At 44.0% G+C, this 132,616-nt stretch overlaps 3 protein-coding genes and 2 long non-coding RNA genes across 8 annotated transcripts; 3 read left to right on the top strand and 2 right to left on the bottom strand.

Moving 5' to 3' along the window:
• The first annotated feature begins 11,440 nt into the window (after window positions 1-11,440).
• LOC133368544 (uncharacterized) lies at window positions 11,441-16,074 on the top strand. The gene is made up of 3 exons (XR_009758686.1): window positions 11,441-11,747; window positions 13,622-13,664; window positions 15,206-16,074. It is a non-coding gene; the product is annotated as an uncharacterized LOC133368544 (long non-coding RNA).
• A 36,582-nt stretch (window positions 16,075-52,656) lies between these two features.
• Window positions 52,657-74,808, top strand: NEURL3 (neuralized E3 ubiquitin protein ligase 3). Its single transcript, XM_061592603.1, has 4 exons — window positions 52,657-52,804; window positions 69,293-69,793; window positions 71,253-71,321; window positions 72,320-74,808. The coding sequence occupies exons 1-4, from the start codon at window positions 52,777-52,779 to the stop codon at window positions 72,568-72,570; spliced, it is 849 nt and encodes a 282-aa protein (XP_061448587.1). The 5' UTR covers window positions 52,657-52,776; the 3' UTR covers window positions 72,571-74,808.
• Window positions 74,809-78,724: 3,916 nt separating this feature from the next.
• Window positions 78,725-110,228, bottom strand: NCAPH (non-SMC condensin I complex subunit H). 4 transcript variants are annotated; one of them, XM_061593108.1, is made up of 18 exons: window positions 110,053-110,228; window positions 107,619-107,856; window positions 106,876-106,969; window positions 106,280-106,372; window positions 105,468-105,606; window positions 103,388-103,506; window positions 100,710-100,899; window positions 99,256-99,347; window positions 98,710-98,915; window positions 96,750-96,898; window positions 96,211-96,317; window positions 93,104-93,226; window positions 92,816-92,923; window positions 83,858-84,034; window positions 82,722-82,838; window positions 81,406-81,491; window positions 79,390-79,465; window positions 78,725-79,101 (listed from the first exon to the last, which is right to left on the bottom strand). In XM_061593108.1, the coding sequence occupies exons 2-18, from the start codon at window positions 107,849-107,851 to the stop codon at window positions 79,042-79,044; spliced, it is 2,169 nt and encodes a 722-aa protein (XP_061449092.1). In that variant the 5' UTR covers window positions 107,852-107,856; window positions 110,053-110,228; the 3' UTR covers window positions 78,725-79,041. The 4 variants fall into 4 exon arrangements, with proteins under 4 accessions (XP_061449092.1, XP_061449095.1, XP_061449094.1 ...); XM_061593111.1 differs by lacking the exon at window positions 110,053-110,228 and adding an exon at window positions 109,813-109,868; XM_061593110.1 differs by lacking the exon at window positions 110,053-110,228 and adding an exon at window positions 109,572-109,782.
• A 376-nt stretch (window positions 110,229-110,604) lies between these two features.
• On the top strand, window positions 110,605-119,776 carry LOC133368637 (uncharacterized). The gene is made up of 3 exons (XR_009758711.1): window positions 110,605-110,924; window positions 117,954-118,194; window positions 119,322-119,776. It is a non-coding gene; the product is annotated as an uncharacterized LOC133368637 (long non-coding RNA).
• ITPRIPL1 (ITPRIP like 1) lies at window positions 114,166-115,776 on the bottom strand. Its single transcript, XM_061592496.1, has one exon. The coding sequence runs from the start codon at window positions 115,774-115,776 to the stop codon at window positions 114,211-114,213; it is 1,566 nt and encodes a 521-aa protein (XP_061448480.1). The 3' UTR covers window positions 114,166-114,210.
• Window positions 119,777-132,616: the final 12,840 nt, after the last annotated feature.

Here is a 132,616-nt window from a genome sequence, read left to right as displayed (position 1 = left end):
CAATCAGAGTGAAAGGAGGTGAGTCAGCCACTGAGAAAACTCTTCTCAGTAGCTAACACACTCCCTTTTCATGCTGATTGGCTCCTAGGGACATCTGTTGTTGTAGGGGAAGGCGTGAGTGGGAAGGACTGAGGAATGTGGAGATGATGACGGAGAGCAAGCAAGTGAACGAGTGGGCATGGTGTGACTATCATGAAGGGACCCTGCACTTCTGAATTTGTCACTCCGCTACTAGTTTGGATTACAACTCCGACCAGCCCCAGCAATCCTTTACTGAAGATCCCCCAGCTGAGGGACTATAGGATGTGGAAGAATCCCTGCCAGGATAGATACGCCAGCAGAATGCCTCTCAGTGCCATCTCTCTCCCTCTCCCTGAGCACTGGCTAAGCTGGAGTGGTGAACCTGTGGCTCTCCAGATGTTGGCAATATTAAAAATGTAATACTAAAAACAGCTAAAACAATTTGCAGTCATAAGAATGATAAATTCAACAGCAATGTTATGCATCACATTTCAAACAGCTTCAAAAATATTATCTTGGTTATCCTTATGACAGCCCTATAAGGTAGGCAGCAAGAATTATGACACCCCCCCAGGACTGGTTATATAAAAATGACAATAAAACCACTGCGTACAAAATGAAACATGTCAGCTGAAAGTTCACATAAACACTAATAAATGGCAACTGATTGCAATGTAACCACAGAATCTCTGTTCTTGGTAAAGGGGTACATCTTTAATCATTGCGCACCTCAGATGGGAGACCATTCCACAGATGGGGTCCTACCATATCTCTACCCTATACCACCTCCCCATGTACTTCCACGCTCGACCACGAGAAGGGCATCCTCTGTTGATCCGGATGCAGGTCAGTACAGTCAAAAACATCACCTCGGCAGCAGTAGTGAAGTGGCAAATTCAGAAATGCAGCGTCCCTTCATGATAGTCACATCATGACCCCTAACAGCCATGCCCCCTCACTCGCGTTCTTGCTCTCTGTCGTCACCTCTGCACTCCCCAGTTCTTCCTGCACAAGCCTCCTCTCACAACAGCAGACCTCCCTAGGAGCCAATCAGCATGAAAGGGAAGTGTGTTAGCTACTGAGAAGAGTCTTCTCAGTGGCTGACTCATCTTCTTTCACTCTGATTGGCTCCAATCAGCAGGAAAGGACAAGGAAGCATGTTAGAAGACTCTTCTCAGTGGCTAACACACTTCCCTTTCATGCTGATTGGCTCAGAGAATGGGGAGACATAGGGTCCCGGATGAGACCCTGCTCCCAAAAAAGTAAGGGGGCTAAGACCCCCCGAGACCCCAGACAACTACACCCCTGCTTGGCAGACTTAAAATGTGCTGGCCTATCCAATGATGAATTTTTTAAATCAGTGGCAGAATCAACATACTGGAGAGATAGGGTGGACATCGACTTATGCTTCTGTGGGAGAGTACAGGGGTATCAATCAGATATATGTGCCAGCACAGCCTTCACCAACCTGATGCCCTCCAGATGTCTTGGACTCCAGCTCCAGCAGCCATGGTGGCTGGGACAGATGGGAGTTGTGGTCCCAAGGAACTGGAGGCCACCAGGTTGGCAAGGCTGTGCTGGCTGATTAGAGCGTCGGGCTGGCAAGGAAAGATTTAGCGGCTGGGCTGAGTTCATGGCCAAGGCAAGATGGAAAGATGGGACTTCTGGCCTCCCACTCTTAGCCACTGCATAAACTCAGCAGCTCAGCAAGAACTTTCATACCTCTTCCAATGCAAAATGTTTTTTCAGCTGAGTCGGTTCATAGATTTGGTGTACACAGAGTTAATTTTTATATAGGGAAACAAATTGTGAAGCCTTTCTTTCTAACAATGTGCTAGGTGTAATGACAGACAGACAGACAGATAGACAGATAGATAGATAGATTGTTGTTGTTATGTGCCTTCAAGTCGATTACGACTTATGGCGACCCTATGAATCAGCGACCTCCAAGAGCATCGGTCATGAACCACACTGTTCAGATCTTGTAAGTTCAGGTCTGTGGCTTCCTTTACGGAATCAATCCATCTCTTGTTTGGCCTTCCTCTTTTTCTACTCCCTTCTGTTTTTCCCAGCATTATTGTCTTTTCTAGTGAATCATGTCTTCTCATTATGTGTCCAAAGTATGATAACCTTAGTTTCAACATTTTAGCTTCAAGTGATAGTTCTCGTTTAATTTGTTCTAACACCCAATTATTTGTCTTTTTCGCAGTCCATGGTATGCGCAAAGCTCTCCTCCAGCACCACATTTCAAATGAGTTGATTTTTCTCTTATCTCCCTTTTTAACTGTCCAACTTTCACATCCATACATAGAGATCGGAAATACCATGGTCTGAATGATCCTGACTTTGGTGTTCAGTGATACATCTTTACATTTGAGGATCTTTTCTAGTTCTCTCACAGCTGCCCTACCCAGTCCTAGCCGTCTTCTGATTTCTTGACTATTGTCTCCATTTTGGTTAATGACTGTGCCGAGGTATTGATAATCTTTGACAAGTTCAATGTCCTCATTGTCAACTGTAAAGTTGCATAAATCTTCTGTTGTCATTACTTTAGTCTTTTTGACGTTCAGCTGTGGTCCTGCTTTTGTGCTTTCCTCTTTAACTTTCATCAGCATTTGTTTCAAATCATTACTGGTTTCTGCTAAGAGTATGGTATCGTCTGCATATCTTAAATTATTGATGTTTCTCCCTCCAATTTTCACACCACCTTCACTCCTGTCTCACACCCTTTCCGTTGGGGAACCAATCGGTTTCTCCATATTCTGTCCTTACAATAGCCTCTTGTCCAGAGTATAGGTTGCACATCAGGACAATCAGGTGCTGTGGCACCCCCATTTATTTTAAAGCATTCCATAGTTTTTCATGATCTAAGATAGATAGACAGATAGATAGATGATTTCACACTTTCTTCAGAGTCTCAAAAAAGCACAGGTTTTAATAACATGAAAATACTTATTGATAGCGAAAGGCAAGCAACAGATGTTTAATCACATTAAAAAAAAATTTTTTGCCAGGTGAGAGTCCTTCCTTCTACCTTCCATTACCATACACAAGATTAGAAACAAGCATGGGATCCCAGTATATGGGACGGTGGCTGGACTAAGATTTACTGGGTGGCCTTGGGCCAGTCACTGTCTCTCAGCCTAGCCTACCTCACGGGTTGCTTATGATGATAAAATAGAGAGGAGGAGAAACATGTATGCCACCTTGCCCTCCTTGGAGGAAAGGTGGGATATAAATGAATTCTTAAAAAAAAAAGTGTGAGAGAGACGGAAGAAGAGTGAGTTCAGTGACAGAGCATCTTCTTTCCACACAGGAGGTCCGAGGTTCAAGCCCTGGCATCTCCAAGCAGGGCTAGGAAAGACCCCTGTCTCAACTCCTGCAGACCCACTAAGTGTGCAGATAATTCTTAGTGAGCTGGATAAGATCATGGCTTGACTTTGACTTGTTCCACCTTTCCTCTTCTTCATAGCTCAGTCACTGCTGTTGTGCCAGGGTCCTCACTCAAATAGCCTGTCATTCTTTCCCCCAGCCAACATTGCTGATGGTGCAGAGAGAAAAGAATCAAGGGCCTGTCCTTCAAGCCTCATCACACACAACAGAGAACAAGACACAGCAAAACAGCAAGGAATAAACAATGCTTAAGTAAACCATGGTAGAGAGGTTAACAGCCCCTATGGAGAACCCATATGGTCATCTTCTGGTGCTTGCCAATGCACCACTGTAAACATAACATGTGACTGAAAGGCTTTTTTATATATATGCTGAAGTCGTGACTGCCCAGTCAAGAAGACCAAACTTGTAGCCTGAGAGGTGGAATTTATATTACAGTGCTACAGAAACTGGCATCTCAGTGGACAGTTCATCACCCCCAGACCTGATGTCAGCAGTCACCATTCTGGGAGCAGGGATGGGCAGATCTGCCCATTTGGTTTCTTTTGGATTTTTGTTTTTCCAATGAAAAAGTCCTCAAGAAATTCATTAGAATTTCATTACGAACTTCTTTTAACATACACATTTTTACAAGCAATTTCCCGTAACATAAAATGTAAATGTAGTGCCTTCAAGTCGATTCCGATTTATGGCGACCCTATGAATAGGGTTTTCATGAGGCTGAGAGGCCCAAGGTCACCCAGTGAGCTTCATGGCTATGTGGGGATTTGAACCCTGGTCTCCCAACACCTTAACCACTATGCCACACTGGCTCTCTCCCAGAATATAAAGCACATTTATATGTTAATTTCAAAAATATATGCGTTTTTAGGTGCACACATGTCCCCAATAGACACATTTTTATACACATTATTTGGTTGGGGAACTGCATCACAAAAGTCACAGCTCTCCAAGGATTTGGGTGTTTCTTAGTCATTTCCCCTGAGCTCCCTTTAAAGCTGAGATGTCCAGACCCATCTATGTGCAAAAGATGTGCTTTGCCAGTGAGCTACAGTCTCTTTTTATTGGGTGACTTTCTTCCTTCTTTCCGATAACATTTCTGAATCACACCTTTTGACAGGAAAAGTGCCCACAGCTGAGTCAGCGCGTTGCTTCTCGTGTAAAAAAATAGGAAGTCTACTTCTTAGAAACACTGGGATATCTTATGACCAGGGCCAGCCCTACCCTTCGGCACCACTTTCTGCATGGCATTCGACCACCACAGCGGGTGCCCTTTGGCTTCTCTGCCTCGGGAGCCTCCACCTTGAAGGTAAAGCAGAACTACACCTCCCAGAAGTCAATGCAGCATCATGGGGCGGGCTGAGGCTTTGAAAAACACATGAGCGTAAATTTCTCGGATTAAAAAAACACAAAAACCCCTAAAGAGGCGGGAGAGGAATCAAAGCCTGGAGCGTCATGTCTAGGAATAGAAACAGGAGTGCTGCCAAGTTATTACAGAAGATGAGTAATCCACTTAAGTCATTCCTCTAAACACCATTCCTTGTAAGAGAATTAAAATATCAGTTTACATCACCAAATGCAGCTCAGAGACTGGATGAAATCCGTGCAGGCATTATCCTTGGATGGCGAGCGTGATGAAAAGCTGGAGGGCAAATGGACAGACTGCCCAAGACTCGGATTCCAGAGGAGGAGGAGGGGGCAAATAAGGTTGGAGTCCTTTCCAAGCAATCATACCTGGTCATAAAAACACTGTCAAGAGATCGCAGTGAGAAATTAGAAGCAGAGATGACACAGCAAGCAGGAAGGAGGAAAAATACTACTGTGTATTTTTTTCAACACTGTCCCACAGAGCAGAGTTTCCCAAACTTCTGACGCCTGGGGCACCTTTAAAAATAATTATCTGAATTGAAACAAAAGCCATAATGCCTGAAAAAGTGTCCTTTTAAAGGTGAAACATTGGCGTTCTCCCAACATCTCCCTTAAAATTTTAAAGCAGCTGTATGGAGGGGGGTAATTGGGTCAGGAAGGCGGCACTGGGGGAGAGGATGTTGAAACCTCCCCCGAAACCTCCCCCGCCCGCTCTTTTCCTGATCTAAAACGACCTTCAGAGATTCCTATTGTCACTTGGGGGGGACACAGAGACTGGGACAATATGGGTACCTGTCTTTCCCCCAACAGGTGTAAAAGCTGGTTCAGAAGGGCAATATTTGTCAGGAAAGATGAAGAGAGTAAGGGAAGTGGTTGGTCCCCTTTCCCCAATGTCTGCCCCCCCCCCCGCTGTCTAAAGTAAAGGGAGATTCAAGCATGCTTCTCCCAGGTCATGTTAATTTTATTTATTTATTTATTTATTTATTCGTTAGATTTATGTCCCGCCCTTCCTCTCAGTAGGAGCCCAGGGAGGCAAACAGAAGCACCAAAAACACCCCAAAACATCATCAAAACAGACTTTAAAATATATTAAAACAAAACATCCTTAAAAACATATTAAAACAAAACACTTTTAAAACATATTTTTAATTTTATCCTTAGAAGCCACAGCCACAATCTATTTATTTATTTTAAAATATATTTTATTGATCTTTATACACCTTATACCCAACGTCTGACCTCATCCTACATTGCTGCAAATACCTGTTTATCCGTAACCTTGCATTTTGCACCCCATAATTCAGTACCCTCTCACTCATCGCATTACACATAACAGAAAGTAATCATGATCTCCACAGTCCCAAGGGACATGTACTGTTCTCCAACTATAAGCCCATAATGTGAACAGAATAAATTTTTGCCAACATTTTGTGAATGCGTCTTTCTTATTTAATCCTTTTCTCATCTTCAATTTCTGTGTTAACTTTTCTAGCAGTGCTACCTCCCATATTTTTCCCCATGCAATCTGTTTATTTATTTAACAGAATTTGTATCCTATCTGCTTAATCATAAACACCTCTAAGCAGTTTACACAATGTAATCAAAGTGATGCACTTTTAGGTCCCCTTTAGATGTCCATGGAAAAGTTAAGTATAAGTTGAAATACTCAATGGACTTTAAAATGCCTCACTTTAGCTTAAATCATACCTCTAGAAGCACAGCCTCTACCTGAATCTCGTGGCTTGCTGTGACTCCAAATCAGGATTGCCAAGACGCCTGAGACTTAAGACCCTGACACTATGAGGGCAGAGCCTGGGAGCTCAGGCAGGGTATTATTATTATTATTATTATTAACAACAACAACAACAACAATAATAATAATACCCTGCCTGAGCTCTCAATCAGGAGTCAAAGTCAGTGTACAACATCATTAAGATACAGTCAGGCCAAAACATTACACCAATAAAAATTCCCTCCATACCCCATTGAATACCACATTACATCTGCTGGGTCCCTGGGACATTTATCTTCCTGGAGGAACAAGTATGTCTTTAGCTATTGCCTAGAGGCCACCAGCGACGGGGACAAACAGACTTCCCCAGGGAGGACATTATATCATTGGTGGCCGCTACCAAGAAGGCCCTGCCTCATGGAACCACACATACCACACCCAGCCACCCCCTCTGGTGGGACCACAAGCAGGACCTCCCCCACTGACTTCAGGGCATGGGCCGGCAGGGACTGAGAGAGGCAAATGAGCACAGAGGTATTTACGGCTTGGTACATCAGTAGGGATGGGCAAATCTGTCTGTTTAGGTTTCTCTCAGTTTCTCATGTTTCAGATCTTAACTTCAGTTCTCCACATTTCCACATCAGTTTGTGATATATTTTTTTTAAAACCTCAATGAAAATTCATTGGCATTTCAGTGCGAATTTCTCCTAATATACACATTTTCCTAAGCAATTCTGCCTAATGTACACATTTCAGCAAGCCATTTTCCATAATATAATGCATGATTGTATGTTGTTTTCACTGATATGTGCATTTGACTTAACTGGAGAATTGCATCGCAAAGCTTGGAGAAGTAGGCAAGTCAAAGAATGGCTGTGTTTTCAGTCCATGCATTGTTTTGGAAAATGTGAATTACGCAGGTTCACCTTTCAATGCAAACTGAATCCAATTTCTCCCCCATTCCTATACGTCAGTGCCAACACCTTGAACTGAATCTAGTAGCTCACAGGCAGCCAGTGCAGTTCACTAAGGATTAGTGACATACAATCCCAGGAAACTTCCCCTTTTAATAGCCAAAATTGCCCCCCTCTTACAATGGAACTCCTGCTACCTGTGCCATTTAGCCCTAAAATTAACTGCTTGCCCTGGACACCCCAAAAGAACCCTGAAGAATTTGTCCAACCCTGAGACCTAGCAATTCTACTCCTGTCTGGAAGGAAGCCACCTTGGAACAGTGACTCATAAAGAGACTCAACAGAGAGACTCCTCTGAGGGTGGACAATTGTGCTGAATCTATGCAGCAGTGATGGAATGGTCCAACCAGAATAATTCAGAATTGCTTGATGGCAACAGGTAAGGCCAATGAGGAAGAGATGCGGTAGACAGCATCTTCGGTTAAGAAGTTAATTATTGGTTTAGTGCCACCATCACCACCAAATGGTCATGACTGTGCAGTATTTTTTCCACTGCTACCACAGTGGCAACTACAACCATACTCACCACCCTCCCTGCCAGGACCCCATACAGCATTTTAGAGGTGGGTGGGCGGCAGTGCCTCTTTTTAATTGGATCCAATATGTGATGGCTGCCCGCCATCTTAATTTATCCAAAATGCAACCCCCCAGCCCAGCAGCATTGATCTATAGGCCCACCCAGCCTATCGGTTTATAAAATTTATTATTATTATTATAAATTTATTTAAACCCCGCCTTTCAGCCAAAGGCCCTCAAGGCAGCTTACAAAGAAAAATAAACACAAGTATAAAAATACATCAATGAAAGCAATACAATTTACAAAACTTAAACTAAATAACATTATTAAGAAAAAAAACGTCCAGGAAAGAAACTCAGAACTGCAGACCTTGTCTTAAAAAGACATCCATCCGTTTTCCTGCATTGTTTTGCATCTCAGTGTCACAAATCCCTGAAGCCTGTTCCAACGGAGGGCGGTGGCGGCTCCATGGTCTTTCGGTGGTGCCAAATCTAGCAGCTTGAGTCCTGACGCCCACCAGGGGCATGTCGTGGGAGCCGGCGAGGATGAAGCTGCGGCTGGGGGAGGATGCAGAGCTGCCAGGGGAGGAACGCGGCACCATGGGCGCAGGCCACACCACCAAGGAAGAGGAGGTGGTGTTAGCGGGAGTGGCAGCTCCCAAGAGACAGAAGGGCGACTCTGGACACTTGGTGGGCTCCAGCAACCCGTCAAGTTCCATGCTCCACACTTTGTGCAGCTGCTTCCACCTCCAATCTGAGCGTGGCTGCCTACCGCTGCCGCCCGAGTCATAGATTTCATAAGTCTGTAGGCTGACTTTTATAGATTGTATGGATCTATAGGCCAGGGCATTGCATTGTGGGTAAATTAAGATAGCAGGTGGCCAATGCAGATGGGAGCCAATTAAAAAAGAACACCATCACACACCACTGAAACAGCCTTCTAGGCCCTTCTGAGCCACTGGGGCACTTGGCTATTCGCTGACTTGACCTACTGCTGGTGCCAGGCCTATATGGCACCTAATAATGCACTGTTCCGCAATTGTTGCTTGACTCTGGTCACCTATAAGCCACCTCCCGATACTGGCATCCATGCATGAGATATCTAAAGTGTTGCCATCTTGTTTTCTGGCCGGCTCCTAAGCAGACAGAGCTTGTTCTTTTTTGCCCCATCCTTTATTAACTTGGGGACAGGAAAGGTTCACCTGCTGAATTTCTGCAGGCTGCTGTTACAGGTACAGGCTTTGGCTAATTTTTAAAAAGTTGGCAACCCTAGATCACTCTTACCCAGTTCTGAAACTCCATTTCCTTGGAGGTTCAAAGACCCAGCCTGCACATCTTCTGTGGGTCCTTTGTGCTAAGAAAAAAAACAGACCAAAATTCTTCTACCGAATATCGGTTAGGCTTCGCCCTAAGCCTCAATCGTTCAGATATTTCCGTCTCTTGTAGTGAGATGGGGCAGGTTGCTATTTCAGCCACAAAACCATCTGTCAGACACACATGAAATTGGTCTCTATGTCCTTCCCCCCCATTCCTCCAGGTGTGCTGCCGGCCAACTGTTCAAATTCTGTTCCCCGTTCCCTGGTAATTAACATAGGCACCTGAGAGCCAATTGGCTGAATTTACCAGGGACAGCCCCAATTTTCTGTTCTCTCATTTGGCCAACCACCAGTTTCTCTTTTGTCTTTTGGTGAGATCTGTTCTTTCCTTTTTCTTTATTGTGAGGGTATGCACAAATGTTAGTCCCATCTCTTGAGTCTCTAGAAATAAAGTTATCAAGCAGGGACATGGAACCATCTCGACTCTCGTGCATGCATCTGGAACACTCAAATCTGGTTTACGTCTGCCCCCGCCACTTACCTGGCTGTACAGATGGGGGAGAAATTCAATTCGGTCCACATTTCAAGCCGAATCTATCAAACTCGTTCTTTCTGAAACAATATGACAAGCGAAACAGCCATCCTTTGAAATGGACAATTATCCGAATTTTGCAAGGCAGTCCTCCAACCAATGATTTTTAAAATGTATATATTAGGGGGAATTGTGCATAAAAATGACTATATTAGTGAAAATAATATACAGAAATGCATTATATTAGGAGAATGCTTGCAAAAATGTGTACATTAGTCAAAACTGTCTACAAAAATGTGTTTCTTAGGAGAAATTTGTACTGAAATGCCGAAGAATTTTCATGAGGGGGTGTGGGAGCTTTCCAGTGTTTTGCACCGCCTGCAGCATGTACGACTATCTGCCTGTTGGACAGAAGTCGTGGGTGTGCTCTCGGTGCAATGAGCTCCTGGCTCTCCGGGAATGACTTCATTTCCTTGAGGCCAAGGTAGCGGACCTGGAAAAGCGGAGAGAGGCAGAGAGGTTTGTGGAGGAGGCCTTCAGGGACGTTATAGCTGTGTCCCACTCCAACGATGATAGCTTTCCTGCTATCATGGAGAACGATGGTCTCGGGGAAGGAGAGCATCCAGCTGAGGAAGAGGGAAACGATCCCTTAGAAGAGACCTATTCCTTGAGGGATGAGCAGCTATCCTCTCGTGCCGAGGATATATCTCCATGGGGTGGAGGGATCCTTGTAGTGGGTTTCAAAGATAGACAAATCTTTTATTTTAATTTTTAAGAAGTTTTGCTCCAGGTGTACTTCATTTTAAAGGTCAGAACAATTACTTTGCTAGTTGTAATCACTGTTGCAAGTGTTTCAGGATATGGCTATATATATGTTCCCCCTTGGCTTGTAAAAATCATTGTGAAATTTGTTTGATTAATACAGGACTGTAAGTTTACCTCTTTGGCGCATATTGAGTTTTGAGCCATTAATATGTAAGTAATTTTGTCATGTTTTATGTTTTCAAGTTTTCTAGGATATGGCTATATATGTGTTCCCTTTTTTGCTTGTAAAAGTCTTTATCATATTTGTTTGATTGATTTAGTAATGAAAGTTTATCCTTTTGTTGTTCATTCAGTTCTAGCTAATATAATGCAGTTTATTGTTTGTAATATGTGTAAGTTTTCCATATATTTATTCTTTCACATATGTTGATTTTTGTACATGTGGATCTAGTGAATATGTTTTGGAAAAACAGTATATGTTTCCTTTGTATTGTTTAAAGAGTTTTATAATTGATATGTATTCTACATATGTCTGTCTATATATATATTTGGTTTGATTACGTTTTTTCTGTTCAATTTTAGCCCCTGATGAAAGCCTATGTTTGGCTGAAACGCGTTGGGCAGCTTAATAAGGATTTAACATAAATATATTTTTAGAAAATTTTTTCATCTTTGGCTGTGGGGTGGACTGAATGAACAGCATACGTTGGCAAACCACGCTGCTGTTCTCAGTACACTATCTCTCAAGACATTGCGATCTGACCAGTGGAAAAACAGGATGTGGTTAACTTTATGGCTGTAAACGATACTGACATCTGTAGTGGTTAAATAACTGCCTGCATATTGCCACGTAGATAATGCTGTTGTACTATGTATGTACGTGATGTTATACAATAGTTAAAGGTCATAGGCTGTTTATGGAGAGAAAATAATCCACGCCTCCAAGCGGAGGTAAAATAAAAGCGGAGACGAGAATTACGAGGGGGGCTCCGAAATTGAACTCTGGTCTCACCGTGTCTCACTGTGTCGTGATATCTACATCTGGTGACCTCGACGTGATTCAGAACAAACACCCTCGTACCCACTGGCAGGATCAGCCAACGGTGCACCTCAGCGTACAGCTCCCATTCGTGAGTATGGGGGGGGAATTGTCAGCTCAGCAGAAGGTTCATGCACAAGAGCTACAAAAAATTTTAAAACAGGATACCTCAGCTTTTATAAGTCGTTCTCACATTGAATCATTGTTAAAAACAATTCAATGTCAATGTCCATGGTATCCAGAGCAAGGATCACTACGTCAGTCAGATTGGATAAAGATAGGGAGAAAATTACATGAAGAACCAAGAGCACCTATTCACCATCTCTTATTATGGCAAAAGTGTGCTGAGGCCATTAGTCATTTAGGGATAAAAGAGACATCGCTGTTTGCCAATTCTGACCAGAAAACTCCTCTTTATCCCCAACTTTCTTTACCTACACCTGAAAAGGATATTGAGAAATTTGTAAATGCTCCTCCATATAGCCCTCCAGTTCAACAAGAACAGGTTACTGGGAAGGTTAAAGCAGCCATAGCTCAGGCTGCAGCCTCAGGATTATTATCTATGGAAGAAATGGGAGACTGGGAGGGTACAATTTCAGCTTTTCCCGTTACATATCAGCCAGATCCTAATAATGCTAATAATCGCATAGCAACTTGGACAGCTCTTCCGTTTTCTGTTATTAGAGAAATAAATAAGGCAGTAAGAGAATATGGGATTACGGCTAATTATGTACAAGGGATGTTGGAAGGAGTAGCTACTGGATATAACATGATCCCTCAAGATTGGAAGGATCTCTTTAGGATGATTTTGACTCCTTCGCAATATGTAGTTTGGGACCAAGAATTTAGACATGCTGCTATAGCAGCTGGGGATGCTAATATCATTCCCGAGCAAATTTATGGGTCAGGTAATTTTGCTACCATAGCACAACAAGGGGTATTGCCTGAAGCCGCATTTCATCGAACTGCTGAGTGTATACAGAAAGCATTTAAAAAGGTGCCTGCTGGGAAAGAACCCTTACGTTCTTTTACGAATGTACGGCAGCAAGCAACAGAGCCCTATTTTCAGTTTGTTGACCGTTTGAAAGAGGCTCTGACACGGCAGGTTGATAACCCTCAGGCACAAGGGGAATTATTGTTAAAATTAGCTTACGAGAATTCTAACACAGACTGTAAAAAGATTTTGAAAAACATTATTCATAGACCGCAATATGAATTGGGAGACATGATTCAAGCTTGTGCAGAGGTAGGTACACATGTTCATGCCATGACATTGTTAGCTGGGGCATTAAGACAGGGTAACAAACCTACAGGCAATTGTTTTAATTGTCAAAAGCCTGGTCATTTCAGAAGGGAATGTCGGGCTCCTGGCGGAGGAGCATTTAAAGGTGGGGGCACTGTTACAAACCGGCCAAAGAAAATCTGTCCGAAATGTAAAAAGGGTTATCATTGGGCTAATCAGTGTCGTTCAGCTCCCACTACCAATACCAATGTGTCTTCCCGTCCTATTGAGGGAAACTGAACTTGGGGCAGGCTTCCAGCCCCGAATCTCAAGGAAGTGTACCCACCCCTGCTACTCAAGGAAGCGCTGGAATTGATTTAATACATGCAGAGTCAAAAGATGTTCCTTTGCCTGGAGCAGTTCTTTTAATGCCTACCACACTCACTGGCCCTTTACCAGAAGGCACCGTAGGCCTTGTACTACCGCGATCCTCTGCTTCCAAGAATAATATAATGGTGGTACCTGGTGTTATTGATTCTGATTATCAGGGAATTATTTATATTCAGTATTGGAGTCACCTTCCCCTTCAGTTGAAGAAGGGAGATTCTTTTGCGCAACTATTGTTATTGCCATATCGTCTTTTCACATCGAACACTTCCTCCCAAAAACGTACTGGTGGATTCGGATCTACAAGGACGAAATCGCCGAGTGTGAGTATTTCAGGTAATCCTTTCCATCCACAGGTAGCTGCAGTACTGGCAGAAGTGACCAGGGAGAAACCGGTTCGTAAGTATTGTTTAAACAATGTTATTTTTGAAGGTATTATAGATTCTGGGGCAGATGTCACAGTAATTGCTGAACATAACTGGCCATCCTCTTGGCCAGTAGAAGTGGCCCCTTCTGTGTGGGGAGTGGGCGGAGCTCAGGATTCAAAACGGAGTAAGGATTGGATACAAGTTGTTGCTCTTGATGGTGATCGTATAGCCCACATTCGCCCTTGTATTTTGGACATTTCAGTAAATCTGTGGGGAAGGGATTTACTGGAGCAATTCCAGACCACCATTGTTATTAATGATTAGCCAACAAAAGGCAGCTCTTCCTTTACAATGGAAGACAGACATACCCATTTGGGTAGAACAATGGCCCTTACCCAAAGAAAAATTAGAAGCTCTGCACCAACTGGTAAAGGAGCAACTGGAAGCTGATCATATAGCAGAAAGTAATAGCCCTTATAACACCCCAGTGTTTGTGATTAAAAAGAAATCTGGAAAGTGGAGGCTCTTACATGATTTACGAGAAATAAATAAATTAATTGTGCCCATGGGTCCGCTACAATGTGGGACGCCCAATCCAAATTTAATTCCATATGACTATTCCTTAGCTATTATAGACCTGAAAGATTGCTTTTTCACAATACCGTTACAAGCGCAAGACGCACCGAAATTTGCGTTTACTGTTCCCGTATATAATAACTCTGGCCCTGCGCAACGATATCAATGGAAAGTGCTACCTCAGGGCATGTTAAATAGTCCAACCCTATGTCAACAGTTTGTAGACATGGCCCTGCGACCCTTTCGGGCTCAATACCCTACATTATTGCTATATTTCATATTCGCAGTCATCAACCTTTCCCAGGATTGTTAACAGAAGGTAATCAATATGCTGATCAGGCTCTTCGTGCCCTCCTTTGCACACCCATAGAAAGTCATGCCCTTCATCATCAAAATGCTAAAGCACTCCAGAAGCAATTCCATCTTACTGCCCAGGAAGCCTCTGCCATTATTCAACAATGTCCCCAATGCACACAGTTAACTCTATCCCCAGAACCAGGAGTGAACCCACGAGGTCTCATAGTTAACCAGTTGTGGCAAATGGATGTTACACATTTTCCTACTTTCTCCCCATGGAAGTATTTGCATGTTACAGTAGATACATATTCCGGATACATATGGGTAACTCCTCAGAAAGGGGAAAAAACTAAGAATGTTATTAATCATGTCATTCGTTCTATTGCCATCATGGGCCAACCTCAGACGATAAAAACTGATAATGGTCCTGCATATGTTTCACAGCAATTTGCACAGTTTTGCACTAAGTGGTCCATTACACATTTGTTTGGTATTCCTTATAATTCTACAGGTCAAGCTGTCGTCGAACGTACCAATCGTACCCTTAAAGAGCATTTGCTTAAACAAAAACAAAAAGGAGGAGTACCACTGGGATTGGCCACCAAAGAGGAGTGGCTGGCACAAGTGTTGTTTACCATTAATCATTTAAATTTGTCTCAATCTCCCAATACTCATTTTTCCTTTTCTACTCGAGCGCAGCGGCATTTTCAGCAGTCGGAGTCTCTACCTGCCCCGCGGGTGCAGTTTCGGCAACTACCAAATCCAGAGTGGAAAGGCCCAGTTCCGCTTATAACGTGGGGTCGAGGTTACGCGGCTGTGTCTACGCCTGACGGTCCTGTGTGGGTACCTGCTAGGTGTATCCGGCCCTGGAAAGACGATGTCCTGGCACGATAATCTTAAGAATCCCATCCCTAATTTTTCTCTGCAACTTCAGGATACTGGGATGTCTTCCAGGAAGCGTGGTCGGAATGTTCCGCAACCTCCCGTGACTTGGGGCCAAATAAAGAACTTAGCAACACAAGCAGAAAAAGCAATGGAACAAGCCGGGGTGGACAAGACAACTGAGAATACCATTCTTGCTTTAATTGCGTCTTTAAATACAAATTCTATTTTTGTACTTTGCATTTGTTGGATTTTAGGAAGCGCCGGGGCTGACAGGTTGGGGCAGGAGTTGGGGATGCGGTTTCAACACAATATCTGGGTTCAGTTAGCAAGAATGACAAATGTGAGTGACTTTTGCATGACTGAACATGTACAGGAAATGGGTATGTTGGGAACATGTTTAATACCCGTATGCAAAGCACCTGGGGATATTGGGAACATTACAGGACTTGGGTGGTTCATGAATACTTCAGAGATTAAATATCATACTGTTTCGAATTGGGGAACTCCAACCTTCCAGCTGCCTGTTAATGCTTTTCAATTATTTACATCACATGTTGCAAATTCCATTAATAATACGTGTGCTCGGATGGTTAATTGTAGTCGACATAAGGTGCAGAAGGGATGTCTAAAGGTTGGGAGACCCACATGGAATTGTACACAGCACATTAACATATCCAGTATGTACGGACACATTCCTTTACCAGGTGGATGGTTTTGGACATGTGGAGAAACCACTTTTAATTATGTTCCCGCTAATATTTCTGATACCATCTGTTGCCTGAGTCGACTGGTTCCCATTTTCCTTCATAAAAGGGAGTTGCTAGCCCAACGTAGGAAAAGAGAAGCTGTTGCCATGCCGGCTGATTGTAATGACAAGGTGGAATTGCTTAATAAAGCAGAAAGTGTATCACTAGCCATCTCCCTTGTTGGACTTCCTGCATTGGCAGTAAGTAACAGCAATCAATTACATAAATTAGCCTGTAATTATGTTAAGATGATAAATGCCACCTCTCGAGCCATTGCTTTGTTAAATGAAGAGCAGGGTATATTAAGACAAGCTATCTTGGATAATCGTGCAGCTATAGATTACCTGCTATTACAACATCAGTTGGGGTGCGAAACTATAAAGAATATGTGCTGTTTTAATTTAACTGACAACAGTTTTGAAATCAGAACACAGGTAAAAAACTTGAAGGATCTAGCTAATAACATTTTGCAGGACGCCCCTACAACTTGGTGGCAGTGGCTTTGGAGTTGGCTGCCCACTGGATGGCTAAGTCAGATTCTTAGATATGCTATTCTTTTACTCATTTTAAGTATAGGCTTATGCTGTTTTTTACAATACCTTTTCCAGACGTGTACACCTGTTGCTCCGCGACCATTACGTAGTAATTACTTTTTGCTAAAAAATAAAAAAGGGGGAGATGTGGGGTGGACTGAATGAACAGCATACGTTGGCAAACCACGCTGCTGTTCTCAGTACACTATCTCTCAAGACATTGCGATCTGACCAGTGGAAAAACAGGATGTGGTTAACTTTATGGCTGTAAACGATACTGACATCTGTAGTGGTTAAATAACTGCCTGCATATTGCCACGTAGATAATGCTGTTGTACTATGTATGTACGTGATGTTATACAATAGTTAAAGGTCATAGGCTGTTTATGGAGAGAAAATAATCCACGCCTCCAAGCGGAGGTAAAATAAAAGCGGAGACGAGAATTACGAGGGGGGCTCCGAAATTGAACTCTGGTCTCACCGTGTCTCACTGTGTCGTGATATCTACATTTGGCATTCTTGGTTTGCAACCTTTTCCCTATCCCTGGATATAAACTATATCGGAAGGACAGGGCAGGACGTATTGGTGGCGGAGTCGCTCTATACGTGAAAGAAGGCATTGAATCCAGCAAGCTCGAAACCCCAAAAGAGGCGGACTCCTCCACAGAATCGTTGTGGGTGGTGATAGCATGCCCCAGGAGGGACTTAATACTGGGAACGATCTATCGTCCCCCTGATCAAAATGCTCAGGGAGACCTTGAGATGAGATATGAAATTGAGGAAGCATCCAAACTAGGAAATGTGGTAGTAATGGGTGACTTCAACTACCCGGACATAGACTGGCTGCATATGTGTTCCAGTCATGACAAAGAAGCAAAGTTTCTAGATATTCTAAATGACTATTCCCTAGACCAGTTGGTCATGGAACCGACCAGAGGGACGGCAACCCTGGACTTAATCCTCAGTGGGGACCGGGACCTGGTGCGAGATGTAAGTGTTGTTGAACCGATTGGGAGCAGTGACCACAGTGCTATTAAATTAAACATACATGTAAATGGCCAATTGCCAAGAAAATCCAACATGGTCACATTTGACTTCAAAAGAGGAAACTTCACAAAAATGAGGGGATTGGTAAAAAGAAAGCTGAAAAACAAAGTCCAGAGGGTCACATCACTCGAAAATGCTTGGAAGTTGTTTAAAAACACTCTATTAGAAGCTCAACTGGAGTGCATACCGCAGATCAGAAAAGGTACCGCCAGGGCCAAGAAGATGCCAGCATGGTTAACGAGCAAAGTCAAGGAAGCTCTTAGAGGCAAAAAGTCTTCCTTCAGAAAATGGAAGTCTTGTCCGAATGAAGAAAATAAAAAGGAACACAAACTCTGGCAAAAGAAATGCAAGAAGACAATAAGGGATGCTAAAAAAGATTTTGAGGAGCACATTGCTAAGAACATAAAAACCAACAACAAAAAATTCTATAAATACATTCAAAGCAGGAGACCATCTAGGGAGGCGATTGGACCCTTGGATGATAAGGGAGTCAAAGGTGTACTAAAGAACGATAAGGAGATTGCAGAGAAGCTAAATGAATTCTTTGCATCTGTCTTCACAGTGGAAGATATAGGGCAGATCCCTGAACCTGAACTAACATTTGCAGGAAGGGATTCTGAGGAACTGAGACAAATAGTGGTAACGAGAGAGGAAGTTCTAGGCTTAATGGACAATATAAAAACTGACAAATCACCGGGCCCGGATGGCATCCACCCGAGAGTTCTCAAAGAACTCAAATGTGAAATTGCTGATCTGCTAACTAAAATATGTAACTTGTCCCTCGGGTCCTCCTCCGTGCCTGAGGACTGGAAAGTGGCAAATGTAACGCCAATCTTCAAAAAGGGATCCAGAGGGGATCCCAGAAATTACAGGCCAGTTAGCTTAACTTCTGTCCCTGGAAAACTGGTAGAAAGTATTATTAAAGCTAGATTAACTAAGCACATAGAAGAACAAGCCTTGCTGAAGCAGAGCCAGCATGGCTTCTGCAAGGGAAAGTCCTGTCTCAGTAACCTATTAGAATTCTTTGAGAGTGTCAACAAGCATATAGATAGAGGTGATCCAGTGGACATAGTGTACTTAGACTTTCAAAAAGCGCTTGACCAGGTACCTCACCAAAGGCTTCTGAGGAAGCTTAGCAGTCATGGAATAAGAGGAGAGGTCCTCTTGTGGATAAGGAATTGGTTGAGAAGCAGAAAGCAGAGAGTAGGAATAAACGGACAGTTCTCCCAATGGAGGGCTGTAGAAAGTGGAGTCCCTCAAGGATCGGTATTGGGACCTGTACTTTTCAACTTGTTCATTAATGACCTAGAATTAGGACTGAGCAGTGAAGTGGCCAAGTTTGCTGACGACACTAAATTGTTCAGGGTTGTTAAAACAAAAAGGGATTGCGAAGAGCTCCAAAAGGACCTCTCCAAACTGAGTGAATGGGCGGAAAAATGGCAAATGCAATTCAATATAAACAAGTGTAAAATTATGCATATTGGAGCAAAAAATCTGAATTTCACATATACGCTCATGGGGTCTGAACTGGCGGTGACCGACCAGGAGAGAGACCTCGGGGTTGTAGTGGACAGCACAATGAAAATGTCGACCCAGTGTGCGTCAGCTGTGAAAAAGGCAAATTCCATGCTAGCGATAATTAGAAAAGGTATTGAAAATAAAACAGCCGATATCATAATGCTGTTGTATAAATCTATGGTGCGGCCGCATTTGGAATACTGTGTACCGTTCTGGTCGCCTCATCTCAAAAAGGATATTATAGAGTTGGAAAAGGTTCAGAAGAGGGCAACCAGAATGATCAAGGGGATGGAGCGACTCCCTTACGAGGAAAGGTTGCAGCATTGGGGGCTTTTTAGTTTAGAGAAAAGGCGGGTCAGCGGAGACATGATAGAAGTGTATAAAATTATGCATGGCATTGAGAAAGTGGATAGAGAAAAGTTCTTCTCCCTCTCTCATAATACTAGAACTCGTGGACATTCAAAGAAGCTGAATGTTGGAAGATTCAGGACAGACAAAAGGAAGTACTTCTTTACTCAGCGCATAGTTGAACTATGGAATTTGCTCCCACAAGATGCAGTAATGGCCACCAGCTTTGATGGCTTTAAAAGAAGATTAGACAAATTCATGGAGGACAGGGCTATCAATGGCTACTAGCCATGATGGCTGTGCTCTGCCACCCTAGTCAGAGGCAGCATGCTTCTGAAAACCAGTTGCCGGAAGCCTCAGGAGGGGAGAGTGTTCTTGCACTCGGGTCCTGCTTGCGGGCTTCCCCCAGGCACCTGGTAGGCCACTGTGAGAACAGGATGCTGGACTAGATGGGCCACTGGCCTGATCCAGCAGGCTCTTCTTACGTTCTTATGAGGATTTTTTTTTTAATTACAAATTGCTGCAGATATGTGGAGAACTGAATATAAGACTTGAAAAATGAGAAACGGAGAGATCTGAAATTGACAGATTTTTCCATCCCTGGGAGGGCGTAAATGTTTCTTAATGTGTTTTGACCAGCAGCTGTTCTATGAGATCCAGATCCACTGTGAGAATGAAAATTTCTTCTTGAGCAGGGGGTTGGACTTGATGGCCTTGTAGGCCCCTTCCAACTCTACTATTCTATGATTCTATGATTTATTTATTCTTTATTCATGTATAGCATTTTAATGCTGCCTTTAAGGGCTCAGCCCCCGCAAGACAGCTTACATCGGGGTGCGACCTTATTCACCCACGGGCAACCTTCCAAGGACCACATGCTGGTGGTAGGCGGGGCCAATGGAAAAAGGAGGTGGAGCATCAGGTGTGACGTTTACCTTTGGACAGTAAAGGTCAGAGCTTTCTGTGTACAGCTTCACCCCACACACATCTCTCTGTTCTCCATCCACGCATGCAAAATACATTATCACAGCTCAAGGACACATTCTAGCTTGGGAAAAGCACTTGAAGAGGGTGCTGCAGAGTAGGGCCATTGAAGGCTGTAGCCAGGGAGAGAGGGCGTGGCCTAGAAAGAATCCCAAAGGCCAGAGGGAGGGACCTCTCCCCAGGCCACGCCCCTTCCTGGCCCTCCTTTGCACTCTCCTTGGGTATTTTTGCCAGGCTGGAACGTGTCCTTGAGATCTGATAAAGGATAGACAGGGGTGTGCAAGTGCTTCCCGCACTTTGCCTCTGGCCCTGCTTACCACTGGGATGTGGCCCCTAGAACGTGGTCCAGCAGGATTTGCGGCCCTCGGACTCCAAAAACGGTTCCCCACCCCTGCTCTAATGATGGCTGTTTTAATTATACGTATGTCCGTTCATATGTATGTATGGTGGATGTTATTTTAAAATTGAGTTACTGTAATATGGTATTGTAAATTTTAAGTTGAGCAGCTATAATATGGTATTGTAGTTTTAAGTTAGGCTCTGAGGTATGCAGGGAATTTATATTGAGTTAATGTTGTGGCTTGAACTATATTTTCATGATGTTGTAGACCAGCATTGGCTCCTGATTGAGAGCTGTAATTTGTGAAGGGTGCTGAGAGTTGTTAGGAGACCCCTATCAGTAGTAGTTGGTGCCCACTGGGACTGGAAAAAATATCAATATTACACACATACTGATATTATAAATCGTAAAACGACCAGCAGCATAAAGAGATACATACAACAATCTACCTGTATAAAATACATATGTATTAATATACCTATACAACAACATCTTATTGCAGTCAACCAACCATTGAAAAGTTCACAAATGGATAAATACATAATCATAAAATCAGAAGATGAGGATTTAAGAACTAACACTGGATGTCTACGAGATATTACTGCATTGAGAAATTTTGCTACCTGTTCAGTAATGAATTTATTGGGTCTCTCAAGGAACATGATCAGAAGGGTCTCTAATGATCAAATGGGAAATTGCCTCATAAGGGGGTAGATTATATGTTCTCTGAGCTCTTGATAAAATCTACAGTAAAAAAACACATGGAAAACTTTTTCAAGTTCCAGCTGATTACATGGGCAGCACCTGTCCTTAATCGCAATGTTGGCAAATCTGCCTTCTAACATCTTTGAGGGTATTAATATACCTATCAATTTTGCTGCAGAACTATAGTACTTCATGAGGCTTGACTCTTTTATATATATTGAACATACAATACACATGTTTTGCATATAATTATGCACATAATTTTTCATATAATCAGTTGGGCTTTTTAAAAATGTGCTCAGTGCAAGAGACAGTCTGACACAAGCAAAGCTTGATTGGGCCAGGACCACTAAAATACATGTACAGATTTGTTTTGAACAGATTGCTCCTCCATCTTTAGTCAGGAATGGACAAATATGTCAATTTTCATTTCTCTCCGATTCTCATTTTTCCACTTTTCAATTCCCTGCATTGTCACATCTGTGCATTTTTTAAAGTCCTCGTGAAAATTCATCAGCATTTTAGTGTGAATTTCTCAAAATATTCACATCAGAAGAGCCTGCTGGGTCAGGCCAAAGGGGGCCCATCTAGTCCAGCATCCTGTTCTCACAGTGGCCAACCAGATATCCTAATAGGAAGCCCCAAGCAGGACTGGAGAGCAACAGGACCTCCCCACCAGCAATTGGTATTTGGAGGCATTCTGCCTCCGATAGTGGAGAGAGAGCATAGCTGTTGTGGCTAGAAGCCACTGAAATCCTCTTTTAAAGCCATCCAAGCTGGTGGCCATCACTGCTTCCTGTGGGAGTGAGTTCCATAGGCTAACCATGTGCTGTGTGAAGAAGTATTTTCTTTAGTCTGCCCTGAATCTTCCAACATTCACCTTCCTTGAATGTCCACAAGTTCTAGTGTTATGAGAGAGGGAGAAAAACTTTTCTCTATCTACTTTCTCAATGCCATGCATAATTTTATACACTTCTATCATGCCGCCTCTGACTCTCCTTTTCTCTCAACTAAAAAGCCCCAAATGCTGCAACCTTTCCTCATAGTGGAGTCGCTCCATCCCCTTGATCATTCTGGTTGCCCTTTTCTGAACCTTCTCCAGCTCTGCAATATCCTTTTTGAGGTGAGGTGACTAGAACTGTACACAGCATTTCAATGCGGCCACATCATAGATTTGAATAACAGTATTACGATATCGGCAGTTTTGTTTTCAGTTCCTTTCCTAATGATCTCTAGCATGGAGTTTGCCTTTTTCATACCTTCTACACACTGGGCTAACATCTTCATTGAGATTTTTAAAAATTGGTGTTACATTGGCCACTTTCTAGTCCTCAGGTATGGAGGCAGATCTTAAGGACAAGTTACATATTTTTGTTAGATCAGCAGTTTTACATTTGAATTCTTTGAGAACTTTAGGTGGATGGCAGCCACACCCAGCAATTTGCCAGTTTTTATTTTGTCTATGAGATGTAGAACTTTGTCTCTTGTCACCACCATCTGCCTAAGTTCCTCAGACTTCCTCCGGGCCAGCCCCAGGCATGACTGGGCCCACGGCACCATAGCCCAACATTCCCCCCAATACAGGTGGCATAGGGCTAATAAGCCCACTCACATGCCCCACATACCTCTCGTATCGTGTGAATGACATGCATGCATAGTGTGCATGCCTGCCATCAAACAAGATGACGGCAGGGGTATCAGCCCCTTAGGGAAGCCCCCGTCACCATGCTGGGTGATGGCAGGCATGCACGCTCAGCATTCACACTGGCGAGAGAGGTAGGTGGAGAGTGCAGGCGGGCTTATTGAAGCCAGCACTGTCTGTATTGGGGGGGGTGCCTGGGAGCTCCCTCTCTGCAATCCACGGCAGCATCGAGTTGCAGGACCCGACACTGCCGTGGATCACAGAACAGGAGCACCACCCCCTTACGAAAAGGAAAGGCCCTTCAGGGGCCCCTCTGGGCTGCAGGGCCCCTGTGCCAGGGCCTAACCTGGCTGCCCTCTGGCATTGTCCCTGGGCTTCCTTCTTGCCAAAGTTAGGTCAGGCACAGGAATCTTTCCTATATTTTCTGCTGTAAAGACAGGTGCAAAGAATTCATTCAGCTTCTCTGCAATCTCTTTATCCTCTTTTAGCACACCCTTGACTCCTTTGTCATCCAAGGGTCCAACCGCATCCCTAGACGGTCTCCTGCTACTAATGCATTTAAAGAATTTTGTGTTGGTCTCCTCAAATTCTTTTTTAGCATCCCTTATTATCTGCTTGCATTTCTTTTGCCACATGTTTCTATGCAATTTTCCTAATATACACATTTATATATATATATATACACATCAGTTATGTTTGTTATTTTCACAAATGTACGCATTTTTACGCACACTTTACTGCAGAATGTACATTTTTGTACACATTATTTGGCTGGAAAACTGCACTGCAAAGTTAGTAGTGCAAATTTTGAAGGATAGCTGAGTTTTGGTTCATGTGTTGTTTTGGAAAGTGTGAATGTGAGTAGATTTGCCTTTAAATGTGTACGGAATCATATACTCACCTAGAAGAAACTTCACTCTGCGCCTTTACATCCACTAACTGAGCAGCCGCTACAGAGGCCTCCTTTCTCCCACCAATTTCCTTCTGGCCCCTTTCTCTGCCTTTTCCTAACCAGTTGTTCAGCACCTCTGCAATCCTCCTCACTATAGCTGGTAGAGGAAGGCCCAGGGCAAGGAAACCAGGTAGGAGACGCTGCACAGGTTTCATTTCCCATCTCACCGGCGGATTTAAAGGTCAACAGGCAGTAGTGTAGTAGGAAAATCAGAAGTGCAGGGTCCCTTCCAGAGCTTGGAAGATTACTTTTAAAAAGTAATAATTACAGTTACAGTTACATGGCCCCAAAAAAGTAGTAATTGCCGTTACAATTACAATTGCTCTGAAAGTAACCGATTACTTTACTTGTTCTCAAAAGTACTCACTACCGTTACATTTCAGTTACTTTAAAAAAAACACCTACAAGGTGCTGGCCTTGGCTGCTGCACATCTAAGTAGCCTAAAACAACATTAAAAATAAGTACACACACACACAGGGTAGTAGAATAAAGTTTTTTATCCATAAGATTAGCAGAATGGCATAACAGAATCTCACATCCCCCCACCCCCAGCAATGATGAAACCCCAACTCACATATTGCACAGAAGCCCAATTTGAAGCACATGATTTTTATTCACAAATCAGAGGAGCAGAAGACTTCCCCTGCTCCTCCCCCAGTAATGCGCAAAAGTAATGCTGGAAACATTACAATTACTCCTCAAAAGTAATGAAGTTACTACTCATTCTATTACCAACAAAATGTAATGAAGTTACCCACTTGTTACTCAAAAAAGTAATAAATTACAAGTAAGTCATTACTTGTAACTAGTTAATTCCAAGCTCTGGTCCCTTCATGATAGGCATGCAACACTCCCTGGCAGCCACACACCCTTTTCCACTTTCCTTTGTCTCCCTTACTCTCCTTGTCCTCTCAGAGTCCATACTCCACAATAACAGACATGGAGCTAATCAGCATGAAAGGGGAGGTTGTGAGTTAGCTACTAAAAAGAGTCTTCTCAGTGGCTAACTCACCTTCTTTCACTCTGATGGGCTCCTGCTGGGAGGAAGGGCGGGATACAAATCAAATAATAAATAAATAAATATAAATAAATAAATAATCAGCACAAAAGGACAAGGACTTTTCTTAGTGGCTAACACACTCCTCTTTCATACTGATTGGCTCATACATAGGGACCTGGCTGGGACCTTGCTCTCAAAAACGGAAAGAGTCTATGACATCCTCCCCATGACCCTGGAGGACTACACCCTTGTCAACAGAGAATCTACAGGTTACAACCTGGCAATCTTAACCAGGCCCACAGTAGGTCACTTGAGTCCTGCCTGGTTTGCCCTACAGGTACAGCAAATGCCTGGATTGTTTTGTCCACAGTCTCTCTAAGGTAGGGTCACCAACTGACCAGAAAATTTGGGGCTACGCTGCTCTAATTCTTCGACAGAAGTTGATCTACTGAAAAAAACAGCCAAAGCTTTTCCCAGCATGGAGATAAGCATTCTCACACACTAATATCTGTATATCAACTCAAGCTACTGCTGTTAAAAGCACAAGAAGAGCAGAGACCACTTGAAAAAAAAGTTGGCAATCTTTTGAAAAGGTGTCAGGTTCAAAGACTGCAATCAGCACAAATTAAAGCTGCCCAAACTATAACAAGATATCCTGGAGGGATGGCTCAACTTAACTGTTAAGATCTAAAAATTTCAGCAGAAACAAGCAGTCGTTTGGTTGCATTCTTTCTACTCCGGGTCAAAGGGATTAGGATATGACTCATTTATTTTTTTTACTTGTTCATTTCCAGAACTGCCTGGGCTTTCTGGAGTTATTTTAATTGTGGTTTTGAGGTTTCTGACCAAATGAGTGTGCGGTACTTTCCAATATCAGAATGACAGGCCCAGCTTTGCAAGTGACAGCAGGACCATCTCACAGTAATATTGGGGCTGTTGCCTCAGGGTGTGTGGCAAAGAAGAGTTTGCACAAGTGCACCTGACAATGTGAGGTTGCCACATTTTTAACCAGCCTGGCTCTTGTGCCTTTAAACAACAGTCTGGTGTGCAGAAATTAAGGAAGTAATGCTCACTCCACCTCCCCATCACTTTATCTCCAGGCCAGGAAAAACTTCTTTGCTGTATTTCTGCATGCCAGGCTGACATGAAAGGCACAGGAGCAGGGCTATCAACAGATTGGCAACCCGAGCAGAGTTATGTGCTAACAGATAACTCCGTGCAACTGAGTACAATGGCAACCCCAATGAGGTTACGGCAGATCAGGAAAGGATTGCCAACCTTTTCTCCTAGTTGGGAATTGGGTTAAATAGCCTCTAACATTCGTGGGCATTCTATCTTGGATGCTGGATTACTTTGCGCTTGACTCAGAGCAGGGCTTCATTCTATTACACGCACCGCAACACCATTTTAGTTTTAGGTTTTTTTTAGCTTTTAGTATTTTAGTATTTTAGTATTTCAGCTTTTAATATTTAATATGCATTTGTATGTGTATACATATGCTTTAATTTTTGATATCATTAATGTATGTTTAAATTGCTTGATATGTGGTTTTAATTGTATATCAGATGTTTTACTTGTTGTGAACCGCCCAGAGAGCTTCGGCTATGGGGCGGTATATAAATTGAATTAATAAATAAATAAATATTAATAACATCTCACACTTGAAAATCAGGATGTCCTTCCTTGGCTGTTTGTCACAGGCACACAAACACAGAGATCTTTCATTTCCCAAAGATTGCTGACTGAGTGGTGCCTTCATCAGCACCAGCACAACACCAACTCTTCCATACTGCTGAAGGGCTTTCTCTGATCGCTGCAGGCTGTTTGCCTTTGCTTTGTTGTTCTTGCAACAACTTGTCCAACACCAAAAAGAGGCTGTTTGTTCCTTTGGCTGTAGTATACTATACTGTCCTTTAGCATCCAAAAATATTGCCCACAGTAGGGTAATATATATTTTTAGGATGAAGGGAGGAAAGATCTGTCCATTTCAGTTCACTCGGTTTCTAATTTTCAAATCCTAAATGCATTTTTCCACATTTCAGCAGCAATGTGTAATTAAAAAAAAAAAAATTCTCATGAAAATTCTCCAGCATTTTAGTTTGAATTTCTTCTAACGAAAACCCATTTTTCTGCAGTTTTGACGAATGTACACATTTTTTCAAGCAGTTGCTCCTCATCTAATGCCTTTTTGCATGTTATTTTCACTCATATATTCATTTTCATGCACACTTTCCCCTAATTATATGCAATTTTGTAAATATTGTTTGGTTGGAGAACAGCATCACAACATTCAAATAAATGTGATTTTTGAAGGATGGTTCTCATGTTGTTTCAGAAAGTACAAATTTGGTAGATTTGGCTTGAAATGCAAACTGAATCGAATTTCTCACCCGATGCTATTTAACTAAAATGGGTAAAGGGTCATAGCTGGGGATGGAAAGATCTGTCTGTTTCGGTTCTCTCAGTTTCTCATTTTTCCAATGCTCAGTTCTCTACATTTCTACAGCAATCTGCAAAAAAAAAATTTAAAAATCATAATGAAAATTCTCCACCATTTTAGTGCAAATTTCTCCAAATAAACATATATTTGTAGGGAGTTTTGACAAAGGTACACATATTTGCAAGCCATTTTTCATCATTTCATGCCTTTTTACATGTTATCTTCACTGAAGTATTCAGTTTTATGCACACTTTCCCCTAATATGTGCATTTTTGTAAATGTCGTTTAGTTGGCGAACTGCATCCCAAAATTCTAATAAATTCAAATTTCAAAGGACGGCTGTGTTTCGGTTCTCATATTGTTTCAGAAATTGCAAATTTTACAAATTCTGCTTGAAACTCTCACCCATCCCTCATCAGAGCTCAGAGATACAGCATCTGCTTTGCACACAGAAGCTCCCAAGGTCAATCTCCAGCATCTTCCGGCAGGGCTTTGAACAAGGTCCTCTGTCTGAAACTCTGGACAGCTGCTGCCACCAGTCATTATGGAAAGCAGTGAGCTAGATGGATCTGTGGTTTGACTCAGTACAAGACAGCTTCCTTGAACCGCCTAATAATCATGAGCAGGCTTTTGGGTTCTCCAGAACTCTTCAGCAGGGTCGGTGTGAAGCAAAAGAGGAGAAAATGCCGCCTTGGAGTTTAAGCCATGATGTCTTCCAACTGAAACAATTTTAAGAACATCAGAAGGGCCTCCTGGATCAGGCCGATGGCCCAACTGGTCCAGCATCCTGTTCTCACAGCAGCCAACCGCCTGAAAACAGGACTTGAGCACAACAGCACTCTTCCTGCTTGCGATGCCCAGGGTGGCATTCAGACAGTATATTGCCTCTTGCCCCAAGGAGCACGAAGGAGAAACAGAGCCAATGTGGGAGTGGCCACCATTGAGCTCCCAATGGGGGCCCCTCTCTGCCACACCGGGGCCTTCTGAAGAGCCATCTTGCAGAAGAAAAGTAGATACAAGCAGTTGCCAAGTCTGTTTTATTGTAACGTGTTGACTACTGCTTATAGTTATGATCTTATGCCAATTGATCAGAAACAGGGCTTATTCTGTCACCTCTGCTGGAAGACCAGCGCCATCGGGCACCTCCTGCCCCTGAGCCATTTCTGGGCTACCTAGGCAGTATAAGAACAAATATTTAAGAATTGAGTTTGCTTTTTTCTTCTATCCTCTCTGCTCCTTTCTCCTTGTATGTCATGATTTTAGCTCGTACGCTTGTGGGCAGGGACTGCCTTGTATTAATTAGTTTGTGTAAGTTTCTCTGGGAGCCTTTTTGGCTGAAGCATGGGATACATATACAATAAGTAAATGGACATATGGCTAGTAACCATTGATAGGCTTGTCCTCCAAAAGATGGATTCCAGGAGTTGTAATGCAGACTTAATTTTTCAGGTTGTATCTGGCTCACCAGCATCAGCTGTCAATTTGGTTCTAAGCCCAATTCAGACTGCTGGCTCTGACCTATAAACTTGCGCAGCTCTGGCCCTCAGTACTAATGGATGGCCTTTCCCTGTGCAAAGATGCACAGACTCTGAAGTCAGTATCTGAGGCCCTTCCCTGTGTGTGCTTCCTCCAAGAGACATTCAGAGGATGGCAATGAGAGAACCGGCCTTTTCTGTGGTAGTCCCCCCCCCAAAAAAACCCAATTGTGGAATGTTTTCCCCAGGAAAGCTTGTCTGTTGCCAACTTTGACATCTTCCCAGCACCAGGTGAAGAAGTTTTAATTATCCTGAGCATTTGGACATTTGGTGTTCCTCCTGTGGGGCAGGGGCAGAAATATTTTGTGAACACCCCAGATGTGTGAATTTGCATGTGAATTTAATAAAGTCAATAACTACCTAAACTGTTGGGGCAAAGAAACAAAAATAGCAGCTTCCCTGTCCTCACCGCCCGCCCCCTGAGCAGAGCAATTCCTCTACAGCCCAAATTGGATCGCTTGGGTCCCCTGAGAGTCAGAGAGCAGAAGCAAAGAGAAACACAGCAGCCATCATAGTAGCGAAGCTGGAACTGTATTTTAGACATGGATGAATCTGTCACTTTCAGACCACATTCACACCATACATTTATTCCACTATTATTCCACTTTAAATAGTCCCAAAGAATCCTGGTAGCTATAGTTCCTTAGGGGTGCTGAGAGTTGTTAGGAGACCCCAATTCCCCTCACAGAACTACAATTCCCAGAGTTCCTTGGGACGATAGATTGATTGTTAAACCACTCTGAAAATCATAGCTCTGTGAGGTGAATAGAGGTCTCTTAACAACTTTCTGCACACTTCTCAAACTAACTTTCACAGGATTCTAAGGGGGAAGCCATGACTGTTTAAAGTGGAATAATAGTGCTCATGAAAAATCAACTCATTTGAAATGTGGCGTTGGAAGAGAGCTTTGTGCGCACCATGCACTGTGAAAAAGACAGATAATTGGGTGTTAGAACAAATTAAGCCAAACTATCACTAGAAGCTAAAATGATGAAACTGAGGTTATCATACTTTGGACACATCATGAGAAGACATGATTCACTAGAAAAGACAATAATGCTGGGGAAAACAGAAGGAAGTAGAAAAAGAGGAAGGCCAAACAAGAGATGGATTTATTCAATAAAGGAAGCCACAGACCTGAACTTGCAAGATTTGATCAGGGTGGTTTACGCTATTGGAGGGTGCTGATTCATAGGTTGCCATAAGTCAAAATCAACTTGAAGGCACATAACAACAACATGAAAATTCATCAGCATTTTAATGTGCCTTTCTCCTCATATGCAATTTTGCCTAATATACATAATTTTGCAAGCAATTTCCTAATATAATGCATTTTATCTGTTATTTTCACAAATATTTGGATTATGTGTGCATGGACTCCTAACATACACATTTTTGGGGTTGGAGAGCTGCATTGCAAAATTTGGAGAAGTGCGGGTTTTGAAGGACCGCTGTGTTTCAGTTCGCATATTGTTTTGGGAAGCTAAATTAGGTAGCATTGCCACTTTGGGATCCTCCCTGCCAAAGATATAAAGTTCCCTGTTCCTATAAGGCTTTGAAACGAGCCACACCAGCTGCAGCATGGGAAATGGCAAGGAATGCAGTGCCTGGAGCCATCATGTATGCGTGCATTCACATCCATGCATCTGCAAGAGCAACACGATGCATCTGTTGTCAGCAAATCTAAATTCTTGATTTAATTTCTTGAAATGTGGAGGCATGGAAAGGTGGAGGGAGAAGGGAAAGACAGCTCCTGGGCAATTGCATACTAAGAACATTTCAAGAAGGCAACCCCAAGTCTCCCCAAAAGGCAAAAAACAACAACAATCAGTGGTTTGCAAGGATCAAAAATGGCGACTGCCTCTTGAAAACTGGGACCATGAGAGATTATGCACAGATTACATTGTCAGGCAACCTTGAACCTAGGGTTGAGAGGAAGTCCCCCATTCTGCCTCTTGATAGTTCCTCTGGTTTGCCCCACCACTTCTTTCTGATTTCCAGTTTAACCAGGAGAATTTCTAAAATTAATTTGAACTGAAACGTGCATAGGTTGCCATAGCTTTCAGTTCCTTCCATTCATTTGTGCCTCTTCCTCTTCATACGTGAACAAAGGAGGGAGGCTCCAAAGGGAGTTACTCCTTTGGGTCTTTCCTTCGGGGTGTGAAGAAGGCGAGGGCACTCGCCTTGACAATTGTTTGTGGACGAGCTTGCTCCTAGATGAGAGACTGAAGGAGAGGATGTGAGTTAACCTGGCTTCCAAGTGGAATGCCAGGGAGCTGCATCTGCGGTGGGAGCATGGATGCAACTCAGAAATATACTGTGATTCGATTATTTTGCTATTTTAAAATTGTTTTGGCTGATTGATTGTATCTTTTATTGTAGTGTGCTTTGCATTTTGTATCCAGTTTACTGCCTTGGGGGCTGTTGAGCCATGACATAAGATAAAAAAAGTTTCTGCCACCTGCAGCAACAGTTGCCACTGTCATCACCCACCTTTTTTCCTTCTCTCTCCTCTTCCCTCCCTCCCTCCTTCCTCACTAGATATGTCAGAGTATTCCAACACAAACAGAATTAGGAGCAAAAATTGTCAGTTTGTGTACTCTTCCCATGTCTGGAGCAACAATCAATTCAGTGAATCCTACTGGTATTTGCTGTTGTTGTTTTCAGTTCACAAATGATATATGCCATTGATTATGTTCCCCACCCATTTGCATTGTGTTTCCTTTGCACTGAAATGAATGGGGATGGAATGACAATGTGATGTAACAGCAGACAGAGAGACAACTGCCATAGCTTTTGGTGGAAGACAAACAGCAGCAGAACAGAAACAGTGCTGCATGTGACGAATACAGGACTGAATGATGCTTTCTTACATCCCTATAACTCACCCTTGCTTGCTTTTTTGTCTTTTCTCCCTAGCAGCAGCAGCGGTGTATAGCTTTCCTCCACCCTCGGAGCAAGGCATTTGGGAAAACAGCAGAGAGAGGGCCTGCACTGTTGCCACTTTGCTGCAGTTGCCCCCTTGGCCTTTTCTCAGAGGAGGGCAGAGGAGAGGGAGGAGGTCCCTGTAACTGGCAACTCAAGCTGAAAGGAACTTACACGACAGCATACCTGCCTGGTGCTTAGACAGGGAGCAGGCTGGCCACATACATGTCACCAACAAAGAGGACAAGAGAAGACATTTATTTGCCCATTCTAATTTTTATAACTTTAAAGTTGACAATGAGGACATACCTCGGCACAGTCATTAACCAAAAAGGAGACAACAGTCAAGAAATCAGAAGAAGGCTAGGACTGGGGAGGGCAGCTATGAGAGAACTAGAAAAGGTCCTCAAATGCCAAGATGTATCACTGAACACTAAAGTCAGGATCATTCAGATCATGGTATTCCTGATCTCTATGTATGGATGTGAAAGTTGGACAGTGAAAAAGCGGATAAGAGAAAAATCAACTCATTTGAAATGTGGTGCTGGAGGAGAGCCAAGGACTGTGAAAAAGACAAATAATTGGATGTTTGAACAAATTAAACCAGAACTGTCACTAGAAGCTAAAAGGATGAAACTGAGGTTATCATACTTTGGACACATAATGAGAAGACATGATTCACTAGAAAAGACAATAATGCTGGGAAAAACAGAAGGGAGTAGTAAAAGAGGAAGGCCAAACAAGAAATGGATTGATTCCGTAAAGGAAGCCACAGCCCTGAACTTACAAGATCTGAGCAGGGTGGCTCATGACAGATGCTCTTGGAGGTCGCTGATTCATAGGGTCCCTTATGTAATCAGCTTGAAGGCAGATAGCAACAACAACGATTTTTAAGTATAGATACACTGTCAGAAATAAATTACTATTATTTAAATAAAAATACAATGCATCTCGCCAGAGTGGGGAAGAGGGTGGCCGGGTGACCTGGATGTGCTTGCTCAGTCTGCTGTCCAGGTGCTGCTAGCGGAGGATGGGCAACTTCAAGCCCTCCCTTTTCTCCCGTCAGAAGGAATCAGACTTGGCATTGACAACCCTTCAAATAAGAGGATGGTCCTCTTGTGAAATAGGGCACATGGCCACCCTAATGAGGAGAGGCCAGTGAGAGTCCCACACAAGCCGCTCAGTCTTCTAAACAACGCACATGATACAAGTGTAAAAGATAGGTAGCTCAGATCCATAGATTAATCAACCAAAGCATTCGTTGATTAACTCATGGGAGGCCAGTTTTCATTTGTGGGGTCTGAAACTCTATCTGTTTAGCTGATCTGATGAGAACTATGCTATTAGATCAAGAGAAAATTATTATAATTTCTATACTTAAGAATCCCCTTGATATTCTGAGCAAGTTTTTTAAACGGTTTTGAAAAATTCCCCTTCGTGACTCAAATATAGCCAGTAGAAACATCAAACAGGCTAATTTTTTAACTGTTCTATGAAAGGCTGCATAAACGGGTATGAAATGAGTGATCAAAGGTGCTAGATTTTGAGCTGTAGCCATAGAAGCAAAAATGGGGTGGAAGCATCAGCATTCATGTTAGGTCACTGCTCCATTTCACGTCCCTCCCATGCAGACAGGGAGGTCAATGTGTTCATTGGAGAATTTAGCATCTCACAAATCTCACTCTTTAATCTGGCAAGGCAAGTGTCAGATTTAAGGTTGCTAACTGACCAGGAAAAAAGTCCCACGTACTGCTCCTGTGCCTTCAACATCAATTTGACCTACAGGAATCACCAAGTGATCCTTTTCTTCCCCTCAAGCATGGAGATAAGAACAATCTCCCATTATTAATGGCTGCGGTTCAAGCTGGTGCTGAAGGTGCAGAAGCCTGTAAAGAAGTTGGCAACCTTACACTGATTTATAAACTGAGAAATGTGGGTAGAAATAGAGCTGCCAGAAAGTCCTTTCCTGCTTTTTAATTTGCTTCCTTAAATTGAAAGTAAACATGGACAAATCTCAGTATAGGTTGCCAAATGACCGGCAAAAAAATGGCCTGAGTGGTTTCAGTGCTATTAGCAACAGTTTGATCTGCAGAAATCAGCAGGTGAAGCTTTTCCCAGCATAGAGATAAGTGTTATTACCTGCTAAGTGTCTGCAGCTTAAACTACTGTTACAGGAACAGGAGCAGGGGCTGGCAAAAAAAAAGTTGGCAACCCTATCTCCATTGAAATCAAGAGTGGCTGCCTTTTTTAATGGCCCTGGTCCTCTTTTATGATTAATATCAGCCTGGCACCCAGAAATTTAGGAGATGTAACTTTCCCCGTTCACTTTATCTATGGGCAAACTAAAGTTTGCCGAATTATTCTGCTAAAGGCATCAGAGCAGGAGCAGTAAAAAAAAGTTGGCAACCCCAGATCAGCAGGTTTTAAACTAAGCAGGACAAATATGCACCAGTCCACCACCGCCACCAGTCTTGCTCTGGGCCTTTGAAGCCTGCAACTGAAATGGGACCATCCATATGACTCACCAGGAGTTTCACTTACTCCTTTTGATACCAAAAACATGCTTTCTTCACACATGGTAAGGTTTGACTCAAATCAGAGAGCCCAGTCAGAGTGAAAGAGAAATTTCATTTGCAATAACCGCAGATTTCAACCCTGCTCGAAATTAGAGGAAGACAAAATATTTACAGAAGGGTTGCTGCGGCTGTTGAGGTTGCCAACTTTTTTCTGGCACGGCTCCTGTGCTTTTAACAGCTACTCAGCTGGTAGAAATTAAGCAGATGAAGCATCCTCCCCCCCCTTACGTCGTGATGTAGCGCTCCATAGGAACACCTTCGACGGCTACATCACAGAGTGTACCTATCCTGGCTTGTTGAGTTGCACAATTTTTAAACATCCCCTGCTCCTATGTCTTTAGCAATGCTTGATCTGGAGACAATACCAATAGACAGCATTTCTCTAACTGCTGTGAAAAGCTTCCCCGGCCAATTTATTTAGATCAAGCGATTGTTAAGAGCTGAGCAATGGAGGTTACTGGCCAGCTGGAATGACAGCCTGATCCACTCTCCTGACACCAGTGCTTGACCACTGCAACATTGTTTCCTTCTGTCTGAAAAGTGCCTTAGTTTGCTACTTTTTTAAAATGAATAACGTATTTCCATTAAAAGCTTCTCTGGTTTATTTACATATTTTACTGAGTCATGATGGTTCACTTTTCTGTTAAATAAAATACTGAAAGGAACGTATTTATCATCATCACATTTTGCAAATGGGAGGACTGAGGCTGAGAGAAAGCAGTTTGCCTAACTTGATGCCCAGCAAATTCAAGGCCGAAGTAATATTCAAAGCTAGGACTCCCTGGTTGCAACAGCTGAGCTTCTCGGCTTTGGAAGTCTCTGCAGCTGCAGTAGGTGAACCAGTGGCAATGAGCCATGGTCAAATTTGGGGAAATTCTTCACCATCTATTTTCTGCTGACCAAGTTGCTATTAACGGCACCACAGCAGGCTAGACCATAATTTTTCTGGCTAGCTGGTAACCCTCAGCGCTGCCTCAAGCTGTTGCTTACTAGCTTGCATACCTCCGTGCCAAATGCAGTGGGCAGAGTGACCAACAGAATGTCACTCAGGGCTGGGGATGGGCAGAGAAATGTGATTCTGTTCGCATTTAGAGCTGAATCTATCAAATTCACACTTTCCGAAACACTATGAGAACTGAAACACAGCCATCCCTCACAATTCGCACTCGTCTGAATTTTGCGATGCAGTTCTTCAGACAATGTTTACAAAAATGCATATATTACAGGAAAATGTGCATAAAATGAATGTATTAGTGAATACAAAAATGCACTACATTAGGGGAAATTACCTGCAAGAATGTGTATATTAGTCAAAACTGCATACAAAAATGTGCCTAGTATGAGATATTTGCACTAAAATACTGAAGAATTTCCATGAGGATTTTTTAAAAAATGGCAAATTGCTGCAGAAATGTGAACCAAATTTAAGATTAGAAGAATGAGAAATTGAGAAATGGACACATCCTTCCATCTCTACTCTGAGTTCTTCCAACAAGCTGTTTATTGAGCATTCATCCTGATTTGCTTGTACAAAGCTTATGCAGAGATTAGACTATGGTCACTTGATGACCTGTTTATTAAACATCCGTTCTGATCTGTTTGCAGGGAGATTATATGTTGTTAGATATTCACTGAGCATAGATTGTGATTTGTTTGCACTGAGGTTTTATGATGTTGCATCAAGCAAATGTTGTCTCATATTTTCCAGTGCATTTTCCCATTAGTTCCTTATAGCAAGGTGTCCTGTCTTTGGGGGAAGTGAATATGTTGCAAATCAACTTTAATTGTACACTCTGAATTTGCTGGTATGTGACTGAATCCCACCTCAGAATAGCAACACTCTAGGAGCACCCTTTGTCCAGTCTTTATTGAGCATTTGTTCTGCTTTGCTTATGGGGCAATTATGCGATGATAAACATTCATCCTGATTTGCTTGCGGGATGTTTACACATCTTTCTGTTAATCATTTGCAGAGCTTGGCAAAGTTACTTTTTAAAACTACAACTCCCATCAGCCCTAGCCAGCATGGCCACTGGACTGGGCTGATGGGAGTTGTAGTTCAAAAAAGTAACTTTTCCAAGCTCTGATCATTCGTTCCTCCCATACTTTTCAGTGCATTTCCTGTCACATTCCTAACCGCAAAAGTCTGTTTTTTTTAATGAATTTGTTGCTCTAGGGAAACAAAATACTTTAATTGCACAAACCTAATTTCCCAGCATGCATTCAAATCCCTCCCACAAAATAGGATAGCCTGGGGGTACCCTCACACGGGCAAGTCGGGCACTTTCCCAGACTGAACTGTCCAGGAGGTGCCAGAACCGTACGGACTCCCTGCCTGCCTGCCTGTCTACCTTAGAGAGTTTGGCCATCTATCCACTCTGTGTTTGTCTTTGGGCGGGGGGGGGGGAGGAGCTATTTCTGCACAAGTATGGAGACAAACTCCTCCATCCTGACTGGGCAAGATGTCCCATGGCTGCCACACAAACCCTAACATCAGGGCAAAAAGTTGCATGTTTGGGCCATTTGGAAGAGGCCAAGCTGGAGTTACAATTAACCCCATGCAGGCTTCTTACGTGAGATTTAACAGCAAATCAGAAAAGTCCACCTCCCCTGGACCATCAACTAGGAATCGATATACCAGAGTCTTTCAGTGACCTTTTCTATAGTCATTGGCATCAAGTGGGAAAACAACTTGTGCACATACACAGGGATGTATTCAGCTATCGTATTCAGACCCATTTAAATTAATGAATCTAAATCAGTCATGTCCATTAACTTCAATGGGTCTACTCTGAGCAGGCTGAGTGTTGAATGCCACCCACAACTAGCACATCAGAGACAAGGGTTCACCTACTCCCTTACATGCTGTTCTTTTCTATGGAGGGAGGATTTATTTGTTTATTTATACATACAGAGAATATATACAGAGAAAACAAAAGACAACCCCCTTCAAAAAAAAAAGAGAAAGATTTCCAGCTGCAGCCTGCAATGGTCCAGGGATCAAAGGTCCAAGGTGATAGTGAACCAGAACAGCCTTCGCCAGCTTGGTGCCTTCCAGATGTGTTGGACTACAATTCCCTTAAGGCCCAGCCAGCATAGTCATGTGATGCTGGAGCCGATGGGACAGTGGCTGTGCTGGCTGAGGCTGAGGGTGTCAGGTTGGGGAAGCAGGAATGCGGAATTAGAGCAGTTGAATTCTGACTGTACGCCAACAGCAACTACTGGATCACTGGCCTGCTCTGATGACTGCTGACCCAAGTTCACACAGATGCAATGGGAAGACTTTTGCTCAAAATGTGTTTTGCTAACTCTGACTCATACTAAAAAGGAGTGTTATGAGCGATGAAAATTCACATTTGGAGCCCTGACAAACTTTGTCAGTGTTTTGGAAGCATTATTATTACTATAATCCTCCCCATTTTACAGTCTGGAGGCTGAGAGATTGTGGTTGGCCTAAGAACACCTAGTGAGTTCATGGCTGAAGGGAGATTTGAACCCGGGACTTCCCAGCCCACCCCCTTGGGGCAAAACGGCACATGAGGGCAGATACGGCGAATGCTGAGAATAGGGCGGCCATGTCAAGGACTGCTCTCCCATTTCTCCTTGTAATATGTAATACGTTGTCACACTGTGTACTTTCCTCCTCCCCCGTGACATCATTGGCTGATGCCTGAGGGCGGGATGGGTAAGTGCTGCCAGGGTTTACGGGGATCCTATGCTCTACCACTGAGTGAGGGCCTTTCTGTAAGTGGTGCACAGCCATCCCAGCCCACATCATCTCCCTCCTACAGTGCAGGGCTGCTTTCATGCTGGGCATTTACTGTGGAATAGCCACACAGTCACTTTTTATTGGGCATCTGCATGAAATCATGAACAAAACATCCTCCTCCTATGTTTTCTCTGTTGAGCTTCTGTGTTTCTGTAGAGCTCAGAAAACACTGTTCACACTAGATGCACATTTCCTCCAGGATTCAATGGCGTATTGCACAGCTGTTCAGTAGGTCTTGGAGTCAGTTATGGCCTATATAGTTTGCCTTTCCTGTATCCAACTATATCTCTTCAACCCTTCCCTTTCCAAATAGTAGTGCCTTTTTATCCATCTCTCTCTCTCTCTCTCTCTCTCTCTCTCTCTCACACACACACACACACACACACACACACACACACACCCAGCTGGGAGAATGGTGGGAATGTAGTGGGGGGGAGCATGTAACCCTCCCAACCAGGACTGGCACCAGAGGGCCCCTCCTTAGGGTGGGTGGGTAGTGCTCTCTGTCGTGATCGGCAGCAGCAGCAGCTCCTGACCCTGCCGCAGATTGCGAGAGGGAGCTCACAGACACCCCCCTACTGCTGCAGAGGCCCGTGACACCCGCCTGCATGCCCCACCTACCTCTCCCTTGACATAAATGCTGGGTGCACTGCGGTCGCAAGCCTGTCATCAACCAAGATGGCGGCTGAGGTTTCCCGAAGGGGCTTATTCCCCTTCCGCCATCTTGGTTGATGCCAGGGATACGCGCATAGCACGCATCTGTGCCACCAACCAAGATGGCAATGGAGGCATCAGCCCTTTGGGAAACTTTGGCTGCTATCTTGGTTGATGTGCGGCAGTAGGAGGGTTTCTGGGAGCTTCATCTCTGCAATCCGCACCAAGGTTGGGAGCCAATGCTGCAGCGAATCGCAAAAGGTTAGTAGGTGGGACGTGTGTGCGGGTGCAGGCTGGTGCCCAAGAGCCCTGGCATGCCTGGCTCTGGCCCTGCTTCCAACACACTATGGTCCAAATAACCCCCATCTTCCCACCCAACAAAACATTTTGGGCTGGGGAAAGAGAGACCTGCACACCTTGCTAAAGAATATTATTTGGATCGCAGAGATCTGGAAGCAGACTTGCCATTTCCACCTGCAGATTAAAGCAGAACAGCACAGATTGGGTGTTCCTAAAACATCCATGTTGGGATGCTCCCAAGGTCTTTATACACACTTGTGCACAGGCATTAGCACCAAAGGTGCTCACACACGTTTAAGCCACACACCAAGCATTTCCTACTAAATTAGCACCTTTTTATATTGGTCCCTGTGCAGCAGATTTCATGCTAATTAAACACATGCCCATAATCACTATAAGGCATCATCAGAATTCATCAGAATTCAGGTCGCGCCGGAGAGTCTCCTGGTGGATCGTGCCCAAGGTTCATTGATGGGGCAGGGGATGTGTTGGATTTTCAGGCAGTGAAACATCACAGGCCACCCTTTTCTCCTTTAAGCGGTTATGTTTCATTTTGCACTTAAATAACTAGAGCTGTTTCCCCAGAGGAAGTGGTCACACCAACTGTGTTTTAAACCTGAAAGTATTAATGACAACTGAAGAGCACGTTTTGGTCTCTCACTGTACCGGCCAAGACCACAAACAGGAAACTTACACTAATAATAAGCTCATAATAATATACATCGCTGTGAAGAAACGGAGCAAAGCCACCTTCTGTTGAGTTTTGGCTGTACTATTTTCAAGCCTAGTTTCTATAAAGATCACCAAGGGGAAATTCCGGAGGTCAGAATAAGAGGGATATTTAGCAACAATAGCACTGAGCTCTGAAATTTGGTGCCTTCGGTACACCTCTTCCTTCTTCCAATGCAGATGACATTTCCTCATAAATTTGCTCCTGGAAAGCTGGGTTGAATCTGTCAGACAGCTGCTTTGTTTCTGGACTCTGCCTCCCTCTGGCGGCAAAGAGCTAAAATTACCTGGCTGTGACAGGACAGAAAATAGCAGATTATGGCTGCGGTCAAAAAAAATAGCCCCTGAAGGTGAGGATCTTCTTATTTTTTACATACCGGTGATTGTTTGTGCGGTTCAGAAAAGGACAACCAAAATTATCAAGAGGATGGAGTGACTTTCTTATGAGGAACAGTTGCAGCATTTGGGGCTTTTTAGTTTAGAGAAAAGGTGAGCAAGAGGTGACATGATGGAAGTGTATAAAGTTAGGCATGGCATGGAGAGAGTGGATACAGAAAAGTTTTTCTCCCTCTCTCATAACACTAGAACCCGTGGACATCCAGTGGTGCTGAATGTTGGAAGATTCAGGACAGACAAAAGAAAGCCTTTCACCATGAAGTGCATAAACTATGGAATTCATCCCCACAAGAGGCAGTGATGGACACCAACTTGGATTAGACAAATATCGAGCAAAGAAGGCTATTAATGGCTATGCTCATCCTTCATGGGCCAAAGCAGTACGCTTCTGAATGCCAGTTGCTGGCAACCGCAGGAGGGGAGGGTGCTTTACCCTCAGGGCCTGTTTGCAGGCTTCTCATTGGAGCATCTGGTTGGCCACAGTGAGAACAGGATGCTGGATTAGATGGACCATTGGCCTGATCCGGCTGCAGGGCCCTTCTTATGGTGAAAGTCTGAAGGCAACTTTGCTGTTCTGGAAATAATGCACATATATGTTAATATCCTGGAGCCAGCTGCAGCAGCAACAAAAACAAGTTCTGTGTGTCAGTGCATATTGGCTAGCACCAGTGACATTGCTGAGGTAGCTTCCCACCCACCCACTCCCCGCTTCCAGTTTTCCAAAGATTTACAATTTAGTTATTTAAGCAGGGGAATAAAATGAAAGTTGGAAGATATTTATAATAGGGCTGCAAAGTTCAGTCAAGTATAAATTAATCAGCTAGTCTTTTTATTGCTGGATGCTGTCTTAATATATCCCCATGATTTATTTATTTATTTATTTATTTATGAGAGCCTTCCTCACAGTGTATGGAGCAGAGGGGTTTTTATTGGCATTCCAACAATGGGGAAAGCTTTACCTTGCCCTCTCCCCACACATCCAAATCTGCATAGGAAAGATTATGGCAGCTATTTGCATTGCAACAAATGTGCAGATCAAAGGGAAATCTAGCCAGGGTGGGAACCCCTGAATCATGGTCCGAATGTGGACTGCAGTGCCATTTCACCTGGACTTCAGCCCCTTCCCCAGGCCACACACTTCCCCCATGGCCTCTGGTCATCTCTGCAGCCATCCAGCTGGTGAGGTGTTCTGGAGCTAGGAGTCAGAAGCACCTTTGGGAAGATTCTCCTGACCCCTCAGCTTCCTTGACTATCTCCTCTTTGGCTACAATACCAAGAGATTCCGGGTAGTGTTACCAGGTCTCTGTTTTTTATTTGGAGACTCCATTTTATTTATCTATTTTATTTATTTATTGCATTTGTATACCGCCCCATAGCCAAAGCTCTCTGGGCAGTTAACAACACTTTGGGGGGATCCTCTCCGGGTCTCCAGCTGAGTCACCCCAATATACCCCAATCTCTGGTTTTCTGGGGTGACTCACCCAGCAGCCCCCGGCTGTACATCTGGTGACACCTCCTCTTGCATAAGTGCGTTAGTGCACATGACTTCCATCACCTAAGATGGTGGCAGGGGCGTGTTGACATCCCTGTCACCATCTTGGGTGATGGCAGGCAATCCACGCTGATGTGACAATGTGACATAACTGGATTTAGGGAGGCTCTGCCGGCTGCCAGATGTTCCCTGGGAGAGTGAAGCCCCGATCTGTAATCCCTGCCACTGTCCGGTCACGATGCTGGCAGGGAGCATGGAGTGGGAACTCCACCCTCCTAGCCCAGCATCTGGCACTGGGTCTGGCGAGTGGCAGGAGCAGACAAGAAGCTATGGCAGTGAGCAAGCTCAGGTCGAGCGGGCAGGAGGCCTGTAAACGCCCAATGCAGTGACTGGGGGGTGAGAGGATGTGGGAAAGTGCCTGGGGGGTGACCAGGGGGGTCGGGAAAGTGCCTGGGGGTGAGTGGGGGGTGGGACAGTGACTGGGAGGTGAGCAGGGAGAATTGGGAAAGTGCCTGGGGGTGAGCGGGGGTGGAAAAGTGCCTGGGGGGTGAGTGGGGGGTTGGGAAAGTGCCTGGGGGTGAGTGAGGGGTGGAAAAGTGCCTGGGGGTGAGCAGGGGGGGTTGGGAAAGTGCCTGGGGGGTGAGCGGGGGTTGGAAAAGTCCCTGGGGAGTGAGGGAATTGGGAAAGTGCCTGGGGGGTGAGCAGCACTGGGAGGGAGGCCTGTAAATGCTCAATGCGGGGTGCTGATGAAAGAAGGTGGTGAGTGGTTATGGGGGTTGGGCAGCACCTGGGGAGTGAGGGGAGGTGGAAAGTGCCTGGGGGGGTGAGCCAGGGAGGTTGGGAAAATGCCTGGGGGAGTAGCATTACTAAGGCCTGCCCTGTGACATCTCTAGGGCCTGCCCCTGAACTCTCAGGGTTTGGGATGCTTCTGACCTGGCAGCCCTAATGTAGGCAGGCAGCTACACTAGATCGGAAGCTGACAGAGAGAGTTCTAGACCCCATGCTCTCTGACTGGCGGCCTGCTGCTTCTCAGGCCTCTTCTTAGCTTTGAGTAAGAGATGGAAAGTAGGGGAGGAGATATATTCATTGATTCGTTACTTCAAATGTCTTAACACCTTCTTCCTTCAAGGAAGGCAGCCCAGGAAGGAAGAGTGCAGGACACGGAATAATGGTCTCAATTTACAGGAAACCAGATTTTGGCTAAACATCAGGAAAAACTTCCTAACTGTTAGAGAAGTACCACAATGGAACCAATAACCTAGAGAGGTGGTGGGCTCTCCAACACTGGAGGCATTCATGAGGCAGCTGGATAGCCACCTGTCGGGTATGCTAGATTCCTGCGTTGAGCAGGGGGTTGGACTTGATGGCCTTTTAGGTCCCTTCAACTCTATGATTCCATAATACTAAGTCAAAAACCTGAATGCAGGTAAAGAGGGGAAGGGGAGTGCCTGATTCCGCGTGGGAGGGAGAATGACCTGTTTTGGATCCCTGTTCTTCAGACTATTCCTTCTGACTCTCCCCCAGATCACAACATTCAGATCAGAAGATGCTGGAAAAGGCATCCTTTCAAGTATTGAGTTGGAAGGCATTTATGGCTTTGTACACTAGTACTAACAGCTTGAATTGGGCCTTGTAGCTCACAGACATCCAGTGCAGTGCAGTGCCTCTTGCCGCACCACACAATAAGTGGACAGGAACATTCTAGAACATAAAAGCATCATTGTGAGTAATATATGAATTTTTGTACACATTACATGGCTGGAGCACTGTATTGCAAAATTCGGAGATGTGCAAATTTCAAAGAATGGATGCATTTTAATTCTCGTATTGTTTCAAAAATGTGAATTAGGTAGACTCACCTGACTGAATAGAATTTCTATTTCTATTTCTATTATTTATATATCTCTTAATATCAAAATAGGCTTCTAAGCAGTTTACAAAATATGAAAACCAGTTACAAAAAAATTAAAATATAAAACTTCATAATTAAAATACATAATAAAATACAATATACGAGAAATAAAATAAAATTAAAATTATACAACACTTTACAATTGCTATAACGGGCCGAAAAATCATTAAGTGGTCCACTAAAACCCTCAGCAGTTTCCAGCTGGTCCATGGGGGGAGGGCTGTTTGGGAACCACTCTTGGCCTTAGAACTGAGATCATGCCATTTGCTTGCCTGGGCATCTGAGTGTGTGTCGAAACGAGTCTACTGTCCAAAGCAAACATTCACACTGGTTGTTCTGGTCTCTGTTTTCCCTCTGGCCCCACCCACCAGTGGCAAATGGCCCCCAGAAGGTTGCTCAGAAGGGAATGTGGCCCTCAGGATTAAAAAAACAGCATTCCCCATCCAGAGCTTGGAAAAGTTACTTTTTCGAACTACAACTCCCATCAGCCCCAGCCAGCATGGCCACTGGATTGGGCTGATGGAGTTGTAGTTCAAAAAAGTAACTTTTCCAAGCTCTGCCCTGTTCTAAATCAAGGTTCATCAGCATTTTGGTAGCCAGTACTAGCAGCATGAAGAAAGGGGCACAGTTGATGCTAGGGGGAGCTGTGGAGCTTCTTTCCTCGGAGCAAGCCACAGGGGAGGACTCAAAGGTGAACTTGGAGTCATCTTCCTGCATTACTGTCAAGAGCAAGTACAACTCATTTCAGGATGCTGGGGGGGGGTCATTTTCTAACTAAAATTACGCTGATCAAGGCTGCACATAAACAGTCCAAAAGAAACCACCTGCGCTCCTGGAAATGCAGTCACCAGTGCAGAGATGCCATCCAATGGATGGGGCACAGTCGATCCAAGTCAGACCAGTGTCCGAAGGGGGGGAAATCCAAAAGGCACTGCCTTGTGGGGGATCAAATATAATAGTAGTAACAAGTCACAACAACACCCACAACATGAGGTTTGTCCACTCCATGGGGCAAGCCAACCTGTCCTTCAAACTGGCCCTCACCTCACCCAGGAGGAGACGGCCATGGTGAGAGGGGAAGCTCACAAGATATGAGGTCCCAGCCAGGAGAGTCCTCATCAGAGGAATCCTCGTCAGGGAAGACCAGGAGGCTCCGGTCTTGGACCCAGCCTGGCTCAGGCTCCATCTAAGGGTGAGGGGCCAGGGTCCTCTCATGAGGTCCAGGACAGGCCATCTGTACCCTGGGCAAGTTTGGCCTCTGACATCGAGGCTCAACAGCCCCTGAGCCCAAGGGAGAGGTGTCACCTCCGACGCCAGACGGAGGCCCGACCCATCTGGAGGAGTACCCAGCTGCAGGCCCAGATTCCTCAGGAGCAAAGGTCTGGCTGCAGGTGATCAATCGGAGGCAGGTGAGGTTTGGGGCGTGGTTCAGCAGCTCCAGCATAAAAACCCCAGTGCTGGGCTAGAAGGGCTGCTGAAAGGATGTCTATACTTCAGCTCTGGACCTGGCCTGGCTACAGATTGCCCCTTACCTGCATTGCTTATAGACTGCTTGGCTTCTGACCCTGGGTTCCTCTGGCTATCATTCTTTCCTGACTCCCTTAATTTTGAGGTCAACTCTGGACTCTGACTTCCTTGGATACTACTCTTGTGCTGCCCTCACTTGTGCTTCTGGGGAGTCGCTTGCCTCCTTAGGCAGCCTGGTGAGAACAGGACACAAGAATAGCCACCCAGAGATGCTGTTTGTGAGCCTCATCTTGCCAGACAGCTTGAACTGGTGGTGGCTCTTAAAGATGGGCAAGTCTTTCAATGCCTGTTCCTCATTTTCCCAGTGTTAAGCTCAGTCCTCCACATTTGTTCTTTGGTTTGCATTGTTTTAAATCCTCGTGAGAATTTGTCAGCATTTTAGTGAGTATTTCTCCTAATGCTCACCTTTTACTGTGCAATTTCCCCTAATATAATGTAATGTTGTATGTTATTTTCCCTAATTTATGCAATATGCATTATTCTATGCATTATTTGCTTGGAGAACACTGTTACAAAATTTGGGAAGTGTGAATTACACAGGATGGCTGTATTTTTGGGTCACATGTTGTTTCAGGAAGTGCAGATTACACAGATTCTGTATCAGATTTTTCCCATCATCATTTTAGCGCAAATCAGGTCTTCCTCAGGCAGGTGCCCTCTAGATATTTTGGACTACAACTTCCATTAGCCTCTGCCAGCATGGGAGTTGCAATCCAAAACATCTGGAGGGCACTAGGATGGGGAAGGCTGTTGGAAATAAGTGCTGTAAACAAATAAATCACCACCAAATTGAACGGCACCCCCTTCTCACTAACTTACAGAGGATCCAACCCACCAGGGAAGTCCTGCTGCTTAAGCCCATTGAAACAAGGAGAGGCTGTGCAAAAGCTCCTCCTCAAGGTTCCATGGGAATGTTGCTGGATTCAGTTTTTATGGGAAATATAACATTGTGGCTGCCTGGATGAGAGCTGTTAAGGCTGAAATTCTAGACATTCTCGCCTGTGAGCAAGTCTCATCAAACTAGGTGGGGCTCCCATCTGAGGAGACAGGCACAGGATTGTGCTCAGCTGTTTTAGTTACAACCTGTGGAAGTTAGTGCGATCTGTGAGGCTGCTTGTCTCCTTCTGCCAAGAGCGAGTTCAGGTCATTCTGGGACTCACTTTCAGGGTTTCACTTTCTAACCAAAATAATGCTAAGTCATTGTTTTGAACAGTCCAGGAGAATCCACCTGCATTCCTGGAAATGCAGTCACCAGTAGGGGGATTCTGCCCGATAAATTGGTCATAAATAACATTAAGTAAAATCAATGTCTGAAGGAAATCATCCAAACGGTATTAACCCCAGGGGATAAAATATAATCGTAACCAGCATAATTGACAATATATTGTCCATCAATAATATCCCTCATATCTGGTGCTGCATTTGCAGAAATCATCCCTATTTCCCAGGGATGTTTCCCATCTCTAAATCCAACTGCAGCTGGGAGACAGAAAATCAACTTAAACTGCAATCCTAACCCCACTTACTTGAGAGTAAATAAATGTACTGCCTTCAAGTCGATTCTGACTTATGGCGACCCTATGAATAGGGTTTTCATGAGGCTGAGAGGCAGTGACTGGCCCAAGGTCACCCAGTGAATTTCATGGTGGAAAAATGGGCGGAAAAATGGGAAATGCAATTCAATATAAACAAGTGTAAAATTATGCATATTGGAACAAAAAATCTGAATTTCACATATACGCTCATGGGGTCTGAACTGGCGGTGACCGACCAGGAGAGAGACCTCGGGGTTGTAGTGGTCAGCACAATGAAAATGTCGACCCAGTGTGCGTCAGCTGTGAAAAAGGCAAATTCCATGCTAGTGATAATTAGGAAAGGTATTGAAAATAAAACAGCCGATATCATAATGCCGTTGTATAAATCTATGGTGCGGCCGCATTTGGAATACTGTGTACCGTTCTGGTCGCCTCATCTCAAAAAGAATATTATAGAGTTGGAAAAGGTTCAGAAGAGGGCCACCAGAATGATCAAGGGGATAGAGCGACTCCCTTACGAGGAAAGGTTGCAGCATTTGGGGCTTTTTAGTTTAGAGAAAAGGCGGGTCAGAGGAGACATGATAGAAGTGTATAAAATTATGCATGGCATTGAGAAAGTGGATAAAGAAAAGTTCTTCTCCCTCTCTCATAATACTAGAACTCGTGGACATTCAAAGAAGCTGAATGTTGGAAGATTCAGGACAGACAAAAGGAAGTACTTCTTTACTCAGCGCATAGTTAAACTATGGAATTTGCTCCCACAAGATGCAGTAATGGCCACCAGCTTGGATGGCTTTAAAAGAAGATTAGACAAATTCATGGAGGACAGGGCTATCAATGGCTACTAGCCGAGATGGCTGTGCTCCGCCACCCTAGTCAGAGGCAGCATGCTTCTGAAAACCAGTTGCCGGAAGCCTCAGGAGGGGAGAGTGTTCTTGCACTCGGGTTGCGGGCTTCCCCCAGGCACCTGGTTGGCCACTGTGAGAACAGGATGCTGGACTAGATGGGCCACTGGCCTGATCCAGCAGGCTCTTCTTATGTTCTTATGTTCTTTTGGCTGTGTGGGGATTCGAACCGTGGTCTCCCAGGTCATAGACTAACACCTTAACCACTATGCCACACTGGCTCTTGAGGTAAGCCCCATTGAATTCAGTAGGATGTAATTCTGGGTAGACATGGTTTGGATTGTGCTGTAAAAACGAGTGTGTATATCAGCTGTTCCCAGTGCCCATCAGATGCGTTGGACTAGAACTCCCATAACCTCAGCTAGCATATCCAATGGTCAGGGATTATGGGAACTGTCATCCAAAACTTCTGGAGGACACCAGCTTCGAGAAAGCTATTTAGTGTTCCAGCTGTGGTGGCCTATCCTTCTCTGCTTACCCTCACAAGGCTGCTCAAGAACCATCGTACCTTAGGCGTAAGAGAGAGACATTGCTTTAAAAATAAAAAATATCCTCTTGTAGATTGTGTTGGCTGATTTATTACACATTTTAATTCATCCTTAGTGCTTTATATTTCTTCTGTGGACATCCCAGTCTCCAAACAGTGGGAGGTTTCAGGGGCCTAGCACATACCCCTTCCAAGGGTTAGATGTCCTTGGAATGAAAGTCACTGGAGACTTGTGGCATTTCTGTGATACAAGGTTTATTTACACAGATATACAGGCTGAGCATAAGATGGTAGATTCACAGCATTAACACTCCAACAGATCCTACTCCCCATTAGATTTCTAGGGTGGGCACCAAAGTCACAGCTTTGTATTCTGGCTCTCTCTTTCAAACCAATTTCCGGACTGCCAGTCTTTTCATTCTCTTTTATTCCCAGACCCCTTGACAACATCAGCCAGGAGAGGGGGAAGAAAGGCATGTCTTCTTCCAGATGGATTGAGGTTCGCTTGAAAAGCAGAATATGCATATCTTAAATAAATGATATGCTAATAAAGTGATAAAGAGACAGTGTACTATTCCCATTAAGTGGCAAGTTCAAAATGAACCACCTGCATTCCAGGAAATGCCATCACCTGCACAGGATAGAGGCCATTCAAAGATAGATAGAATAGAAATGGACATCTCCTTATGCTGCATTTTGCAATTTAGGATGTGTATAGGACAACAGCGAAGGCCCAGTCATACCTGCTGCTGGCCCTGCTTGAGACACTGAACGATAGATTTAAAAGAAACAGAAACTGTTATAGTTTATTTATTTATTTATTTATTTATTTATTTAATTGAATTTTTATACCGCCCATAGCCTGGGCTCTCAGGGCGGTGTACAGCAGAGAAAGCATTTCATATACAATTTAAAACCTAATCATCATAATCAACAATGTAGATAAACATCAGTAAAAAGTTAAAAACATAATTAAACCCATAGAGAAATGCAAGTTAATAGATAATTACAAAAAGTGCGGCATACAAACTGTATTTTTTTTATTAAAATACCAATACTAAAAATACTAAAATGCCTGGGCAAAGAGGAAGGTTTTCACCTGGCGCCGAAAAGATAGTAATGTAGGCGCCAGGCGTACCTCGTCAAGAAGGGTGTTCCATAGTTCGGGGGCCACTACCGAGAAGGCCCTCTTTCTTGTAGTCGCCTTCCGGGCGTCTTTCTGAGTAGGCACCCGGAGGAGGGCCTTCGATGTTGAGCGCAGTGTACGGGTAGGTTCATATCGGGAGAGACGTTTCATCAGGTATTGTGGGCCCGTGCCATGTAAGGCTTTATAGGTTAAAACCAATACCTTGAATCGGGCCCGGAAGCATATAGGCAGCCAGTGCAGGCGGGCCAGAATCGGTGTTATATGTTCTGACCGCTTGGTCCCAGTTATCAATCTGGCCACTGCATTCTGCACGAGCTGCAGTTTCCGAACCGTCTTCAAGGGCAGCCCCACGTAGAGTGCATTGCAGTAGTCCAATTTTGAGGTTACCAGAGCATGAACGACTGAAGCAAGATGTTCCCTGTCCAGATATGGGCGTAGCTGGGCCACCAGTCTAAGTTGGTAAAAAGCACTCCGTGCCACCGAGGCCACCTGCGCCTCAAGTGACAAGGACGGGTCCAAAAGGACTCCCAAGGACTTATCCAAATTTTGTGATGCAGTTCTCCAAACAAAGTTTATAAAAATGCATATATTAGGGGAAAGTGTGCATTAAAATGAATGAAGCTATTGATGAAGCAAACACAAGAATGTGTGGGAGGAAGGGTGGGATATAAATTTAATAAATAATATTAGGAGAAATTGCTTGCAAAAATATGTTCATTAGTCACAGCTGAATACAAAAAATATGTTTAATTAAGAGAAATTTGCTCTACAGTGCTGAAGAGTTTTCAAGAGGATTTTTTAAAAAGTAGCCAAAAATCACAGAAATGTGGGGAACTGAATCTAAGATTGGAAAAATGAGGAACCACGAGAACAAGACCTGACAGGTCCTTCCATCCCTACTTTTCAGCTGTGGCTTCCCACTTGTGGAATGTTCTCCCCAGTGAGTTTGGTGTGGTGCCATCATTAACCAGATAAAAACTTCTCTTTTTTCCCTGGCATTTGACTGATTAGGGTAAATGTTGCTGTTTTTTGATGAAAAGTTTTCTGCCACTTTTTGTGCAGTTTGGCTGTGTCTCTTAGGGCAATGTTTTATTGTAATGTATCGTTTCTGATTTTAGGCTATTGATTGATCGATTGATTGATTGATTGATTGATTGATTGATTGCATTTGTATACTGCCCCATGGCCAAAGCTCTCTGGGCGGTTTACAACAATTAAAAACATTAAAAACAAATATACAAATTTAAAAACACATTTTTAAAAAGCAATTAAAAAAAAAATTTACATGCTAAAAACAAATATACAAATATACAAATTTAAAAACACTTGAAATTTTCCTTAAAAACACATGCTAAAATGCCTGGGAGAAGAGGGAAGTCTTGACCTGCCGCCAAAAAGATAACAGTGTTGGCGCCAGGCGCACCTCATCAAACAGATTATTCCATAATTTGGGGGCCATCACTGAGAAGGTACTCTCCCTTGTTCCCAGACTCCTAGCTTCCCTCCGAATAGGCACCCGGAGGAGGGCCTTAGATGTTGAGCGTAGTGTACGGCTGGGTTCGTGTCGGGAGAGGCGTTCCATCAGGTATTGTGGTCCCAAGCCATGTAGGGCTTCATAGGCTAAAACCAGCACTTTGAATCGAGCTCGGAAACATACAGGCAGCCAATGCAAGCAGGCCAGAATCGGTTTTATATGTTCAAACTGTCTGGTCCCTGTTACCAATCTGTCCGCTGCATTTTGCACAAGCTGCAGTTTCCAAACTGCATTACTGCGCATTGCAGTAATCTAATTTGAAGGTTACCAGAGCATGGACAACTGAAGCCAGGTTATCCATGTCCAGATAGGGGCATAGCTGGGCCACCATCTGAAGTTGGTAGAAAGCACTCCGTGCCACCGAGGCTGCCTGAGCCTCAAGTGACAGAGATGGTTCTAGGAGAACCCCGAAGCTACGAACCTGCTCCTTCAGGGGGAGTGCAACCCCATCCAGGACAGGTTGGACATCCACCATCCGGTCAGAAAAACCACCCACTAGCAGCATCTCAGTCTTGTCTGGATTGAGCCTCAGTTTATTAGCCGTCATCCAGTCCATTGTTGCAGCCATGCACTGGTTCAGCACATTGACAGCCTCACCTGAAGAAGATGAAAAGGAGAAATAGAGCTGTGTGTCATCAGCATACTGATGGCAACACACTCCAAAGCTCCGGATGACCGCACCCAATGGTTTCATGTCGATGTTGAACAGCATGGGGGACAGAACTGACCCCTGCGGAACCCCATACTGGAGAGTCCAGGGTGCCAAGCAATGTTCCCCAAGCACCATCACCTGGTGGTGTTTGAGGATACAAACACACTCCCTGTTCTACTGGTTCCAGTGCGTCTCCACCTCTCTCTTCTGAAAACGGGGACACATGACGCTAGTCAAACCCCGACCCTTTTTGCTGTAAAACCTGGTGGGAGTAGCTCCAGTGCTTTTTTTTTTAATCAACTTCAAAGAGATTTTGCAACTAATTGGCAGATCAATCTGTTCCCCCTCTAGGTGTGGCTAATGGAAAAGCTTTGCTGTAACAGCCTGACTATAATTATTTTGTAAGTCACTTCAGTAAGTCACTAGTAGGTCTAAAACTTCTGTGAAACAGTAACAGCAGCTGCAGCTCTCCAGAGGTTGTGGGACAGCAGCTCCTCCCATCCCAGACCATGAGCTGCGCTGGCTGAGGCTGACGGGTTTTAGAGTCCGACCACATCGAGAGGGCCAAATGTTCACCAGCCCTGACCTAAAGAAATTAATATGGATGCTAACTATTGCTAAGATTTGACAGTGAAAGGTGGCAAATGCCTTTATGTAGAACTAAATAAGTTGATGGTGCCAGTGACCGGAGGAACGGAAAAAAAAGGAAACAGGAGAAGTCTGGCTAACTTGGGCTGGAAGCCAGGACCAGCCGTGGATGCAGCTGGGGGTGTGGCTGTGGCTCATGTTACACACACACATGCACACAGTATACTGGAAATCCCCTAACACAAAAGAAACTGTGTCTTGTGACAATTTTCAAAAAGCAAACCGCACACTTCAGTGATGATTAATTTTTAACTCACGAGGGTGCTCCGGCTAGCAGTATAAAAACAACTCCCTTGGCATGGCAACGTAAACTCTGGCCTGCTCACCTAGCGTGCGAGACTGAAGTCTTCAGCCTGGTCTAAAGGGAGGGCACAGCAGGAGAGTCCCAGCAGCCCTCTGGCGTGTGATGGGTGCCTGTCTTTGCCCCTCTGATGGTAAGAAGGCTGGGGATTTCAAGGAATGGTCCTGAGTGAAAAGGTGAATGAGCAGCTGGTGGTGGTGGAAGATGTGCCAGATCTGGGGTTGGTCTCAGAGGGGCAGAGTTGAAGAACTACTTTTGTTTTGGAGAGGGTTGCCCCCCTCCCCAGCCTTTGCTGTTAATTCCGCTAAAGGGCTGTGGTTGAGCTGTAAATTTGTGTCAGGAAAGAGCTCTGAAAATTGCCTTCCTTTCCAGGGTGCAGCCTTAAGAAAAACATTCAAAAAAGAAGTGAACCCCTAAATGTATACAAAGTGCCCTTCCCTGAGCACTGAGGAACCACAGAGAGCCTCTGCACAATGAGGAATTAATGTGTGGAATTTACTGCCTGTCACAAGGTGTGGTGGCGGCCCTGGAATAGCTTGCTTTTTTGGGGGGGGGAGATTAGGAAAATTTACTGGAGGAGGAGAAAGAGGAGTACTCTTGACAATTGCTAGCCATGATAGCTCAGTGGAACCTCCAGAATCAGAAGCAGTCCACCTCTGAATTCCAGATGCTGGGGCAGGGGAAGGCATCAGTGGAGGGCTATTGCTTTCATGCTCTGCATATGAACTTCCCAGAGGCATTAGCGTCAGAACAGAATGCTCATCCAGAGTGGCTCCAAAGTCATTCATAGTGTGTGTCTGTGCATGGATGGATGAATGTGGGTATTATGTTGGTTCTGTATGAATGGAGTACGTGAGAGACTAAGCGCATGAATGTGTGAGAATGGACGTGTGTGTTTTTGCGTAGGTATGGATGAATGGGTGTGGGATAGGGATGGGGTTCGCTGCCTACTTCCGATCTGCTTGTATTCTGGTAGTCGGTCATTTGATCCTGATCAGTCCTTTTTTTTGTTCCTGCTTCCTTTGGCACTTGCCGAATCGATCCGCTGTGGGGTTATTTTGGTGATGTGATCCGCGCGGTGGGGGTTTTGGTAGCAAATAATAATAATAATAATTTTTAACGTAAATGCTTATATAAATGATCATGGTGTTCCACATGGGTTTTTTTCCTATTTACATATCAATGAGGCAGAATCGCCTTTGAGTCTGTCTCTTGCTTCAGGCAAACTGATGTGCTGCTTCATGATTCCCCTTCCTTTCTCTATTTGCTATTCTTGAATTAGCTTGTCAGCAGCACTGCAGCAGCATCGCCGCCGCCACCACAGTACCAACTTGTATTTTTATTCACACACACACAATTTGGCACAGACAGAGAGACAGCCCCTGATGAGCTGAGGACAGCGGCAATGAAAGCGGGTTGGGGCGGGTTGAGTGGCGTGGGTCAGTCTCTCATCATCATGTTTCCCACGCAAGAGGATGGAGATTCAGAATGCTCTGCGCTGTCTTGTTTGAAAAACACAAAATTACAGGATGATTTGAAAATTAACATTGATGACATATAAAGCCTAGGGCAGGGCAGCCAGCCAATATTTTTTGCATTATATGGCGATAATGTTTTTAATGTTTTTAGTTACTGTAAACCGCCCAGAGAGCTTCGGCTATGAGGCAGTATATAAATACAATAAATAAATAAATAGATAGATAATAACACATTTTTTCATAATATATAATGGACAAATGGCAATCATTATCACACCTACACTGTTACGAATGCAGCAACTTTGAGGAAATTAAAAAGATAATTATGTAAAATAGGAGGAAAATTTCAGAAAACAATCTGTGCCAATTGCAGCCACAGCCCACTGCAAGAAACCAGTGCCTGTCTCAAAAGATAGCGGACTGTTGAATTCAGTTGGAATCTGATATAAGTCCAATTTAGCAGATATCCTCCCCCATCCACTTACCCAGTTCACACCAGCATGTAGCCCTGAAGATTAGCCAGGAGGAAATGTGGCCCTTTGACTGACAATCCCCTGCCCCTGGTATAAAAGATCAAATAAATCCAGTCCATCCATTAACTAAGGGCGCAACCCAACGTGTATTTATGCAAGGGCTCAGCCGCGGTGGAGCAGGGACCCTACTGGCTCTGCCGGGGGTCCGCTGGGGAAGCCCAGCCTGGCAGAAGGCCCATAAAGGGACATTCCGGGGGCCTGTCAGAGGAGGGGCCTGGAGGGCAACATCCAACTTCTGTTTGGAGCGCTCCTGCAGGTCCCAATCTGGGCCAAGTTACGCTGAGAAAAAGGTTGGTCTAAGAAAGTAATTATAATGGAAGTCAATGGGGAGTGCTTACTCACCAGTAGGGGCATTTGGGAGAGCTGCTTTTTTCTTTTCTGTTCATGCGCACAGTGCACAGCACACAGCTGAGCCAACGCCGGCCTGGTGGCTCCCGAATAACAAATGGATGCTGCGGAGCTTCCCACAGGCTTCCCCTGAGTTGGATTGCTCTGGAAGTGTAGCCTTCCCCAACCGGGTGCCCTAAAAATGTTGTTGGACTATGAATCTTATCATCTCTGATCATTGGCCATGCTGGTTTGGGCTGATGTGAGCTGGAATCCAGCAACATCCAGAGGTTGGGGCAAGCTGGCTAAGTGGAGCCTCCAGTCGCAGGGGCAGTCTACCTTCGAAAAGCACCTACTGGGGACAAACAGGAGATGGGTGGCATCAATGGGCTTCTTGAATGCATCTGTCTGGCCGGTGCTGCACTAAAAACAGATCTAACCTAGTAAGAGTTGGGTCTCTTCTCATTATTCTTACCAAGAATGGTGGAGAAGGTTTGTGGGTGTGTTTGGAGGTTGTCATACCAAGCTCTTTTTTCTGTGATAAAAATTCCCATACATTGCTGTGATAAAAATTCAGCAGTGAACAATGCATGCCATTCATTGGTCATCCGCCAAAATCTCCTCTTTGAACCGTCTCCAAGACTGCATTTATTTTTTCAATGAAACCCTTGATAAGAACTTTTCATGAGTGGGTCTGGCGTAGTGTTGTGTTATGGCAAAGAGCAGTAGCTTTGAGCTGGGAAGCCTCTTGCTTGGATCGTCCCTTAAGCATCAGGTGGTCTCCTAGGAGCCCCAGCAGGAGTGGTCCCAACACGACCTGCCTGGTGCCGACGCTATAGTCTTGTCAGTCCCACATTAAATCTTTCCTCTGTTCCCAGGCATTTACAGCATGTGATTGACAGTTTCTTATTAATCGGCCATTTATTATTCATTTCTGGTTAATTGATTATTGTGCCAGTGTTGCTTTTGCTGGTTTTTGTGGGATGGTTTTAGGACAATATGGATAAAGTGTTGCTTTATGTCTTTGTTTTGTGTATATATTTTTTTGTAAGTTGCATCCGGTCATTTTGGGGGGGAAAGTATGTAAACATTCTATTATTATATTATTATTAACAACAACAATTAACATCATCCCCTGTTGTATTTATTTCTTCATGTATTATTACATTTATATCCCAGCTGCCCTCCAAGAAATTTCTAGGGAAGCTGGTCCCACCTCTACCCCCACCTACAAACTTCAGTCCAATTTTTTAAATATACAACTTTAGCTTTTTGTGCTTTAATTTTTATATGACCCTTTTCCACTGCTACCCATTCCCTTAAAATGCTTAAAATAAAAAACACTTAGTAGCTTGGTATATAGTAGGCTTAAGCATGACACTGATACCTCCGCTGGAGACAAGATGAACTATTATCTAAGATTAAAGGGATATTTATTTTTATATATTTATTTAGTTTTTATTTATTTATTTATTATTTGATTTATATCATGCCCTTTCTCCCAGTAGGAGCCCAGGGCGGCAAACAAAAGTACTAAAAAAATCTTTAAAACATAAAAACAGACTTTCAAATACCTTAATATAAAACATTTTTAAAACATTTTAAAAAGAGCTTTAAAAACATCTTTAAAAAAAGAAAAGAAAGGGTTTAAAAACATATTTAAAAGGTCTCAACTTGAAAGACTTGTTGAAAGAGGAAAGTCTTCAAAAGGCGCCAAAAAGATAATAGAGATGGTGCCTGTCTAATATTTAAGGGGAGGGAATTCCAAAGGGTTGGTGCCAATACACTAAAGGTCCATTTCCTATGTTGTGTGGAACAGACCTCCCAGTAAGATGGAATCTGCAGGAGGTTCTCACCTGCATAGCACAGTGATCGACTGGGTATGTAAGGAATAAAACGGTCTTTCAGGTATCCTGGTCCCAAGCTGTATAGGGCTTTGTACACCAAAACTAGAACCTTGAACTTAGCCCGGTAGCTAATAGGTAGCCAGGGCAATTCTTTCAGTAGTGGGGTGACATGTTGGTGATACCCTGCCCCAGTGAGCAGTCTCGCTGCCGCATTTTGCACCAGCTGCAGCTCCCGGACCAACCTCAAGGGCAGCCCACATAGAGCGCATTACAAGAATCTAGCCTAGAGGTTACCAGTACATGGTCAACAGTGGTCAGGTTATCCCAGTCCAGAAATGGCCGCAACTGTGTTACCAGCCAAAGCTGGTAAAAGGCACTCCTAGCCGCTGAGGTCACCTGGCCTCTAGCAACAAAGATGGATCCAGGAGCACCCCCAGACTAAGGACCTGCTCCTTCAGAGGGAGTATGACCCCATCCAAAGCAGGCAACTGACCAATTATCTGAACTCGGGAACCACCAACCCACAGCATCTCCATCTTTCTAGGATTCAGACTCAGTCTACTGGCCCTCATCCAGCTCACCACCGAGTCCAGGCACCAGTCCAGGGCTTGCATGGCGTCTTCTGATTCAGATGTTACAGAGAAATAGAGCTGGGTATCATCAGCATACTGCTGACACCTCACCCCAGATTTCCTGATGACCACTCCCAAGGACTTCATATAGATGTTAAACAACATGGGGGACAAGATGGTACCCCACAGCACAACTGCCAGGAGGCTGAAAGACAATCACCCAGTGCTATTCTTTGAAAATGACCCTGGAGATAGGATTGGAAGCACTGTAAAACAGTGCCCAAGTCGGCCCATAATGATAGCATGGTCAATGGTATCAAAAGCTGCTGAGAGATCAAGTAAGAATAACAGGGTCTCCTGATAAAGGTCACCCATCAGGGCGATCAAGGCTGATTCAGTCCCATCACCAGGCCTGAACCCAGATTGGAATGGGTCAAGATAATCTGTTTCATTCAAGTGTACTTGCAATTGCTGTGCCACAACCTTCTCAATCACTTTCCCTAAGAAGGAGGTATTTGCGACTGGTTGGTAGTTGTCGCAAACTAATGGGTCCAGGATGCGCTTTTTCAGAAGCGGTCGGATCACCTCCTCTTTCAGTGCAGCTGGAACCACTTCCGCCCACAACGATGCATTGACCACACCCTGGATCCACTCGGCAAGCTTTAATAAGCCAAGGAGAGCAAGGACTGAGAGGACATGTTGCTGGCTGCATTGTCGCAAGCACCTTGTCCACATCATCAGGCTTCATCAAGTGAAACCATTCCCAAGAAGTTGCAGCAGATGTTGCACTGGACACCTCACTGGGGACTACAGTAGATGTGGATGGGGCATCAAGACTGCTACGGAGGCGAGCAACTTTACCCTCAAAAGTGCCTTGCAAACAATTCACAGTGGGCCTCTGAAGGGTCTAAGACTCCCATTTCCTGGAATTGATGTCAATAGACCCCTGACAATACGGCAAAGCTCTACTGGATGGCTACTTGAGGATGCGGTGGAGGCAGAGAAGTGGGCCTTCTTCGCTGCCCTCACCGCCGCACAGTAGGCACGGTTATGATGTTTTACATGTGCCCGATCAGCCTCACAGCAAGTGTTTCGCCACTTGTATTCTAGCCATCAGCCAGCCTTTCATTGCCCTTTGTTCACTGGTATACGAAGGTGCAAACCAGGCTCCACAATGCCGGAGAGGGCGCTTGGGGGCAACCGTGTCAACAAGCGGCACCTGCCCTGTGGAATTTCCTCCCCTTAAATATTAGGCAGGCACCATCTCTGCTATCTTTTCGGCACCTTTTGAAGACTTTCCTCTTTCAACAAGCCTTTTAAGTAAAGACCTGTGCCGGTGTTGGAAGTGCTTTTTAAGATGTTTTTAAAAGATGTTTTTAAATATATTTTATTTTAAAGTCTGTTTTTTTATGATATTTTAGAGTGTTTTTAGTGTTTTTGTTTGCTGCCCTGGGCTCCTACTGGGAATGTAAGGGAATAATTGTGGTTTTATATGTGTTTGATGCCAGTTTCTGAGGACACAAGAGATGCTGTTGCTGACTCCAACCTCTAAGTGGCTTCTACCTCAGGCCAAATTCCCTTAACCTCCACTCCAGCCACGTTCACTCACACAGCCTAGTCCAGCTACCTGGTACAATCTGCCTTTGACCCCAAAGCTCCTCCGGTTGTATTTCTGCCTGCTTGGGTGGTTTAGCTTTACCTAGCCTCTTAGCCTAACCCAGCCAACGGCTCCCTTCTTCTGATCTTCACCAGCATAATGTTATTAACACCATGGGGGTGAAGAGCTTAATCTTCAGGCCTCACTCTCCACTTTCCCCTCAGCTTCCTCTGGCATTTGCCTTGCATCTCCCTCCTCAACGGACTTCCCCATCTCCATGTTATTTCTCCCAACTGACAGTTAACTGCCTTCTCTGCATTGATTCGAATCTCCAGCCAATCAGAGTATGTTGTTTCCCAGAGTGACCAATCGAAATGAATTTTCCTGATCCAGGCCCCTATAAATATTCAAAGCAATCCTATGCTGTACATATCTCTCTCCCCTCTCAGAAGCCGCCACCAAGGCACGCAATATAGTAAGAGCACAAGGCCTCCCTCGTTGGCAGTTACACTCAGACATCAGCAGAGGTCTTGGAAATCTTTCCCAAAGCACAAAAGGTCAACGTAGATGTAGCACTTCTCCACAGAGCTCAAGGTGGCAATCATTCACACTTCTTACCCTCTCCATTTTATCCTAAGAATTTGAACACTGGACGCTCAGGACCTAGTCTGACACTACGCCAGGGGTCCCCATACTGTGGTCCGCAAACGTCATTTAGGTCGTCTGCAGGCAGTAGCATAGTAGCAAATTCAGAAGTGCAATGCTAGTCGCAGACACACATCCTTCCCTCCCCCCCTTTTTGCTGCTGGGTTGATCCATGTTAATGCCTTCTCCCACAACAACAGATGTCCTAAGAGCAAATAAGCATAAAAAGAGAGAGGATCCATACTGAAAAGAGTCTTCGCAGTGACTCACAGACTTCCTTTTCATGCTAAGTGGTTTGTAGGATGCTAGCCACATAGGAACTCTGCTCCCAAGAAAGTAAAGGGTGTAAGACCCGCTGAGACCTCGCCTAACTACACCTCTGTCTATGGGATGTCCGCATTAAATATTCATATGGATTTTAATGGTATTTTTATTGCTTCTTGTATTTCTTACATTGTATTTTATAGTAGTAACAATTTGCATTCCATGGAATTCAAGCTGTAATACAATATTCACTAATAGGCAAAACAAACAAACAAACACCCCTTATGGTTTAGGAACATACCTCTAGCCAACAGATATTTCTATCAAATTTTAAAAAGCAGGGAAATTGAGCAGTTGTAGTGAATGCACCAGGGCAGCAGGAGATATTGTACTGCCCTGCAACTTTGTCAAAATGTAAACACAATTTGGGTTGGTCTTTCACAGTCCAATCCACTTCCTGTGTAGCTTGGAAGATTTTGGTAACATGTGCCCCTGAGCATATGGTGAGTGGTGGCAATACCTGCCATCTCCAAAGATGGAGAATTACATTTTTGTATGTTTGTTGGTGTTCTTCTTACTTTCCTTCTTTCCTGTGCTACTACTGTTTCTACAGAGAATCTAACCTAGAAAATTATATTTCTCTCATTATTCATCCTAGAAATCTGTGTCGAATTTATTTGTATTACTTTCAAAGCCTTTTTACTGGTCAATGTCATGATGGTGAAGATAGCCTTTTGTGTTTCAAACTGGAGGTTATGTTCCATTTCTATTTTGGGTGCATTAACAGTTGAATCTGAAACTGCAGTTTGATGTAAAATCAGATTGATTACAATATGTTGCTATTTAAGCACTGACTCTAGCTGTTGGAAAAACAAGCCTGCCCTGCCCAAGATGCAAGTTTTCAGCCTGCTATGCTTAAACCACTCCATTTAAGGAAAGGTGGACATGGTCAATTAAAAACATAGAGCACCCCTAGAACTTTGCTAGAATATATTTCACCTCCTACTGTTTTATCTTGTGCAAACTGAGACACTTTTCATGTCCATTGGAAACTGTTATGCAGAACAGTCAGTGCCATTATTCCACAATTGTTTCTGGAGTTTTTTAGTGTTGCAAACTGTTGCTGTAATTCACATGTTCACAGAAACAGAAGCAAAAGAAAAAGATTCACTATAGGAAACTTCACTAAAATTGCAAAGCAAACATATTTAAAGTGACTATCTGAACTCTGTCAACTGTCTTAATATTGTCACTTCCTCCCTGCTAAAACAAGATCAGCACAGCATATGTCTTTTTTCTGTTATTTTGGCTGATTGCAGGTGTTGAGGGGAGGAGGAGGGAGGGGAGGAAGGGCAGAGGGGAGGAGGGAGGTGGGAGCAGGCAGGAGGGGGAGAGGAGGAGGGCAGGTTTGATCATTTGCATGTTTATTGAGTTCAGTGGGATTTACTCCCGTGCAATCATGTTAGGATAGATAAAACTGACCATGGGGGGGGAGGAGGAGAAGAGGGAGAGAGGGCTGGAGTGGGCAGGGGAAGAGGAAGAAGGGAGGGAGAGGAGAGGGGAAGAAGGGGAAAAGCAGGTCTGATCATTTGAATGCTTATTGATGAAATGGGATTTACTCCTGTGCAATCATGGTTAGGATAGGTAAAATTGTCGACTTCCGGGAAGGGTGACTTCGCTTGTGCCTGCTTTTGAGACGGGCTGCCGCCTCAAAAGAAGCTTATTCAGATATAAATCAGTCAGAACATTTTTTTTTTGACTGATGAAATTTCTCCCGGGCAGGGAGAAACGTAGAGATCAACCTCAAAAGCCTGTTTTTGTTGGGAGGACTGGATTTCATTAATTTATGAGAAAAGGTCCAGCCAGCAATGCCGGACGGACTTCCGAACAAGCTCTATCTGATTAATGCGATACGTTTATCTTTTCTTCAAAGAGAAAACGGACTAACAGGCAAGCACCCTTCTTTCTATTATTTTTTTTACTTGGTTTAAATTGTTGCAGCAAAAAGAGATTTGTCAAATGAATCAGCTTTAAAGAACTTCTGGGTGAGCTATAACTCTTCTCTGTTATTCACGAAAACAGCTTATCTCTGTTTCTATTGCAAAAAGCTGTCCTGGAAGTGCATTCTAAAGATATAAACAGAAGAGGGATTTCTATTCCGAGGAACATTATATTGTCTGGGACTATTCTCTTTTTGGTCTATTTTATTTTGACGAATCTGCTTCTTCATGACGCCACTAACTGTTTTGATGCTGGGAACTAAATTTGTTTTGTATTCTTGAACATAGAGAGATAAGGCAGGCTGCTCTGTTTATACTGTGATGTCATCAAGCCTGGAATATTAACCCAATTGTTGCTGAAATAAGAAGTGGTTCTTCTTTATTTTTGTTTTGTTTTGTTTTCGTGGTTTTAAAAATGGCAATCAAGAAAGTGGCTGAGAATCTGGAAGTAATTATGTTTCAGAAAATAATGGATGAGATTGAGATAACGAAACAAACCATGCGACAGGGCAGTAAGGAGCTGAAAATTGAACTGAGCAAAATGACGCAGGAGCTTAAAGAAATAGGGGATCCTGTGAGAGAGGAGAATGAGATCAGAGATCAGAAAAGAAAGAATAAAGGGAAGATACAAGCCTTGGAGATTGGAACAAATGTGGAATTGGAAAAAGATCTGGAGTTTATGGATATTAGAAATAAAATCTACTGTTTGGAATTTAACGTTATCTCTGAAGAAATTAATGAAGATATTAGAGATAAAGTTATCAATGGCTTGGATAATCTTCTGGACTGGAATGACGTGATGGAGCTTGATATAGAGAAAATCTATGGAATTAACTGCAGCCATGTGACAATGGAAAAACTCTCAAGAGATGAGCCAGTGCATTTTGTAAAAAAGAACACAGATATGACTTTACAACAATATTTCAGCAACTTATTCAGAATTGATGGCAAGAAAATATTTGGGATAGAGGAAATTCCCATCAGACTCTTATTATATGACTATGGCTATGACAGCAAGATTATTATGGAATACTGATAATGGAAGATTGGACACTGAAATTACTGGACTTAACAGGACTATTGAAGATGGAAGATGGAATTAATATGGATAATGGAATAATGGCTATTGAAATTATTGGACTTAACAGATTTTGATGAGATGGATTAATCGATATGTTTATTTGGATTATGGTTATGACAATAAGATTATTATTATTATTAACGAGATGGATTAATCGACATGTTTATTTGGATAAAAATTGATAGATATATTTCTTAAAGAATTGAAACCTCTCTTTGACTTTTTGTGGAAAGAATAAAGTAATGTTTATGAGATTTGATGATTAATTAAGATAACTACTGGAGGAAAGTGATTTTATAATATAATTTAAGAGACAGGATTGTTATATATTGTAGACCTATAACTGATTTGATCTGCGACAAATGGGAAGTCAACATTTTATTTTTTTGTTAAATCATTTTTGTTTTGTTTTGTTTTTTGTCTTTGAATGTTTTATGATTTTGTTTTGTATGTTTTATGAAAATTTGAATAAAAATTATTGTAAAAAAAAAGGATAGGTAAAATTGTCCATGGGGGAGGGGAGAAAAGAGGAAAGGGAGGGGAGAGGAAGGAGGGGATTGGAGAAGGAGGGGTGAAGAAAGGGGGAGGGCAGGGGCAAAAGGGAGGTGATGGGAGGGAAGAGGAGGGGAGGGCAGGTCTGATCATTTGCTGACCACGCCTCCTGGCCCTTATCAGTTCTTTCTTCCTTTTCAGTTATTGACGAAAGATGAAAGATCCAGGAGAACAGAAACAAGCATTGATATAGCCTTTTTATTACATTTGTTCAAAGTGCTACTGTAATCTTTATAGCAGCCCTATTATACCTCTGGTATAGTGCAGGGGTTCCAAAACCTTTTCCCCCATGGACCGCTTGAGAATTGCTGAGGGTCTTGGCCAACCACTTAATTATTTTTCTGTCTGTTGTAGTAATTGTATTATGCTGTGCTAGAGGTTGTGTGGTTTTTAATTGCATTTTTATTGCTCCTTGAATTTGTTATATTATACAACCACGATAGCCAGCATGGATTTTTTGCATTCCGCAATGTTAAATTGAAAATACCCCCCATGCCATTCTGATGCTTCCCATAAGCTCATTTCAGAACAAAACTTCATAAAAGCTATAGGCCTGAACTCAGAAATGCCCTCTAAATTTTCATAGCGATACAGTAGGGCCCCACTCATATGGCAGGTTACGTTCTGGACCCCCGCTGTAAAGCGAAAACAGCTGTAAAGCAGAACTCATTGAATAGAATGGCGTGCAATGCCCGAAAACCACTGTAAAAGCGGAACAAGTGCCGTATGAGTGGGCTTGCGTCTAATTGAGACCACTGTATTAGCGAATCACTGTAAAGTGAATCGCTGTAAAGCGGGGCCCTACTTACACAAAACAGTGTAATCAGAGAGAATTGAGAGTTCAAAGTTTGAGAGTTCAGTGCCCCAGGCGACCACCCAGCTCTCCTTAGGAGGAAAAGCCAAGGCTGCTTACAGCATTGAAAATGAAATAGACTGCCTTCAAGTCAATTCCGACTTATGGTGACCCTATGAACAGGGTTTTCATGGTAAGCAATATTCAAAGGTGTTTTACCATTGCCTTCCTCTGAGGCTGAGAGGCAGTGACTGGCCCAAGGTCACCCAGTGAGCTTCATAGCTGTGTGGGGATTTGAACCCTGGTCTCGCAGGTCATAGCCCAACACCTTAACCACAACACCACACTGGCTCTCTCCTTACAGCCTTACATGTATAAGTAAAATATAAAAACTAAAACATCTCATTTCAATAAAGGCACCATAGGATGCATAGCCTATCATTACACACGCTGGCAGAAGGTGAGTTATGTTCTGCACAGTTGATGACATGTTGCAAGACTGTGAAAATTTTTCTAGCATAGAAAAATTCTAGCATATTTTCTTTTTCTTTTATTTAACAGAATTTGTTTACCACATAAGTGGTAATTGCCTCAAAGCAATTTACATAAAATATACGTTAAAATTATCAATAAAAGTCAAAAATCGACCTAAACAAACCCAAGTTGACCTAAACAAAATTCAAAATATGAATAAAATCAGCAGTTAATATAAATGTATATTTTTATTTAAAAAATATTAAAATGCATGTCAACGTTTACTTTTTTAAGAAAATATGCATTGATGCGATCCAGTTTAACATTCTGGTTCTCCAGCTTGTTGACTAGTAAATGTACCATACATGTCAGTAAAACATATTTATGTTAATTTATTTAGGGTCCACAGACCACTATGGGTGGGTGAGAATTTGGATTCAGTTCACATTTCAAGCAGAATTTATTAAAGTCGCAATTTCTGAAACAATATGAAAACCAAAACATAGCCGTCCTTTGAAATTTGAATTTATTAGGATTTTGGGATGCAGTTCACCAGCTAAACAATATTTATAAAAATGCATATATTAGGGGAAAGTGTGCATAAAAATGAATATATGAGTGAAAATAACATGCAAAAAGGCATGATGTGATGAGAAATGGCTTGCAAAAATGTGTACCTTTCTCAAAACTGCCTACAAAAATGTGGAGAAATTGCACTAAAATGGTGGAGAATTTTCATGAGGATTTTTAAAAAAAGAAGTTCGCAGATTGCTGCAGAAATGTAGAGAACTGAATTTAACATAAGAAAAGTGAGAAACTGAGAAAACCGAAATTGACCGATCTTTCCATCTCTACCAACCACACACACAAAAAGTACTGAATGTAAAATACATAAGATTGTGAAATGAGAAAGAAACATAAAGCAATCATTGCTTGTCCGAGGGAAACTGCAATATGTAGCAATAGTTTTCTTCAAGGTTCAGGGTTTTTCCCTTTGCCCTCTCCTGCCTGCCATTGATGCTCCCAGCCTGGCTCTTGGCACCTGGTGACCCTATCAGAACAATAAACGGCTGTGGGTGGCAGTAACATTCTGATAAGAATAACCGCCAGCTCCTTAAATGACATCTGGGGAATGAAAGAAAGGCTGTTTTCTTCTACCTGATAACCTGTAGCCCATTGTTAAATACACTTTAGCTCTCTTTATCTCAGACAAAAAACCCCACCAAACCTGTTTAGGCCAAGCAACGGTGGCCAGACCAACAGAACCCAGCCACCACCCCACACTGTAAATTAGCTGAGGAACTTTACTTGTGAGGGGGCAGAGCACAAGTTGCCCTATCATGAGGTAAGGAAAGATTTTTCAGGCAATGGAGTGGCTATTTTATCTTTATCCCTAAATGATTCTGCTGCGTGCAAAATTCCTATCTATTAATGGAGCTTATGTGCCCAGCTAGGTTGCTGTAACAACATGTGTCTTACAGGTTTGCTAGTTTGCATGGAATTTTAAAAATCTGAGTCCTTTTGAAGGGATGCGGTCTGCCACAACACAAGTCACAAAATGTAAGACATCTCAAATGTAAAAGCATGCCTTCAGACTGATAGGAAATGGCATATTTTAAAGTCAACACTTAAAAAAAAACATGGACAGGGCATGCCATGAGACCTCATGAAAATGAACCATTCATTTGATTGGCTCAAAAATCACACTCTGTGAAACCTCTTGTGTTTCTAGTACAATTGTAGCTGTTTTTTTCTATCAGAGTGGACTGTATCCAACCCAACACTGTACCACTAGTGGGGCCTCAGATTTAAAATGGGGCTGAGAATGGTTCCTACTTCCCCAATGAGTGAACTCAGCCAAAGGACTCCAGAGAGGACAATGAAGTGAGAGTCCCAAGCAGAGTTCTCTCTTATGGGCCTAGTCTACGCAGACAGATGTCATGTGGTCAGCAGAAATTCGAACCTTTAAAAATGATACAACTAACACAACAATACAACAATACAACAATTGGAGGCATTCAAGGGGCAGCTGGAGAGACGTCTGTCGGGAATGCTTTGATCTGGATTCCTGCATTGAGCAGAGGGTTGGACTTGATGGCCTTATAGGCCCCTTCCAACTCTACTATTCTATGATTCTATGAATTAAAACCTAATCTAACACAACAACTATACTAACACTTCTGGATCCCTGGGGCATTCATATCCCAAAGGCATGGGTAAACAAATATGTCTTTAGCCAAAGCCTGAAAAGAATCAACATGGGGGACAGATGCACTTTGCCCAGGAGGGTAATAGGGGCACCATCACCAAGAAGGCCCCATCTTGAGTAAGCACCCCGTGAGCCATATCTTTTACGGGGCAAACAAGTGGGACTTCCCCCCTAATCACAAGGCATACGTCAGGACTATTTGTGTATCCTGGACCCACGGAATTGTTAGATGGTGTCTTGGAGGAAAATATAAGAGCTTGAGGAGATCAGGCATTTCTTTGCATTTGTTCTCTTTTCCCCAATGCTGTTGGTAAAAATGAAAGTGAAGAGTAAAGTATATGAGTCGCTCACTTCCACCTGCCCACACTCTGTTGTAACTCAAACGTGTATCAGAGGAAATGAGGGCAAACCCTTTGTTGCACAACTCCTTGGACCTGGCTGATTATCTCCTTCCAGATCTAATGCAGCCCACAGTTTGCTTAGATTAATGTCGTTGTTTTCAATCCCACTCAAGGCTTATCTCCTCTATTCTTTTCCTGTGCATATTAACTTCTCCATATCTGTTTATGATGGTAAACTGAAATAAAGCTCTCCAACGGTCTGAGGAATAATGCCAAAGAGTTGGAAATATTGGCCACCTGCAGAGGCAAAGTGATGCTGTGGTACAGGCCCTTTTTCTGCCCCAAGTGGATGAGCTGTGCTGCTGCAAAAGGTACAAGACATCCCTAGATCCCTCACAATGTCCCACAAGATACTGGGGGCACCTCCCTTGAACCACACAGAGCTAAGAATCATTCATTCTACATCAACTTATGCAATCCCAGAGCACACAGCGGTGGGCAGAAGGTAGGTCGGGATGTACTAGTAGATCTCTGGCTGATTTGCAGTGGATCAGAAACATATTTTATTATCTATTGATCGCCCTAACTGATTTCATGCTGCTATGATTAATGATCGTACTGATTTTATTGTATTTTATCTGTATTGTATTGTAATTTACTGAATTTTAGTTTGTACGTCACCTAGAGTGGCTTCGGCCAGATAGGCGACACAAAAATTAAATTTATTATTATTATTATTAAGCACAGAATTACCATTCGATTCCACTGATCTATCTGCTTAATTTTGTGCAGCATGTTGTACATGACCATTCCATGAATTAATTTTGCTGCAAGGCTGGCAAGTGCAAACATGTCCATCAAAACAGGAAGAATTACCAACTATAATTGTATAATTTGTATAAATATTAACATAAATACACCTTTAACAAACACATACATACCTATCTTGGAGGTTGTTTGTCTTGGCCAGCTAAACAGTTTACCAAATATCTTGAATTAAGTGCATTAACATTAACCCAAGAAGTCTGGAGTTCAGTTGTACCTCTTTTTGTAACTGATGTACTTTGGCATAGTTTCATAATCTGGAATATTTATGTTCTATATACACTTTATGTAAAACTGCAGTATCAGTATGGAAACATTTTTCTCTGCAAATTATATTTCTAGTTGCTTTAACTGCTCTATCAAAAGTGCAAACACATGATGACATGCTGTAACAACTTAAACCCATACTTGAAGGGAAAAAACTACAAACCTGCCTATTTAGCACTTTGTTGTAAGAACGGTTGATTCCTGTAAACTGATTGGTTTCAGTTTTGTATCCAGATGTTATCTAGGACATGAGACATGGAAAGTAAACCAAACCAGTATCCATTTGTAACCTCCCTAGCGCTGCTAATAGCTACATCTAGTGGTTGTCTCATGTTTTGCGGGATCTTGAGCAACATGTTAAGGGCACTTCTTCCCAACAGAAAAAGACAGAGCTGTGCATGTATGTATGCTGTGATTAAAAATGAAGCTTGTAGCATTAGACATAGAATTCCATGTCCTGAGAAGCATATCTTTCTGTCTTTCTTCTCTGTATTGCTATGAATGTCCCCTTGAGGTCATAAGAAGAGCCTGCTGGATCAGGCCAGTGGCCCATCTAGTCCAGCATCCTGTTCTCACAGTGGCCAACCAGGTGCCTGGGGGAAGCCTGCAAGCAGGACCCGAGTGCAAGAACACTCTCCCCTCCTGAGGCTTCCGGCAACTGGTTTTCAGAAGCATACTGCCTCTGACTAGGGTGGCAGAGCACAGCCATCTTTGTCAAGGTCTTTGTCAAGGAGAGTGCATGCTGGACTCTGACACACACACACCCTCCTCTTTCTCCATTTATATTCACCATGGTGGCTCTTATGTCTCCCACAGATCCAGAGAGCCCCAGCCAGCCTCCCTGCAGACCGCTCTGCTTCCACCCATACATCAAAGGCTCCCAGGTCATGATGGATGAGTCCTGCTGTATAGCTAGCAGAGTAGCCACATTCCACGACGGCATCGTCTTCTCCAACCGGCCTGTTGAACTTTATGAGAAGGTGACCGTGAAAATCTTAACAGAAGACAGCAAGTGGCATGGAGGCCTCCGGGTGGGCTTCACCTGGGAGGACCCCTCCCTCCTTGAGCCCTTTGAGCTGCCTCCGTTTGCTTGCCCAAACCTGGTCAAACAAGGGAAGTGTTGGGCTTGTGTCTTGCCGGATGAATATGGAGCAGAAGGCATGATAGTCAGCTTCTGGGTGGACAGCCAAGGCTACGTTTTCTGCAGCGTCAATCAGGAGTCAGAGTATTTGTTGCTATTAGAGGGTGTCTCTGTCACAAGGCCTCTCTGGGCTGTTATGGATATCTATGGAAGGACCAAAGCTGTCCAGCTCCTGGGTAAGCAACTGCAGTATGTAACTCAGAGTGGGGAATCTCTTTCAGCCCAAGGGCCGCATTCCCTCATGGGCAACTTTCAAGGGGCCACATGTCAATGGTAGGTAAGACCAGCAGTAAAAAATGGGCGGAGTTATAGATGTGACTCTGCCTTACTTTTCTACAGTCGCCGACATTCCGGCCACACAAAAGTCAGAGGTTTAAACACACACACATACGCACCTTCCCCGCTCTGTTCTCTATCCAGGCAAGCAAGAGCCATTATCACAGTTCAAGGACAAAGTCCAGCCAAGCTAAAGCACTCGAGGAGAGGGTGGTGCAGGGCCATTATGGGGCGTGGCCTGGAGAGAAGGGACTATTATTATTATTTATTCCATCTCCCCCCAAAGGACTTCAGGGCAGCAAACACATCAATAATAAAACAAAGCATTCTAAACACAGTCATCAACTTTCTCTCACAGGGTTGCTGGGAACAGTGTCTTTCAGCCATCAAATGCCTGGGTAAAGTACGGGCATGGCCCAAGGGCCACATCCAGAAGCACAGAGGGCCACATTTGGCCCCCAGGCCTGAGATTCCCCACCCCCAGTCTAAGGCTGCATTATTGCAATGTGCTCTACATGGGGCTGCCTTTGACGGGGTGGGGGGAGGCACCTACCTCAACCAATACCACAGTCTTTCACAGAGAGATGTTCTTTGCCCTTCTCCGTTCAGAATGAAAGGGAGAGTGGGTATCCAATCCCAGCATTCAATGAAATGTGGGTTTATGGGGATATATCCATTGTTGGAGAGGCTGGGCCAGTGAAAACAGGAACTGAGCGGCAATAGTGTAGGGGCAAATTCAGAAGTGCAGGGCCGCTTCATGTTAATCACAGCCACACACTTCCCCCACCCTTTTTGCTGCTGGGTGGAGAATGAGATGCTTGTTCATGCCTTCTCCCAAAACAACAGACATCCCTAGGAACCAATCAGCATGAAATGGGGGAGTGTTAGCTTCTGAGAAGAGTCTTCTCAGGTGACTCACCTCCTTTCATGCTGATTAGCTCGTAGGATGCTGGAGACATAGGGACCCGGCTCCCAAAAAAGTAAGGGGTCGAAGACCTCCAAGACCCTGGACCACTACACCCCTGCTAAGCAGGAAGAGATCTCTTGCCCATTGTGGATTTTTGAGGGGATGTTTACTGAAATTTTCCACAGGTCCCATAGGTACCACATTTGCACCCCTGCTCTGAAGCAAGGGTTTGCAAATATGGGGATTGCTGCCCTGCGGTCCTACTCGGACAAAAGGTGGGATATAAATCTAATAAATAATAATAATAAATATAGCTGTCAGGGAACTGGAGGTTCCATAACTCCTTAATCTGTGAAACAGCCCTGTCCTACTACGAGCTTGATGCCAAAGCACTTGGGAAAAGGCTACTCTTGAGATGAAGTTTCCTGAACTCTTCCTTGTTCCCATTTTAGATCCCTCAAGTCTCACCACAAACACTGAAGGGCCCGGCCTTCTTCGGCTGAATCTAGATGAGCAGAGTGGTGAGTATCTAGAAGGGCCCTTGTGTTGCCCTAAATGTCCTCACACCATTTTCTTCTAGCCCAGGAAGACACCCTGGAAACAGCTGACCCAGGGCTAGCCTTAATAAGATGTTTTTTCATCCAAAGGAAAAAATCGAGACAATGCACCATTCTTGCTCAGTAAGCAGCAAATGTGATGACCAAGAAACATATGGTGGTATGAAATGCTAGTCCTACTCCAAGGAGACCCATTGAAGTTAACAGACTTCACTAACTTAGGTTCATTGATTTCATTGGGTCGCCTCTGAGTAGGATTTGGTGGGATACAACCCATAATGCAGGATTTTATTTATTTTAAACATTTACATATACCACCCTTCAAATGCATTTTAAGGCAGTTCACATAGAAATAACACAGTGTCCAAATGAAATGAAATATAGAGTCAACAACGAGATGGGGGAAAAGTAGGTTCAGATTAATATTTTAAACTGACTCACACTTTCTGAAATAATAAGTGACCCAAAACACAGCTATCCTTTGAAATTTGTGCCCTCCAAATTTTGTGATGCAGTACTCCAATCAATGTGTACAAAACATCTATATTAGGGGAGTGTGCATAAAATGCTTGTATTAGTGAAAATAATATATAAAAAGACATATGAGCTCCTACTTGCCGCCCAGAGCTCTGAGGGGGAGGAAGGGCGGGATATAAATCTTATAAATATATAAAATTATATCAGGGAAAATTGCTTGCAAAAATGTATATATTGGGGGAAATATGCACTAAAATGCTTACCATGGAGACTTTTTATTTTTAAAAATTGCAAACTGAGGTGTAAGTGGCAAAATGAATTTAAGATTGGGAAAACGAGAAACCGTTGGCTGATGTATCCATGTCTAGAGCCAGCCCAGCCTTGGGTCACGCTGCTTAACCATAGGGAGATGAGGGCGCTGAAGAAAGACTTGCATGGTGCTTATTCTTTATCTTTTATATGAAATGTTTGTGCCTCTCCTCCAGAGTCTGCCCACAGGGAAAATGTTGGCGATGACTGTGCCATCTGCTTTGGGTACAAAGCCAACACGATGATGCTCCCCTGCACTCATGCCAACTTCTGTTCCGACTGCTCCTTGAAAATCCTCAACACCAGTGGCCGCTGCCCATTGTGCCGGCAGGAAGTGAAGAAAATTCTTCACGTCTCACTTTTGGCAGAAAGAGAGAGCCCAGAACTCTGGCCGGGAAAAGCAAAGAACATCTGCCCCTTTCGGTGACAAAAACATGTGCCATTGATGCTCTTGAAATATTTCAGATCTTGATGAAGAACCCACATCAAAGAGGCGAAGAAGGCAAACAGCTGACTTTAGAAAGAGAGATGAGCAAGGAAAGGATCCCAGCATGGCGAGCTGGAGGAGATGGGCTGCTTAGAAGTGCCATAGTAAGAGGGGGAGGAGTATGTAAAGAGTCTCCCCTTCGTAAAAAGACACTTTTGCCTTTGAAAAGCATCATAATGCTGGGTTTAGAATGGCAACGTCTAACATTTGACATTAGGATTGAAACAAGATAAGGAGAAGTGGGGATCGTGGCATTTAAGAGGGATTAAACTGATGTTGAAAATATCCAAGAAGTCCCAAGATGGCAGGTGCACTGAGAGGGGAGAACACCCTTTATTAATCATACATTTCAACTCTCTCTCCCAAGCAATATAAAAGATACAGATTAACCAGGCCATGGAATGCGCTTTTTTCTTAGAAACACACACCAGTTCCTTAATCTTATCTTATACCCCCATCCCTCTTTTAGGCTGTTAGATAGAGAGGAGTAAACCATGGCAGGTGCAAAGATTGTTTCCCTTGGGAAAGAGAGACTCTCCAAACAGGCAGTGCAGAATGGATAGTTTTTAGAGCAGGAGGATCCAACAGGATCCAATGGTATAGGGAAGCCATTATGGGATTTCAAAAGAGAGGGGGGAAAGGAAGGGAACTCAGGGGCAGTAGGAGCATAATGAAGACTTCCTCACCCAAGTTCCTTCCAGATATTTTGGACTATAACTCCCATCAGCCCAATGCTGGCTGGGACAGATGAGAGTTGTCGAGTTGTCTGGAGGGCACCAGGTTGAAGGAGGCCAACATAATGCACGACATCAGCAGAAAAGCACAGAATGCTGTGGTCTCCTGGAGGCTTAAGAGACCTGCTGTCCTTCCTACTGTTTGGTGGAATGGGAAATTCCCATACAGGGAGAGGCCCAAAACGTAATCATTCAAGTCAGGAAAAAATGGGGATGATGTGCTGTATTTTGCTCCAATTAGATAGTTCTACACATTTTGTCTCAGAAGACATGGTGAAACTAGCAGGGTTGATCCACCATATTGAGATGAAAAGAGCAGGGAAGAAACAGCACATGAAGAGTGGCTACAGATTGCCAATCTTTTCTCTGGCCCTGTTCTTTTGCTTTTAACGGATGGTGTGAAATGTAATCAAGCAGGTGAAACTTTTTCCTATTCCAAAGAGAAATGGTGGACAAAACTTTACCTGCTAAATTTATGTCAGCTTGCTTTTAAAGGCACAGAACATAAAAATTCCTGCTTAATAATATTTTATTTCTTGTAGTAGTTTTTTGGCCTTACTTTAATTGGGTTTTTATACAATATTGTAAGTTGTCTTCCAATTCTGTCTCTAGAGAGGGAATCAATGCATTTAGTAAGAACACTATGCATCATCTTTTTAAACTCTTAGAATTATATGCAACATAGCATTAAAGTGAACGTTCAGTTTGCCCAAGGATTTCTCCTTGTGCAATGGAACATTCTCCCCCCTTGTGCCCCTAAATCTCTTCAGAAGGTTCCCCTTACCCTCCAGAGAGTATTTGGGAACAGTAAGGGGGAGGAGAGTCCATTGTGCTAGTGCATCTGTTTAGTTACATACCACCCTTAATTTTACCATCAAAGTCTGTATTAGGGCAATACCTTTATTAGGTCAACCAAAATATTATAAAATCATGTGCAAGCTTTTGGGTTCTCCAGAACTCTTCCTCAGTTTAGATGGTAAACAGAGCAACTGGGGGTAAAGGCATGGGAAGTGGGGAAAAAGAACTTTTTTGGCCAACGGTGAAGCTATGGAGCCTGCATCTGGGCAGTCTTGAGACGAAATTAGGGGTAATATTTAAATGATGCTCTTTTACATGCTAGGTAGGTATCAGACAACAATGAACAATGTTTGATTCTCTATCTCTGAAAACCACAGCTTGAGAAAGTTCCTTTTTTGAACTACAACTCGCATCAGCCCAATCCAGTGGCCATGCTGGCTAGGGCTGATGGGAGCTGTAGTTCAAAAAACAAAAACAAAAAACTTTCCAAGCTCTGCTGGAAACACAAGGACTGCTGCCTCTTACTCAGGTCTGTCTGCATCAGCTGCATTTTTAGCTGTTACTATTTAGCAGATACTACCGGTGTTTACTGTTCCATTTTATTTTATTTTTGTATTTGCTTCTATACTTTCTCTGTATTCCATTGTAAACTATTTTACTTTAATAAAAAAATTTCTATAAAGAGAAATGTATATATTCTGTAAGTTTCTTATGTTAAGACTGTTAGGGAATAAATGGAAATGGACTGCCTTCAAGTCGATCCCAATTTATGGCGACCCTTTGAATAGTTTTCATGGTAAGCGGTCTTCAGAGGGGGTTCACCATTGCCTCCCTCTGAGGCTAGTCCTCCCCAGCTGGCTAGGGCCTGCTCAGCTTGCCACAGCTGCACAAGCCAGCCCCTTCCTTGTCCACAACTGCCAGCTGGGGGGCAACTGGGCTCCTTGGGACTATGCAGCTTGCCCACGGCTGCACAGGTGGCAGGGCACGTAACCCCTGAGCCACTCCCTGTGGGGTGATCGTTAGCTGGCCCTTGACGCCCAGGAGACACAAGTGGGGATTTGAACTCACAGACTCTGGACTCCCAGCCAGGCTCTCCTCCCCACTGTGCTATACCAGCTGGGTCATAAAGAGAGGGTCATAAAAGGCCCAGGGGTTCAGTGCCATGCCAATTCAAAGATATATAGCAGGAAGTATTGATTTAAACAGACTAACAGGGCAGAAAAAGAGAAAGAATCTCTCTCAACCAGACCAACATTCGGCTCCACTCGTGGCTAACCAGATGCTTCTGGGAAGCCCTCAAGCAGAGCATAAAGACTTAATGTTTGTAGCACATTGCCTCCAACCTCTTGATTATTTGAGCTGCCCTTTTCCACTCTACCTACCAAAATGTTTCAGAGACTGGAATACTTTGAAGGGGGTGGTCACCCAAATGCAGCTACCCCAAGATTTTATCAGGACATTCATTTCCTCTTAAGGGACTGAAAATTAAGTTATTCCCAACACTGAATTTGGAATGCAATGCTACAACACACCAAGCTGAAATTGCCAGTCCCATTTCACCATGGCTCCAATATCTCTTAGGTATTACAAGCATTTCAGGTGGCATTGGTGCCTGTATGAAGGCACTTATATTTTTAGCCAAAATGCATTAAACTACAGTTACATCAAATATCACCTTTTGTTCTATTGCCTGTTAACCCAATACTGATTAGACAGAGGCAGCTTTTTCAGCAAAGCAAATGGATGTCTACAGTACCATAAACTTGCATAATGCCTGGTAGATCACTATAGCTATAAAATAGGAGGAAGTTGACATTTTGTAACACTTAGATAACCCTGAGCAAACAAAAAGCTATTAAGGAAGACTGAAATGGAATAAAACCTGATTATTAATGGAATCTCATTCACCAGAGTTGTGGTAGGGGCTGAAGATTCTCCAACAAAACCCTGAAAGCCCAATTTTGAGGACCAAACAGCAGTTTTGAGGCAGGAGATAATTTGAAGCACAGGGCCTAAGCCAGTGGCAAGTTTTTGCGAGCCAGGCCCACTGAAATCAACCAAAGCTGCACAAGCATAACCAGGCTCTTGCACAACTTCTATACATTTCAGTGGGGCTGACTCACAAAAATATGCCTGAGATTGGGCTCCATTTGTTCATTTATTGTACTTATATCCCATCCTTCATCAACCGTGTGATCCCATGGCTGGTTACAACATGCTGAAATAGTCAAAACAGTTAAAATGTAATTAGTGGAAGGGGAACATCACATTTGATTTTTTCATCTTGGGTACCAAGCTATCTTGGTCCAGCCCAAGAACAAGGAGTAACGTGAAAAAAGCCAGCAATATAATATTCCTCAAAGGCAGCTGCTTTATTTGAGCATAATCTGCAAAGGGCTGATCTTATTTAGTGTGTATCACTCTGCAAAGAATGTGTGCAGTTTTATTTTGGGGGAAAAATTATTTCATGCTGTCAGTTAAATTTTCTTGCCCAGTAAGCTCAGTGCTTGTGGTAGCCACGATGATCCATTTTAGAAGTGGAATTTGCCAAGTGTGCCTCCAGCTCTTAAGCTGGAGCAACTTGAGTCATCCAAGGTTGTAAAAAGTTTATAAGATGTGGTGCCAAGTTAAACAGAGAGCAATAATGAGAAAGCCATTAAAAATGAGATCATAAAGGCCTGTGGAAATTTTTTCCTTGGGACAATACAATGATCACATGAACCTTCCACCAAATTCATGATCTGTTCTCACTATTGCATCAGAATGTAGCCAGGTGTCAAGATGAGTGGAGAATTCCCTTACATCCCCCGCTTCTACGTATATCAAGGTCGGCACAAATCACTTTTGCAAAACAGGAAGCATAGATTTAAACGGGGCAGTGCAGATGAGATAAAGGGGAAACACCATTTGTCAACAGAGTAATGAGGCAAAAAGTATGTGAACAGGCATAATGAGATTAGATAGGTATTGTTGTGAAACGAGAGAACATTAGCCTCTTGACCAGAGCAAAAGTGAAACTATACAATAGAAAAATAAGGTCCAGGTGAAACAGATAAGCCCGTATACTAATATTAGGCTATTTACTAGAATTACACAGCTTTCTTTTAGCTGGTAAAGCCTCCTGCGAGACTCGCAAGCTAGTAGGCTCATATCAACAGACATTGCACTGGATAAAATGTACATTAAAATGCTTGGTGAAAGTGCTGCTCCATCCCCCAATGCATAGTAAACCCCTCCCCAGAAAGCCCTATAACCTTCCTTCCCCCCACCCCCAAATCTCATGCAGCACACACATGCACCTTAGCCATATCCAAGTCACAAGTACTTCTATGGGGGTGGGGTACAGCACTGAAAGAAATTAAACTTCCAGGCAAAAAAAGTCCAAAGAGAGGTGGACCACCACATATTGCAGTTGTTTAACGCTTTTAAAAACACCTTTATACAAATAGCTCATTTTAGTGAGTTAGCCAAGTGCAAGGGGAAAGCAAATACCAGCAGTAATTGCAATGCTAGGGATGTAAAAAGACACAAAGGAGAGTTTTTCTATGTACAGGAAGTTGATACACATGTTAAAGAAAGCAGACAGAATACACCCCAGAAGTTGTTTGCTGTGATCCTGGCAAGAACACAAACAAATTTATAAGGAATCATGAACTACTGCCTATAATAACCCATCTACCCAATTACAGTGGGAGAACAAAGTTGCAGAATTCAGACTGTTAACAGATTATACCTCAAGTGCAAAGGGGCTTGTTTCAAATATTTACAAATTACTATTATAGTGTTTGGAATTTCGGGTGGAAGGGGAAGGCTAGATCAGCTTGGAAACAGGTCTTCAAATAGACAAAGCATGCTGGACTGTGGTCTAATCTAAGCCTCTTTTTAAGGGTATGTCTGCCAGTACCAAATAATTGTACTTAAAGATCACCCATAAGGAGTACCTTACACTTCATAAAATGTCTTTGATCAACCCTAGATTGTTCTCACTTTATTTACTATTTGATTTATATCCCGCCCTTCCTCCCTGCAAAAGCCCAGGGCAGCAACTTAGTTGGAGAGGATGCTATTTTATTGGTTCATATATGCACATGTGGCAGAAGTGTGGCAAAGTTTCTGGGAAGTAGTATTCAGAGAAACTGGGCGAATCGTGAAACAATCAATCTTATCGCCACCCTACTCCCAATTGGCATTGCTGAATTTTTTTTTTGGGGGGGGGGAACAAGATGCTGCTATACAGAACGAGTAAGCTACTTGTTATTTGCAGCAATGGCTGTTATTGCCAGACATTGGAAGAACTTCAATGGTTCTAAAGAGAAATCCTGGCAGCAAAAGGTCTAGCAAGTAGCACTTCTGGAAAGACTCACAAGCAAAATGAGAATATTAAGGGGCCAAGGTAAACAGATGCTTTTGTCACAACCTACACCAATAAGAGAGATATGGGAATGTCACTTTCCCCAGACAATGCACATTTATGGACTTTGTAGTGAAGTAGATATCGTTTTTCTTTTCTGTAATTAAAGGTCAATGCAACAGATACATGCTCGAGAAATGTATTTACACAGATTTCTTTTATGTTTATATATGTATTTCAGTACTTTATTAAAAATACAAAAAGAAAAAAGGAAAATAATTAAGAGCACCACAGCACTCTCTTCCTGACTGTCCACAGTTCCAAATTCATAACTCACAAATTGTTTCATCAAGCACGTGTATTGATGGAATCAGGCTGATGCTGTTAGTGAAATCCTCAAGAGGAGAGGTAGCTGTGAATGGACAGAGGTCTCAAACAAGGCCACACAGTTGGCATTATACCTTCAGTGGTGGATAGATTCCATCCTAGGTTGTCTAAGAGCTTCTCATTCTGCTCAAGTGGCACACATTAATCTCCTTGCACCACTAAGACTTCAGACAAATCCTCCACATCCTCTAGCTTCAGGTTCTGGAGTCAAAAAGGGATCAAATAAACACGTCAACATTTGGAAGGTCCACTTATGTCCTCAATATCACAGAAAGCGTGGGAGAGAAGAAATCAGACTGGCTTGCCAAAGCCAAGATGCTTTTCTGGCCTTACACATGCAGCATAGTGATAGAGCCCATTCACCCCAACTCGTCCTCGATATTATTCAAGGACTATTTTTATTTTCATTATTAACAACATTCTGCTCTTCCTCCCAGGAGGAGCCCAGGGTGGCAAACAAGCAACAAAACACTTTAAAACATCTCATACCTTTTCATTAGCCAAATGCAAGAGGCATGCAAATGCCAGTGGTACAGACAGGTTCTGTGCCATTGTGGAAGGGAGCCTGTGAAAGACAGAAAAGGGGAACATCAATCAGGCTAGGAAGCAAATCAAAGCTTTTGGCCATAATCCAAAGCCATGGTAAGCCATAAACCATGGTAAGCCATAAACCATGGCTTACCGTTGAACCAGCAGCATGCAAACCAGCACACTCATGGCATTGCTTCCAGCTCAGTGCAGGGAATAGCAAAGCAGGAGTGATTCTGCAACATACACTAGCACACTGTTTATTCACAAGACCCCACTGTTTATGGCTTATAGCAGGGGTTGCCAAGCCATCACCCACAGGCACCATGGCACCCGCAAAGGCTTTCAATGGTGCCCCCAGAGTCTGAGCTTTTATTTAAAAACAAGTCTCTAGTCCTCCTAAAAAAAAAAGTGATGGAGCAAAATGTGCAAGTACCCTTCTAAGTGATTTATGTGAAATGAGCCAGCTTAGCTACTCTTGTCTGTCAGTGCTATTAGCCAATGAATGAAGTCAGAGCTGTGATTGATGCGAGTTGTTTGGACACCAGGCAATAGAAATCCCTGGGGCCCCAAAGAGCTGCTGTTTTCCCCTTCCTTTTAGTGCACTTTCTCTGCTTCCGTCTTTTTTTAGTCCTTGGAATTTCCACAGGTTGCCCTTCCTTTTTCGCTAGCAACCAGGATGCATCTTTCTTGTTTTGGGTTCACCTGAGATCAGGTGGTGCTTAGAAGTTATTGTGTAGTGGTATTTGCAGAAAACAAGCGTAGATGCCTGTTAAAGAATCCTCCTCCCCCACAAAGGCAAATGTGAATACTTTGCAGAGAGGTTTAGGCATGTCTCCTGCACTGCCGGAGCTAACGACCAGGCACTCACTGAGAATTCACTATATAGTTAACTTACAGTGCAATGATATACATGTTTACTTAGAAGTAAGTCTTTGTGTTTAATGAGACTTACTTCCAGGTAGGTGGGTAGGATGACACTTAGGCTGAGGATTGGCACTAGGGAAAATAGGGCTCTTGTGCCTTTAACAGCTGTATGCCAGGCAGAAATTCAAGAGGCCAAGCCTTTTCTAGTATGATGATGCGATTATGGGAAACATTTCACCATGACTACTCTCTAACTTTGTGTTACGCCACAGCCCATTGCAGTCATTTTGTGGCCGGTGCCTCCAGTACTCTCTCAAATATGAAATGTGCCCTCTGGTTCAAAAAGGCTGCCAGCCCCTGGTGATGTGCGAATGTGGCCTTTGTCAAAGAGTTTGCAGCTTGCATTGCACAAACTCACTTTCCCCCTACTGAACAGATTTGGGTTTTGTATTTGCTCAAAAACGTGCCAAACCTGTTTAACCAATAGCAGCAGTAGAGCAAAAGAAATATATGCACCCCATGGAAATGGAAACATCTGCCCAAACCACTGTCAGGCAACTTCCCAAACACTCCACCCCACCCCCAGGCAACTCCCCAAACAGCCCCCCAGGCATTCGTCCCGGCCCCATTTAGGCCACTCACGGGCCTTCCACCTAGCCAGGCTACCGCTGCCCTACCTCGACCACTGACCTGTCTCCTGTGTTCTCAGTGCCACCCACTCACACCCAACACCTGCCTGTGGCCTGCTCACCCACTCCCAATGCTTGCTCACCCACAACCTGCCCACTCAGTTTCTGGATGCTTGTTCACTCGCCCACCTGCCATCCTTGCTTTCCTCCCTCACCTCCATTGCCTGCCGTCATGCCCCACCATGTGTGACAGCTTAGAAAAATGTTATATAGTTAGAAACAAGTAAGTTTGATGACAAATTAAGACCCCTTCAGCACCCCAAAAGCCAATGTACAGCAACAGCCAACACATGGAGGGTGCTTTCAATGGGTCCCTGTGGCAGCTGGCTCTATAGTAGATGACCTGCTCGTCGGGGATGGGGTGCAGCGTAAGAGGACGCCTGTCCCCATCCCTGGCATCCTAGTCAGTGACCTGAAGTACCTGTGATGGAGATCTTTGATGATGCTGCTGAAGTCCTTCTGACCACACACCACGGAAGAATTGGCATTTTTATCTGTGACTTCCTTCTGCATAAGCAAGATTAAAATATGAAAAAAGGTCACTGGTAATCAGACTGCAAATCTGTGGAGCAGGACCTGCCATGTTTTAATTTCTGTAAGTGGGCTGTATTCAACTAAGTCCTACTCAGAGTAGACCCACTGCAATTAATGAACCTAAGCTAGCATGTCCACTAACTTCAATGGGTTCACTCTGAGTAGGACTAGCATTGAATGCCACCCAGTGCCTACTGCTCTTAAGTATGGTATCACCTTAAGAGGGCTACTGTAAATATTGTAAGATGCTTCGAATACTTGAAAGTGCTATATAAATGCTAAATATTGTACTACTGCTATGCCATTCTCTGCCTAAAATCTGGGTGTGCGCTTACTGCAGCAAAATTGCAAATACAGCAAACAGAATTAAATGAAGTACAGCTCTAATAGTGTTTGCTGCAAGTAGACAGGGTTGTATTTAACTAAGTTCTACTCAGAGTAGACCCAATGAAATTCATGAACCTTTGTCAATTCTGTCTATTAACTTCAATGGGCCTGCATTGAACAGAGCTAGCACTGAATACCATACATAAAATCCAGAATTTAGCTTTATGAGAATCTCAGCTTTTCTTTTCGAACAAGTTTCTGCTCTTTATGATTACAGATACATGCTTGAAAGTGTGTGGCCTGTGAGATCTCAGGAGCCAGATATGGGGGGGGGGGGGAGGAAAGGAAGGAGATTTCTAGTACCTTGCATAGCACTGTTCTTCCTATGATTGGCAGCGCCAGTTGGGCATATCATTTTTTTTAATATCAAATGCAGAATTCAGCCTTCTAAGTACAGAGTTCACATAGCCCTGAACACAGGTGCTTCGAACAGCAGCTCTCTGCTGGCATTGCTGAACCAAGGAAGCAGATGGCTTCAGATGACAAGTTAGAGACCCACAAAGCCAGCTGAGATAAAGGCGTAATGCGGCCCTGTGAGGTCTGGGTGGGGGCTGGAGACAATTTGGGGAAGGGCCAAAGCTCAGCAGACAGAGCACCTGCTTTGCATGGAGAAAGTCCCAGGTTCAATTCCCGGCATCTCCAGGCAGGACTGCGAGAGAGCCCTGCCTGAATCCCTGGACAGCTGCTGCCAGTCAGTGTAGACAGTACTGAGCAAAGTGAACCAAGGGTCTAATTCATTGCAATGCAGCTTCCTGCCCATGCACATGTCTCCAGCAGAGCACTGGGAGCCAGGTGTTTGGCTTTTCTGGCGCATACCTCTTCCTCAGTCTGCTTCGTGTGGGCATCTGTCAGGAGGCACCACATGGCCTGCTTGAGCCTCTTCATGTCCATCTTCTTGGCCGTCTTCGCATACTGAATGTCAATCTTGTTCACCTAGAAGAGGAGCAGAGCTAGTCAGGGGATCGCAGTGAGACAGACAGATCTTCCACCCTGTCCCTCCTGGCAGCCAGGCACAGGCTACTCCCCATACAGCCTCCTCACTTGCTCACCTTGGGGCTCCCTGTTTAAGATAAATAAATCCAAGTTTTATAAGAACAAGCAGAAGAACAAACGTAAACGGAGGAAGCTGATCTAAAACAATGGGCGCCATTTTGATTTTGAGGAAACATTAGATCTCCTTGCCGGCCTGGGAGAAGACTGACGTTCCAGAAGACGACTCCTGGTGAAGTGACGAGGAGGGACAAATATATACCACCACCACCACCACAAGAAAAGCAACTGCTCTGAACCACGAGGCAGACGGCTCCACCTCGGCACGCGATGGCCATATGCCAGGGGTGGGGGATCCTTTCCAGCTCAAGGACTGCTTTCCCATCTGGCCAGCCTACCAGGGGCCACATGCCACAGTGTAAGGGGCCAGAGGCAAAGGTGGGTGGAGCAATGAACGTAAAGTTCACCTCTCTACAGGAGGCTGATTTCGATCTCCCCCACACCCACAATCCTCCATTCATTGAAAGTGGTTTGGGCAGGCGACATTGTCAAGGTTCAAGGACACATTCTGGCCAGGCAAAGATAATTAAGGAAGGTGTGAAGCGGGCCAGTGAGAGATGTGGCCTGGGGAAGAATCCTGAGGGCCGCTTCTAGGACCCAGGCCTGAGTTTCCCCACCCCTGCCTTGTGCAATGGGTGGTGGGGAAAAGAGCAGCCAACGGGGCACTAGGACAGCTTGACCTTTACGCAGCACCCTTGACAACACCCAGAAGAGCAGCATTGTAGAGCAGTCTTTCAAAGCAGTGCGAACCACACACACACTGATGCCAATGCCCACCACAATAATCCCAACAGACAAACTGTGGGCTAAATCTTCAGCTCTGCACCACTTCTAGTGTGCCCAACAGATAAGCCTTAAAAGGGGAGCTGCTTTGCAGCCACATATCCCACACTAGTACTCACCTTTTGTGGCTCAGCTACCAGGTTAAATTCACCATAGGTGGTGATGTGGAGCCCATTGGCGCTTCCATTGAGCTCTGCATCCTGGCCTGCTCCTCCTGCAGGATTGGCTGTCATTTCAAACATCCCACCCTGGCCCACGAAGTCCACAGGGTCATCATCGTCATCGCTGCCAGCATCCTGCACAGAAAAGGGACAGGGAGGGAAGCCTACATGGGCAAAGTCAAGCTGGAGAGCTAGGAAACGCGGCCCTCCCCACATTCAACGATTTGAAAAAATTAATAAATGGCTGCCACGTCCTGCCATGGGGAGTTCCCCCCCCCCAAGGGGGCAGCTTTGACAGAATCCTAATCTCCAGGGTTTTATTTTTTTAAAGGATGCCAGGAACCTTTTGCTTTATACAGAATTGTTCCAACTTTCTGGATTCTCCCTTCCCCCCAAAAACCCTAATCTACCTTCAAGGGTTTCATCTCCACATCAACTATCTATCAATGGACATTGTTACATGCAGCCCTGTGCATCCCACTAAGGCACAAAAGGATCTCTTGGATTAAGAAAAGCGCCTAGCAAGGATTATTTTAGCACAATCTGAAAGCCTTTGGAGTACAGAGAAGACTTCCAAATGCCTTCAAGCAGTATTTGTTGAGAACCCAGCCAGAGTTACATGTACTGTAAGAAAACGGTTCCTTAAGAGCTCAGGTCTCCTCCTCCGCCGCAAACAATGTGTCACCTGTAAGGCAGCCCTAACTGTGTAAACTAGAGATAAAACTATATGAAAGGAATATTTCTGCTGTCTCCAGATTTCACTTTGGTTTATAACTCCATAAAGGCTTTTTAGGAAAGCCTTCCTTGAATGAATCCAAATGAGGTCACCTACTGCATTTGCTTAAATGACTGTAGGGAAAAACCCTTAAGCAATCTTTACTGGTGACACATTCCGTGGAGCTTTGGCACAGCCCTCCAATGTGATCCAAGTGAGGTCATCCGGGGTATTGCAGTGAGGTGCCATCAATAAGACAACACCCAGCTTTATTTCTCTTGTACATCTGATTCAGGTGAAGGAGTAGGTGGTGGCCTGCTGCCTGGAAGCTGTAATGCACTGGATGACAACTAAGAAAATGCAGCTCAAGCCTGAAAGGGCAGAGGTGCTGCTGATGGATGGTTCAGCTGTTCAGGGAGATGATGTTCAAACAGTTCTGGAAGGGGCATTCTCCCAGAAGGACCAGCTGCACGGCCTCAGCGTGGGAGAGAAGAAATCACAGACTGGCTTACCAAAGCCAAGATGCTTTTCTGGCCTTCGCATGCACCATAGTGACAGAGCCCATTCACCCCAACTTGTCCTCGATATTACTCAAGGACTATTTTGTGGAACAAGTACTGTTAGTGCTCTGTTGATGTGTTCCCAACAGGGCTGTGGAGTCAGAAGCAATTTTGGGTGGAGTCGGTGTCCAGCTGCCGCTTGAATGCCTCCAGTGTTGGAGAGCCCACTACCTCTCTAAGTAATTGGTTCCATTGTCGTATGGCTCTAACAGTTAGGAAGTTTTTCCTGATGTCCAGTCGAAATCTGGCTTCCTGCAACTTGAGCCCATTATTCCGTGTCCTGCACTCTGGGACAATCGAGAAGAGATCCTGACCTTCCTCTGTGTGGCAACCTTTCATGTACTTGAAGAGTGCTATCGTATCTCCCCGCAGTCTTCTCTTCTCCAGGCTAAACATGCCCAGTTCTTTCAGTCTCTCCTCATAGGGCTTTGTTTCCAGATACAACCTGTTAGGTGTTCCAGCGTAGGTATGGGTAGCAGCAGCATTTCCCACACACTCCCCTGTGTCTACACAACTATATCTTAGAATAGTAGAGTTGGAAGGGGCCTATAAGGCCATCAAGCCCAACCCCCTGCTCAATGCAGGAATTCAACTTAAAGCATTCCCGACAGATGGCTGTCCAGCTGCCTCTTGAATGCCTCCAGTGTCGGAGAGCCCACTACCTCTCTAGGTAATTGGTTCCATTGTTGTATGGCTCTAACAGTTAACTCTAGCTCTAACAGCGTCTACAATGGCATCCGCGTCTGCCTGAAGCAAGTGAAACTTGTTGGCCTGGGCTGCCATTCTGCAGGAGCACAGGGTAGAGGCCCATTCAGCTAGTGCAGCTTTGCGATCAGGACTTGGAACTGAACAGCATTGTTGGGACCCTTCCTCCTGTGCTGCAGAGGACTTTGTGGCTGTTGAGATACTGTGGTCCACCACTGGATTCTCTGTCCCTATAGCGATGAAGTTCCTCCTTGGCAAAGGAATGTAAATGGCCAATTGCCAAGAAAATCCAACACGGTCACATTTGACTTCAAAAGAGGAAACTTCACAAAAATGAGGGGATTGGTAAAAAGAAAGCTGAAAAACAAAGTCCAGAGGGCCACATCACTCGAAAATGCTTGGAAGTTGTTTAAAAACACTATATTAGAAGCTCAACTGGAGTGCATACCGCAGATCAGAAAAGGGACCGCCAGGGCCAAGAAGATGCCAGCATGGTTAACGAGCAAAGTCAAGGAAGCTCTTAGAGGCAAAAAGTCTTCCTTCAGAAAATGGAAGTCTTGTCTGAATGAAGAAAATAAAAAAGAACACAAACTCTGGCAAAAGAAATGCAAGAAGACAATAAGGGATGCTAAAAAAGAATTTGAGGAGCACATTGCTAAGAACATAAAAACCAACAACAAAAAATTCTATAAATACATTCAAAGCAGGAGACCATCTAGGGAGACAATTGGACCCTTGGATGATAAGGGAGTCAAAGGTGTACTAAAGAACGATAAGGAGATTGCAGAGAAGCTAAATGAATTCTTTGCATCTGTCTTCACAGTGGAAGATATAGGGCAGATCCCTGAACCTGAACTAACATTTGCAGGAAGGGATTCTGAGGAACTGAGACAAATAGTGGTAACGAGAGAGGAAGTTCTAAGCTTAATGGACAATATAAAAACTGACAAATCACCGGGCCCGCATGGCATCCACCCGAGAGTTCTCAAAGAACTCAAATGTGAAATTGCTGATCTGCTAACTAAAATATGTAACTTGTCCCTCGGGTCCTCCTCCGTGCCTGAGGACTGGAAAGTGGCAAATGTAACGCCAATCTTCCAAAAGGGATCCAGAGGGGATCCCAGAAATTACAGGACAGTTAGCTTAACTTCTGTCCCTGGAAAACTGGTAGAAAGTATTATTAAAGCTAGATTAACTAAGCACATGGAAGAACAAGCCTTGCTGAAGCAGAGTCCTGTCTCAGTAACCTATTAGAATTCTTTGAGAGTGTCAACAAGCATATAGATAGAGGTGATCCAGTGGACATAGTGTACTTAGACTTTCAAAAAGCGTTTGACAAGGTACCTCACCAAAGGCTTCTGAGGAAGCTTAGCAGTCATGGAATAAGAGGAGAGGTCCTCTTGTGGATAAGGGATTGGTTAAGAAGCAGAAAGCAGAGAGTAGGAATAAATGGACAGTTCTCCCAATGGAGGGCTGTAGAAAGTGGAGTCCCTCAAGGATCGGTATTGGGACCTGTACTTTTCAACTTGTTCATTAATGACCTAGAATTAGGAGTGAGCAGTGAAGTGGCCAAGTTTGCTGACGACACTAAATTGTTCAGGGTTGTTAAAACAAAAAGGGATTGCGAAGAGCTCCAAAAAGATCTCTCCAAACTGAGTGAATGGGCGGAAAAATGGCAAATGCAATTCAATATAAACAAGTGTAAAATTATGCATATTGGAGCAAAAAATCTTAATTTCACATATACGCTCATGGGGTCTGAACTGGCGGTGACCGACCAGGAGAGAGACCTCGGGGTTGTGGTGGACAGCACGATGAAAATGTCGACCCAGTGTGCGGCAGCTGTGAAAAAGGCAAATTCCATGCTAGCAATAATTAGGAAAGGTATTGAAAATAAAACAGCCGATATCATAATGCCGTTGTATAAATCTATGGTGCGGCCGCATTTGGAATACTGTATACAGTTCTGGTCGCCTCATCTCAAAAAGGATATTATAGAGTTGGAAAAGGTTCAGAAGAGGGCAACCAGAATGATCAAGGGGATGGAGTGACTCCCTTACGAGGAAAGGTTGCAGCATTTGGGGCTTTTTAGTTTAGAGAAAAGGCGGGTCAGAGGAGACATGATAGAAGTGTATAAAATTATGCATGGCATTGAGAAAGTGGATAGAGAAAAGTTCTTCTCCCTCTCTCATAGTACTAGAACTCGTGGACATTCAAAGAAGCTGAATGTTGGAAGTTTCAGGACAGACAAAAGGAAGTACTTCTTTACTCAGCGCATAGTTAAACTATGGAATTTGCTCCCACAAGATGCAGTAATGGCCACCAGCTTGGATGGCTTTAAAAGAAGATTAGACAAATTCATGAAGGACAGGGCTATCAATGGCTACTAGCCATGATGGCTGTGCTGTGCCACCCTAGTCAGAGGCAGCATGCTTCTGAAAACCAGTTGCTGGAAGCCTCAGGAGGGTAGAGTGTTCTTGCACTCGGGTCCTGCTTGCAGGCTTCCCCCAGGCACTGGGTTGGCCACTGTGAGAACAGGATGCTGGACTAGATGGGCCACTGGCCTGATCCAGCAGGCTCTTCTTATGTTCTTATGTAAGAAGTTGTGGCCTGGAAGTCTTTGCGGAGCCAGTTTTGGCTTTTCTGCCTCAGTATCCATGCTCCACTCCCCTTTGGAGAGCTCACAATCAGAGTAGGAGTCTGCTGAGTCATGGTGTCTCCCACAGAATCTGCCTCTGGGCATATCAAATGGACTTGCAGATGAACCCCCCACCTTCATCTGAGGAATGAGGCAGCACCTCATTTTTCTTACACTGAGCCTTGTGCCCCTTGGTGGCCACAGCACTGGTGGCCACATTCTGAGTACTGGACAGAACTGCTGGCACGGGCCAAAGCACCACTGCAAATAAGCCAAAAAGGGCATCCTTGAGTTGTGCCAGTAACTGGGGTGAGAACTGTAAAGAGGCTTTCTGGCTCGATAGTAACAGGATAGAAGACTGGACCAGCTGGGAGGTCTGTTCTGAAGTGCCACTGAGCTCACCATCCGAGTCCCCCAAAGAAGCATCTGGGGTCATAGAATCGTAGAGTTGGAAGGGGCGTCTAAGGCCATCAAGTCCAACCCCCTGCTCAATGCAGGAATCCAAATCAAAGCATTCCCGACAAATGGCTGTCCAGCTGCCTCTTGAATGCCTCCAGTGTCGGAGAGCCCACTATCTCTCTAGGTAATTGGGGTTGTCCTTGGCATTGCTGTGCTAGGCCCTTAAGATGTTTGCTTCCCTGGCAAGTTGGGCACCTGCATCGGTTCCTCCTGGCCCATATACTTGGCCCTTCATGTTGCCTGGTCATTTGGGCTCTTGTCTCTTGGCCTTGGAGGACTCCTTGGCTCGAGGCAGACTTCGGAACACTCTGCTTATTTGCGGAAGCACCTGGCATAGCAACCAATGAGTGGGGCTGGTCAAAGTCGTCCTGCACTGCTGCCATCATTTCTTGTTGTGGCCTCCTGCTCTGCCTGCTGCTGCTTTGTTTGTCAATAATGGGGAGAGTAGCCAAGAAGGATATTGCTTCTGAGGAGCTGTAAATGGTAATTACCCTCTGTGGGGGCTATGCTACCTCTGCCTTGTCTGAGGTGAAGAGGAGGAAGAAGCAAACCAAAGGCAGAGGAAGACTGATGTTTGAAGAAAAAGACAAAAAAACCAACAGCCCCCCCTCCAATAAATAATTATCTATGGAAGCAGGTTGGAGGGGAGTGAGAGGCCTGGTCACAGCTGCTGATTGTGTCACGGCTGGAGGCTTCCTGGAAGTGGATAGCTTTGAATGGCCTAAGCCACCACGCCCAAGGATCTTAAATGAGTTGGTGAGATCCGGAAAGCAAAAGTAAAGAAAAAAAATTAAGTAACAAAAAAAGAAGAAATGTACACAGGGCGGGATCCTCCGTGTGGCGCAGCTGCAGAAAAAGACAGAGATCTACTGGCTCAGCTGCCTGACTGTCCCCCTGTGGCAGGAAGCCAAGGCTGCAGGCCCCCAGACAGGGCAAAGGTGCCCTGGGGCAGCTGCAGGGAAAGGCAGAGGAGAAGTGGGAAGCAGAAGGTGCAGGCTCTGAAAAAGGAGAGGCAACTGAGGCGTGGGTGGCAGCTATAGGGACAGCCGCAAGGGAGAAAAGAAGGGTGAGGGCCTTCTCCATGTGGCTGGACCCTGGTGGAGAAGTGGAGGCCCTGTGGAACGTCTGCCACTGGAACCAGTAATCTTCGAACGCCCAGCTGACTCGCTGCATGGCAGCCACTTGAATGGCAGCCAAGAGAAGACAAAAGATCCCAGCTGTGCAGCTAGCCATTAAAAAGGAAAAAACAGCCTCAGGGAGCAGGCTGTTGAGGGTCTGGTCTCCACGTAGACCCTCCATGTCAAGGGTCTGATCCCAGGTGGTTCATCAGACCCTCTGGTAGATCTCAAAATGGTGGGCACGAGAACCACTGAGCCTGCCTGCACTGAGTGAACAAAGCCCACAAGGGTTAAAGCAAAGAGAAGGCGGGGAAGGAATTAAACCCACAACGGAAAACCCTAGGAGGGAGACAACAGGGAAGAGTCCTGGAAGAAACGCCCCCCACAAAGCAAGCCCAAACATGAGAGGGGGAGAAAAGCTTTCTTTTTTTAAACAGCCAAAGCAGATTAAAAATAGGTAAGCAATGGGAAAAGTAACCAAGGAAAGAGGAAGATACATACAGAGAGAATTCCCACACTGGAAGATGTGACAGGCAGGCAGGACTGTGAGATCCACTTTGGACAAGGACAGAAAATGAACTGGCGTCTACAAGACACCAATGGTTCACTACTTCCTCAAACCTACAGTGCATTTCCTGTCCTTGGACACCAGATGGCAAGACAACCCACCTGATTAATTGGCAACAAGGGAAAATATGGGAAGGTGCTGCATTAGGCACCTTGACTGGACCTGCAAAAACTGCTGCATTTAAGGCCGCAATCCAATACACACTTACCTGGGAGTAAATCCCATTGAACCCAATGAAGCTTACTTCTGAGTAGACATGTATTGGATTGCAGCCTAAGGCAGTACAGAACTGAACGACTTAATCCTCAAAGTGCCGGGCAAGCTGCTTACAGAACGCTAACCAAGTGCTCTGGTATGATTAGCCTCTGGACCACCCAAAGTAACTGCTACATAGCACATCAAGGATATAACGCTGGCAGCAACATAATTCTCCTTTGCTGCCTTCACCACCACTTGGTAGGCAGAATAGTGTGATGTAACAAGTGTTCCATTTCAGAGCAAGTTTTTCACCATCTGCATTCCAGTTATCTTCCATCCTGCTTCATTGTCCGCAACTCCTCAGGCAACCAAGGTGCAGTGCGCACCCTGCAGCATCAGAGAGGACTCTCAGGAGCAGCTTTAGATGATTGACCTATCTGCATTTTTTACTTTTGTAAGTTGCCCTTGGGATACTGATTGGCCACTGAAAGGTGAGGAATAAGTTTCCCAAAATAAACTCACACCCCAGTTTAATTAAGGCTGCAATCCTAACCCCCCTTATCTGAGAGTAAGCCCCACTCAGTTCAATAAGATTTGCCTCCAGGTAGATGTGGTTAGGATTGTATTATAAGCCTAACTACATATGACTATAATAATCCCACATTCTTCCTCTAATTTACCTTCATCGTCCTCTATTGTCTCAGTTGTGCCATTTTCTAGATTGCAAGTCCCTTTGGCCTGTCTTCTCATTCTTTGAGAAGTGTCATACAGTATTATTATTCATTCCCCCGATACCTAGAGGTGATAGCCAACCAATGGTGCAATCCAAAGCCAAGATCTACCAGGATGAATACATTCAGTGGATCTTGGACCTTCCTGGGTGAGCCGGGGCTCAGCGGAGGTTATGCTAGCTTAAGTCCTCATTTTGGCTGAGCTGGAGATATGCAGGGTAAATTCCTCACCGCAGCTCAAGCAGGGCTCAGGTTGACATCAATGAACACAATGGGAGATGGGAGGTATGAACATACATGTATTTATTTTAATAAAGTTATCTGGTTGGTTGGAAATATTTCAAGAGGGAAGAAACTGTTTTGTTACGTAGAAAAGAATTTGGGGGATTGGTTAAATGATTGTCACATGCTGAAATTGTACTTTTTAAAAGGAGCTTGCACTCAGTGTCTCTTTGCAGTCCCTCTTGGATACTTCCTGGATGTGTTCTGGGGGACTGACCTTGCATATGCTTGTTTTATTTTTGTTTAATAAAGGCCTACCTTTTTGCTTCAAGCCTGTGTCAGATATTATTATTTAAGAACCCAAGGAGAAGAAGAATTCTCCAACACCAGCTCAAGCAGGGCTCAGCTGGTAGAACTTAAGCCAGCGTAACTTACACCCGCATAAGTCTCCCAAGAGGGATGTTTGGAGGCATGGCAGGGGCGGGGTAAGGATAGACTTACACCTATTCCAAAACCCCTTTGGCTCAGTCATGTGACCTAGCAACCTGGCAGAAAAGGGCCACAAAACAGTGACGCAAGTCAAACTCCTCCTGAATGGAGTTTGGAATAGTGGTAACCTACACTAACATCAGGTTACACTCGTTTTCTATAGTTAGGGTTGCTCTGCAAGTCATGGAGGAGACCAATTGAAGTAAGTGGAATTTAGCTGTGCGATAGTCGCTGAGCATTAGGTAATCAACAACTCTGCTTCACCTCCCCTTCTGATACCCAGACAGTGTGGGATCATTCCTTGTTCCGAGTTAAGGTCCTTCAGACACTAGAGAGGGTTTTAAACACCCTTCAAATAATGCTACAGTGAGAGAACATCTGCCCAGGTACCAAGAGAACCCACCAAGGTTCTGCTAGTCAACATGAAGGCTGCTCTTATAGCTCTCAACAAAAACCTTAATATAAAAAAGATGCAATTCACAGTAGAGAGCATCTCCAGTTTTTGCAACTCACCTGCAATGCAGGACAGAAATTGGAGGTATCATTCGGGTTGTCATAATTATACTCTGCAACCTCATCATCATGACTGGATGAGTTGTCCTGAAGTGGCATCTTCCACAGCTGCAGAAATATTTTTTTAATGACTTAGGACATCAGTCACAAATGGGAAAGAATATACAGTCATTACAGAAACTCTCTTAGCAAGCCCTTCTGCCCAGAGCAGTTGATCAAACCAAGCCAAGACTGTAATGGTGATGCAAAGAGTCAAGGCAAAAGTAACTCGGAGTTGGCAAAGCTTACCCTACTTGCTGGTTTAAGGAAGAGGCGGGTGAGGTTGTGTGGATCATAATGGAAGTCTGCAGGGAGGGTATTACTTTTCTGGTTTTGACTTTCAAGGGTTGACTTGGACAGAGTTGTAGCTGCCTGTTTTGAGAAAACCAGAAGCCAACAGAAAAATCAAGCGCTTCTATCAAAAATTATTTATTTATTATTTATTTATTGCATTTGTATACCACCCCATAGCCGAAGCTCTCTGGGCAGTTTACAAGAATTAAAAACATTAAAAACAAATATAATATAATAATAATATATATAATAAAACTCTATTTTTACCCTGCCCTTTTCCAATAGGAGAGCGGCTTACAACTAAAAACAACATCAATTAAAACATATAGAGTATATTATTTAAAAAGAATTAAACTATAAGGGAAAATTAAAAACTATAAAAGTTAAAAACAGCGAACAATTTAAAATAATAAAATCATATAATATGATCACTAAGCCTATAAGACATTAATCCTGGTCGTTCTCTGTCCCAAATGCCCGCTGAAATAAAACAGTATTTACTTGTCGCCGAAAAGACGGCAAGGAGGGAGCTGATCGTACCTCACTCGGGAGGGAGTTCCACAACCTAGGGGCGACCACCGAAAAGGCCCTATCTCGTGTCCACGTCAAATGTGCTTGCAAAGGTGTAGGGAACACAAGAAGGGCCTCACCTAAAGATCTCAAGTCCCGGGCAGGTTCATGTAGGGAGATACGATCTGTCAAATAGCCTGGACCTGAGCCGTATAGGGCTTTGTAGGTCAAAACCAGCACTTTGAATTGTGACCGGAAACAAATTGGCAGCCAGTGGAGCTGTTGTAACAGGGGAGTTGTATGGTCCCTGTAACCAGCCCCAGTTAGTACTCTGGCTGCAGCTCTTTGTGCCAATTTAAGTTTCCGAACAGTCTTCAAAGGCAGCCCTACGTAGAGCACGTTACAATAGTCTAAACGGGATGTAACCAAGGCATGCATCACCCTGGTCAGATCAGGCAGGTCCAGGAACGGGTGCAGCTGGCGCACCAGTTTTAATTGGGCAAATGCGCTCCTGGATACTGCAGCAATCTGGGCCTCCAAATTCAAAGCTGAGTCCAGGAGTACACCCAAACTGCGAACCTGAGACTTCACGGGGAGTGCAACCCCATCCAGTACCGGTTGAACCCCTATTCCCTGATCTGCCCTCCGACTGACCAGGAGTACCTCTGTTTTGTCAGGATTTAATCTCAACTTGTTTACCCTCATCCAGTCCATCACTGATGCCAGACACTGGTTTAGGGTCTGTACGGCTTCCTTGGCTTCAGGTGGAAAAGAGAAATAGAGTGTCATCAGCATACTGATGGCACCGAACACCAAAACCCCGGACAACCTCTCCCAGCGGTTTCATGTAGATGTTAAATAACATGGGGGACAAAACAGAACCCTGAGGGACCCCATAGGTCAATGGCCAAGGGGTCGAGCAGGAGTCCCCCAGTACCACCTTCTGGGTTCAATCCTCCAGGAAGGATTTACAGGCCACTGTAAAACAGGGCCTCCAAGTCCCATCTCGGCAAGGCGGCCCAGAAGGATACCATGATCGATGGTATTGAAAGCCGCTGAGAGATCTAGTAGAACCAGCAGAGACACACTCCCTCCATCCAGTTCTCTGCGTAGGTCATCCACAAAGGCGACCAAAGCCGTCTCTGTCCCATAGCCAGGTCTGAAACCAGATTGAAACGGATCTAGATAATCCGTATCATCCAGGAATCTCTGGAGTTGGGCGACCACCACAAATATACAAATTTAAAAACACATTTTTAAAAAGCAATTTAAGAACACATGCTAAAATGCCTGGGAGAAGAGGAAAGTCTTGACCTGGCGCCGAAAAGATAACAGTGTTGGCACCAGGCGCACCTCGTCATCTATCTAAAGCTAAAGCTGAAATTTATACTCTGCACTGAAACCAAGTTTGACATGGACGTGGATTAATCTATCAAGGCACACTTCAGCTCCTCCTGTAGTACATTAGGGAGCCCCATCTTTGTCATTTGGGAATCAATTATATAGAACAGCACACCAATAGTTTGCAAGGTAAAAAAAAAGACCAAGAGAAGTAATTCGTAGATACTTCCTATGAACGACTGTCCCTGTATTGATTCAATTGACTTGAAGTTTAGAGCTAATTCAGCTATGTAAGAAAGGAAAACACAATGATCATATCTGCTCATGCTCATCAAGTGAAGGATGCATTATGTTGGGAACTCTATAATGCAAAAACCTTCACACTGTCATCTAGAGCCACACTTCCCCAAGTGGCCATGATCACTCTGCATACATGCATGCATGCATTCTCCAGTTCAATGCAATTGTGCTAATGTAGCTATACTAGGTAGCTATTTCAGCATCCTCTGTTCTGGAACATAAGTGCTTTGCTTTCACTGCAAAGAAGCCACAACGCCATGAATTCAGCCTGTTGTTCACTCAGCATACTATGCACCAAGGATTGTGCCGTTTGTAAGACTCGCTTCAGGATATTTTTTGTATTATCAGAGAGGTATTTGCTTCCATGCCAGTTTCACTCACAATATGGCTAAAATCTCACTGATTTGCACTGAACTGATAGACACCTAATTACTCTAAAGTGGTAGGACTGGTAGAACAAATGAGAGCGACAACCATAACACAAGCAAGATAATTTATGTACAGCATTTAGATCAATCTAGAAAGCTATCATTGCTTCATTATATATAAACCTCCTAAAAAACTTACGTATCTTCTCACCAGCAGCAGATATAGAACATCTACACATTTTCCAAGAGGAAAAACACACATAAAGCTGTGGAAGCACAGAATGTTTTCAATAAAACCCAGCATTCTGTTTCCATTAGCAGCAGCAGTCAAGTGGGACTATAAGCTCACTAGGAGATTGTAAAGGTGTTGACCATCCCCTATTTTTCACTGTCCCCAGTGTATTATATCCAGAGGTTCACGGCCTCTAAACATGAAGATTCTGTTTCATTATCATGGCTAACAGCAGTTGACAAGGACTATCATCCATGAACTTCTCTAACTCTTTCCCAAGCACACACCCCTATCAAGAGTTAAACACCTACCCTTGTTTTGCAGAAGTAAGGCTCAAAATCAACCTCATCATCAAAGTGTATCTCAAATACTTTTTTTGCAGTCTTTCTTTTGCTTACTTTTTCAGAGTTGGCATCACCTGTGAAGCATGAGTGGAAGGATACAACATGGAGCAAGTGAGTGGAAGATGTTGCTGCATTTGCTACAGAAGGTTTATAAATTTTATTATCTGGCACTGTTGCTTTCTTCTAGGCGCAGGTGTTATTTATTTATAAAGTGTACTTCCTAAAACTTGGTATATCGCCTCGGGTGTCTTTAGGCATAGCACAATAATTTTGTTTGTTTTTAAATTAACACAACATACAACCTCACCTTTGATCTACCAAACGTAATTTGGGTCAGGATAACCTTTGACAAGACTTTTGTTTGAGTTACGTTTGAAGAGGCACAGACTGTGGATTTCTGGTTGTAGAAAGACTTGCATTTCCTGTTTTTACACAGCTCTCTGTGTGTCACATGTGCAAGTAAAGACCTTTGGAACCAACCCCCGTGGCCCCCTTCAAATCCATACCTTTATGGTGAGGCTTGAAACGCCAATGCTCTGGGCCTGCCCACATGGACATGGTTCGGGGGCTGAAGTATGAGTACTCTCTAGCATTCATGGACAAATGAAGGCACATGGACCCAACATCTCCTTCCCCCAGAGAAACGACATCTTTTCTGGAAAAAGGACACACACAAGTCTGGTTATAAAATTCACACGTTTATATTCACATTCTCTCCAAGAAGCGATTTCACATTAAAGAAAACTGTAACAGATACATCCACAGTAAAACATATATAAAAACAACTTAACATTCCATTACAGGAATACCCCACTATATGGACCTTCACTTTACGGACACTCGTGAGTATGGACATATTTACAGTAGCACCATTCCCGTTTACGTACGCTCGCTTCGCAAGAACAGACACTTAACGGCATGACGCCACCGCCCGATCAGTTTCCAACTACAAACGTTTTCTTAAAGTAAGGCCTACTGTGTTTATTTCAGTTATAACTGCGTTATTTACATCAGTTATGCCCGTATATGACGATTGCAGTGCAGTATATGCATCGATAAGTGAAAAAAGGTAGTGCTTCACTTTAAGTACATTTTCGGTTTACGTACTCGCTCTGGACCCATTGCATACGTTAATGCGGGGTATTCCTGTATAACAACTAATTTCATACACAGGCACCACACACACACACACTTAAAACAATTTCAGATCCACACTAGTTGAATGAAACATTATTGTTAAAATCATGTCACCACAATATAACAGGCTGTTATTGACATATTCAACACACACACACACACACACACACACAAAAGAAAAATACCCCTCCCCCCACAGAAGTAAACCGTGCATTACCCTTCTAAAATAAACTACAAAGATGTTGAAAATACAATTACCTAGAAGCACATCCCACTCCCCTCCAGGTTTTTTGGAACCTGGCTCATATTTTCTTGGGTGCCAGAGGTGAAATTTGCTACTTGGATGGCAATGGACATTTTAGGCCTGCAAACAAGGTACAGGATGGGCCTGTTGACAGAGACTGGAGGATACATTTATGGCTAGGTTGCTCATATAAGGGGCTACTGAACAGGCAATGAGAGACATCCCCAATCTCGTTGGACTGACTTTGGCGAGCTGGAATGTTATTAAGTCTCCCATCCAAGAAAGCACACATTGGAGACATGAGGCTGTAAATAGTTTTCGTAAAAGAGCAGCAGTAAGGATTATAAAATAACTCTCCAGAATTTCAAATCCAATACAGATACCAACTGGGATAAAAATATCCCTTAGGTTTGTTGAAAGAGAAAGGCCTTGAGTAGATGCTGAAAGGACAGTAGAGACTACATCTGTCTGATATGCAACGAGAGGGATAATCCATTTCATCCAAAAGTATTGGCAGCTGGCCTGCCACACTCCTCTGTCACCTTCTCCCAAAAGGGGGTATTTGAATCTTGGCAGTAGTTATCACGAGTCCAGCGTAGGCTTTTTCAGAAGTAATCCCCACTTCTTTCAATTAAGCCAGGATCATGCCCTCCTACCATATCCCCTCAGCAAGCTTTAACGAGCTAAGAAGGGCGAGGGTCGAGAGAGCATGTGGCTGGGCTCATTGTTGCAGGCGCTTTGTCCACATCCTCAAGCTGCATCAGCTGAAGCTGATTCCATGACGTTATAGCTGACATTGTGCTGGGCACCTCACTGGAGACAGCAGTGCATGTGATGTGGAGTCAAGACTGCAACAGAGGTGAATGACTTTACCCCCAAAGCATCTCAGTTTTGCAGTGCAGGGAGTGAACTGGTCTAGTTAATGGCCAAGCTTCCTAAAGATCACCATAAGTGTACTATATTTCTAGCAACTAGCCTTCATACAGTTACAATATATTAAGAACATTCAAAGTGTTGCATGCCAAGCCTTAGTCCAAAAATAGAATCAAAGATCAGTGCAAGCAACAATCCAAACCTGGACATACCTTGAACTTCCTGGTGCTATTCTACATGCCTCCAACTTATTGGAGAACTCCCCAAGATCCTTTGCAACTGTCCTGTCCACGATGTCAGCATCAAAATAATCCTCTGCTGGGTCCTCAGCACAGTCCCCAGGGTCACTATCAGCCTCTGCATTGATGTCAAATGCCTGGTCGCTCTTCTTAAATTTATCCAATAGAGCTGACACTGACTGAAGACAGAAGAAAATTTAAGAGGAAAATCCTCCGTGTGTTGCAAAGAGTGGCAAACTAAAAAAACCTAGAAACTGAATTATATGTTCCTACAAAGGCAAAACAAAAAAGTACAACAAAATTTGTGCACAACAGTAACACACAATTGAGACTACAAGTGCCTCTGTCTCCAAGGATAAGTGCTTGGCAACAAAGCTTCAAAAAATGTTTGAAAATGACAAAATTAGATAAGAAAGTAGAAAGAAGAAAGGAAGGTAACTCTGGGACAGAAACTAAAATGGCTTTGAGCCCCATTTCACCCAGTTCACTTATCTCACAGTGACAGCCAGCTTGACTCACCTCATTATGGGTTTCACTGTCCCACTGAGTAAATAGGAAGCCAGTCAACGAAGGGCAAATGGGACTCTTTTCAACACACTGCAGAAGGATGGCTAGAAAGGATGACATGAAGAAGAGAGTTTTCCAAGCCATTTAAAAAGTGTGATGCTCTCCATCCTCCCCATCAGACTAGGTCTCTTGGTGAAAAGAACTCATGAAGGATCCTGAGAGGTCCTGAACCTTGCGCTAGGAGCAATTCATACCCTGGGCCACTGGTTTCTGGAGGGAGTACTTAGCTGAGGACCTGGGATCAGGGGCCTTGGTGCTGACCACACTAACCCTAGAGCTGCTGCTGCTGCTGCTGCTTGGCCACTTGCAAAGGGATGGAGGGAAGACAGCCTTCCATTGAGGGTGCTCTCCTTTTTGAAGATTGGATCTTCTCCCCCAGGACCTTACGTAAAGCAAGGGGCTACTTCCTGTCAAGCATTCCCCACTTCCTCCTCTCCTAAACCAAGATAGAAAGGAAGACGAGGGGACCTCAAGGCCCCTTCTGCTCTGCAGTTATCTCCTTTCTTTAGAGAGTTTAGCTGCAGAGAACACAGGAGATGCAGTAGTTCTAGGTAAATGGACCACATTCTGCAGCCATAGAATCATAAATGGTAGAGTTGGAAGGGGCCTATAAGGCCATCAAGTCCAATGCAGGAATCCAAATCAAAGCATTCCTGACAGATGGCTGTCCAGCTGCCGCTTGAATGCCTTCAGTGTCAGAGAGCCCACTACCTCTCTAGGTAATTGGTTCCATTGTCGTATGGCTCCAACAGTTAGGAAGTTTTTCCTGATGTCCAGTCAAAATCTGGCTTCCTGCAACTTGAGCCCATTATTCCGTGTCCTGCACTTTGGGACGATCGAGAAGAGATCCTGACCCTCCTCTATGTGACAACCTTTCATGTACTTGAAGAGTGCTATCATATCTCCCCTCAGTCTTCTCTTCTCCAGGCTAAACATGCCCAGTTCTTTCAGTCTCTCCTCATAGGGCTTGGTTTCCAGATACCAGAACTGGACGCAGTATTCAAGATGAGGCCTAACCAGGGCTGAATAGAGGGGAAATAATACTTCACGTGATTTAGAACATGGAACAACCCTACTTGGCAGGAGGCCTAACCTGGGCAGGAGTACCAACACTGGCAAAGGATCTATCATTTCCAATACGTCTGGCTCTGCCTCCAGAGACAGAGCAACATGACTGGTCTCCTACCCTGGAACATAGGCCTGAGAGTTAAAAACTTACATGCTGGAGAGAGAAAAAGGAGGATGTTAATATGTGGGTGACCCACCTTCAGCCAAAGATAAAGTGAGGACAGGTGGGTTCACTGGCCAAACTCAGTGGCTTTTGGCTCTCAACCTACTGAAAGGTAAACATTACTGTACTTGGAAGTGGAATGTCTTTGGGAGGTTGCAGCGGTTAGAGCACCTACACTTCAAGTCTGCCACTTTCACAGGAGAAGACCTTGGTAACTCAGAAGACGCAGAAGAAGGCAAGGGGGTAACCATGGAATCAAACAGGACTTCGCTGAGAAAGCTGTGCGTATGAAGCATAGTGAGGAAGACACCAGTTGTACAGCACTCATCGAAGGAGGCTGCTGTTCTCTGGAACATGGGGTCAATCTGAAGTAGAAACAGGAGAAAGGCCACAGAAATATAGGTTTAAATATCAAGTTAAAAGAAACCTTGCAACTGCTGCTTAACATTCACTGTTTGCACCACTCACAAAGACTCCAGGCTCTGTCCCCCAGCATGCACCCCCCCCCCAAGGGTAGGACACATAAAACTCATCAGCGGCTTGTTGTGAAAACAGAATACACAGCAAGGGGAGGAAATTGAATACAGTGTGGAAAATTTGTTTCACCCTGCATCCCTTTTCCATCCACCCCAGCAACAGGGCACATGGCTTTGCTCATAACAGGTTTTACATCAAGGCTCTCCGGTGACAAAATGCCTTCTAAACGATTTCATTCGGCGGAGCAGTTATATATAAACAGATCTGCATGCTGTCATAAGAACATAAGAAGAGCCTGCTGGATCAGGCCAGTGGCCCATCTAGTCCAGCATCCTGTTCTCACAGTGGCCAACCAGGTGCCTGAGGGAAGCCCACAAGCAGGACCCGAGTGCAAGAACACTCTCCCCTCCTGAGGCTTCCGGCAACTGGTTTTCAGAAGCATGCTGCCTCTGACTAGGCTGGCAGAGCATAGCCATCACGGCTAGTAGCCATTGATAGCCCTGTCCTCCATGAATTTGTCTAATCTTCTTTTAAAGCCATCCAAGCTGGTGGCCATTACTGCGTCTTGTGGGAGCAAATTCCATAGTTTAACTATGCGCTGAGTAAAGAAGTACTTCCTTTTGTCTGTCCTGAATCTTCCAATATTCAGCTTCTTTGAATGTCCACGAGTTCTAGTATTATGAGAGGGAGAAGAACTTTTCTCTATCCACTTTCTCAATGCCATGCATAATTTCATACACTTCTATCATGTCTCCTCTGACCCGCCTTTTCTCTAAACTGAAAAGCCCCAAATGCTGCAACCTTTCCTCGTAAGGGAGTCGCTCCATCCCCTTGATCATTCTGGTTGCCCTCTTCTGAACCTTTTCCAACTCTATAATATCCTTTTTGAGATGAGGCGACCAGAACTGTATACAGTATTCCAAATGCAGCCGTACCATCAATTTATACAACGGCATTATGATATCGGCTGTTTTATTTTCAATACCTTTCCCAATTCTCTGTCAAAGCCTCATTGCCTTTTGAGATACTGAAAGGAAGTGCAAGAGGTACCATGAATCATAGAATCATAGAGTTGGAAGGGGCCTTGTAGGCCATCGAGTCCAACCCCCTGCTCACAGCAGGAAATCCACAGCTAGAGCATCTCCCGCAGATAGTTGTCCAGCCTCTGCTTGAAGACATCCAGCGAAGGGGATCCCACCACCTCCCTAGGCAGTCGGTTCCATTGCCGAACTGCCCTTACTGTCAAGAAGTTCCTTCTAATGTCCAATCTGAATCTATGCTCCTGCAACTTAAAGCCATTAGACCTAGTCCTACCCTCTGGGGCAGCAGAGAACAAATCTGTACCCTCCTCTATGTGACAGCCCTTCAGGTACTTAAAGAGTGCAATCATGTCTCCCCTCAGCCTTCTCTTCACCAGACTGAACATGCCAAGTTCCTTCAACCTTTCCTCATAAGACTTGTTCTCCATACTGGCTATCATCCTCGTCGCCCTCTTCTGGACCCGCTCTAACTTATTTATTTATTGTCTATATCTTTCTTAAAATGAGGCGCCCAGAACTGAACGTAGTATTCCAGATGAGGCCTGACCAATGCAGAATATAGTGGGACTATTACTTTCCTTATTAGAAGGTCCTCAAATATTTCCTCTCCCTCTTACAACAAAGCAGAACCAAAGCATCCTTTACTCTGAACCCCAGAAATTAAGATTTGCCTCTGCCAATAGGCTCCACTAATTAATCTATAGTTTCAACTGGTTTAACCAACAAGCCCTGTTAGCTATAGAAATGGATGCAACCAAGTCCCCTTCACATGGTGTATGTATGTATGTGTGTGTATGTGTGTGCGTAAACAAGCTGGGCCACCACATGTATATAAAGGGGCCACAACACAAGACCAATCCCAAGGTCACATGGGTCCTCAGCCTGCAGAGAAGAGCCTAAGCACGTACAACTCGATGCGCTTATGTCTTCCACGCAAGATAGAATCCCAACTGCACAGTATTCTAGCCCATTTGGAAACCTTACATGCTTAGAGGTTTATACGTAGAAGCTTTCCCTGCAGACAGCCATGCTTCATGCATGGACATCAGTCCCACAGCCCTTTTTTATCCATGAAGAGGGCTTAAGCCATTGGCCCTTGATACCAACCCAATTCTGCTATCCAGACTATGGTCTTATTCTTCCCATTGCCAGACAAACACTAGAGAGCAGGACGGTTCTAACGAACTGACCAAGAAAGATGAGAAATACACTGTTTTTGCATCATCCAAATGTCAGCTCTAATTTCTCCAGCTAATCTCTTAGCAGATGCAGTAGGCAAAGAACTGCTTTAGGAAGGGGAGGAGTGGGAAATGTCCTTTGGAGCAGGTTCTCTCACCTCACACCTACGATCTTCCTCAGAGACATTTATGTTACTCAGATTCTGTTCAATCGTTTTGTACAGGTGCTTCCTCTTGCTCAGATGCTTCTTGGAACTCTCAGAAGCCATGTCCCCTCCTACAACAAGAACAGTCACAACTCAGTTGGGCTTACCAAAGTTTTGGCAAGGCTTAAGCTGGGTGCAAATTATTTCCAGCATTATTTAGTGACAAAGTCCGAATGTTCTGCTCCTTGCTTCATTCACTGGTAACAAAGAAACCAATCTGCCCCTCTTTTAAGCAAATCAGTCTTCCCACCTTCCCAGTTATATGTCTTGACTATTTAAGAATACACCGCAATACACTTTCAAGACCTGAGAAAGATTCACACTTGGACCTACTGACTAATTTTTTGGGGGGAGGGGGAGAATATAACTATGAAAGGGTCCTGTGTACACATGTGTCTGATCTGAAAGTAAAACTATCTCCTTTTTTGCTCTTTTGTTACATTTAAGATACAGGTACATAAGATGATACTTAGCAAGTGTAGGCAAGCCTGATAGCAATGGTGTGACTCAGTGTAACTAGCCCAGTACTCTTTTCTCTGACTGGCAATAGCTCTCTAATGTGCCAGGTAGACAGTGGTCTTTCCCAACTCTGCTATCTAAAATCCTTTTTAAAAAATTGAATAAAAACATTGTTTAAAGCCATAGGCTGCCACAAAATAAATAATTGCAAACATTCTGATATATACTGGGGATATTATTTTTGGTCTCTCCATATTTGCTGTATAGAATCTATGATTCTATACAGCAAATATGGAGAGACCAAAAATAATATCCCCAGAATAAATCACACATTGTCCCTCTGCAGTAAGCTATACAGATATCAGCAGAACAAAAGCACATTCCACCCCTTCCCCCAAGTTGTTTGGAGCCTGATTTGTATTTTCTTAGCTGCCAGAACAAATTTTGCTCCTTGGGTGATAGTGAATGCATCTTTGCCTGTAAGCTAGGTGCGGGGAACGTTTGGTCCTCCAGATGTTGCTGAACAACTCCCATCATCCCTGGCCATTGACCGTACTTGCTAGGACTGATGGACACTGTCGTTCAGCAACACCCGGAGGACCAAAGGTTCCCCATGCCTGCTATAAGCAATATACCTATCTGATCCAGGAGGGGTCTATTTGATAGAGACCAAAGAAATTTGTGCCTAGGGTGCTCAAATATAGGGTAACTTGGTAAATAATGGGAGATGTCCTCACCAGACTCACAAATACAAAGGCTTTGGAGGGTTAGAACATTATTAAACCTTCCATGCAAAAATGCAGAAAGCATACCCTTGAAATGCAAGGTTGTGTATAGTTTCCTTAAAGGAGTCACAGTAAGGGTTATAAAGTAATTTCTACAGGCCAAATATAATTCTATATAGTGGGTACCAATAAGAATAAGACATTTGTATGATTGAATACAAATCTTACAATACAAATTTCTTTGAAATTTTGAATTAGTAAAGTTTATGGAAAAAATTCCCATACAGATTAGATTTATTTACACAGGGTAATCTGCACAGAGTTTTCACTGGAATATTTTCTGATGCTCTAGAGAGCCATCTAATTTAGCATGCTTATTTTACTCATTTAATTTCAAAAGCCTAAAAGAAACCCATGTCACTGTTTAGCTTCAACATACCACAAGTATTTGATCTGAAATATTTGAGGGGGGCAGGAAAATGAAAGCATACATAATGTTTAAACCATGTATTATGTAGAAATGTTATTGGAACATTTCTAAAAATTTAAAGACAGGTAATAGCATGAACATGGTTTACTTTTAACGCTGACAACATTGACACACTAATACATTTTAGTAACCCAAAGAACTGTGCATGATATGCTGACTCGTAACCTGAAAAACATTCATTACAACTTGAAACTGCCAAGCTTGCCAAATGTTGTATTTAAAATTGGTATCCATTCATTATTACTAATGAAATGGGGAAATTTTCCACTCTGAGTCACTGCCTAGAATTAAGCTATGAGCCCTCCACATATTTGGCATTCCAAATCCTATGCTTTGCTCATTACATAAAGCGGCACACCTGTATCCTCCCTCTCCACAGGCCCCGTGTGGGCAGAATCCTTGCCCAGACCTCCAAGAACTTTATAAACATCTGCATGGACAGCATCGACTTTTGCTGCATAGATCTTTGCACTGGCATCCAGGGTACCAGCCGCTACCTGTAAGGGGAAATGTAATGAAAGAAGGTAAGAGAGTAGAACCCAACGCTAGGGGCCTTTTGACTCCTGGCATTCTCTCATCACTACAGATTCCTTGTTAGCAGGATGAAGAGAAAGCTTCCTTTGCCTTGCCTCCCCTCTCCACCTGTTCTCACACTCTGGGTTTTCAGCACCAACCTGAAGAGGGTGCATAAACAAAGTAATGTATGTTTAATTTGGATACAGTGTCAAGAATATTAACCATTACCTTAATAGCTTAACAGCAGTGACCCAACTATTCCTATCCAGACTAGTGTTTCCCAAGTCAAGGTAATCTTCCCTCACAAGTTTCTTGCATGCAGGAACTAGCCTTTGAAAGTCTGGCAAATCCAGACTGAATCCTTCATGTCAGGATAGGCTGAACTGCCAAGGGAAAGGTGGTGGCAGCCAGTTTTCATTTCCTGGAGTGGGCAAGCTCCTCCAAAGGGGATATTTTTTAAAAAATGTAGCTTGGACCATACTAGACAGAGTAGTAGTATTTCAACACACAAATCCACATATAAGCCTCTAAGATGGAGAGTGTAGGAAGTGACCCAAGACAGCCACAAGATAGCAAAAGAGAATGAGCAGATCAGTCCCAATATTTTCTGTTCACATTCTGTGCCACAGGAAATGCATTAGTAGGGACTCTAACCTTAAAGTTGGTGGGTTCAGAGTCCTTTTGTTTGAGTATTTCTGTCATATAGTCAATGAGGTGCAAAGCAAATACATTCTTTCTGGTGATTTTCTGGAAGACAGAACAGCAAGTTTGCATTTATTGACAGCTACATCCTTCAATGTGAAATCTACACTAAACAATAACTTTAAATTCTGCATCTAAATCCTGTGCCAAGGAAAGCCATATTCTACTATCAGTATGAATTAGGCAAATTAAAAAAGTTTGCATAAATTTTGTATGATTTATTCTGCTTCAGATTAACACAGAGAAGGGCAATGAGGTATGCATGATTCTCAAGAGTCCAGCCACCTGACCACTGGAAATTCTTCAAGATTTCACTAGCATTGTCCACATACTTTCAATATTACCTTCTCAGCCATAAGAGCTTGATTTTTTTCTATTTAAACAGGAATAGAGATGGCCAGGATTCAGAAGCAATAAAACTAGACTCTGAGGCTTTTCTGCATTCATGGTGGAATCATGGAATAGAAACAGTCTTGCCTGTAGTACTCTGAGCAGCTCTTGATAAGGATGAGACTTCTTTGAATTTAGTGAACAGAAGCTAGACTTACATTTTCCGTTGAAAGTTTGATGCATGTGGAATAATGATCTGCAATCTGGGCATTTGACAATTGTGGGATGGCTGGCAATGATGTTTCTGCTTGCCTAAAGCAAACAAGCAAAGCAGTGTTATTATTATTAATTAAATGTCTATCCCGCCCTTCCTCCCAGAAGGAGCCCAGGACATCAAACAAAGAACACTCAAAATATCTCAAAAATAAAACATATTTTAAAACAATCTTCAAAAACATCTTAAAAAGCAATTCCAAAACAGATGCAAAGTGGGATAAGGTTTCTACTTAACCACTGTTAAGGCTTGTTGAAAGAGGAAGGTCTTCTGTAGATGCAGGAAAGATAACAAAGGTGGCCCCTGTCTAATATTTAAGGGGGGGGAATGCCAAAGGGTAGGTGCCACTACACTAAAAGCCCATTTCCTATGCTGTGCGGAACAGACCTCCTGATAATATGGTATCTGCAGGAGGCCCTCACCTGCAGAGAGCAGTGATTGACTGTGTATATGGGATAAGACGGTCTTTCACGTATCCTGGTCTGAAGCTATATAGAACACCAAAACCAGCAACTTGAATTTGGTCCAGCATCTAACGGGCAGCCAGTGCAATTCTTTCAGCAGCAGGTTAACATGTTGGCGATATCCTGCCCCAGTGAGTAGCTGTGCAGGTGCATTTTGCACCGCTGTTGTAGTACAGGAAGCAATCACACACACTCACACACTTTTTGCACCAGCCACTCTTACTTGCTGGATGGGGACTGTATGGATAGAGGCGATTCAGTGCTAAACTGCAAGTCGACAACTCTGGAGCGCCGCCGCCGCTTCCTCTCCTGCTCATCATCGTTCCCAGGGCAGCTCTCCAGGACAGGGGTGCCAGAAGCACTGAGAGGCTGCCGCCAAGTGCCAGGAGACACAAACACACTGTTGAAAGAGGCGTTTCCTTCACAGTCAGCAGACTGTGGTGCTGAGGAGCTCATTGTTGCTAGGAGGGAAAGAACAGCTAATGAGACCGAAACACCTGCCATTGTGCCAGCCGTTCACATTTTCCCAGACTACCATGCCACTCTCCCCTTCGACCACATTGTTCCTTCTCACCAGCCAAACCCAGCATGCACCCCAGCATTCACCTGCCAACCTTCTATCGCCACCCTACTGGATTTCCTTTCCCAATAGAATAAAACGGGGGAAGGGGAGAGAAAAACACCTCCACCTCCACAACTTCCCCCAATCTCCGATAGCCTTTTGTTTGGAAACTGCAGTCACATTTCACTGTTTCCCCACAAAAGGTTTGCTTTAACAGCACAGAAATATAAGAATGACCAAACTTTTTTTCCCCTGGAGTCACTGTTCTAATTCGCCTCCTGCAATTCTGCTGTGCATTTTCAGCTGGTCTGAAGTGCTACAGCCAAGCAATTCCTTGCTTACAACTGCATTCGCTTCCACGTCATTGCAGGGCCCCATTGCAAGTGTTGGTTATGACTTTTAAAGCCGGGGAGGGGAACCTCAGGCCGAACAGTTGAAGGCAGCCCTCCAGGCCTCTGGACTCTACCCCTACCATGGGCCCTCTCTTGAGTCCTTTTGCCTGGCTGGAAGAATGTGTGTAAACCCCGGGATTTTGCAGGCTGGACTGTAGCTTGTTGTACAGAGGCAAGAATCATACCAATTCTGCCACCTACCTTTCTTTCTCTGGCCTCCCCTACTTTTTGCTTCCCACCCAGCTCATTGCTGGAAGATTTTCCATGAAGGAAAGCAGCTCTTGGGCTGAAAAAGGTCCCCTAAAATTACATATGATGTGGGCACATCCAATAATATTTTCTTTTTGGTCTGAAGTTAGTTGGCATTAATATTGTATTGGAGAAACCCCTGGTATTTGCCGATGTCCACATACTTTTTAATTATATTCCTGTGTTATGGAGAGTAAAGACAGGGCAACAAAAGTGGATTTTCAGAGTCCTTGTGTTTGCCCAGAGGATAATACTTCGACCCTGGAAGGACAAACACCCACCATTTAATGTGCAATGGTCCAAGGACCTTACTGCCCCTGCAACGTTTTAAAGTATTTCTTATAAACATCCATTTCATTATGGCATATATCAACTTCTATGTTTAAGCAGAGATGGTTGTATTGATGGTTACTGGATTATTAAGGCAATACATTTTCTTTTTTGACTTAGAAAAATATAAAGGTTCCCTCATCTGTTTTAGGGCCAGGATACCTTAAGTACCATCTTCTCCAATATGAAACCTGCTCACCTATTAAGGTAAGCTCTCCTCCATGTCCCACTAACAGCTGAGGTATGGTTGGTGGTAACACCAGGAGGGAGAAGGCTTTCTTGGCTGTACTCAGGTTTTGAACTGCATAGGTTGTGCAACCCATTTAGACGAAAACAAAACAAACACCTTTCCTGTTCTGACACGCTTTTCATGTGCCAGACAGCGGCCCTGTGTTCTTATTTTATAGTTTCGTGATTTACCTAGGAACTGTTTTATTTTCTGCAATTTGGGACATCCGATGTTATTGCAATTCTCGTGGTACACTGCTTTGGGTATTGAATAAGATCAGCAGAATACATAACCAAATAAATGTCAGCATCAAGAATAACTGGAAGCTCCCAACGCAAAGACATAGATGATCTGGCCCTAGCGAACTCTTAAATCATGGAGAGATACAGCGCGCAGCCTCGCTTCGAGGCTAACCTGAGTCTTTTACGTGTATTTCTTGCACGAAGCAATTTGCAAATTCCTCCCTGCCAAACTCCAAGCGCTTTTCAAGAGTTTAGAAGAGCTAGCATTCAACAACCAGGATCAAGCTGGCATTGCGAGTGCGCCCGTGTAACGTTGACACAATGAAAAAGTTCCTTCTCTCCATAAGCATCGTTACCCGCCTCCAGCCCCTTGGAAAGGATGGAAGAGAAACTGGGCTAACCCCACATCTTACCCAATCAGCAGCCTTTAGACAATGCTCGCCCCCGCCAATCATAACGCCTCATTTCAAAAGATCTCAATAGCCATGCTTTACTGCTTCCTATTGGCTGAGCCTTTCCACTGATCGCTGATTGGCTGACAGCTTCCCACAAGTCTCCCTCTCTTCCTTCCATCTGCGCGCCTCTGACCTGAGATGGCAACGGCAGCCTTTCCGTTAGACCTTTCATTCCCAAATTCCCCGTCCTTTACGCACCTTCTTCTCCGCGAAGTCAGCCGCCTACTTACGCTCCTCAAGCAACAATCGCCTTCCCAGCGACGGCCATAGCATCTCCGGTTTTAATTTACCCGCGCTGACACAATGCGCAGGCACGGCCTGCGCGTGACATCAGCGCGCAGGTAACGGGTGGTTTCAGGCGAGGCGCCCATCACGTGGGAGGAGTTAGGGGGAAAGAGAGCAGCTCGAAGCACAGAGTTATGAAAAGTGTAGAGAGGACCGTTCCTTGTTGAATACAACTTAATTGCCGCCCTAGGCTCCTACTGGGGAGAAGGGCGGGATATAAACCAAATAAATAAAATAAAATAATTGTGATTGGAGAAGTATTGATAAAGACATAATTTATTTGTTAAGGAGAGGTGGCTTACAATGAAATGTAGATAATGAAAATAGCAACAATGTGACAATCAAAAATAAGTTACTTATTTAGCTATATGAAAGTTCTGCATTTTCTCTTTCCTTGCATCATAATCCAGCCGTTCCCAAACTTTACCCCCTTGGACCACCTGAAATTTGTTGAGGGTCTTGGTGGACCACTTAATGATTTTTCTGCCTGTTTTAGCAATTGTAATGCGGTGTGCTAGATACCGCATAGTTTTTAATAGTGGTGTTACAGGATTGGGGGTTTGGTTTGTGTTGCTGCGCGCCACCCAATCTGAGTGGTTTGAGACAGCCAGAGATTCAGTGGACGCAGGGTTTTGTTTCCTTGGACAGAAGGTCAGCGGAGACTGATGCTTGTCTAGACTTGGTCAGAAACAGGTGTGTTGCCATACAAAGGAATAACTGGCAGATGATGTTCTTCCAGGAGCGTAGGCCTTCCCCTGCTGACCTGGCTGGAGGGCATCTTCTAGGTAAGAAAACATTAGCAGGAACTAGCTTGGCCTAGTCTATTCTGCTCTGAAGCTGGAAAGAAACAAAATGAACTTGCTGTGTTGAAGCCAAAGTTATGGCTTTGGAAAGCCTTCTTGGAAACCTAAAGGGGAAGCAAGATCTGTTGGAGTGTTAATGCAGTGAGCCCCTTCCATCTTATGCTTAGGTGTAAATATGTATGTGTAAATAAAACCATATATCATAAAAACACTGCAGTCTCCAGTGACCTTCATTCCAAGAAAATGGAACCTGGGAAAGCGCTGGAACCCCTGGAATCTCTCACTGCCAGGAGATGGGGGTGCATTCAGCTGTACATTTTTTGCTTCATTTATTTCTTATATTGTATTATAATTTACATTTCATAGAACTCAAATTGTTGTACAATAAAATGTATGAAAAAATACAATTAAAAATCAATGCAGTATGTATATTTAATGTGGGTGTGCCGTAGACCACCTGAATGAAGACCACAGTTTTGGGAATCCCTGATATAATACCATACCAAATAACTGGAACTAAATTTATCTCCAGACCATCCTGATTTCAATCAGCTGTTTCTTAAAGTAGAGCTGGAAGGTCCAGAGCCTCATTAAGACCTACAGAATCCTTGGTTTTCAAGCTTAGAATCAATCTAGCTTATCCACCAATAGAGTATTTTTGGAGAAAGTACGTGGTATAGTTCAAAGGAAGGAGACATCGGGCAGTATCCAGTGCTAGTCCTACTCAGAGTAGACCTGTTGGTTAATAGACCACTAGTTCAGGTTCATTAATTTCAGAGGGTCTATTGCTCTGAGTTGGACTGAATACAACCTGGTACAACTAAACATTGACTGTCCATACATCTGAGTCAGCAACCTATCTTTGTTGTTATATATGCATGTATACATTCTATTTTCATGATGCTAATATACAAGAACTGTTATTTTAAAATATATACAGTAATCCTCAGTTAACAAAGTACATGCATTGTTGGACATTACTTCTTTAACAGAAGCTTTGGTACCAGAGGTAGGACTAACATGGAAAGAATAGGGAAAGGTCCCTACACCACACAAAAGCAGTTCAACATATTTCAGCAAACTTTTTATTCAAAACTAACAATATGCATGTCTGATATGACACAACCAGATCAGGTCAGCCTTGCATACAGACCACTTGAAGGCTTCTTCCAAAATGCATCCAGGGATGCCTGCCTTGCCTTTTTTATTTTATCATGTAGCACTTGCTTGAGCAAGCCAAAGCTTTGAGCACATTTCCCCTCTCGGTACACTTGACCAGGCAGGCAAGGGGCAGCCGCCACCACCCTGTGCTTGGTCTCTCTTTACCATTCCTCCCTATACTTGATCTAGGGTTGCCAGGTTCAATCCGTAAAACTGATCCTGTATCTTTAGGAGAAGAGAAAGTCAGCCAAGTGCAGGTGTTCTGGCAACCCTGTAATAGGAAAAATCACAAGGTGGAATTCTTCCTTCCCCCTGCACAACTTTTAAACATACAGAAGACCTCTTGGTTGCCAGGCCCAGTCACGCATGAGAAAACTGTCTGCAGCCGCCGCAATCCAGTAGACAAGAAGCCACATCTGACTATGTGGGCGCCCCCCCCCCAAGCTCCAGCATCCAAAAAAGACTTAAGGAAAGGCTTCTTTCCTAGAGGATTTGTTAACTGAGGCATTACTGTTCACTTTTCTTGATAGATGTATATTTTCTAACCTTACCTTTTGAGTGGTTCTTTTTAAGTCTATCTTGACTTTTATATATTGCTTATGAAGAGTTTCTAATATAATCTATTGAGCTTTGTAGTTATAAATATTTTTTTAATTTGGCCATCAGATTTCCCTGATGAAGGACCAAAGTGGTCTGAAATGTTTTGGATAATGAATGCTTTTTAAAAACAAATAGTTTGAATTAAAAAGCAATTTGTGTTTTTTTTAATCTGCACCTTTAATTTGAAATGGAATTGTTGTTTTTAACGGATTCATTTTAACAGGGCTCCAAAACTTTTGGCTGGCTTGCCAGGTCTCTGTTCTGCTTAGGGAGCTTACACACAGCAGTCCATTTCTTGAGGGCTCGGTGCTGCTCAACATGCAATCTTTTCACAGCGTCCACACAACATCATCATCAAAATGCCACCACACATTTGGTTCCCATTTCAACTGGATTTACCATTTCCACCGTAAAAAACAACAACCCTGACTGGATTTTCTGTAGAAACTGGATTAAATGAGAAAATACGGTGAGGTGGCATTTTGAAGAGGAAGACATTGTGTGGACACTGGACAAAACTTGCATGCATGACCAGAACAGAGGCTCTAACAAACTGTTGTGTGGAAGTGTACTTAGAAACCGTTGCAGGCCCAGATTTGCCTGGTTCTTAGTTTGAAAAGAAGAAAAAGTGCCATGGTTCCAGTCCATTTGAATGAGGCTTTATGCAGGGGAACTTTCTAACTCAGTGGTGGCAAGCCTGTGTCCAGATATTGCTGGACTCCAACTCCCATCATCCCTGACCATTGGCCATGCTGGCTGAGGCTGATGGGAATTGGAATTCAAAAGATTCAGGAGGGACGGAGGTTCCCTCTCCTGTTTGAACTGTTTGTTGTGCCCCATGTTAATTAGTGGGAGGAGGTGCTCTTTGGATTTTCTGCCAGAGGTCCAAGTGTGTCAGGTGCAGGCACTGGACACAGGTGTGACAATGCTGCCTTGGTTAGGGATTGGCTCAGCCACACTGTTTTTGTTTTCAGATTGAGGCAGATAGTGACCCCTCCTCCCATCTCTTTCCCCACTGAAATGGCAGTTCTGGGAGATGCAAATGTAGCCCCATGCCATTAGACAGCTGCGATTAGCTGACGGGTTTTCTAAAGTTAGACGTAGGGAAGCAGTGGGAGACTCTGACGTCGTTAGAGGCCCAGCATGCACGCCACCATCAGGCATTTTTGCTGGAACCTTTATTTCAAGTCTAATAGAGCAAATTCGTTTGGAACTGGAGCATATAAAAATACAGAAGAGTAGCTGGCGATAGGAATGTAAGCCGACGTGGTTTGAAGGGCCTTTTGTAGCCCCATCTGCCTTTTCCCAGATCGTCCTGAAGCCTAGGAACCTTGTGAAGATACCCAAGTGACATCGTTCTGGGGTCAGGGATGCCACTGCTCCCACACATCTGAGCCAGCTTTTGTTTCGTTGCTGGCAACGGTACCACACCTTTCCAGCCCTGTTAGGATAAGTGGTTCTATGAGCCGCCAAAGAAGGCTACTCTTTCTAACAGAGCAGACTTTTGCTACTCTTCGTGCTCTGACCACAGAGCCCTCACACGTTGTACAACCTCCACAAACTCCTTCATTGCCTCAGCATGAAGGTTGGGGTTCTTGGCCAAGTGCTGGAAAAGATTGAAGGGTGTAGCACTCCGGAGGGCCTTGGGTATAGGGATGTGGATAGGCAAGGAGATGTTACCGATAAGGAAGTGCTCAAGATACTTCTCCTGCAGGGCAGTATGCATGTAGAAGAGGATGTCCTGAAGTCTTGGCCCAAAGTCCTCAGGGCCCCAGTCTGAAAGGGGCTGAAAGAGCAAGAGATGCATCAGGCAAGTCTTGTAATGATAGTTGGTGAGCACTATGTTCTTCCTGTCTGATGGGCTGGACTCCTTGAAAAAGATGAGGATCTGGAGACATTTCAGGTGGCAGCTCTCCTCTGGGGCACGCTGGCTTACCCATTTAAAAAAGAGCAACTCCTGAATGGCAAATGACTTCTGCCAAACTGTGCCAGTTAAATGATCCATCTCAGCAGCTTCAGTGGCCAGGAAGACCAAAGAGTCTCCTTGCTGCACCCCAAGTGTGATGTCAATAAAGATCATCCTGCCAGACCGAAATGCCAATTTCAGCCGGCATGTTGTGTTGGAAGGCTGAAGTGTGAGGTCGAGGTTGTACTTGGTACAGATACTGGGCCAGGCCTTGTCCACCAGACCCTGGAACCACTGGATGGTTTTCTCTACGTCCAAGTGGGAGCTGGTGCACAAAACATGAATAAGGAAGGCTCCTTGCTTATCTTTGCTCACTTCCTGCTCTGGATGGTGAAGGAAGCACACCACATCCCCCAGCAGCCTTTCTCTCTTACACATGCATTCCATCTCCACCAATATGTGCCCATGTTTGCTTGGGGCATCCTCAGAATCTGTAGTTTCAATGTGAAAGGAGTGCCCCTTGGGGGGCAGTACAGGCACAAGTACACTGAAAGTTTTAGAACCCTTCTGTGTGTGCCATCCTTCAAAGGCACTGTCTACCCCAATGCAGTTCTCCAGCAGAGGGAGGGTGTTCTGGTAGGGAAGGACTTTCCGACAGGTTTCCAGCAAGTCATTCACAAAGGTCTCCACAAAATCACACATTCTGGTGAGATCGCTGGTTTCCACATCAACGTGCTGGTCATAGAAAGTCTCCAGCATTTGTTGTCTGGGTTTGTCACATTCAGGTTCCATGTCCATGTCATCATAGTCTTCACTGGTGGTGGTGCTGGAGCTGTCTGTGCTGGAGTCATAACTAGGCTCCTTCTCTATGGTGTGTCTGCAGCACCCAAACAGGATGAGAATGACCAGCCCGACATAGTGCCACCCATCCCAGGTTCCATCTTCTGCTCCCAGATCTGTTGTAACCAAATCTTCCCGGCGCCGGCTTGGTATCCAGCTCCAGCCCTTCTGGTCAAATTCTGTCTCCAGGTGCCCCATTTCCTTCTTCATCAGCTTCTCGTGCTCTTGGAGCCGGTCCAAGGTGGCTGAATCTGTGTGGTCACTGACCATCAGGGGGTGATGAACTAGAGCTACCACAGCCAGGAAGATGAGAGGGCCCAAGGCCATGTCTAAAGCAGCTGTCCTTGGAGAAAACACGAAAGAGAAAGTGATTAAAACTGGAACCAAAGAATAAGACTTCTCGGCAAGTCTCTCTCTGTGTGTGTGTGTGTGTGTGTGTGTGTGAGTGAGTGAAAGAGAGAGAGAGAGAGAGAGAAAGAGTACATAATCTGCTCCAGGAAAAGCCAAATCCTGTGATCTGTATAAATAATGCAAACTAACTTATTTACATAATTTTGTTGATAATAGTTATCATTTTGTGTATTTTTTCTGGTTTTGGTAACTGGTGGATGGGCAAAGAACTGGGGATGGTGGGGAAGGTTGGAGTTGGATGGGAAACACCGGGAAGACTACTGCCTGCAACAGAAGGCTCCTCCAGACATCCTTTTTATTGCTCATACACGGTGATTTGTGCTCCAAATGCTATCTGGGCGATCGCATATGATCCCACTTTCAATACTGTTTGCACTTGCAAAAGTGTTGGGGCAATCACATTGCTTTGCTTCCATCCTGTGTATCCTGTAAATTCCTGCTGAAATCCTGTAACTTTTTATACCACAAATGTCCTGGGTTTTCTTTTTCTTTCGTTCGTTTGTTCTCCCCCCCCCCCCCCCAAATATATTCCCTCTGGGCAGCTATAATGTGGTAGCATAGGGGAAGCTTCACAGAGCACTAAAGCAGAATACATGTACCACTGATACACTGTTATTGTGTCAAGAACTTGTGGCAGAATACATCTGCAATCAAAGGCCAGTTTGGAGGGCCCCCGAGTTTGTTTCTGCTCCTCCCACCCTTCAGGGACTTATGTGGGACACAAGAGGCATGAGCCAAAGGGCTCTTGGCCAGTGGATCGTCACTGAGCGAAATATTTTTTCTTCCTTACAAACAAAGCTAGAACACCTGTAGTTGTTGATAGCAGACAAAAATATGATAATTGCTCAACTCAGCCTTTGGGCAAGGGTGGGTTTCACATAGCCAGATCAGCTCACGACAGCATCAGTGGATGCCAGTAAAAGAATTAAAAGAAGAGGTTCTCTTCGTAAATGACATAAGGTGTTTCGCCAGATGGTATGTACATTAGTCTTGCTAGGATTTCCCCTATGTTCTCTTTGCAGTTGTGAGGGCCAAGTTTGCTGGTGGCTGTGCCTACCCCCAAGGTGAGAGTGTATTGGTAGGGGACAGCTTACTCTGCCTAGGTGAGAAGTGGGGAGGAAATGATTGGGGATTTGGGGGCTTTTTGCCTGTTGGATTTGTACATGATTAGTAGCTGAATATTGCAGTGTTTTGCTGAAGTGAGGATGAAGTGTTGTGATGGGTGCAAGGACAGCAGGATTGTTTGGAGCATACGACAGCATGGGTCTTGAATTCCTGATTTGTAATATTACATGTGAAGATGCTTCTTGTTTTGATAACATTCATGTGCTCTTAAAAAAAAGATATTTATTGTAATATTGCTGAATTTCTGTTGCTGTCATTTGTGGTATGTTTGTTTTGTATAAAATTTGCCTTTGATTTTATTTTACTGATGTACATCGCTTAGAGATTAACTGCTTATTATGTTACTTTAATGTTATCATTAGCAGCCACGTTGAATGTGGAATTTGTATTTTCATATAATATATATTGATTTTTGTTGATGTAAACTGTTTTGGGGTTTCTTGAAATATAAAGCAGTATACAAGTTACTTAGATAAATAACTGTGCATGGGACTGAAACAACTTGGAATATTATTTAGCTGTAAAAGTTGCTGTAAACCGCCCTGAGAGCTTCAGCTATGGGGCGGTATATAGATTAATTAAGTAAATAAATGAATAGCCACCTTCTTCCAGACACTGCTGCTGCATTGCAGAGAAAGGTGTGGCTTTATCAACTGTTTAAGTTCAAGTATTGAAAAGCAGACAAACCATAGTTTTGCAGTTAGTGAAAATGATGGTGTGGCACGATGTCTGAAATGAAATGCTGTGGCAGGTCCAGGTTGTCATGGTGGGGAGGGAAAAGATGAAACTACTCTAATTCCTCCTTTCACAAAGCCATCAAAATACAGCAGGGGTGGGGGTTCTTTCTCAGCCCAAGGGCCACTGTCCCTTGTAGGCAACCTTCCAGGGGCTGCTTGCCAGTGGTAGGTGTGGCCAGAGACAAAGAGTGGGTGGAGCAATGGATGCAACTCTGATCTTTTCCTCAACAGGCTGCATTCCCACTGCACAAAAGTCAGTAGCTCTGCATCCAGACCAGCAAGACGCATTATAACAGTTCAAAGACACATTCCAGCCAGGCAGAAGTACTTGAGGAGGGTGAGGAGCAAGGCCATTATCGGGTGTGGACTGAGAAGGAGGCCGAGTCTGAGGACAGTTCCGAGGGCCAGATGGAGAGGTCTGGAGGACCACATTTGGTCTCCGGGCCTGAGGTTCCCCACTTCTGAAATACAGGTACCCTTTGTTTGTTTTTCTTTGAATCTAGTTGCCTTTTCCCTGCCTAACTCTGTTTTTTCTCCCTCCCTCTCTCCCCTTTCCTTTAAGGACCAAAAGGCCACCGGTGCAGCCTACTTAGATCAGGACTCAACTCAGTTTATTTAAAATATTTTTTATCCCACTACTCTGATAACTGAAGTTAGCTTTGTTGTTGTTATGTGCCTTCAAGTCGATTATGACTTATGGTGACCCTATGAATCAGTGACCTCCAAGAGCATCTGTCGTGAACCGCCCTGTTCAGATCTTGTAAGTTCAGGTCTGTGGCTTCCTTTAAGGAATCAATCCATCTCTTGTTTGGCCTTCCTCTTTTTCTACTCCCTTCTGTTTTTCCAAGCATTATTGTCTTCTCTAGTGAATCATGTCTTCTCGTGATGTGTCCAAAGTATGATAACCCCAGTTTCATCATTTTAGCTTCTAGTGACAGTTCTGGTTTAATTTGTTCTAACACCCAATGATTTGTCTTTTTCGTGGTCCATGGTATGCGCAAAGCTCTCCTCCAACAAAAAAGAAAAACTCAATTCAGAATTCAAATCCTAATTCAAAATTCAATCCTAAAAAAAAGCTGCAAACTCAGCAGAAAAATTAAAGGCGTTAAGTGAATAAATAGCCAACAGCTCCTACCCAATTCAGTAGTTGAACAAGAGTGTTGCCTCTTTTTATTTCTAGCCATGCTCCTGTGTCTTGAATGACAACCTTTTATTCATCACGGGGTGCCTCAAAGTTCTGTTCCGTCCTCCATGTCATTTAATGTATTTGTGAAACCAGTGGCAGAGACTTGTGGGGGGGATGGGTGCCATTACTATGCTATACAAAGTGGTGGTTATTACCTACAATGGTTTGGGACCAGGATATTGAAAGTTCTACCTTCTCCCTCATGACCCAGCCCCCCCCCATTGCATGCATCTTAATTATTAGAATTATTGTTGTTACGTTAGTAATAATTACTGATGCAATACAAAATACTTCTCAAGCATTATAATATAATTATAATACAATGTTCATCTACAATATATAATTTTTTAAAAGTATTTAATTTATGAAAATAAATTAAATATTTCTCTCTTTCGTTGAATACTAAAACATAGGAGGAAAGATGGAATAAACAAATGGACAAACAACATACAGGACTGAACTAAAGAAGATACCAAAACAATTCATTTATACCTTTTAAAAAAATTATATGTAATTATCTGCATTCCCTAAAATCTCAGTATTTTTGTATCTGTTTAAATGTGTATACATATCTATTGACTGGGATAGACAGTACAGGCCTTTCTTGGTGGTGGCACCCAGACTGTGAAACTCCTCTCCCAAGAGAGGCTTGCCTGCTGCCTCCCCTTTGCTGGCCTTTGGGCAGTTCTACAAGCCTTTGAACTGATTTGAGTTTTTACTCCTGTTATTTTGATTGGTTTTATTTCGGGGGGTGCGTGTGTTGTTGCTGGAATTGTTTTAATGGTTTTCATGCCCTCTCTTTTATTATGTTGTTGTTTGATGCTGAATTTGTAATGTGATGGTTGTTGACGGGACTCTTCAGACTGAAATGTCAGATACAAATGCTTTAAATAAATAGCAAGCAGCTGAAGGCTTTCTTTATCACTCTATATAGCTATGAGAGGAAAAGCTTCATGAGGACTTTAGTTCCTGTTTGGCAGGCTATTGTTAAAGCACTGGAGCAGGCTCCATTAAGAAAGGTGGCAGCCCTCGCTCAGGCATGCCTCCAGCTGCCCACCAGGATGAACCAATCCCCTCTCTCCATCACTCTCATACCTACCTCTGGAAGCACACGGCTCTCAAAGGGGCAGAGCATCTTAAACCAGGGCTGGTCCATGCCTCGCCTCCCCTCCTGTGGCACAGCACATCATCCTAAGTCACTCTTCGTTTTTAAAGCCTAGGCCTTCTCCAGCTCTCCTGCCTTTGTGCAGTCCTGTTGGCTGCTGCTTCCTGCACCACCAGCCTCACTCCATTATTACTTGGCTGACTGTGAAGTCACATCTGCCCTGCAGTCACAGCTGGCCTTAAAAGGAGAGGGCAGGAGATCCAGCTCCCCTTGGGCTGCTTTGGGCTCCTGTTCTGCATGGATCCTTTGCCACCAGGAGTGCTGAAGTGCACCTTGGGCAGGGAAGAAGAGGTGCTAGGTAGCGTTCAGACCACCCTTCCCCAGCCTGGTGCCCTCCAACTGTTTTGGACTACATGCATCACAGTGATGTCATAATCACCATCCTGGAGGCCAGTCCTTACGGCTTAGTGTGAGCACCAGGTTTGGAGGGTCCTTGAGCAAAGCCCCCTCTACGAGCCTCCCTCCATCAGTGAGAGTGAGACAGTCTCTTCACTGGCATTGTCACCTTCTGCTTCTCCTCTCCCTGCCCCTATCATTGCTGCTGCTTGCTTGCCAGGCAGAGAGCCAAGGAGCAAGCAGGCTGTGGCATCTACTGCTCCTTCTCACCACCACCATTGTCTGGGCCAGAGGGAGAGATGGGTGGTCAAACAAGCAGGTTGCAATAGTTAAGAGGGGAGTGAGCCCAGGGGACTTTTTGTCTCTGGGCCCCCTGCTGGGGTGTGGCCTGTCGGCAGATGCCCAACCATGTCAACCCCTAACACTGGCCCTGGTGCACTATTGTCGGTGTGTGCGTATAGAGATCATACAAAGAAGAAATTCTAGGGACGCATAGATCAGTAAATGAGCCAGGCCAGGCAAGTTTCTTGTAAGAGTCTTTACTGACAAAAATACTAAAGCACAGTTCTCTCTCTCCAAAACTACTTTCCCCCCACACCAGAGCTTCTGCAAGTTCCTTCTTATCTACTTGCCCACCAGCTGCTGACCTTGGCAAACCTGGCGCTCTGTTCTGCTCTGCTTAACCCGTTTATTGCAGGTTTCCTTCTCTCACTAAAAATCCCTGTCTGTGAGTCTCATAGCTTGCTTTACTGAACAACAGCCCCCACCTGAGACTCACAGATTACAAAACTACATGTCATTGTTACTTTTATACATTCTTAACTTGTCATTTCAATACACTTCAGTACATGTTTCCTTACAGTATCTATTTACATTTCCATTTCAGTTTATTTTGTTCTTTATTCATACAAGTTTTACAGAGTTTTGTTCACTTTTATTTGATAACACTCATTTATATTTCATTCTTCAATACAGTATTTCCACATGAGATCCAGTGTTTCTTTGTCTATTGGACCTTCTTTTTCCCATTCTACAGGATATTCATCTGTCTCATCATTCTTTTGTGTAACATTAAATGTGAATCTATGAGGTGGTTTTCCTTTCGTTTTTCTTTCTGACCGTCTAACAGTATCTATTTCCATTTCTTCCTCACTTTCAATTTTACTTGGTCCTGCACCTGTGTCTGCACTTGTTCCTGCACTAGTACCTGGCACCTCTTTATCTTGCATTGCCATGTCTTCACTCCTCAGTCTTTTCACAGTACGTTTGCCACTTTGAATTAAGTCAGTCAATGCGGTTCTTAATGGTATTTGATGCCCAAAAGGAACATCTGCTGCTTCCTGCTTGCTTGCACCATCAAGTATTACTGTTTGACTGTCTCTCCAAGGTTTATCTATCACCTTTATGCTTCTACTCAACACTACTTGTTGTTTCTCAGGCAACCAAATTCTATAATATGAATTCTGAAATCCCAAAATACGACCTGCCTGAGCTCTTGAAGCTAATTTACCATGTCTTTTCTGCTTTGACACATGCACCCAGCATTTTGCTCCAAAACGCTCTATGTGTTTTACCCTGGGTTTTCTTCCAGTCAATTTCTCATATGGAGACATGCCTATTACTCTGTGCACAAGGCGGTTCTGAATGTAAGCAGTGTATAGAATACATTCACCCCAATAGGTGTTATTCATATCTGCATCAGCCAGCATGGCTCTCATTGAATCCTGCAGTGATCGGTTCCTCCTCTCTGCAGTTCCGTTGGAGGATGGGCTGAAGGGAGCAGTGAGACTCTGTATTATTCCCTTCTTTTCCAAATATGTTTTAAATGAATTACTGGTAAATTCCCCACCTTGATCTGATTTGATATTTTTGATAACAACCCCATATTGTGTCTCTGTCCTCTGTATAAATGCCTTTAATTTATCTTCTGCTTCACTTTTCTTTTTCAGTAAGAATACATGTGTAAATCTGGAAAAATCATCTACAATCACTAAATAGAATCTTGCCCCACCTTTTGAGCACTGGAAAGGTCCAGCCAAATCCACATGTATGAGCTGATAGGGTTTAGTGGTAGTACTTTCACAGCTCTTATTTACAGGAGTCACAGTCATTTTTGTTTTATAGCATACCTCACATTCATCCACATGCTCACAATGTGTTAGTTCCAAATCTTGACTATGCTTTGGAGTATTTTTCACTTTCTCAAAATGTGCGTGCCCTAATTTTCTGTGCCATTCATGTATGCAGTTTTCATGTTTGTTTTATTTACTCCTATCCAGGCACACGTGGGTTTATCAAGCTTGCTCTCTACCATAAACATTTGGTTCTGTAATTTCCCTTGCATACAGATTTCACCATCTTTTCTCACAAAACATCTATCCCCTTCAAATGTAATTTTACAACCTATTTGAGCTAGTTTTTGTACCGATAGAATGTTATATTTTAAACCAGAAACTAATAACACATCTGTCAATATAGTTCCCAAATTACTTAACTTGAGCGTGCCTCTTGCAATTGCGTCCTGAGTCGATCCGTCAGCCAGATAAATCTTCTCCTGCACTGGCTTTGATGTGTAAAATAAACTAGAGTCTGTGATCAGGCAATTAGACGCTCCGCTGTCTAACAGCCATTTAGAGTTAATTAGTTTATTGTCCTCCTTAGTAATAAAGTTTACGCTTGTTCTCTGACGTCCAAAGTCCCTGTTACTTCTCTTCTTACCTAAACAATGTCTCTGTATATGTCCTCGGGACCCACAAAAATAACATATTTTATTCTCTTGCCTGTTTCTTTGATATTGATGTTGTTGTACAGCCTCAGTCTCTTTTAATTCAGTCTTCTTACTCTCTTGTCTCCTATTCCATTCTTGTTGAAGTTTTTGTTCTACAAAGTCCAAATTTAAAGTTCCGTCTGGTAAAGTTTCTAAGCTCGAGACCATTACATCCCATTTTCGATCAAATGAAGATAACAGTATATAGACCATCTGAATGTCACTATGATGCACTCCTCTTTCTTGAAGTTCAGCAAATAATCTACGAAATTCAGCCAGATGCTCTGTCATAGTCACTTCATCTGTAAAACGCATGTGATAAAGTTTCCGTGCTAAACACAGCCGGCTCCCTGCGGTTTGCTGCACATGAGCAGCCCTTAGCTTCTCCCACATTTGATTAGCTGTCGGCTCATTACTCACCAGCAACAGTTGAGAATCAGACAGCCCCAGAGTAATAAAAGCCTTCGCTTTCTCATCTTTCTTCGTCCACGCTGCTGAAGGAGCTGCCGGAGGGGGGTTTTCTACGACATCATTCAAATCTTCTTTAATCAGAACTGCTCTCATTCTCCATTTCCAGCTGGAGTAGTTTACAGCATTCAGTCTCTCCATCGGCATCCCGGATGACAGGTTTACAGCCATGTTGTCCACTCTTACTTGCCTCTTTCTCGCACTTTCTTTTCTCTGCAGCAACGTCACTCGAACCCCTTACTTTGTATGATAAGCTGGGCCCATAACCCCTGTCGGTGTGTGCGTATAGAGATCATACAAAGAAGAAATTCTAGGGACGCATAGATCAGTAAATGAGCCAGGCCAGGCAAGTTTCTTGTAAGAGTCTTTACTGACAAAAATACTAAAGCACAGTTCTCTCTCTCCAAAACTACTTTCCCCCCACACCAGAGCTTCTGCAAGTTCCTTCTTATCTACTTGCCCACCAGCTGCTGACCTTGGCAAACCTGGTGCTCTGTTCTGCTCTGCTTAACCCGTTTATTGCAGGTTTCCTTCTCTCACTAAAAATCCCTGTCTGTGAGTCTCATAGCTTGCTTTACTGAACAACAGGGGGAAGGAAGGAGGAGTTGCCTAGCCAATCACAATTGTGGTTTGAGTGCTGAGAAAATGCAGTTTTCCTAAAATGGATGTGACAACAGCATAAGAGCCCCACTGCATCAGGCCCATGTAGTCCAGCATCCAGCACAGTGGCCATTCAGATGCCTGTGGGGAACCCACAAGCGTAAAGTCATCTGGATCCCTTGCAAATCGCTGCATTTTCCTTTCTTTCTTATCATCAGGAAAGCCCTCCATTTTGCCTCCTTAGAAGGGAATTCAGTACTGGAAATGTCCCATAAACTTGCTGGGAAAACTGGTGGAGCAACTGTGTCCCTGGAGATGAAGCTGATTCTTCCCCCTCGAGCTGCTCTAGAGATAATGTTTTAGTTAAGGTGGCTCCGCTTGCATCCTATGGTCCGCCCCCTGCTGTTTAATCCCCTCATGTCATCTCCATAATCACCCCTTTATACCCTGCAATGTGACACCTCAGAAGAACACTTAGAGAATGATTCCGGGGTCAGAGGAGGAAGGATGCAGGGGATGGTGAACTCAGGGGCGCACCATGTGCTCAGTTAAATCTGGAGTCATTCTACCAACTTTAATGGCGTTGTTGTGGATTTACACCCGTATTTGATCAGGTGTCAGTAACATCATGGCTCCCAAACCTTTGGGAAACACCAGTGGCATTTTACCTTAATCACACAGGGCCCAAAGACTGCCCAGGATACTCAGGCTACTTTTGTGTGGCTTACCAGGCTCTGGTTTAACTTCTATGAACCCCATTTTCTTTTTAGAGAACAGGCAAGTTTCCAGTCCTCATGGCTGTGTTCAAAATGTGATAGCAAAATGTATAAAGAACTGGAAACTGGCAGCCCCAATTTGACCCCAAAGTCTGTTATAGCTGTTCTTCAAGGGCTGACAGATACCTGTTTTTCATGTCTGTAAACCTAACATGTCTGTCAACTGCAAGTCGAAACTGGCCACACTCAGGAAAGCAATACACAAATCACATCAATATGCCAACAAATAAAATATTAAAATTATGCCTCACCCTCACCTCACAATAAAGCTGCCTGACTGGGCACGAATAAGCCTCAGTATTCGTGCGTGCATCTTTCAAAGTAACCACCCCTCTCCTCTCCTTCTCTGTTTTACTCTGAACTGGACCTCCCCCCTAATAAACCCTTTTCTTCCCCTACCCTACCCTTTCCAAAAGACCAGCATCCTGCCCCAGCCTCCAGGCTGAGAAGGCTGTAGTCTGCATTGGAGGCCAACCCTTTTGTTCCAGCTGGCCACCTTCTTTGGGAGGACATCCCAGTCAGGGGCACAGGAGACAAAGTGCCCAGGAATGCAAAGAAGGTGTAACACAACAGCAGCTGGTATATTTGCAGCCTCTGGCAGAGCGACATCAAGGCACTGTAGCCGAGAGTTGTTGAATAACCTTTACAGGTTTATTTATGCTGAGGCTGACGCTCTGGCTCCATGCTGTGCCAAGCGGCCCTGAGGATTCAGCGATTCCAGATCCCTTCATAAATCACACCGGTGGCTGGCTTGAGTTACGAGGGTCTCCCGGTAATGACAGCCAGCTAATCCCAGCCTTCTTAGCTAGGATTACTGTCCATCGTAGTTCATTACCTTTGGGCCCAATCAGTGCCCCTCATATTCTGGGGCGGGATAGAGGGCACTTTTCCACTGGACAAGAGACACTTGCTGCCCTGAAGACCTGTCATCATAGCTATAAATAAAGTGACTTGTTTGCAGAAGAACAAATTTAGCCTGTCCAGAAGGTCAAGGTGGCCAGGAGCCCAGTGTGGCTCCAAATAGCTTTCCATTAAAATGGTTGTCATGTTTGAGTTTCACGACCAAAGGAGGAAAGAGTGGAGCAGCCTGAAAGGTGGGAAGAGGGGCAGGAAGACACAAAGCCCTTCAGTTCCCTTAGGTTGACTGAGCACAAGGAAAGCATCCTACAACGACCAAGGCCTGGTTCTCCCTGAGGTGATCATCCTGGAACTTCTAGGTAGTTGCATTTCAGATGGGAGGGGAGGCTCACATGAGGGATTCTCCTCCACTACATGGAGCACTGCCTGCTGCTGAACTACTGAGCCAAATTTTAAGGGTTTGGTAGTGGTTAGACTGTTGGACTACGACCTGAGAGACTAGGGTTCAAATCCCCACATAGCCATGAAGTTCACTGGGTGACCTTGAGCCAGTCACTGCCTCTCAGCCTCAGAGGAAGGCATGGTAAACCACCTCCGAATACTGCTTACCATGAAAGCCCTATGCATAGGGTCGCCATAAGTCGGGATCGACTTGAAGGCAGCCCATTTCCATTTTTTGACCTAAACAGCTTGAGATCAGCTTTGAGGCAGCCTTTTCCTATATAATGTGCCCTAGGTCACTGCTGTCTACAGGTGGAGCTCTCCTGACTGTACCATGCTCCATGACCTACCAAGTTCAGACTCCCAGAATTCAAGACGACCTTTTTTGTTATGGCACCCATTTTGTGGGACGAGTTTCCTGTACAGATCAGGTGAGCACCAACAATGAGGTGCTTAAAGACAGCTAAAGACCTTTCTGTTTACTCTGGTGTTTCCTGGTTTTTTTTAAATTAAATTATTATTACTATTCTGCCTGTTGAAGCTGTTGTTGACATTATATGAGCATTTAGGCATTTGGATACGTTACGTACAGCATTTGGGCCTTTTTAGTTTAGAGAAAAGGCAAGTAAGAGAAGACATGAAAGAAGCATATAACATTAACAGTGTGGAGAAAGTGGACAGAATAGGTTTTCTCCCTTTTGCATAACACTAGAACTTATGAACATCCAAGGAAGCTGAATATTGGAAGGTTCAGGACAGACAAAGCAAAGTCCTTCTTCACACAGTGCACAGTTAAACTATGGAATTTGCTCCCAGAGAAGGCAGTGATGGCCACCAACCTGGATGGCTTGAAAGGAGGGTTAGACAAATTCATGGAGGATAAGGCTATCAGAAGGTACTCGCCACGATGGCAAGGCTTTGCCTCCACAGTCGGAGGCAGTATGTTTCTGAATGCCAGTTGCTGGAAACCGCTAGGGGGTGCTCTTGTGCTCATGTCCGGCTTGTGGGCTTCCTATAGGCATCTGGCTGGCTACTATTGATTGATTGATTGATTGATTGCACTTGTATACTGCCCCATAGCCGAAGCTCTCTGGGCGGTTTACAGCAATCAAAAACATTAAAACAAATACACAATTTAAAACACAATTTTAAAATTCAAAACAATATAAAAACAATTTTAAAACACATGCTAAAATGCCTGGGAGAAGAGGAAAGTCTTGACCTGGCACCAAAAAGATAACAGTGTTGGCGCCAGGTGCACCTCGTCGGGAATATCATTCCATAATTTGGGGGCCACCACTGAGAAGGCCCTCTCCCTTGTTGCCACCCTTCAAGCTTCCCTTGGAGTAGGCACCCGGAGGAGGGCCTTTGATCTTGAACATAGTGTACGGGTGGGTTCGTATCAGGAGAGGCGTTCCATCAGGTATTGTGGTCCCAAGCCATGTAACAATATACTGGACTAGATGGGGCATTGGCCTAATCCGGCAGGCTCTTCTTATTTAATGGTTTTATGCATACCATGGAGAGCCAGTGTGGCATAGTGGTTAAGGTGTTGGACTACGACCTGGAAGACCAGGGTTCAAATCCCCACATAGCCATGAAGCACACTGGGTGACCTTGGGCCAGTCACTGCCTCTCAGCCTCATGAAAACCCTATTCATATGGTTGCCATAAGTTGGAATCGACTTGAAGGCAGTACATTTACATATGTATACCATGAGCCACTGTGAAAGTTGTGAATGAAAAGTGGTAAATAAGTTTGAATAAATAAGACCCTCTACATAGAAAACTAGCATATCAGGGGAGCTCACCCCCCATGCTAGCTTTCTACACAAATGCATTTTAATTTAATTTGTATGGAGGAGTATTCAGTCATGTGAGCTCTCTCCCTGCAGTCTGAGTGAGTAGAGCACTGAAACAAGTTGGCCACCTCATTAAGAAATAAACCTTTTAAGAAATTATACCCTCTTGCCTTACCAGTCCCACCTTTCATTTCCAACAGTATCCAGCCAGATGTTTCTGGGAAGCAGGATGTGAAAGTGATGTCCTTCCTCTGCAGCATCCAATGTTGAGATAAACTGTCATTCTACATGGAGGTTCCATTCTATTGTCCCTGGTTAACAGGGCTGGTCCTGGCCATTTTGCTTCTTGGGTGAAGGACAAGATGGAGCCTCCCTCCCCACTATTCCACATAGCAAAGCACACTGGACAGCAACTGAATCTTGTCTCAACCCTGGTGAGAGGACAGCATCCTCCATCACACCTGAGGGCAGCAGTCTTGTCCATCATCTGCCACCTGAGGCAGCTGCCTCACTCTGCCTCTAATAAGGATGACTCTGCTATCAAAAAGCCTTCACCATATATTTTGCGAGTGAACTCAATTAGCTAATTAGGTGCTGTGTGAAGAAGTACTTCCTTTTTTTTTAACCTTTCTGTGTTATTGCCCCAAATCTACTGCCAGTTATAGGCTGTTGCTGCCTCACAAGAAAGAATGAGGAAGAAATGTGCTTTGCTTCCAATTTTAATGCAAACCTACCTTATTTGCACTTTCCAAAACAATATTAGAAAGTGAAACACAGCCATCCTTCAAAATTGGCACTTTCCCGAATTTTGTGATGTAGTTCTCCAACCAAATAATGTTTACAAAAATGGACATATTAGGGGCATGTGCATAAAATGCATATATTAATGAAAATAACATAAAATGCATCATATGACAGGGAAATTGCTTGCAAAATGTATTTAATCAAGCTAAATTGCATGCAAAAATGTGTGTATTAGGAGAAAATTGCACTACTGCTGCTGAAAAAATTCCATGAGTACTTAAAAAAATTACAAACTGATGCAGCAAATGGGAAGACTGGAATGTGGCGAACTGAAGACTGGAAAATGAGAACCAGAGAGAAAATAAAATTGACAGATTCATCCATCTCTACTTGCAAGACAGGGAAGAGTGGGGTGCAAAAGGATGGGGCTGTTATTATGTAAGCAGATTTACATCCTACCCCTCTACTGTAGTGACAATAGTCCTGGCAGCTAACAATAAGATGGTCACAGTCTGAAGGTGTCCTCCATTTGAAGGCTGTCCAGTCCAAGTTTGGTTTAAAGATAAGGAGCCATAAAAAGGAAGACCTGCAGGGGCCTTGAAGTTGCTCATCAACTCTTGGCAGGCACACAGGTCATCTGGTGTCTTCCCCACTAGAATGAAATGTATTTCTATTTAAATTTAAACAATTTTGTCTAAATTTAATTAAATATTAGGCAGGCACCATCTCTGTTATCTTTTTGGCACCTGTTGAAGACCTTCCTCTTTCAACAAGCCTTTTAAGTTGAGCCCTTATCCCAGTCTGCTTCTGTGCTGGAATTACTTTTCAATATGTTTTTAAACCTTATTTTAAAAAACGATATGATTTTAACCTTTTTTTAGATGTCTTCAAAGTTTTTTAAAAAAATGTTTTTAAAGTTGTTTTGTTTTAATGTTTTTTAAAGTCTGTTTTTATGATATTTTAAAGTGTTTTTAGTGCTTTTGTTTGCCGCCCTGGGCTCCTGCTGGGAGGAAGGGCGGGATATAAATCAAATAATAAAAAAATAAATAATTTGCATCTATACCTATATATTACAAATACAAATTTTATGCAAATAAAATTCTTCTTTTGGGGGATGCCAACCCTCTTTTTTGGCAGTGCACAACTGGCCACCCTAGCTAACAACAAATGTAAAAAATAAACAAACTGCGAAGTCCATTCGTAAAATGTTAGCAACAAACAGAAGAGTAAAACCAACAAAATTATTTCTCCCTATGGACATGCATTGGAAAAGTATGGTGAAAGTACACTCCGCATAGCTCGCCTATCAGGATCACAGGTAGGGTTACAGGTATACCTGGTGTGCCGTCTGATGGACAGCTGAGACAGGCCGCCACGTGGCCAGCAACATGGGCCTACAGAGGGGTTCCCAATACAAGTACCATTCCAGACCCAAAAGATCTTCTTGGTAGTTCCATTAATTTGGTTTATTGACTGCAGATCCCTCTTGCCCCTCCAATGAAGCACCTTGGCCCAGCTCCCTGGTTTTGGTAGAGATACGCCTACACCAGCCTTCCCCAACCTGGTACCCTCCAGATGTCTTAGACAGCAGTGTTAACTAGGGCCGATGCGAGTTACGGTCCAATACATCTGTATGACACCAGGTTGGAGAGGCTGATCCTAAGGAACAGTATCTACCCTGCTGCTTGATCCCTAACAAAAGGTATCAGATTTCTCCAAGGATTGAGAGGTATGCCACCACATTTGGGGCAAATGCTCCATTTGTTCAATGGGCAAGCTGGCCCTAAATTTATCACTGTGTGAGTTACTGGTGCAAATGTATTCCAAGCACGAGACATTTTACAAGCCCAGCCAAGACAAAGAACTGACATAGGCGCACTCCCATGACCCCAGCCTCCTCCAGAACAATGAGCATGGATGGTGTAGTGGACTTTGACCAGGGAGGACTGGGTTCACATTCCTGCTTGGCTATTGAATTAGTTTTGTGGCCTCAGGCCTATCACTCTCTCTCAGCCTAACCTACTTACAAGATTGTTGTGAGTACAAAATAAGGGGTAGAGAAGCTGCAGCAGCTAAGGCTATCAATGACTACTAGCCATTAGGGCTTTGTACTACCCCCAGTATCCAAAGCAGTATGCCTCTGCATTCCAGGTGCTGGGCAGCACCAGTGGGGAGAGTGCTGTTGGGCTCATGACCTGCCAGTGGGGTTATCACAGGCATCTGGTTGGCCACTGAGAGAACAAGATGCTGGACTAGATGGGCCTCTGGGCTGATCCAGCAGGGCTCTTCCGGTGCTCTTAGAACCATATATGCCACCCTGAGCTTCCTGAAAGAAAGAACAGGTTAAAAGAAGTTAATGTGGACACACTGACAGATAAGGTCACCGCACCAGTCTTGCATGCAGAGGATCCTTGCTTCTTGCCTTCACAGAGGATATGGGGGCGGGGCGGGGAGGGAACCTCTCCCTTGGACTTCAGAGCTGGAGCCATTTTTGCCAAGGGGCGAAATGTTTCCCAGCAGGTTGGCCTCTCAGCTGTCACAGCTGTCTACGCATTCCAGCCTGTCTAATTCTGCCTTTGCACAGCTGTTGGGTGGGGGCAGGGGTGGGAAGGAGGGATGTGTTATCAGAAGCTGCCGAGGCTGTTCCAAGCCAGTGGGCCAGCATGTCTTTAATGCACTGGGAATTCTGAGAAAATGGAAGGGCATAGTGTGATGGAGTGGGGTGGGGGGCCAAGAGAAAGTGGAGCCCAGAGCAGTAAAATAAAATCAGGTAGAAGCAAACTAGCAACACCGCCAGAAGCTTTGTGCTTCTGTCCTAGGGTCTCAACACAGTCTGAAGCTGTTGAGCAACCGTACCAGAGAGAAGTAGCAAAAGAAAAGAAGGGAGACGGATAGCCAAGACTGGTACAATGCTGGTTTACAGTGTGAATAAAATAGAATTTTTAAAAATGACATCTGTGTAATTTTATTTGATTTATTAACTTATTTACAATATATTTCTCTACCCTGCCTTTTGCAAAATAGTCCAAAAGCAGCTTACAAAAAGCTAGGGGTGCCCTGCATTGCGCACACACCAGCTTTTTCTGCCTCATTTGCAGACAACAAAAATAACAATGCCATTTTTGCTGCTGCTCCTCCTCCTAGGATCTGCTTCCTTCTCTTAGAAAAACTCCTCTCTCTTCGCTTTCTCCACACTATGCATAATTCTAGACAACTCTATCATCCATATCTTCACTTACCATTTTTCTAAACTAAAAAGCCCCAAATGTTCTAACCTTAGCTCATGGGGGAGTTGTTCTAGCTTGCACATCATTTGAGCTGTCCTTCTCTGCACCTTTTCCAGCTCTCCAATATCCTTTTGAAGATGTGGCAACCAGAACTGTACATAGCATTCCAACTCCAGTTGTATCTAGTTCAGTATTGACTACACAATGACCAGCGGTAGCTCTTCAGAGTTCCAGAGTCTTTTAGCATCCTACCTGGAGATATCAGGGACTAAACGTAGAACCCTTTATATGTAGAGCAGGTACTCTACCATTGACCTACAGCCTTCCCCAAGGCAGTTACAGGGAGCCATCAGTGTTCCAGATGTTACTGAACTACAATCCCATCATCCCTGGCCATTGGACATGCTAGCTAGGGCTGATGGGAGTTGTAGTTCAACAAAATCTGGAGAGCAAAGGTCCCCCATCCCTGCCATAAAGGAATGGCAAAGTAGGAGGAGGGGTGAAAGGGGACAGGTCTTATTGGA

Source organism: Rhineura floridana, chromosome 12, assembly GCF_030035675.1.
Source record: "Rhineura floridana isolate rRhiFlo1 chromosome 12, rRhiFlo1.hap2, whole genome shotgun sequence".
In the NCBI taxonomy this organism is placed as follows: Eukaryota; Metazoa; Chordata; class Lepidosauria; order Squamata; family Rhineuridae; genus Rhineura; species Rhineura floridana.
The sequence above is the reverse complement of the archived record's forward strand: the minus strand, read 5'-3'. Positions and strand labels throughout refer to the sequence as shown.

Coding starts and splice junctions, on each gene's coding strand:
- ITPRIPL1 (XM_061592496.1), bottom strand. CDS start 115,776: ATGGCCTTGGGCCCTCTCATCTTCCTGGCTGTGGTAGCTCTAGTTCAT.
- NCAPH (XM_061593108.1), bottom strand. CDS start 107,851: ATGAGCTCCTCAGCACCACAGTCTGCTGACTGTGAAGGAAACGCCTCT. Junction 100,900..103,387: donor AGGAAGATCGTAGGTGTGAG/GTGAGAGAACCT, acceptor TTTCTACTTCAG/ATTGACCCCATGTTCCAGAG. Junction 96,318..96,749: donor TTTCAAGCCTCACCATAAAG/GTATGGATTTGA, acceptor CATGCTTCACAG/GTGATGCCAACTCTGAAAAA.
- NEURL3 (XM_061592603.1), top strand. CDS start 52,777: ATGGGTGCCTGTCTTTGCCCCTCTGATG. Junction 69,794..71,252: donor CAAAGCTGTCCAGCTCCTGG/GTAAGCAACTGC, acceptor TTCCCATTTTAG/ATCCCTCAAGTCTCACCACA. Junction 71,322..72,319: donor GAATCTAGATGAGCAGAGTG/GTGAGTATCTAG, acceptor CCTCTCCTCCAG/AGTCTGCCCACAGGGAAAAT.